A 141,378-nucleotide genomic window follows, 5' to 3' on the forward strand; every position below is an offset into this window, starting at 1 on the left:
CCTGGAGAGAACCCCTCCCTAGCTCCAGTCCCGGGTGGGGAAGGGATGCTGGGGGCAGCTTCCCTTTCCTTGTTTGGGGGTCTGGAGATTCTTGGAGAAGAGCGCTGGAGTTGCAGGGGAGCCGTTTCCGGCCTGGGCACTTGGGGAGCAAGTAAGGAAGTCTTTGGAAGGCCCTCACCACTTCTGCCCTCGCTTGGAAGTTGTACTCTGAGTGGAGACCCTCCAGATGGGCAGCCCCGCCTCCCGGTTCTAGGCTTACAAGTGGGGTGAGGGAGGGCAGGCTGAGGAAGCTTTTCATTGAGTGGGGGGGAAAGGAGAAGGGCTCCGGGCTAAGAGAAGATCCGGTAAAATACTAAATTCCTAAACCTTCCCTTCTATCTAGATCTGGATTTCTCAACCTTCAGGGGGTCAGATTAAGAGAGTCGGAAGGGACCTTGTAGGTCATCCAGTCCACCCACACCAGGCCGACCAAGTAGGAGACCCTACAGCCATCTCAGAAAGATGGAAGTCCAGTTTCTTCCAGCAATGAAGCTCCCACAACTACCTGAAGGCAACTTCTGTTCCATTGGTTGATGGGATGATTCTCACGGTCAGGAAATGTCTCATTTCTCGGTTGAATGTCTCCTTGATCAGTTTCCATCCATTATTCCTTGTCTGGCCTGCAGGTGCTTTGGAGAATGGCTCGACCCCTTCCTCTCTGTGGCAACCCCTAAAATATTGGCAGACTGTTATCATGTCTTCCTTGGTTCTTCTCGTCACTAGACTAGCCAAGCATAGTTCTTGCCACCGTTGATCGTATGTTTTAGTCTCCAGTCCCCTAATCATCCTGGTTGCTCTTCTCTGCACTTTCTCCAGAGTCTCAACATCCTTTTTATAGTGTGGTGACCAAAACTGGATGCACTATTCTAGGTGTGGCCTTACTAAGGCTTTATAGAGAGGTACCGTATTAGTACCTCTTTTGATCTTGATTATATTTCACTATTAATGCAATTTAGGATTGCAACAGCTTTTTTGGCTATTGCCGCACACTATTGGCTCATATTTAATTGGTTGTCCTTGCTGCTCTCTGGGGTTCTTGGTGATCTCCAAGCGTAGCTGTTTTCTTGCAGACATTTCATGACTCAAACAAGGTTAATATCACCAGTGCAAGCGGTAAACATCATCAGGACTAACAACAATGATGTTCCCTACTTGGCTAATGAAACATCTGCAAGAAAACATCCCAGCTCAGAGAGCAACACTAAGGACCCCTCACTTCAATCCTGAGCTACAAATATTCTCCTTTATTTCTTAACCTTAGCAACTTTACAAATATTTTTTAATTTTTTGCAACATCCCTTCCAGATCTTTCATAAGCTCCCTTCCCCGCTTCCCGTTGTACTTTGGAAATCCATAATTTTTTTGGCGGGAATTTATTGAGTCCAACAAAATGACACATATTTGCTTTTCCTAAGCAGGATGTTTGCATATATTATCTCACCTTATTTTTTATATCAATAAGCACACACATGTAACTTTTTTTCTTCCTCCTATTTTTCCAACAACCCTGGGAGTGAATTGAACTGAAAGAGAGGGACTGACCCAAAGTTGCCCAGCTGACTTTTGTGCCTAAGATAAGACGACAACTCAGAATCTTCTTGTACATTGTGTGGACAGATTTGGGTAAATTATAAATATTTCTATAATATCTCTCCTCCATAGGACCCGGGGTTCTCCTTCCTTAAAGCATCACCAGGGTCTTATTTTGTACAAATGGTCAGAGAACACCTGATGCGGCTAGACAGCCGTATGATGGAATCTTCTGGAATTCTCTGGAATGTTTCATTTCCCAATAACTTCTCTTTGTACAGTTCTTTCAAATGCCTACGGCTGTGATGGCGAACCTATGGCACACGTGCCAGAGGTGGCACACAGACCCCTCCCTCTGGGCATGCGAGCCGTCGCCCCAGCTCAGCTCTGCTGCAGCATGCGTGCATGTGCCTCTCACCAGCCAGCTGGTCTTCGCGTCTCTGCCATGCATGAACAGGGGCAGGGCGTGCGCATGTGCATGCGCAGGAGGGACGGGGCGCACATATGCAGGGCAGGGCACATGCACAGGGGTTGTATGCGCAGGGGTGGGGCGCATGCACGGAGGTTGCACACATGCGCAGTGGGCATGGGTGTGCATTGCATTTTGGAGATGCGTGTGCGCTTTGGGCACTTGGTGCCGAAAAGGTTAGCCATCACTGGTCCATGGAGATTCTCAATCCGGGTCATGGTTGACCCAAAGGTACTTTCCCAAAAGGCATCCATGCTATCTTAGTTTTTGCCTTGGAAACGTTTTGCTCCTCATCCAAGTTTACAGAAAAAAAGAAAAAATTCCAGCTGCCTTTTTGGAAAAGCATTTTTATTCAATGGTTAGTAAAATTAAAGGGTTCCTTTGAATTTTCACATCATACACCAGGGGTGTCAAACAACAAGGCCTGCGGGCCGGATCCAGCTGGCAGGGTGCTTAGAGCTGGCCCATGGGGCTACCCTGGAAACAGCAAAGGACTGGCCCGCGGCGCCTCTGCCAGTGAAAACAAGAGCTCAAGAGGGCCGCGCAAGGACCTTCCAAGATCCGTTTTCACTGGCAGAGTGCTCAGGCCGCCACAGGTGCCCCCAACACGAGTGAAGTTGAGCTGATGATGCCCACCCTGGCCACACCCACTTGCACCTCCCCCACAGGTTAAACACAAATCCAATGTGGCCCTCAATGAAATCCGAATTTTTGGCTCGCGACCAAGTAGATAACCAAAAACAAAACAGACTTACCGGCCAAACCAAAAACAGTCTTGGAACTAAAAGGGTTTGCCTGGGTCGGTTCCAAAAATAAACAGCCCAAATCCCCACCGAGGTCTGGGGCCTCTACTGAGGTTTGTCAACAAGTCCGGGGATCCAGGTTTTAGGGCTTGCCAAGGAGAAGTCATAGGAATTGTCCAAGCCAGGAGTTCAGGGGGTCATTTTCAGCAAAGCCAGCCACAAACAAGCTCCAGACTAACCTTCCAGGTCAATTAGTTCCCCATCAATCTGGCAGATCTCCTCTCTGCCCTGCGCTCTAGCATCCACCAAGGCTGGCAGTTCCTCCTCCTCTTCCTCATTGGCCTGTGAGCTCTCCCCAGCCGAGGCATGTTCTGCCAGCAGCTCAGGGTCAGCAATACTGGACGTGCCAGGAATGCTCTCATTCCCGCCCCCCCGTCCTCTGAAGAAGACGTGGATGAGCCATCATCCACAGGAGACATCACTCTCCCCACACCCAAACCTGGTCCCCAGAGATGGGAAGGTTGGAGAACTCACGATTCCTTCAGAATGAATCTTTTTATGGGAAATAAGGGGGTTCTTCTGCCTGAACCTTTCCCCACACATCATACACTGATCCTTTGATGAGAAGCGAGGTTACCGCATGGATTGAAGCTCTTCTCACGCATTGTGTATTTATAGGGCTTCTCGCCAGTGTGGCATCTCATATGATAGACCAGGCTCATGTTCCTATTGAAAGCTTTTCCACACTCTGGACATTTGTAGGGCCTGGCATGGCTGTTTTTATGGAGAGTGAGGCTGCTGCATCGGCCGAATCTCTCGTCACACTCTTTGCATTTGTAGGGTATCTGAACTGCGTGGATCCTCGTGTAGGCAGTGAGGCTACCAGAAGTGCTGAAGCTGTTTCCGCATCCGCCGCATTTATAGGGTTTTTCTCCCGAATGAATCCTCTTACGAGTCGTAAGGTTGTACTTCTGATTGAAGCTCTTCCCACATTCTGTGCACTGGTAAGGTCTCTCTCCCATGTGAAGCCTCTTGTGAATAGTAAGCGTGTAACTTTTACAGAAGCTCTTTCCACACTCCGCACATACATAGGACTTCTCTACGGAATGCATTTTTTTATGGGTACAAAAGACACCACTGTCAATAAAACCCTCTCCACACACGGTACATATATATGGAATTTTTCCTGAATGGGAAGAAAGGTCACTGCCGAAACCAAAGCTCTTTCCACTCTCAGTGGATTTATATAAATTCTCCCACACGTGGAGACTTTGATGAGATCTTAGTTGACTTTTCCACCGGAAGCTCTTTTCGCATTCCACACACTGATAGGGTTTCTCCTCTGAATGGACCTTTTTATGACTCTGGAGAACACTGCGGTCGCAAAAACTCTTGCTGCACTCTGTACAGGCGTGCGGTTTTTCTCCCGTGTGGATCCTGTTGTGCGACATCAGGGATCCACTTGAACCGTAGCTCTTCCCACATTCCATACATTGGTAGGGCTTCTCTCCCATGTCGCCTCCTTGTGTGAAAAGTCAGGTTGTGGCTCATGCTGAAGTTCTTTCCATGCTGCAGACCGTTATACAGTTTCTCCCCGGTATAGACTCTTTTGTGTAGAGTAAGGTCCCTGTTCAATCTAAACCTCTTTCCGCATGTCGCACATGGAAATAGTTTTCCCCCCATATGGATTCTCATACGGGAAGCGAGTTCATTTGTCCACCTGAAATTCTTTCCACACTCGGCACATTTCCATGGTTTCTCTCTTGGGAGGAGCCGTTTACGGCAGTGGTCCCCAACCTTTTTTGTGCCGCGGCCCGGTACCGGCATCACAAAATCATCCATGGCCCGGTACCGGCATCAGCATGCATGGCAAGGCAAGCCAAGCGACCGGCCAGCCAGCCAGCCGTCCCCCGCTTCTCCCCGCCACCTTCAACTCCTCCTTTGTACCTGTGTCGATGGGCTTCGCGACGGCTTCGGGACAGTCGCTCGGCTCGGCTCGCCTTGCCATGCGTGCTGAAAGAATCCTTGCGCCTTAGTTTTGTTCGAAGCCGCCCCCCGCCTCGATGAAACTAAGGCGCGAGGATTCTTTCAGCACCCAAACGCCGCTTTCTACCCGGAAAAGCTCACCGGAAGCACTTTTTCATCAAAACAAGATGGTGGCGCCCAGCAAACCGGCGGCCCAGTAGAAATTGTTCCACGGACTGGTACCGGTCCAGGGACCGGTGGTTGGGGACCCCTGCTTTACGGGAAATGGGGCTCCTGCTCCTACTGAAACTCTTTCCACACCCTTTGGGGGTCTTGGGTTTCTCTGCAGCCCCTGGATGGGTTTGTTGACATGAAGTCAAACCAAAGCTTTGGCTGGAAGAGATTCCATGCTGTCTGCACTCGCACCGGTTGTCTCTAATTTTAGTTTCGCAATGATTACATTTCTCGGACTGATCCCTGGGTATTTCCTCACGGGGCAGGAAATTCACATTTTGCTTTCCGGTGTGATCCCATTGAGTCAGGAATTCGTGGACTTCATCAAGATGGGAAGCAGGTGATTTCTCCTGCATAGATGTCGACTTCTTTTCCCCAAATGTTCCTGATCTCCAGTGGTTCTCAAAAATCACATTTCCCACTTTGGCACTGGTTGGTCGCAAAGTCACTGTGTCTGGCGCCTGACAATTCTCACTGTTCTCCACACCTGCTTCTGGAGAGAGAAACAAAGCGTGAACTATCTTTTAAGACTGGGCTTCCAGAGATTAATGCCAACTAGATAATGAATTAATTCTAATGGGAATGGATCACAGTGTCTAGCAAGATTTTTTGTTTCCTGAATAGGTTCTTTTTTTTTTAATTCACATTTTGATTACACAACTATCTCAGAAGTCATCTCTTGGCTGAACTGTTCCCCACTGAGGATATTGCAACTATTTTTGCCTTTGCAAAAAGCAAAAAAAGAAGCTTAAAACAAAGGAACAATAGAGAGGACAAAGCCTGTAATGAAATGGCCATGCAGAAAAGCCACAAATGTTGCTTACAATTCTGCAAAGTTTTTATTTTAACTGCCCGGAACTGAGCAAACAGGACAGCTCTTTTCACTTTTGGAGAGGCAAATCTCCCACGGCAGTAATAGTAAAACGAGCAACTAAGTCTTACAGAAAAAGACAGAAGGAAGGGCATATTTATTATTGAGAAGATGATTAAAAGTTCAGCACAGCAATATAGGCAGTCCCCTCCCTTAGCGATCCTAATTGACCCTGGCAAACGAAAGTGCTTGTTAAGTGAAACATTATGCACCCTCAACTTGTGACCTCCGGCCAGCTGTCTTGCTGGAAGACAGCCGGGAAGGTTGCAAATGGCTATCACATCACTGTGGAACACGGCCACTGTCATATATGCAGGATGGTTATCAAGTGCCCAATTGTGATATAACCATAGAGATGTCGCAACCATGGTGAGGACTATCCATAAGCCATTTTTTTCCTCAGCTCTGTCATAACTTTGAAGAATCACTAAAAAAAAAGGTCTTTAAATAAGATCTACCTATATTTTCCAGATATCTAGAAGGTGTCTGACCCAGCTTTCACGAGCCCCACTCAACAGGCTACTCATGAGGAGAAACCCCTTTTTATTTAGAAAGGCAGGAATACACAGTATTCATTGACAACGCTCCAGGTCAGTGGCCACCAACCTTTTTTGTGCCACGGCCCGGTACCGGCATCACAAAATGATCCGTGGCCCGGTACCGGCATCAGCACGCATGACAAGGCAAGGCGAGCTAAGCGACCGGCCAGCAAGCCGTCCCCCGCTTCTCCCTGCCACCCTTCAACTCCTCCTTTGTACCTTTGTCAATGGGCTTCGCTTCGGGACAGCTTCAGGACGGTCACTTGGCTCACCTTGCCTTGGGTGCTGAAAGAATCCTCGCGCCTTAGTTTCGTTCGAAGCGCCCCCCCTTCGATGAAACTAAGGCGCGAGGATTCTTTCAGCACCCAAACGCCGCTTTCCAACCGGAAAAGCTCACCCGGAAGCGCTTTCTCGTCAAACAAGATGGCGGCGCCCAGCAAACCGGCGGCCCGGTAGGAAATGTTCCACAGACCGGGACCGGTCCACGGCCCGGTGGTTGGGGACCCCTGCTCCAGGTCACACGTTCTTAGGTGATTTGCAAGCAGTAGCAGTTCCGAGTTCCCCCGCAGGGGACCTCAATTATCACTTCAATCCCAACACAGAGAGTCCTGACCAACCTGGGTAATGTCCGGAACTCTTCTGGAGCATGAATGGTTGTCTCTGACAACCGCACCTCCCATACCCCTCCTCCTGATATCCCAGGCAAGGAGGGGCCGGTTAACGTTTACTTCTTTTTCTGGACAGCTGGCCCTCCGTCCTACATTGCTCTTCTCTCCACACTTCTCTGCGCGTACGCGCCTCTGGGACAGGCCCCAGCTGTTCCTCCTCCTTACTCAACTCATCCCCCCCAAAAGCAGCAGTCTCTCCGTGTGAGCGTGAGTAGAAAGTCCTCCTCTGCATCTGGCTCTGAGACCTCCTGCTCCTCAGAGCCTTCCACAGGCCACGATGGTAACTCACTCCATCTCTTCTGACTCCTCTGACTTGACTGCCACCGGACGAACCACAACAGAAGGAGTAACAGAACAGAATAACAAAATAACAGAGTTGGAAAGAGCCTTGGGGTGGTCTTCTAGTCCAACCTACTAACGGTGACATGAAAGCAATGTTCCAATATCTAAGGGGCTGCCCCAAAGAAGAGGGGGGTCAACCTCTTCTCCAAAGCAGCCGAAGGCAGGGCAAGAAGCAATGGATGGAAAGGAATCAAGGAGTGAAGCAACCTAGAACTAAGGAGGAAATTTCCTGACAGTGAGAACAATTAATCAGCGGAATGACTCGTCTCCAGAAGTCGTGGGTGCTCCAACACTGGAGGTTTTCAAGAAGAGACTGCACAGCCATTTGTCTGAGATAGTATAGCATAGGGTTGAGCAATGGAGCAGCAGAGGAACATGGGCCAGCGAGTCCCTCCTGGGACTCAGAAGCACTGCCTCTCTCTCTATCTTCCCCTTCCCCCCACTTTGCCTCCTTTTCCCACCAGGAGCCTCCCCCAACCCTCGTTCTATACAGCCGCATCTGCGTCTCCATCCCTGTAGCCCCTTTGTTTTCGGGGGTGGGGGGTCTCAAAGGTAGGGATCAAAGAGAGGAAAGGCAGGTTCCTAGAGAGGCAAGATGCTCTGTGGCACCACAATCTTTGGCCCCTTCCTCTTCGGAAAAACTCCAAGCTACTACCCACCCTCCACCCCAAATTCCCAACCAAATTCCCTTTTGGAGCTGGAAGTCTGTGCATCCTGCCATATTTGGTGGATTTTGAGTGCAACGCCAGGAGGTGCTGCAAATTCATGTGGAAAGGGAACTTCATGAGGACAGTGATGACACCCAAGCAGGAAAAGCCCAAAGGGAACACCAGGCCAGCCATAAAACAAACTTGCATAGGAAAAGAGATTTAATAAAAGGTATTGAAAGAAGCCCCCTAGACAAAAAGCCAAGTAATTAAGAAAACTAGGGAAACAAGAAAAAGAAATCCCTTACAAACAAAAGGTCATGCCAAATCAGCAAAACAAATAGACAAAAGACAGGAAATAAATTCCATAGCAGACAGGAGATTGCCACCAAACAAATATAAGAAAACATTAGGATGAAACTGATAATCCAATCAAACCACCCCGCAGAGTTTACCCTCTGGCGGAACTGAAGACAACCCCCTGACAGGATTTAAAACATTAAGAAATACAAACACAAGCACTCACACACAAAAGGAGAAAAGGTATAAAAATCAGGAGTTTATTACACAAAGCTGGCTAGCCCCAGGAACGCAGACTTCTTGCTATCTCTTGCCTTCCTGAAAATTAAAGGAACCTGCTTCCAAGTAGTTGTCTGTGTCCTTGTACTGGAGCCCTCCCAGCAGGAAAACTGAACCCTTAGAAGAAAGGCATTTTCGAGCCTTTCAACATTCAGTTCAGCGTTGTTCAGTGTTCAACAAACAAACAAAGAAGTTCAGTGTTTTGTAGAGTTGTAATTGCAGGAATATCTTTATCTTGGATGGCAAACCTCAGATAAAGAATGTTTCCAAGCAAATACAACTCAGGCAAACAAAATCACTAATGCAAAGAAGGATTAGAGAGAGGAAGTAAACCTATGTTAGACTTTAACTAGAGATAATTAATTGTGTTAGTTACTATGCTGAACGATAACGAAAGTCAAGCAGAAACCAAAGTTAACCAATGTTGGAGGATAACTAAAAATGTGTATAAATGCAAGACTAGACTCCAATAAAGTTCACCATGATTCAGTTGATCATGATCAAACACCTCGACTGCCTCGTCATTACAATAGTGTTTGACAACTTCAGCAATTTTAAGATTAGGGGACTGGAGGCTGAAACGTGCAATGAACGTTTACAGGGATTGAGTATGGCTAGTCTAGTGAAGAGAAGGACCAGGGGAGACAGGATAGCACTGTTCCAATATTTGAGGGGCTCCACAGAGAGGAGGGGGGTCAAACTGCTTTCCAAAGAACCAAAAGTACACATACAAAGTAAAACCAGGCTTAATAGCAGTGACTGTGAGAGGGATCTTGGAATCTTAGTGGACAACCAGTTAAATATGAGCCAGCAGTGTGCAGAGGCAGCCAAAAAAGCCAATGCAATCCTATGTTGCATTAACAGAGGGCTACAATCACAATCAAGTAAGATACTAATACCACTCTATAAAGCCTTAGTAAGGCCACACCTAGAGTACTGCATCCAGTTCTGGTCCCCACACTATAAAAAAAGATGTTGAGGCTCTGAAGAAAGTGCAGAGAAGAGCAACCAGGATAATTAAGGGACTGGAGGCTAATATATATACTTGAATGGTTGCAGGAACTGGGTCTGGCTAGTCTAGTAAGGAGAAGGACCAGGGGAGACAGGAGAGCAGTCTTCCAATATTTGAGGAGCTGCCACAGAGAGGAGGAAGGGGTCAAGCTATTCTCCAAGGCACCTGAAGGCCAGACAAGGAATAATGGGTGGAAACTGATCAAGGAGAGATTCAACCTAGAAATAAGGAGAAACTTTCTGACAGTGAGAGTAAATCAACCAATGGAACAGAAGTTGCAGGAGCTTCATCTCTGGTGGCTTTCAAAGAAGAGACTGGACTGCCATCTGTCAGAAATGGCTTAGGCTCTCCTGCTTGAGCGGGGATGGGGGAGGAGGTGGGGGTTGGACTAGATGACCTACAACAGGGGTGTCCAACCTTGGCAACTTTAAGACTTGTGGACTTCAACTCCCAGAATTCCTCAGCCAGCTTTGCTCAGCCAGCCAGCTTTGCTGACTGAGGAATTCTGGGAGTTGAAGTCCACAAGTCTTAAAGTTGCCAAGGTTGGACACCCCTGACCTACAAGATCCCTCCCAACTCTGTTAATCTGTTATTAAGAAGCGTGGAAGCTGCCAGGCTGAGGTTAAGAAGCCCTGACGCAAAGCATCCGCCAGGGGGCTCCCTCCGCACGTGGAAGCGGCTTCAGAAGGCCAACTGAGCAGACGCTGACCGTTTCTCTGGCCTCTCTAGGACTCCACCCTCTCTCGCTGTAACCCTTTTGAGTGCAGAAGGCAAAGAAGTGCTGGCGTCTTTGGCAGGGAGGGAGATCCAGACGGGATCCTGTCCGGTGAGTGGGAGCTTTTCTTGGGGGAAGGAAGACACACACATATACACAAACACACCTGAGTTGGGGGAAGGAGGGTGTTCCCCCCCCTAAAAAAACTTTGCTGTTGGTTGCAAAGTCGTGTCTGATCCATCACGATCCCATGGACAACGTTCCTCCAGACTTTTCTGTCCTCTACCATCTTCTGGGGTCCATTTAAATTCACACTGACTGCTTCAGTGACTCCATCCAGAAGAGACTGGGCAGCCATCGGTTAAAAAATGGTATTGGTTGGGTGGGTTGGACTAGATGACCTCCAAGGTCCCTTCCAACACCGTTAATCTGTATCTGTATAACCTCATTCTCTGCCCTCCCCTCTTTCTATTCCCCTCAATCTTTCCCAGCGTTAGGCTCTTCTCCGGTGAATCCTTCCTTCTCCTTAGGTGTCCAGAGTATTTGAGTTTCATCTTTTCTTGTGTGTCCAATCACACTTGGCCAATAAAAGAATTATACTCAATTCTGCTCAGGATCTGGCCTTCTAAAGAGCAGTCAGGGTGGATTTCCTCTAGGTCTGATCACCTTGCGGTCCCAAGGACTCGCAGGAGTCTTCTCCAGCACCGTAGTTCTGTTGGAAGAAATATCCTTTCGGGTTCGCTTCCAAGCGGGGAAGAAAGACACTGGAAACATGGTGACTGCTTGGAAAGGTGGCTTATTGAAGAACAGGATGGGTTCCTGAGCAGAAAAATAGGGAAGAGATGCTGAAGAGTCCCTTGGTTTTATGCCCCTCCCTTGGGATTTGAATTTGAGCTTGCATTCTGATTGGTTGTCAGACTCCCATGGGGCCATGCAGGGGCAACTTTGTAGGCTGTCCTGAGTCCCAGGCTTGGTTGACCCTTACTGGATGATGATGCAATGACAGGGCCTTGGGCAATTCCTATTATAGCTCTACCTGGAGTAGATCTTTGTTATGTAAAATAGATGGGGGGGAGCGTAAGTTTCTGCCTCTTCGAGCTTCTATTTATCTTTTTAGGAGAAATATTCTGCCTTTTTAGTATATCCTAAAATATTTCATTTTCCTTAGGAGAGGGGTGGGTTTTAACTTCCAGCAGTTCAAAGGCCTCAATTCTTTGGCGCTCAGCCTTTCTTATGGTCCAATTTTCACAGCCATACATTTCAACTAGGAAAACCATAGCCTTGACTATACGCACTTTTGTTGGCAGGGTGAAGCCTCTGCTTTTGAGTATGCTGTCCAGCTTTGCCATAACTTTCCTCCCCAGGAGCAAGCGTCTTTTAATTTCTCGGCTGTGGTCCCCATCTGCGATGATCTTGGAGCCCAGGAAAATAAAAGCTGTCACTCCCCCTATTTCTTCCCCATCTACCGTGTTTCTCATAAAATAAGGCCGGGTCTTATATTTTTTGGAGCCCCGAAAAAACGGCTAGTCCGTCTTTTCGGGGGTGACTTAATTCCCCCCCTTGCATCCTCATCTAGAGCGCCCGGCGGGCAGCCTCGCCACCAGCCGCTCCTAACGGGTGACCATGGCGAAGCGCTACTCCCACCAAACACCTTTGCTGCAGACCCAAGACCTTTGGCACCCGCCGCTGTTGCTTTCCCTTCTGCCCATTCCGCCGCCATGTTTGGAGCTGCCGCTTCCGTGTTTGGAGTGCCACCGCCATTTGGAGCACCGCCATCATGTTTGGAGCTGCCACTTCCGCGTTTGGAGCTGCTGCCGTGTTTGGAGTGGCGGCGGCGCTCCAAATGGCGGCGGTGCTCCAAACAGCGGCAGTGCTCCAAACAGCGGTGGGGTTCCAAACGCGGAAGCGGCAGCTCCAAACGTGGCGGCAGCTCCAAATGCGGAAGCAGCAACTCCAAACAGCCAAAAGTGGAAGTGGCAGCTCCAAACGGCAGCGGTGCTTCAAACAGCAGTGGTGCTCCAACCATGGAAGTGGCAGCTCCAAACATGGCGGCGGCATGGGCAGAAGGGAAATCAACAGTGGCGGGCGCTGAGGGTCTTGGGTCTGCCGCAAAGGTGCTTGGCAGGAGTAGGGAGCTCTCTGCGCTCTGCCATGATCGCCCATTAGGAGCAGCCGGTGGCAAGGAATTGCTGCCCGCGGGGCGCTCCTAACGGGAAGTCCCCCCGACCTTCCCCCCCATTTTGCATGTTTTAAAATAGGCCTAAATTTGGGGGGAGGGGCTTAATTTGATTTTATGCCTAGAAAACATGCTGGGTCTTCCTATTGGGGGAGGTCGTATTGTTGGAGAAACACGGTATTTGTCAGGAATTGAGAGAGCCGGATGCCATGATCTTAGCTTGCTTAATGTTGAGTTTGTTTCAAGCCAACTTTTGCACTCTCCTTCTTCACCCGCATCAAGAGGCGCTTTAGTTCCTCTTCACTTTCTGCCATTAGAGTGGTATCATCTGCATATCTGAGGTTGTGGATATTTCTCCCAGCAATCTTCATTCCAACTTGTGATTCATTTAGCCCTGCCTTTCTCGTAATGTGCTCTGCATATAAATTAAATAGGCAGGGTGATAGTATACAGCAGAGGTCTCCAAACTTGGCAACTTTTAAGACTTGTGGACTTCAACTCCCAGAATTCCTCTGAATTTCTCAGAGTTGAAGTCCACAAGTCTTAAAAGTTGCCAAGTTTGGGGACCCCTAGAATACAGCCTTGCTGGAGTCCTTTCCCAATTTGGAACCGATCAATGGTTCCGTGTCCAGTTCTCACTGTTGCTTCTTGACCTGCATATAGGTTTCTCAAGAGACAAATAAGAGATGTTTTAACTTCCCAGAGGCTGATGGGAGGAGCTGCTGGCTGTGAGTGGAAGACACTGAGAGAAAATACAAAGGAGAAAGGTAGAGTGAAACTGCCTCCATTGCATTTTAACTTCCCAGGGGCTGGTGGGAGGATAACTATATCATATAACTATAAACCAAAACTAGCAATAATACTATCCAACAAAATGAAATTAAATGGTGAAAAAAGTAAGGTTCTATATTTAGGCAAGAAAAATCAAACGCACAGGTACAATGTATGTGAGTACCTTGCTCAATAGTAGTAACTGTGAGAGGGATCTCAGAGTCCTAGTGGACAATCACTTAAATATGAACCAGCAGTGTGCAGCAGCTGCCAAAGAGGCCAACTCAATTCTAGGCTGCATAAATAGAAGGACAGAGTCAAGGTCACGTGTTTAAGTGTTAATACCACTTTATAATGTCTTGGTAAGGCCACACTTGGAATATTGCATCCAGTTTTGGTTGCCACGATGTAAAAAAAAGATGTCGAGACTCTAGAAAGAGTGTAGAGAAGAGCAACAAAGATGATTAGGGAACATACGAAGAACAGTTGCAGGAACTGGATATGTCTAGTTTGATGAAAAGAAGGAGTAAGGGAGACATGATAGCAGTGTTCTGATATCTCAGGGGCTGCCCCAAAGAAGAGGGAGTCAAGCTATACTCCAAAGCACCTGAGAAGGCAGGACAAGAAGCAACGGGTGGAAATTAACCAAGGAGCGAAGCAACTTAGAACTAAGGAGAAATTTCCTGACAGAACAATTAATCAGTGGAACAACTTGACTCCAGAAGTTGTGAATGCTCCAACACTGGAAGTTTTTAAGAAGATGCTGGATAACCATTTGTCTGAAGTGGTGTAGGGTTTCCTGCCTAAGCAAGGGGGTTGGACTAGAAGATCTCCAAGGTCCCTTCCAACTCTGTTATTCTATTCTAACATGTTTTCTTTCCATCCTTCCTTCCTTCCTTCCTTCCTTCCTTCCTTCCTTCCTTCCCTCCCTCCCTCCCTCCCTCCCTCCCTCCCTCCCTCCCTCCCTCTCTTTTCATTATATGGTTCTATTCATGTAATGGGTCAGGATTGTTTTTTAAAATATAGTTGTCCCCCACAATAATAATATTGTTACTGTTGTTTAGATATTTATATTAGAAATTAATCACACTTGGCCAATAAAGAATTCTATTCTATTCTAATAGCCGTATGAAGGAATAAATGAGAGATAATAATAATTGAAGGACAACCGGCGTCTGAGAAGCAAAGACAGCCGAACACAGAAGTTTGGTGCGTTGTTGGAAAAGAGAGAAGAAATGGAGATACAGTACCCAGAAGACAAGGGACCTGGGAAAGGGAAATGTATGGAAAACTGGGGAGGAACCAGGAAGAAGATCCTAAAGGAGAAAGCCATCAGTTCAGAAGTCCAGCGCAGGCTCTTCAGGAGCATCCAGTACCAAGAGTCTAAGGGTCCCCGAGAAATTTGCACCCGCCTCCACCATCTTTGCCACCAGTGGCTACAGCCAGAGAGACACACGAAGGCTCAGATGCTGGATTTGGTGATCCTGGAACAGCTCCTGGCCCTCTTACCCCCTGAGATGGAGAGTTGGGTGCGGGAGTGTGAAGTAGAGACCACGTCCCAGGCGGTGGCCCTGGCCGAAGGCTTCCTCCTGAGCCAAGTGGAAGGAGAGAAGGAGCAGGTCGAGTGGCCGGTGAGACAACATTGTTTTGGAAAATTCTACATGAATTTTAATATTATAAACAATGTTTCGGTTTTATGCAGTTGATATTAGACGGGTATATTTCAGAAATGGTATTCAGCAGGTTCTGAACAGTTCTGGAGAACCGGTAGCGGAAATTTTGAGTAGTTTGGAGAACTGGCAAATACCGCCTCTGACTGGCCCCGCCCCCATCTATTCTCTGCCTCCCAAGTCCCAGCTGATTGGCTGGGTCTTCTTTTGTTGCCCTGCACAGGAGAACAGAACTGGAAAGCAGGTTAGTGGGGTAGGGAAGGAATGGGATTTTGTAGTATCCTTCCCCTGCCATGCCCACCAAGCCATGCCACACCCACAGAACCGGTAGTAAAAAAAATTTGAATCCCATCACTGCTATATTTATATGTTGCTTGTTCTTCTGTAGTTGAATGATTGTTTGGTTACCTTCTCGTAGCCCAAGGGTGTCAAACTCAAGGCCTGGGGGCCAGAGATGTGGCTAGAGACTCATGATTTGAATGAGGGTGGTTGTTGGAGCCCTGACATCGAGTTTGACACCCCTGTCCTAGCCATAGGCATCCTCGAAGTTACGAGTGGCAATAGCACTTAGGTTTATATACCGTTTCATAGTGCTTTACAGCAGTGGCCCCCCAACCTTTTTTGAACCAGGGACCGGTTTCATGATTATTTATTCTTCCACGGACCGGTACCTGAGTAACACGAGATTCCACCGCCATCGGGACGGCTCTTCATTCGAAGCTGCCCCCCCTCTTCGACGAAACTAAGGCGTGAGCACCCAAACGTCGCTTTCCAACTGAAAACCCGGAAGCACTTTCCAACCGAAAACCCGGAAGCGCTGTCGAAACAAGATGGCGGCACCCAAGCTTTGCGGCCCGGTAAAAAATGATCCACGGACCGGTAACGGTCCGGGGACCGGTGGTTGGGGACCCCTGCTTTACAGCCTTCTCTAAGCGGCTCACAGAATCTTCATATTGCCTCCAACAATCTGGGTCTTCATTTTACTCGGAAGGATGGGAAACTGAGTCAAACTTGAGATGGTCAGGATCGAACTCTTGGCAGCGGGCAGAGTCAATGGGTAGTACTGCAATTTAACCATTGTATCACCACGGCTCATAGTACGGTAGAGAAGAGAATCCAACTGTTCCAGTGTGTTGTTCCCGTCATTCCTTTCCTTTGCTCCTCCTGGTACTTCAGGTCCCAGGGGTAATGACGGAGCATCATGAGGAAGGCAGAAATTCAACACGTCCTTCCGAGCGGCCGCGTTTCCGAGGGGTCTCTCGGGATGTTCCAAATCAGGACACTTCAAGAGGTAAAAGAAGTGAGATTGTTTGTGGTATCTCTCCATGTCTTATTAATGAGGCTTCTAAAAATTCTTCTATCGCTTTTTTTCTCTCTCCCAGGGAGTATCGTATTGTCATTGTCGTTTGTAGGAATGTCTCCTTTTTCGGGTGGACCCCAAAGAGCAGCTGAAACTCCAGCTCAAGTAAGAGGAGAAACGTAAGAGGTGTTTTTCAGGATACTGGAGCTCAGGATGGAGAAATTTGGGTTCAAATCACGGATCAGCCTACCTCTGCAGTTTCAGCACCAAGAGATTCCTATGGAATTTGGCTGCCTGTCATCTGCATCTTGATGGTGTACATAAAACCCTTGATGAGTTCTGAGTTCTCCCAGCATTTGAACGTGGCAGGATTGATTTCTCGGAGAACCTCAAAGTCTCAAATTAACCTCAAAGTTGACTGGATGAAATGTTGGAGAAGACCCCCCGCCCAAAAAAAACCCCACCCTCTTTATTTTGTAAACACCAGAAAAAATAGCCCTTTTCTGGAATTTGTGAAGTACGGAAGAGAACTAAGATCACGTGAAGTGTTAATGCCTCGGTAAGACCACACTTGGAATATTGCGTGCAGTTGTGGTCGCCACGATGTAAAAAAGATGTTGAGGCTAGAAAAAGTGCAGAGAAGAACAACGAAGATGATTAAGGGACGGGAGGCTAAAACACATAAAGAATGATTGCCGGAATTGGGTATGTCTAGTTTGATGAAAAGAAGGACTAGGGGAGACATGATAGCAGCCTTCTGATAGCTCAGGGGCTGCCACAAAGAACAGGGAGTCAAGCTATTCTCCAAAAGCACCAAAAGGCAGGACGAGAAGCAATGGGTGGAAACTAAACAAGGAGAGAAACAACCTACCAGTAGAACTAAGGAGAATTTTCCTGCCAGTTAGAACAATCAGCGGAACAAATTGCCTCCAGAAGTTATGAATGCTCCAACGCAGGAAATGTCAACTCATAAAATATTTCTATGGTCTTTTTAGAGTAACCAACAGAAAAGGAGGGGGAAGCAGTGCAGCAGCTTGCAAAGCCGAAACTGCATTCCATAAATGTTTTCAACGATAATAACTAGGTGACTGAAGTTTTTGCGGCACAAAATTCTAACTGGAGAGCATGGTTGATGACTTTTAGCTATGGATGTGTCCCATTGGAGAATACGAATTTTCGATACACCCAGGGGGTGGGGGAAAAACCAGGGTCAAGGGTGACAGTGAATGATGTGACCCAGAGTTGGCTACACCCAGGCAGTGCCGGACATGTTAACTCCCAATAAATCCTTTGGAAGTTTTGGAAGTTTGGCTCGAGACTCATGATTTAAATGGAGGGTAACTGCCGGAATCCTGACAGCTCTTAAGAAAAAAATGGACAACCATTTGTCTGAAATGGTATGGGGTTTCCTGCCTGAGCAGGGAGTTGGACTAGAAGACCTCTAAGGTCCCTTCCAACTCTATTATTTTGTATATGCAAATTCTACGTAAATAGGGAAACTATTTTTATTTTTTCAGGATCTTCAGTCCTTGGAGGACCTGGATGTGCATTTCTCCAAGGAAGAGTGGTCTCAGCTGGATCCCAACCAGAAAGCCCTTCATGGAGAAGTCATGCTGGAAATCTCAAGAAACGTGGCCTTTTTGAGTAAGCCCTGAGCTCTGCATTCAGAAGTGGGGAGGGAATGCAGATTTTACAGTATTTTTCCCCTGCCATGCCCACCAAGCAACGCCCACCAAGCACCGCCCACAGAACCGATAGTAAAATTTTTTGAATCCCACCACTCGTCTGTTACTGACAAAACTAAAAAGAAAGTAAAGAATTAACCAAGGAAAATAATCTGGAATATCAGACAAGATATAGTCACACAATATATCTTAAGAAATAGCTACTAACACCGTACCTTTGTTGGAGCTGGAGAAATTCTGATTTCTGCCCCACCACACTAACCTGCTTTCCAGCTCTGATCTCCTGCGCAGGGCAATAAAAGAAGACCCAGCTAATCAGCTGGGATTTGGGAGGCAGATAATAAATGGAGGCGGGGCCAATTAGAGGTGGTATTTGCCAGTTCTCTGAACTACTCAAAATTTCCACTACCGATTCTCCAGAACTGGTCAGAACCTGCTGAATACCACCCCTGCAACAGACTCTCATCCTATCTTTAGAACTCAGTGATATTAGTCTGACATCAATTCTCCTTAACCACTCCTTTTCATAGGCAGAGACACCTATTTGTCTAATGAAGTGCTGGTGCTTTGCCAACTGGTCTGTTTTATTCATACCCCTTTTTTCTTTGAATAGAATAGAATTCTTTATTGGCCAAGTGTGATTGGACACACAAGGAATTTGTCTTTGGTGCATTTGGTCTCAGTGTACATAAAATAAAAGATACATTCATTAAGAGTCAAGAATCATAAGGTACCACATTTAATAATAGTTATAGGGTACAATAAGCAATCAAATCATACTAGGAAACAGTCAATATAACTCATAAGGATACAAGCGACAAAGTTACAGTCATACAGTCACAAGTGGGAGGGGATGGGTGATAAGGAGCGACGAGAAGATTAATAGTAATAGTAATGCAGACTTTGTAAATAGTTGGACAGTGCTGAGGGAATTATTTGTTTATCAGAGTGATGGCGTTCAGGGAAAAACTGTCCTTGTGTCTAGTTGTTCTGGTGTGCAGTGCTCTATAGTGTCGTTTTGAGGGCAGTTTATGTCCAGGATGTGAGGGGTCTGTAAATATTTTCAGAGCCCTCTTTTTGACTCGTGCAGTATACAGGTCGTCAATTGAAGGCAGGTTGGTAGTAATTGTTTTTTCTGCAGTCCTAATTATCCTCTGAAGTCTGTGTCTGTCCTGTTGGGTTGCAGAACCAAACCAGACAGTTTAAGAGGTGCAGATGATAGACTCAATAATTCCTCTGTAGAACTTGATCAGCAGCTCCTTGGGCACCTTGAGCTTTTTGAGTTGGCATAGAAAGAACATTCTTTGTTGTGCTTTTTTGATGAAGTTTTTAATGTTAGGTGTTTGGTGTCCATTTTAAGTCAAGATATGATAGAACCTAGAAATTTGAAGGTCTCTACCGTTGATACTGTGTTGTCCAGTATTGTAAGAGGTGGTAGTATGGGAGGGTTTCTCCTAAAATCTATCACCATTTCTATGGTTTTGAGTGTGTTCAGTTCCAGATTGTTCCGATTACACCCCGAGGCTTGATCTTTTAGTCTATAATTGTAGATTTTGGCATTCTGCAGCAAGGTTTCTCTGTGCAAAGATGTAATTTTAAGCTAATCAATCAACTAATGTAATTCTTTTTCTAACAACCATGTGGCTGTCCCAAAAGGAGGAAGAATAGCAAATGGTAAATAAGATAAATAGGAACTAATAAAATACAGTGTGGAAAATTAAAGAAGCATTTATTACGTTCGAATCATGTAATTGGCACTGCTAAAATAACGTTTGTTTCCTATTTTTCACACCACTTAACTCCTCCAGTGATTTGATAAGAATCTATATAGAGAAAGAAATTAAGGCAACAGGTTTCTCCTGCTCAGAATGCAGAAAATATTCCTTTCTAGTCCATGATATTTTAGATATATGAATTTGATCATATGAAGCTTTAGATTTTTTGGTCATATGAAGTTTTAGATCAGGGGTGTTCAAACTTGGCAACTTTAAGACTTGTGGACTTTAAATAAAAAACTCTTTGAGAAAAAAAACTTGTGGACTTCAATTCCCAGAATCCCTCTTCCAGTCATGATAGCTCAGGAATTCTGGGAGTTGAAGTCCACAAGTCTTAAACTTGCCAAGTTTGAAGATCCTTACTTTAGATCAGTAGAACAGCTTTTAAAAATACTATTGTCTTGAACATTCATAATTGCTTCCTATATTTTCTTGATTAATTTCACACCATTTTCATTTTCTTTTTTTCTCTCAAGGTGTTAATGGACAGGAGAATGAAAATGACAAGGAACCATGCCAAACCATCAGTCAGAAGATTCAAGGGCAACAAAACCATGTGGGAGAAAGCTTCATTTTTCAGGATCTTCAAGTTCAAGACTTTCTTGTTCAACGGGATAACAAAGGACAAAGGGAGAAAAACGTTGAGATATTCCAGGACATATCTGATTTCAGCAAAGATTATAGAGTTCACATTAGAAGACAGCAGTGTGTATATCAGAAGGACGAATCTTCTTATACTCAGACTTTCACTCCTCCATGTGAAAGAATCAAACTGGGAGAGAAACCATATAAAGGTTCGGAATATGGAAAAACCGTCAGCAAAGAGACATCTCTCATATGCCATAAGAGAGTCCTCTTGAAGAAGAAACCATATAAATGCAAGTATTGTGGGAAGAACTTAAGTGAGAATAAATCCCTCATTGTACATGAAAGGATCCATACAGGAGAGAAGCCGTATAAATGCAAGGACTGCGGAAAAGGCTTCCGTGAAAATAAGTCCCTTACTATTCATACAAGAATTCACACAGGGGAGAAGCCATACGAGTGCTTGGAGTGCGGCAAGAACTTCAGAAGCAGCAGCCACCTCCTTTCTCATAAGAAATTCCACACGGTGGAGAAGCCATATAAATGCAAAGAGTGTGGAAAAAGCTACCACAGAAGCACGCCTCTTATTATTCATGAAAGGATCCATACAGGGGAGAAGCCATACAAATGCAAACACTGTGGTAAGAACTTCCGTGAGAACAAGTTGCTTACTGTTCATGAAAGGATCCATACAGGGGAGAGGCCATATAAATGCAAGGACTGTGGAAAAAGCTTCCGCGAAAATAAATCTCTTACCGTTCATAAAAGAACCCACACGGGGGAGAAGCCATACAAGTGCACAGAGTGTGGAAAAGGTTTCCATGAAAAAAGGTGTCTTGCTATTCATAAAAGAATTCACACAGGGGAAAAGCCGTACAAATGCCTGGAGTGTGGAAAGAGTTTCCGTCACAATGGAACTCTTACTTCCCACATCAGGATCCACTTGGGAGAGAAACCCTATAAATGCACGGAGTGTGGCAAGGACTTCAGAAGTAGGAACCAACTCATTTCTCACAACAAAGTCCACACAGGGGAGAAGCCGTATAAATGCAAAGAGTGTGGAAAGAGATTCAGTGGAAATACGTCTCTTGTTATTCATGAAAGGATCCATAGAGGGGAGAAACCATATATATGTAAGGACTGTGGAAAGAGCTTCCGTGAAAATAAATATCTTGTTATTCATAGACGAACCCACACAGGGGAGAAATCTTATCAATGCATGGAGTGTGGAAGTAGTTTTTGGAGTAGTACTTCCCTTTCTTCCCATAAAAAAATTCACACAGGGGAAAAACCATACAAGTGCATGGAGTGTGGAAAGAGTTTCCTTAAAAATAGTTGTCTTACCGTTCATAAAATAATTCATACAGGAGAAACACCATATGAGTGTTTGGAGTGTGGAAAGAATTTCCGTTATAGAGGATCTCTTAAGTCCCATAAAAGAATCCACACAGGAGAGAAGCTATTTGAATGTACTGATTGTGGAAAGAGCTTCCAGAGGAAAAGTCACCTGACCTCCCATTTAAGAATCCACTCAGGTAAATACCCATGTAAATGTCATATTGATTTGATTTGAGATATGCTATATTTCTTATGCAGAATTGGAAAAACCACTTTATAACAGAGGTGTCAAACTCACATCGTCACATTATCATGTGATGTATTGTGACTTTTTCCCCTTCACTAAAATGGGGTGGGCGTGGCCAGGGAGGGACGCATCTGTCCCACGGGCTACGAGTTTGACACCCCTGCTCTGTAAATTCTGCCTCTTTACATCTGATCCTAACTAAGGCTAGATAGGAATATTCACAGCATTTAGCAAGGAAAGCAGTATAAACTGGACTGTTATAGTTTGAAATAAGTGACTTTTGAAGGTTCTGTCGTTTAAGGCCCCAATATTGTTTCAGGTTAATAGGATAAATTTTTGGGGGGAGAATCAGGCGCTTAAGACTTCCACTTTTGTTTCAAAATCCAAAGTATGCATGTTTGTAAGCATGTCAAAGTCTTATACCATGCCAGTTTATGAATGGTTTGTTCAGGCTTATATATTATTCGACTTTTACTTCTGTTGCCCCCAATTAGCTAGCTGCTTCACATGTTAGCTGTGGAATGAATGTGTTTAGACAAATATTAGGGAGCAGACATGGTATTCAGATGATTCTGACCAGTTCTGGAGAACTGGTAGCAGAAATTTTGAGTACTTCAGAGAACCAGCAGATACCACCTCTGACTGGAGATTTTACAGTATCCTTCCCCTGCCACATCCACCAAGCCGGTAGTAAAAAAAATTTGAATCTCACCACTGTTAGGGAGGTGTATTTTACTGAGTCATTGAAAGGACCTGTATCCCCCAATGCCAATACACTTCTACAAGATATTTAGCAAAATTGCTTGCAATGTAGGAAATGTGTAGATTTAAATTCAACATATTTCCAGTCCCATTCTGTGTTGCGATGTTTCCTTTCTTTATCTAATCCTATTAGGATTCTCTTTTATCTTTCACTCTTTTTATGTGCAGGGGAAAGAAAACACTCATCTATTTTTATAAAAAAAATGGAAATGGCTCAGGAAAGATATAAAGTTTTTGTGTGAGGTAATAAGCGAATGCAAATGTAATTTAAGTTTCATTCGAATTGTAATGAATGAAAAAGAGGGAAGAGGAAATTGGTGATACTGAGTTGCAAAGGGGAACTTAGAAAGTTGGTGCCTTGAATTTCTCATGACCTTCTTTCTTTTTGTCCTAAGTATGGGATACAGAAAAAAAGGAGAATTAAAGTCCAGCATGCTGATGTCACAAACAATCAAGGATGAACTGAGGAAAGAGACATTTGGAAATATTGTTCGGTGACTAAAGCAAGTGAGAAAACTTCAAGAATGCGAGCAAGAAATCCTATACTTCTGAATCTGCCATAATCCAGGTTGTTGTGACCAAACAGGATCAAAAGAGAATCAAAAAGAGTTTTTTTGGTGCCTTGTGTGGAAATAGATACAAAAATAAATCAGATTTATGACAGTGCTATAAAATTGAGACTAGGGACAATCAATGTTGATACAGAAAGCATTGGAGATTTTTCAATTAAAGGAGTCATTTTATTTTGTCAAAGAATCCACGCTGGAAAGAAACAATATGAATATATATATGTGAAAAGAGCTTCAAAGAAAGAGTGTCTCTTCAAAAAAGGAACCACAGTGGCAGGAGGTCCTTAAAAATTTGTAGAAAAGAAAAAGCCTCTCCAAGGAATGGGGCAAAATATTGCTTTTCGACAGTGTGACGTATCAAAACATAATCTGAATTTTAAGTTTGTATCATTAATATTAAATGGACGTGATATGATTATTTTCTTGTGATGTATTGCAGGGGTTCCCGACTCCCAACCCTTGGTCCATTGACTAGCATCGGTCTGTAGCATGCCAGAAACCAGGCTGTGCAAACAAGCAAAGTCCCATCCGTATGAAACAACGCTCCCTCCATTCTGCAGAAAAATCTGTTTCCTCTGAACTGGTCTCTGTTGCCCAAAAGATTGGTGTATCATTTGTCAGGCATACTGGAAATTGCAGATGAGGCTTTTGAAGATTTTGCAGACTCATATTTCAATTGCGTACTGGCTTGTAGCAATTTTCTCAAAAAACACTCAAGCAACTGTTCCTGGTAAAAGTAAAGACAAATGTATGGTTATTATAACCTGTAAACACCTCTATTAGGCCTGGTATTAAAATGTTTATTAAGGGCTTGGTACAATTATTTATCAGATTTGGCAATAACACAAATATGAACAAGATTGAAATGTTTTAAAGATATACACAAAATTAAGACTTTCTAATAGATTAAAAAATCACGGGAAGATAATTCCACAACTATACAAAATAATAAAAAAGTGTTATCTTTTTAAATGGAGGGGTTTTCCCCTCTTTCTCCATTTTTTTTCTGGTTCAAACCATAAATAAATCTTTTTTCCCTTTTCATCCTCACATGCCAATGAGTCTCTTCAAATAGGTCTGGATTCCTGTTTTACATCTTGACTTAGAACAGAAAATCTATATTTCTTTTAGATTTAGAATTTTATTGTCACTTTAAACATACACTAATCAGCATACATTAAAATGAAATTTTGTTGCAGACATTATTTTCTTTCATAACCTCAAGCTACTTGGGCTGTTTCAATGTTTTCAGCCTCTTCATTTGCTATTCATATTTTGGGGGAGAATTGTCAATAGCCATCTATTTAATCCCCAATAAAACAGGTTTTTTTCCTACTCAGATTAAACTTTTTTTTTTCATTCATATTCCAGTTCTTTGCTGCTGTTTCATTTTCTGTCGGTGCTTTTTTCAGTTCGTTCCCAAAGAGCCTCGTCAACCTTCATTTCCCAAGATTATGAATTTTCTGAAGTAATTTTTCCAGCCTGAGGTGAGAAAACTCTTGCGTTTTTTTCAGCAGTTTATGGGAATTTAATTCCCATTTTCCTTCTACTCCGTTTTGTTTTCTTTGGGATTTTCATTCTCCTGCCCCATTGCTTCACCCCATTTGAGCCATAGCCACCATCATGGCCCAAACAGGACTTTTTTTAAATTTTAATTTCCACAGTTTCATTTCATTCTTTTTCTTTTTGCCAGGCCCTCCTGGTATTCCTTGGGATGAATTTATCAGAATTAAAATTGTGGCAGGGTTAGTCATCCAGCTGTTTTGGCTGGACATCCAGCTGTTTTGACAGAAAGTTTGGTCGTCCTTGATGCTCCTTCAAGCTTCTTGGGTGGGAGGTGTTGAACTAGATGACCTACAAGGCCCCTTCCAACTCTATTATTCTGTTATCTCTTCTGGCAGCTACAGATTCTCCACAGCACCCATTTTTAAGGCAAATCTTCATGCCCTTCAGATCTTAGTTTAATGTTGATTTCAAAGCCTTCAGGTGTTTCCTTTTCTGAACACCTTGGCGTTGACAGACGTATTTTTATTCCTGAGCTACGTTCTGTGAGGAAAGGGACTTCATATCCCATTTCTCCTTCTCCCTCCATCATCCTGGACCCTTCCCGCCTTTCCCAGGGAAGTCGGCGCGGGCAATCCTGTGACTGACAGGACGAGCCGCCTTCAAGCTTCAGCCGCGAACAGGGCATGCGCGGCGAGGACGCGTTGCATGCTGGAGAGGGGAAGGGAGGGGGCGGGGCTGGCTATTCCAGGGCTTCGCCGTCCTTCAATCGAGCCGTCAAGGGGGGCGTTTTGCGGGGGGGAGGGGATGTTTCCTGGTGAGTGGGGCGGGAGCTCTTTTTAGTGGAATGTTCCTGCTGGGATTGCAAAGAGTTTTTGCAAAGGCCACAACCCAGCTTCAATCTTTGGAATCCTGGCCGGGGTGAGGTGGTGGGGAGTCCTTGGCCCCATGTTCCGCTGCCGCCCCTGTGCATGCAAATGGCAAGCAGTGGGGATAAGCAGAGCTCCAGGCCAGCTGTGTTACCCCGGGAACAAACCCAGGATCTCCAGGAAGGAGGATCTGGAGGATCCCTCTAAACCCTCTTCCTGAGCAAGCTCCTAAGTAGGAAGCTGGGAGAAGAAGGAGTTTGCATTGCGAGACCCAAGCTGGAAAATAAGGTTTTCCAAGTAGGGAGAAGCCAGCGTGGTTGCCTGGGTGCATTTGCACAGTCTGCTTTGTGAGCGTGTATCAATTGTGCTTGGGAGGCTGACTGGCCCAGAACCTCACATTCAGACAAATGTTGGTCAACCTGAATGGATGGAAGCTTGTTAAAAAAAGAGCCAGCCTAGAAGGTAGGAGACATTTCCTGACAGCGACAGAAGTTAATCTTGACAGCTTGCCTCCTGGACTTGTGGGTGCACCATCACTGGAGGTTTTCAAGAATAGAGAACCCACATTTGACTGGGATGGTAAGGATCTCCTGATTTGAGCAGAGGGTTGGACTAGAAGATGTCCGAGATCCCTTCCAGCCTTATGATTTGATGTTCTATGGACTTCGACTGCCAAAATTCCCCAGAGAGCATGGATGGATTTCAACTCCCAGAATTCCTCAATCAACATGCATGGATTTCGATTCCCAGAATTCGACTCACTTTAAAAGCGCTGAGGTTAAGAAACGCTGTGTTAAGCGACAATCTGATTTCTTGACCTTTCCATGTTAAGTAAAACTGGGTGTTACAGTTTGCTCATCTCGTTTTAGGTACATTATGAGTGAGCGTTGCCTTTGTCAAAAATGCACAGATGTACATTCATGATCCAAAATGCTGTCAGGAATATTTTGTTTGCTGTCAGGAAAAGAAATCCATAGATAAATAAATCCATAAATACCCTAAAAGGTCTAAAAGAGTCGATATTTTGAGTCTTTTGTAGTTTTTTGTGGAAAACCCATGTTGCTTTTCTACTATCATATGTATTTGCATAGTCCCAGTAATCTTGTTTTTTTAATCTGAGGATGGTTTTGGTTCCACTTCAGATACATTGGCCCCATTTAGAGAACAATTAGAAAATGGAGGCACAATATCCAGCAGGTGAGGGAACTGGAAAAGGAAGCTGTGGAGAGATTTGAGCAGGAACTATTATGATGGAAGAGAAGACAATGGGTTCAGAGGACCAGCATTGGCACTTCAGGAATATCCACTATGAGGAAGTTAAGGGGCCCCGAGACATTTGCAGCCATCTCCATCACTTTTGCCATGGGTGGCTGCAACCGGAAAGACATACAAAGGCCCAGGTGTTGGACCTGGTGATCCTGGAGCAATTCCTGGCTGTCCTGCCCACAGAGATGGAGGCCTGGGTGCGGGAGTGTGGAGCAGAGACCAGCTCTCAGGCAGTGGCCCTGGCGGAAGGCTTCCTCCTGAGCCAGGCAGAGGAGCAGAAGGAGAAGGAAGAACTGCAGGTGAGAGAATCTTAACTCTGGCATTCTAAAGAGGACACAAAGTAATAAACAATTTCAATCGGTTGTTTGAATTTTGGATTCTTGAACCCGTTTCTATCAGAGTTTTTGGCATGCAACGTACAAGATTTAGCGTTTTAGACAAATTGCACCAATACTCTTTCCAGGATGTACATTTAGGGTAATTATTTTATTGCTGGATCCAATCTGGGTTGGTCACTGGGAACAGAGGTTTTGTCGGTCACCAGGACTAGAAGTTCCAAGTTTTTGGACTTATAAAGTTTATTTTATTGTCCTCTTTCATCCCCTTTGATAGACACGGGATACAAGCTTGTGAGCAGAGAACGAGAATCCATTTTTGTGTGTGCTTCTCTCAATTTTCTTGGATCTTTTAGGGGCAAGGATCCTTCCTGGTCTCAACATTTCCCAAGGGAAGAAGGACTCCTTCAAATCTGTCTCCAGAGCTTGGAACCTCCCAAGATGATCAAAATTCTGACATCTTACTTGGTAAGTAAGATCTTCTAACCACCACTCCTTTAACCTCAAACTATCCCCATTCCTAAGAGATCTGTAAGAGGTGTCCATAAGTACACAATTGTGCCTACTGTCCCTGTCCTATTATCCCCATTTATTCGTATCTATTTCCTGTAGTCTTACACTGTTTATACTTATACCTATTATCTTGTAAGCGATTGACAAATCAAATCAAATAAGAAATAAATAAAATAAATAAAGTAAAGGAGTAGTATTCCAAATAAAACAGACAGATTCTACTCTTATCACTTATCCTTTGTCTCTTCTTCTTAGGTGTTAATTAATTATGTTTTGACAATTTCTTCCTTCACTTTTACATTTCTGATAGGGAATGGAACTATATCATGGGCAGCTTTGGGGTTATCTCCCTTGCCTGGTGGAATCAAGACACTGACAGAAGCTCCAACTCAGGTAGGAAAAGAAGCATCACAGAAGATGGAGGGAACTATCTGAAGGCTTCCTGTGTCCTTTGAGGATAAACATATTTCTTTCCCAAGGAAATGGAACAATTTGGGTTAAAGCCAGTGACCGACTTGGCGCCTCTTTCAAGACTATTGTGAAGATGGACTGGGATTTTTAAAGTCTACACCAGGGCTGTCAAACTTGCGGGCCGGGTGCGTCACACGCTGACGATGCCCACACCTAGTTTAGCGAAGGGGAGGAAAGTCGTGATATGTCACGTGATGACGCCATGACAACGCAAGTTTGACACCCCTGGTCTACACCAATGTTTCTCAACCTTATCAACTTTAAGACGTATGGACTTTGATTCCCAGAATTCCCCAGCCAGCTTTGCAGCTTTGCAGGACTGCTGGAGAATCCGAGGAGTTAAAACCCACATGTCTTAAAATTACTAAGGTTGAGAAAGACTGTTCTATACTGAGAGATCTTTGACAATTCCCCCACACCCAAAATTTCAGAACTTTTCAGTTCTTCTGTGGCAATTTACTTCACATTGAATTTGTCTCTTGAGATGTCTTCCCTTCTGTTGTTTTTAATTCTCCCATTAGGAGTGATAAAATTATGAAATCGGAAAAGGCCCCAAGGAACATCGTCCAAACTTTAGCAAAATTATTTTTGAGAGATAGCTGCAGTGCTTATTAGCTTCCAAAGCTAGAGAAATCAAATTTGAACAGTCCTCTAGTAATATTAATTGTGGTATACCCAGCTTATTTTCAGCCCAAGATTTTAGGGAATTTGTTGAGACTGTTTACTATAAGTAATTTTTTAAAAATTGAATTTATTTATTTATTTATTTATTTTATTTTGTCAAGCGATTATAAGATAATAGGTATAAGTATATACATAGTTATGAATACATGAAATGGGTACACATAAGAGAAATAAAAAGAAACAATAGGACAGGGACGGTAGGCACGTTGGTGCGCTTATACATGCCCCCTACAGACCTCTTAGGAAAGGGGTGAGGTCAATAGTAGACAGTCTAAGGTTAAAGTTTTTGGGGTTTGGGGAAGAAACCACAGAGTCAGGTAGAGTATTTCAGACATTGACCATTCTGTTGCTGAAGTTGTATTTCCTGCAATCAAGTTTGGTGCAGTTTACCTTGAGTTTGTATCTATTGTGTGCTCTTTTTTTGTTATGGTTGAAGCTGAAGTAGTCATTGACAGGTGGGACATTGCAATGTATGATTTTATATACTATACTTAGATCGGACCGAAGGCGGCGTAATTCAAGGTTTTCTAGGTCTAGAATTTCGAGTCTGGTGGCATAAGGTCTTCTGCAACGATTAGAGAAGTGGAGAACTCTTGTGAAATATTTCTGGACTTTTTCAATTCTATTAATATCAGATATGTAATGCGGGTTCCAGACTGATGAGCTGTATTCAAGTATTGATCTAGCAAATGTTTTGTATGCTCTAGTTAGTAGTGTGATATTACCAGAGAAAAAGCTACGCAGGATTAGGTTAACAACTCTTAATGCCTTTTGGGGTATGTAGTTACAGTGGGCTCTAGCACTTAGATCATTATAGATGAGTACTCCAAGGTCCTTGACAGAGTTTGGATCATCAACAAGGTCTTGACTATTCAGCTTGTATTTTATTTTCTGATTTTTTTTTGCCAATATGTAAGGCAGAGCATTTATTTGTTGAGATTTGAAGTTGCCATTTGTTTGACCATTCTGATACATAGTTGAGGTCTTTTTGAATTGATGGGAAGTGATCAGCAGACAGGACGATTCGAGTAAATCATCAAGTGAATATAAACATTGCATCTTGTTTTAAGCTGTTTTTGTCTTTATACACTTGAAGATTTGTCTTTCCAAATTCATTTCAGGTGTGTCGCACTGCCCAACACAATGTAGCCAAAGTGACTACTGGTAGTCCTTGACTTAGGATCACAATTGAGCCCCAAATTTTTGTTGCTAAGTGAGACATTTGTTAAGTGAATTTTGCCCCATTTTACGACATTTCTTGCCACCGTTGTTAAGTATTAACACCGTTGCAAGTATTAAATTAGCAAACCGGTTGTTAAGTGAATCTGGCCTTCCCATTGACCTTGCTTGTCACCCTGGGACACTGCAACGGACATAATTGTGAATCAGTTGCCAAGAATTTGAAAGTTGATCATATGACCATGGAAATGTTGCAATGGTCATAAATGTAAAAAATGGTCATAAGTTACTTTTTTCAGTGTCCTTGTGACTTCAAACGGTCACTAAATGAACTGTTGTAACTTATAGATTACCATTTTAAAATCATAACGCTAGTTAAAAAGTCAGTGTTTTGAAAGTGAGGGAAAATAGTAGAACAACTAAAATGTTCAAATGGTAAATAAAATCAACGTGATGTTATAGTGGACCATAAAGAAACAGAAACATCTCCAAATAAAATTGATACCTATAATCTGGTTTTGCGGAAAAGTTTCTAATTTTGCCTTTGCAAAATCTGCAGAATTTCCTTCTTAGCTTACAGCTCTGTGGAGATTCTCAGTCATTCCAGGTCATGGTTGTCCTAAGGTTGCTTTTTGCAGGAGGCAACTGGACTTTGTTTGAAGTTGTTTCGCTTCTCATCCAAGAAGCTTCTTCAGTTCTGATGGGATAATGAGGAATGGAAAGATTTATATTCCTTGCAGACAGCTGGTCATTTGCATCTTTTAGAAGGTTGTTGAGGCCACTTGGAGGTTTATCTGTGTCCTCGGGGTCACCTGAGTGGTACTCTCTGGTTCCTGTAGTCTGCAATTTTTCCTCTGGAAATCAGTTCCTACTCCCACACCGTTCCAAGGGTGTTCATCCCAAATTGTATAGCTAAAAGTCTGTAGAGATTCTCCAGTCACCCAGGTCATGGTTGTCCCAAAGGTGTTTTTTCAGAAGGCAACTGGACTTCCTTGTTTTGTCTTTGAAGATGTCTTGCTTCTCATCAAAGCAGCTTCTTCAGTGCTGACTGGATGGTGGGGAATGGAATATAAAGGAATATAAATCCTTCCATTCCCCACCATCCAGTCATAGCTGAAGAAGCTCCTTTGATGAGAAGCAAAACGTCTTCAAAGACCAAACAAAATCCAGTTGTGTTAGGAATAACATAGGTTACCTAACGTAGTTTGGGTAAAATAATATATATAAACTATGATAGTAAGTTTAAGTGTGTGTCACTTTAAACTGCAAAGCATGTAATTTTGGGTGCGGTGTTGAACCGCCATAAGAGGGAGCAAGAGAACCTGATTGATTGCTGATGATTCCTGACTGGTTTGATGGATTGATGGTTTGTTAACTGTGTGCTTTCCCTACTGCTGAGTTGCTGAAGGAAGAAAGGAGTTTTGACTTCTTCATATCTCTACTGCGAGGAGATATATTACTGGACTGATATTTGTAAGTTTACTGACCTCTCTTTTTTGACACTGGAATTTGCAACTGAATAATCCCTGGATGGACTGAACTAGTGAATGATATATGGACTGTTTGACTATGCTAAAACTCTTACTGGAATAAACTATTTAACTAGCACTGTGTATCTGTTTTACTGAGTGTAAGCTACAAAAACGTTTATCTCACATATTTTGCCTGCCTGCCTGACTGCCATGCAGATTCTGCTAGGATGTATCCCTAACAAGTTGCCTCCTGAAAAAGCACCTTTGCATCCTTCTGAGATTGACTTTTTTTAGCCCACATCCGGTCCATATCTTAAGCCATGAATACCTTCCCTGGAATTTGAGAAGCAGAAATCGGTATGAGTTTCGTTTGCCGATTGATGGTACCCACACAATCCCTGATATGTTTTTATCAGCATCTCGAGGTTTAGAGAGCCAAAGAGAAACCATTCTCGGTATCCCTTTAACATGGCTGGCTGGTTTAATTCTTGGAGTTGAACTCCATACATCTTCCATGTTGCCCAAGTTGAGAAACACTGATTTATGTAAACCAGAAAAGATAGAAGCGTTCCTTAGTCCTTTTTCCTTTTACTGATCGGGGACAGGGAGCCGCAGCAGAGGGATGAAAGAGCCACAGGTTGCTGACCCCTGACCTAAACCTTTAGTTCATTGCAACTTCCTGTTTTGGGAACTTACTAATTAAGGAGTCCTTCTTATGCAAGTCATTCGACAAAGTAGACCGCAACCTACTTCTTCGTAAGCTAGAAAAAAATGGAATAGATAGCACCACCACTAGATGGCCTCGCAACTGGCTGGCAAACCGTACTCAACGAGTAGTCCTTAATGGTTCTAAGTCTACATGGAGAGAAGTAAGCAGTGGGGTGCCACAAGGTTCCATCTTAGGCCCAGTACTCATCAATATCTTCATTAACGACTTAGATGAGGGAATAGAAGGGGAACTTACCAAATTTGCAGATGATACTAAACTGGCAGGAATAGCTAACACCCAAGAAGATAAGCTCAAGATCCAGATGGATCTTGACAGACTCGAACCCTGGGCCGTATCTAACAAAATGAAATTCAGTGTAGAGAAAAGTAAAATCCTACACTTAGGCACGAAAAACCAAAAGTATGCATATAGACTGGGTGAAACCAGGTCAATAGCAATAACTGTGAGAGGGATCTTGGAGTCTTAGTGGACAACCAGCTAAATATGAGCCAGCAGTGTGCAGCAGCAGCCAAAAAAGCTAATGCAATCCTAAATTGTATTAACAGAGGGATACAATCGAGATCAAGTGAGGTACTAATACCAGTCTATAAAACTTTAGTAAGGCCACACCTAAAGTATTACATCCAGTTTTGATCACCACATTATAAAAAAGATGTTGAGACTCTAGAAAAAGTGCAGAGAAGAACAACCAGGATGATTAGAGGACTGGAGACTAAAACATATGAAGAACGGTTACAGGAACTGGTCTTGGCTAGTCTAGTAAAGAGAAGGACCAGGAGAGAGACGATAACAGTCTTCTAATATTTGAGGGGCTGCCACAGAGAGCAAGGGGTCAAGCTATTCTCCAAAGCACCTGTAGGCCAGACAAGGAATAATGGATGGAAACTGAACAAGGAGAGATTTAACCTGGAGATAAGGAACAGAACAATCAATCAATTGAACCGCTTGCTCTCGGAAGTTGTGGGAGCTTCTTCACTGGATGCTTTCAGTAAGAAATTAGACTGCCATTTGTCAGAAATGGTGTAGGGTCTCCTGCTTGGGAGGAGGGTTGGACTAGATGACCTATAAGTTTCCTTCCAACTTTGATTATCTGTTATCATTAGCTGTGCACCGTGTAAACCCCAAAAAAGCACTATGAACTTCAAATCCTTCCTAAGGTTCAAGTCCTTCCTAAGATTCTCGGTTATTTTTCTTCCTTCAGGGTCGTGTGTCCTTTGAGGAGGTGGCGGTCTATTTCTCCAAGGAGGAGTGGTCTCAATTGGATTCTCACCAGAAAGCCCTACATGAGGAAGTGATGCTGGAGAATTCCAGGAACGTAGCTTTTCTGGGTAAGAATCTCTGCTGGACCATCAAATACTTTGAGGAGACATTTTGTGGTGGAGTATAACTTACTGATACCCAATCATACTTCATCCCTTCTGTGGGTGAAAGGGAACCTGTCCAGGTAAAGGAAGAGTTAAATTGATCTCTCCCTAATTATGTTCTGTGGTGATGTCTCTTCTCATGGGTGGTGTAGTTCTTAGATTTATATACTGCTTCATAGTGCTTTACAGCCCTCTCTAAGCGGTTTACAGAATCAACATACCACCCCAAACAATCTGGGTCCTTATTTTACTGACCTCGGAAAGATGGAAGGCTGAGTCAATCTTGAGCCAGTAAGGATCGAACTTCTGGCAGCGAACTGAGTTAGTTTGTTAATAGTAAAAGCTGCTTTCCTTTCCTTTCCCTTTTATCCCCCTTACCCTTGCTCAGTTTGAATGTATAAGAAAAATTAATAAATTGAAATATTGGCCACAAGTACATTCTTATCAAAGTTCCAGCTAACAAGCCCAAGCAAATCAGAACTCCAAGGCGGGAATCTTCCTTAAAGAACGTCTTTATTGGGTACATCATATCAGCATGCTTAAATGCAAAACCAACTCTAAATATTCCCCAGGGTTTCAGTATAATTAAAATAGTAAACGATCCCCTCCCCAAGTATCACTGGTAACATTGTCCAATTGAGTTAATTGACGGGCTCCTTAGGCATTTCTCTCCTTCATCTGGCACCTGTGGAGATGACCTTGGTTCCCACGAGATAGACCAGTGTTGTGTCTGGCAATGTATTCCAACCTTCTCCTTTCCAAACAGTGTAGCAACTGAGAACCATGAAAATAGCATCAACCCTGTTCGGTTCAAAGTTGACAGTTCCTTTATTTCAGAATTATTTCACATTTCCTTCTGCTCCTAAAATAGAAACCATATGGCGTGGTTTTTGTTCAAACAGATTTGATTATAGCCTCCATCAGAAATCCATGTTTGATCGATCTTTGCTCAGGTTATTTTATATTAATCAACACCGTAACTTTTCAAAAGCCCAGAGAGTCTGTCCAATTTTCAGCAAGCAAATCATAATAACAACCTCACTTTGGTTTTATTTCCTTTCCATAGTCTTCCCTAATTCTAATTCTTTGTTTTCCTCTCAAGGAAGTGATGGCCAAAATGAAGTGATTTGGAACAGAGAAAGGAAAGAGGAGTTTAGAAGTTGGACGGAGTCCAGAATTCCTGAGAAGAACAAGTCAATACCTAAGAATAAGAAACCAACATCCAAATGTGCGCAGAATGAAAATACTCTTGCCCACCAAAATCCCAAAGCAAAACTAAGGACAAAGGGTTTAGGCAAAAGTGTGAAAGTACCAAAAGACCCTTTACATTTGGATAGGCGCGACAGAACCAACGTTAGAGAAGACCAAAATGGGTACAGGGAGAACGAAAACAGCTTGAGCTGGAGAGTCAAAATGGGAGAGAAGTCCTATAAATGCATGGAGTGTGGAAAAAGTTTCAGCAAGAACAGCTCGCTTACGTGCCACAAAAGGATCCACACGGGGGAGAAACCCTATAAATGCATGGACTGTGGGAAGAGCTTCAGCAAGAGCAATCACCTCCTTTCTCATAAAAGGATCCACACAGGGGAGAAACCCTACAAATGTACTGACTGTGGAAAGAGTTTTAGGTGGAGCAGTCAGCTGACTTCCCATAAAAGGATCCATTCGGGTGGGATACCCTACAAATGCACGGAGTGCGGAAAGAGCTTCCGGGAAAATGGATCCCTTACTTCACACAAGAGAATCCACACAGGGGAGAAGCCATATAATTGCATCGAATGTGGGAAAATATTTCGGAAAAGCAGTTCGCTTACTTCCCACCAAAGGATCCACACAGGAGAAAAACCTTACAAATGTACAGACTGCGGAAAGAGCTTTAGTCAAAGCAGTAACCTCATTTCGCATAAAAGGAGCCATTCGGGGGAAAAACCTTATAAGTGTGTGGAATGTGGAAAGAGTTTCATGTGGAACAGTCAGCTGACATCTCATAAAAGCGTCCATACAGGGGAAAAACCCTATAAATGCACCGACTGCGGGAAGAGCTTCAGCAACAGCAGTCACCTGATTTCCCACAGAAACATCCACTCGGGGGAGAAACCATATAAATGTCTGGAGTGTGGGAAGAGCTTCCGTGAAAATGGGTCTCTGACTTCCCACCAAAGGATCCACATAGAAGAAAAACCACGTCAATGTGTGGAATGCGGGAAAATGTTTCGGAGGAAAAGTTCTTTTGTTTCCCATAAATGTACCCGTACCGAAGAGAAACCCTATAAATGTCTGGACTGTGGGAAAATATTCCGAAAAAGCAGCTTCCTTATTTCCCATAAAAGAATCCACACGGGGGAAAAACCATTTAAATGCCTGGAGTGTGGAAAGAGCTTCCGTGAAAATGGATCTCTGACTTCCCATAAAAGGATCCACTCAGGTGAGAAGCCCTATAAATGCACGGAGTGTGGGAAGAGCTTTTGGAGGAGCAGTTCGCTTTGTTCGCACAGAAGAATCCACACGGGGGAAAAGCCTTACAAATGCACCGAGTGTGGAAAAAGCTTCCGTGAGAATGGTTCGCTGACATCCCATAAAAGGATCCACACAGGGGAGAAACCTTACAAATGCCCAGAGTGTGGAAAGAGATTCAATACTAGCAGTAATCTTTCCTCCCATCGAAGGATCCACTCCGAGGAGAAACACTATAAATGCGCGGAGTGTGGAAAAAGCTTTACTCAGAGTGCTTGCCTTATTTCTCACAAGAGAATCCACAGAGGGCAGAAACCGTATAAATGTGTGGAGTGTGGGAAAAGTTTCAGATGGAGCAGTCACCTTACTTCCCATAAAAGGATCCACACGGGGGAGAAGCCATATAAGTGCCGGGAATGTGGGAAAATATTCCGGATAAGCAGTTCCCTAACTTCCCACAAACGGATCCATACTGGGGAGAAACCATATCAATGCAAGGATTGTGGAAAGAGCTTCCGAGAAAATGGATCCCTCACGGTTCATAAAAGGATCCACACAGGGGAGAAACCCTATAAATGCGCCGAGTGTGGGAAAAGCTTCCGAAAGAGCAGTAACCTTACTTCCCACGTAAGGATCCACTCAGGTGAGAATCTATAAAAATACTAAATTCACTGTATTCCTTCTATGTATATTTGAATCATAAAACTAGGTTGATCCTGAGTGTCTGGAGATTCCCAGTCATCCAGGACATCCAAAGGCAACTGGACTTTCTTTGTTTTTCTTTGAAGACGTTTCACTTCTCATCCAAGAATCTTCATCAGTTCAGAAGAAGTTCTTTCTTCAAGAAAGAACTTTAAGTGTTAAATTTGGGGGAAAGATAGAAAGGTGTTATACTTCAACCACTGATTACAGGAAAAATTTTGTATTAAAGAGAAAAGATAAATAGACAACTGAAAAAGAACGGACAAAAGATACAAGTATAATGATTTAAATTGAGATGAAGTAAATAAAATAGAATTAAGAGAGTGAAAAAAGGGGAGAAGATATATAGAAAATATAGAATGTTAAATAAGATATGAAATAGTATATAAGGTGAGCATGAATTTAAGTCTACAAAAAGATGTAACCCGGGGTTAAGCCGCTTTCTACAAAGAAGTTTTATGTTTTCATGTTACGTGTTTTGTTTGTTTATGTTTGTTTATTGAGAATTAAGAATGTTGGATGAGAACATATGAAATCGTAAATAAGACAGATGAAAGTATAAGTTTAATGAATAAAATTGAATAGAAGTAAAGGGAAAAATAGTGAGAAGTTGGAAAAAGAGTAACAAGATATAAAGTTGAATACATAAGATGCATATTAAATTGTGCTTGTATGGAAATATGATAATTTGGAACTATGCTGTACTTAAACAAGATGTTTTATTTGCTTATTTATTAAAATTTAATAAGCAGTTTTTAGAAAAGATGTTTTATGTTCTTACGTTTTATGATTTGTTTGTTTGTGTATTGTCTTTGAAAATTAATAAAATTTGTTTTTTTTAAAAAAAAAGAAAGAACAAAGGCCAGTTCTCTTTTGAAAGAAAACACCTTTGGCATTGATCCCAAGTGCTGAATTTTATCTACTTTAATCCCTTCCCAAAATTTTTCCTTTGTTTATTGTGTTTTTGCTTTTTTTTAGTCATCCCTTTGTTGTTACTCATCTTTAATCCAGCCATAATCCTTTCTGGTTGCACAGAAGCAGTATGAGCAGCCTCTGTCCTAATTTGGAGGTTTCCTTGCAAATCTTGGGTACTTGAGCCACCAGATGACCAGGCAGTCAAATACTGTCTATCTGACAGTTGGTCTGTTATCATGGGGAATCAGAGGAGAGATGGCCCTGCTGTCAGCCATCTTGGATTCCCTCGCGGCCTTGTCAAATTCTTTAAGGCCTTTTGTCTGCCCCTAGCCTGTCTTTCCTCGGCCCTAGAGGGGTTTTTTAGGGGCTAGGGCCCTGGCTCTAATTCTAGCTGCTTTGTGCTGGAAAACGGAGAAAATCATCCTGCATTGATAATAATTCACCACATTATAAAAAAAATGTTGAGGCTCTAGAAAAAGTACAGAGAAGAGCAACCAAGATGATGAGGGGACTGGAGGCTAAAACATACGATGAATGGTTATAGGAACTGGGCTTGGCTAGTCTAGTGAAGAGAAGGACCAGGGGAGACATGATAGCAGTCTTCCAATATTTGTCTGGCTGCCACAGAGAGGAAGGGGTCGAGCTATTTTGCAAGGCACCTGAAGGCCAGACAAAGAATAATGGGTGGAAACTTATTAAGGAGAAATTCAATTTAGAAGTAAGGAGAAATTTTCTGACAGTGAGAGCAATCAACCCATGGAACAGAAGTTGCCTTTGGAAGTTGTGGAAGCTTCATCACTGGAGGCTTTCAAGAAGAGACTGGGCTATCATTTGTCAGAAATGGTGTAGGGTCTCCTGCTTGGATGGGTTGGACTAGATGACCTATAAGGACCCTCCCAACTCTGTTAATCTGTTAATTAAAAGAGAGGTTTAACTCAGTTTGTTTGTGCCTTACATTTCCAATAATTTCCTTTTTGTGTGTGTATTTGTCTCAAGCAGGGGATCCCCAAGAGAATGAACCTGATCAGGAGGTGGTTGTACCGACATTACAAACGCTCAAGAATGAACTGAGAAAAGATACATTGAGAAATCAGTGAGGACCCTGAAGGAAAATTAGGAAAACCTCAAGAACGTGTAGAAGAAATCATTTGGGAGTCTTTTCCTATCATGCTACATTTCTGGAATCCTGAATGGTGAACAGAATTTGGAAAGGAGCATCACAATTGCTCAGAACATCTTCATAGCGAAGGAGAATAGTTGTACTGTAACTGCAATGGCATTGATGACGTTACCTAGTTTGGCTAATGAAACGTCTACAACAAAGCAAGCTCAGAGAGCACCAAGGACCCCTCACATCATCATAGTGCTATATAGTTATCGTACAAATTGTAAATTGATTTGGTGTTTTTCATTACAAATTGAATATTTAGATCATGTCTCTGATGAAATATATTTGTCTGAAATAAGGAAAAGATATGCATGAAAGATGGAGTGCGTAAGACCCGTGCAGAGCAATCCATAAAGTCAGAAGGGGTTGTCTGAAAGATTTCAGGGTGGTCATGCAGTTTGTGGAAAATGAAAATCTCTGAGAAAACACAAAGGAAAGATGGAGGCAACGGGTGGAAACTAATCAAGGAGAGAAGCCACCTAGACCTAAGTAGAAATTTCCTGTTGGAACAGCCAGTGGAACAACTTGCCTTCAGAAGTTGTGGGTGGTTCATCCCTGGTGGTTTTGAAGAAGAGATTGGACAACCATTGGCTTCCTTCCTGAGTAGGGTGTTGGACTAGAACAGTGGTCGCCAACCAGTGGGCTGGGAACCACTGGTGGTCTGCAAGAAAATTTTGGTGGTCTGCAGAGAAATGTCACCCCCAAAGCACCCCCCAAAGCAATCCAGGCTGTGCAGGAACACAAGGCTCGCGCTGCTTGCATTGCGAACAACACGAGGTAGTGAGGGGAGGGGGCAAAGGGCAGAGTGGGGCACTTGCCCCAGATGCCTCGCCTGGCCACCGGGCAGCTGATGCTTCTGCTTTTGGCTGCACGCAAGGAAAGCAGCAAAAGTCTCTTTCTCTCCCCCAAACTCCACCAGAAATGAGTCTTTGGGACCCTGCAAGGCATCCTGCTCCAAGACACTGCACAACAAGTGTCAGAAAGACTCATTTCTGGTGGAGTTTGGGAGAGAGAAAGAAAGACTTCTGCTGCTTTCCTTGCATGAAGCCAAAAGTCTCTCTCTCTCCCTCTCTCTCCTCTCTCTCTCTCCCCTTGAGAACGGAGCTGGAGATGGTATCCTGCGATCCCAAATAAAGAATGATCCATCAGTAGGAAAAGAGGGTGGGGAATTTTCCTGCAGACTTTGGGGGGGATTTTCCCAGGACCTCTGGTCCGCGGGATTTAAAATTATGAGTTTGGTGGTCCCTGAGGTCCAAGAGGTTGATGACCTCTGGACTAGAAGACCTCCAAGATTTCTTCCAACTCTTGTTATTCTGTGAAAGGTGATTCAGGAGACAAAAAGATGGATTATACGTGAACTGTGTGAGATGATAGCACTTAAGCGGAAAAGTAGAGAGCCAGGTTGGTACAGTGGTTAAAGGCAGCAGGCTAGAAACTGGATGTGCCCATGATTTCTAGACCCGACTTGGACACAAAGCCAACTGGAGCGTCTAAGCCAGACACACACACTGAGCCTTAAGAAGGAAGCAATGGCAAACCACTTCTGGAAAATCTTGCCAAGAAAATTGCAGGGACTTTGTCCAGGCAGTCTCTGAGAATTGGATATGTGTCAAGGTTCCAAGTAACACACACCCATAACACACAGAACTCTGAGGTAGGTAGATTCCTCAAAGAACAGTTTTATTTGATGTATTATATTGGCACAGATTGGTGAAAACTGACTCTAAAGGTTCCTTTTCACCTAATTAAAAATTTTCCCCAGTTTTCAGTCACATGGTCCAATCAGGGTGCTGTCCATCACTCCTCCTCTCTTCAATCACGTTAGAATGTCCTTGGTTCCCAGGGGAAAATATTTTGTTTTGGCTATAAACCCCCAGCTATCTCTATTACCCACCCCCCGCCCCAACCCTCATCTCCATTGTGGCAACCCTGAAGCCTCAGTCAGGCCAGCTTCAGAGTTGACACTATGATTGAACAGAAGAAGTAAAAAATGGAGACGTATAAGTAAATGCATATACTGAAAAAATGTGACGAGATGCAAAAGATGTCTTGATGTTGATAACAATGTATAAAGTTTTATGTTTTTAAAATTTGGAAACTTAATAAAATTTATTTTTTTTAAAATGGAGACGTATCGAGAGATTGAAAAGAGAGCGATTTTGGGGACTCCCCATTTTTGGGAGAATATAAAAATGGAAGGGATTTATAGTACTTAGAGCCATAATATAGAACAAGATACTGAATGTAGTGTAGTAGCCATTTGCCTCTATTCTTCTGAACTTCAGTTCTTACCTTGTTGGAAACTCCTGGCTGTTGAGCATCCACTTTCTAACAATCAGGACTGTGTTTGCTTACTATGCCTTTTGTCTCTCTGAGTGAAATGAAGTCTGTGTGATTTAGTGACTCTCCTACTAACTATATCAATTGGTTAGCAGAGATGGCAACGGGAATTGCCCCTATTCCTCCTTAAGAATTAGGAAGGAGTGGGTGGGATTTGGGTAAGTGGCTATTCCAAATGTGGAAGAGAGACTATAATTAAGCTGATTGTTGAGAAAATAGCTGAACGTGTTTCCTTTTTTACACAGCTCACAACAGACTTGATGTCGTAGTCACAGTAGTCAATCAGAAGCAATGGTGGTATTCTACAGATTCGGCCCAGTTTTGCCGAGCCAGTAGTGACGATGAGCAGCGCAGATCAAACCGGGCTGTCATACTAACCTTTATTCCCTTTTGAAACGCAGCTGCTTTGCGCAGCACAGCAGATTGCCGCGCATCAGCTGCTGAAGCGACAGGGAGAGTGCAGGATTGCAGGAGGTGAGCCAGAAAACCTCTGTGACTTCTCAAAATGTGCATTTCACTTTCTTTCGCTGCTTCCGACTCTTCTTTGGGAGCGATGTTATTTCTTGTAAAACTTAAATTCCAGGGTACATTAGTTGTTGCTTATTCAACTTAACCGAGTCAGCCAAAACTTTCACTTCTTATCTTCCTCCTGCACGTTCTTTTCCGGTTGAGTTCTTCTGTGAGGTGGCCATTTCTGACCACCACTCCTACCGCCTTCAGGAAAGGGAGTAATGGCTAGCTGAGGAGGAGAGATGTGGCTCTCCTCGACCCTGCTGGTGGTCTCCCCCCTCTTCACCACCTCTACAGGGTGGCTTAGCCCCGAAACCAGCTGGCTCGGGGCGCTCCAGCGGTGAGCTCAGGCAGAAACCACGCACGATCGCAGATTCCTGTCTGTTGCTGAAGCCCTTCAAACCGGAAGTCCCAGAATATACTATTTTGACTCTTATTTGGAGTAAGGAATCTATCTCAGCTTTCCTGTTTGAAGCAAATGAAAGGGCATCTTTCATTTTTAAAAGACTTGAGTGGCTTTGGGTTCATTGGTGCTTTGAGATTTGGGTCGTTGACATCTTTAGTTCTGGACAGGGTTGTACCACCGTCAGACCCAGTTTGCAACTTAGGGATTCTCCTGGACTCACGATTCCTGCTCAATGAGCAGGTAGCAGGTGTTGTTAAAAGAGCCCTTGCACAAGTTCAATTTCTGCACCAGCTTTCCTGAATCAAGACTCCCTGCACTCAGTCACTCATGCCCTGGTCATCTCACATCTGTACTACAACAATGCGCTCTACATGGGGCCACCCATGAAGAGCATTCAGAAGTTTCAACTGGTGCAGAGCGGCCACACTGGCAGTCTTTGGAGCCCCTAGAACAGGGGTGGGCAACTATGGCCCTTTTATGAATTATGGACTTCAACTCCCAGAATTCCTGAGCAAGCCATGCTAGCTCGGAATTTTGGGAGTTGAAGTCCACAAGTCATAAAGGGGCCATAGTTGCCCACCTCTGCCCTAGAATGACCGTGTTACAACCACTGTTCTGTGACTGCACTAGCTGCCAATCTGCTTCCGGGTGCAGTTCAAGCAGTGGTGGGATTCAAAAAGTTTTACCACTGGTTCGGTGGATGTGGCTTGGTGGGCGCGCCTTGCGTGCACGCACACACTACGCGCACACCAAACTCCTGAGGCTTCAGTGGCTTGCCTCGAACCTCCGGGAGGGTGAAAATAGCCTCTCCTGGGATCTAGACGCCCTCTGGAGACTGAAAATGAGCACTTCCAGTATTTCTAGAAGGCCCGTTTTTCAGCCTTCCGAGGCTGCAAAGGCTTCCTTCGAGCCTCTGGGAGGGCGAAAAAGCCCTCAAAGTGGGCAAAAATCAGCTGGGAGGCATGCACAGATGCAATACAGGTAAGGTGGCGGGATTGTTGCACATCCATGGACAGAGGGACAGGGCGCATTTTATTGTGGGTGCTGGCACACATGCTATCGTGTGCACGCATGCTTTCGGCACACCACAACAAAAAGATTCATCATCACTACCCTAAGAGGAAGTGTAATTATCTGTAGGAATGTATGTATGTTCAACAAGTGAACAAGAGGGCTGCAATCCTTTTCTGAAAGTGTTCTAAAGTTGTGTGCCACCAATGAATTATGTTGAGTTATGTATCTGTTTTCATCTTCTCTAGGGTTCTTGTGAAGGAGTCATCTCAGTGTGTTTTGTCTTAATGTCTTTGGTCTATAATTATTTTGTTGTCACAGTTTGACCATAAGGTATATCATTAAATCATTTAATAAAAGTGATCGGTATTATGTCTTTGTGTCTCATCCTTGAGCTCTTGAGGATGGATTATAAAATATGACAAATGAATAAAGTTAAGTTTTTATAAAAGAAATCAACTTTTTTTAATCCCAGTTCATCCTTTCTAATTATACAGTAGTTTCCTGCAAATTGGTTTTCTTAACCCGGTGTGGTGTGTATCTATTTAGGAAAATGAATTTTAAGAGGATAAATTAGAGACTAGGAAATAGATTTCTATACATTGTGAGAAATGCAGTTTACTAGCAATCTTTGACTTACAACCACAATTAAACCCCAAATTCCAGTTGTTAAGTTGGATATTTGTTAAGTGAGCTTTGTCCTATTGTATGGCTTTTCTTGCCAGAGTTGTTAAGTGAATCACTGGGGTTCTAACATGGTTGTTAAATGTATCTGGCTGTCAACTCATGAAATATTTCTATGGTCTATAGTTGCCAACAGAAAGGTAGGAGGGAGCAGTGCAGCTGCTTACAAACCGAAACTGCATTCCATAAATGTTTTCAAAGATAGTAACTAGGTGACCGAAGTTTCTGCCGCGCAAAACTCTAACTGGAGAGTATGATTGATGACTGTTGGCTATGGATGTGTCCCATTGGAGAATATGAATTACGATACACCCAGGGGGTGGGGGGAAAACCAGGGTCAAGCATGACAATGAATTATGTGTCTCAGAGTCGGCTACACCCAGGCAGTGCTGGCATGTTAACTCCCAATAAATCCTTTTGAAGTTTCGGAAGTTTGGCTCAAGACTCATGATTTAAATGGGGGTAACTGCCGGAGCCGTGACACTGGCTTCCACATTGCCTTTGCTTATCAGAATGTTGTGAAAGGGGATCACATGACCCTGGGACACAGCAAAGGTCCTAAATATGTGACAATTGCCAAGGGGGGCATCACACCTACCATAATAACCAAGACACCCATCATGTATGGTACCTCATTCTCCATGATAACTGAATTACCATATTACAATTCCCAGTCCCTTTAATAACATTGAACAAAGCCTGCCCACACCAGCACGTCCTTTTATCACAACTCCTGGCACTTGTCCAATCAAACACCATCATGATACACAATTCATGTGAAAGCAGCCTCTTGTTTTCACTCCCATCTTCTCGGCGATCTCCATTCTGTTAATGTTCTACACCCTGTACATTTAGGACTTACTATGGGGCGGGGTGGACTTACTCATGGCTTAATATATATTGTTGTGATTCGCTGGCAGCAGGTGCAGGTGACGGAGGTTTTGGAGAGTGAGGACTCAGATGAGGGGCCTGCGTGTGATGCAGGGATGGGGCCAGGACCATCAGGGAGTGGAGTGCTGCCTGTGGACATTGTGGAGGCTGACAGCAGTGATGAAGAGGTCACCGAGGAGCCTGTGCCCAGTGCCCGTGTGCGCAGGGCTGCTCGAAGAGCAGCTGCAGCAGCATGGGTGACTCGGGAGTAAGGCTGCAAGGTAATGGCCCCTCCCTTAAGAGATAAAAAGCCAGCGGAGAAACCGGAGTTCTTTGCAGGAAGCAAAGAAGTTTTTGCACTCAAGCCTTGCGGACGTTCAGGCTCTCTTACTTTGTGTTTGGAGACTTTTTGTGTTTGGAATATTTCTCGGCAATATTTATCTAGTGTTCTTGGCAGCCTTGCACAACCTTGGCAAGGCTCATTCTTATCAGAGACAATTATTTTGAAACAGCCTTTTAACTGGGAAGGAATGGAATTCGTAAAGAATCATTAAAAGGTTTTGCTGTTATCTCCGCCTGGAGATCCTTGGAACAAGTTGGGGTCAGAATATATATGTCATGGCCCTGTCGAGCCTGAGTCTGAAGAGGAGGACGCGACAGACCTAGGGCCAATGGGAGGAATGACCGGAGGAGCAAGACGAGGCAGTCCTTGGTCCTTCGGGCCTGGGAAAGGTCATCAGTGAGGGAGAGGGGGCACAGAACGACCAGGTGAGGGGGAAGGACAGGGCAGAAGCAGAGCAGTGGAGCTCTGGCCACAAGCAATTACCTCCCCCCCAATCCCTGAGCATGAAGAATGGAGAGGACGGGTCAACCCAAAGACTTGAGGAATGACATTTAAAGAGACGCTGTTGGGAGGAATGTTTGTCAGGAACATGTGTTGCTTCTTCCAGCCTCACGTGTGTTACCAATGTCTTGCTGTGGTTCGTCTTGTTTGCCTTGTTTGCCGCTGGAAACACTAGTGGGGTGACAGTTATGACACCACTTTTCTTATTCTGCAACTGGACTGGTCCTGAACAGGGCGAACTACTCAAAATTTGAATACTTGAGCAGGATTCTGTTTTAAGTTTTTCTTCAAGAAATTAAATCTTTCTGTATTTGCTACTTATCAAGTTTACAAGCATTTGGATGAGTGCATTCTTCTGTTATGGTTGCATTGTTTTTATAGTTTAAATAGTTTTGTTTTCTTGAGAATCTCACTGAATCGTTGAATTTGGCGCAGAGGTGGTATTCAGCAGGTTCTGACCCATTCTGGAGAACGGGTAGCGGAAATTTTGAGTAGTTCGGAGAACCAGCACATACCACTTCTGACTGGAGATTTTACATATCCTTCCTTTACTACGCCCACAGAACTGGTAATAAAAAGGTTTGAATCCCACCACTGGTTTGGCGGTGTACAAATTGAATTCAGGAGTCAAAGGAAGGACTTCACATAGTTCAGGCCAAGAACAGATGTAAGGATGGAACCAGGTAAAGCTCATATTTCTAAGAGCTCTCACCTGAGTGAATACTTTGATGGGATATAAGGGAATTGCTCTTCCTGAAGCCGTTCCTATGGTCCAAGGAATTATACGGTTTCTCCCCTGTGTGGATCAGTTTATGCGAACGAAGAGATCTCTTTTCACGGAAGTGCTTTCCACACTCCATACATTTATACGGTTTCTCCCCGGTGTGGATCAGTTTGTGGGAATGAAGAGATCTCTTTTCACGGAAGCTCTTTCCACACTCCGTGCATTTATAGGGTTTCTCCCCAGTGTGAATCCTCTCGTGGAGAATCAGGGAACTGTTTTGGCTGAAGCTCTTTCCACATGCCGCACATTTATATGGTTTCTCCCCTGTGTGGATCCTTTTGTGAGAAGTCAGGTGACTGATGTCGCTGAAGGTCTTCCCGCAGTCGGCGCATTTATACGGTTTCTCCCCTGTGTGGAGACTTCTGTGTGATGTCAGCTGACTGTTCCACATAAAACTGTCCCCGCACTCCGCACACTTGTATGGTTTTTCACCCGAGTGGCTCCTTTTATGGGAAATCAGATTCCCGCTTTGGCTAAAGCTCTTTCCACACTCCGTGCATTTATAGGGTTTCTCCCCTTGGTGAATCCTTTTGTGAGAAGTCAGGGATCCATTTTCCCGGAAGTTCTTACCGCATTCCAAGCATTTGTAGGGTTTCTCCCCTGTGTGGATGCTTCTATGGGAAGCAAGGGAACTGCTCTTTCGGAAGATTTTCCCACACTCCGTGCATTTGTACGGCTTCTCCCCCGTGTGGATCCTTTTGTGAGAAGCAAAGGCACTGCTACCTCGGAAGCTCTTCCCACACTCTGGGCATTCGTAGGGTTTCTCGCCGGAATGGCGCCTTTTATGGGAAGTGAGGCTGCTGCTAGTGCTGAAGCTTTTCCCGCACTCCGTGCATTCGTAGGGTTTCTCCCCCGTGTGGATCCTTTTATGGGAAGTCAGCTGACTGTGCCACCGGAAGCTCTTTCCACACTCCAGGCACCGATACGGCTTCTCGCCCGAATGGCTCCTGGTATGGGAAGTCAGGGAACTGTTCTTACTGAAGGTCTTTCCACACTCGACGCATTTAAAGGGTTTCTCCCCCGTGTGGATCCTTCTATGGTAAGTAAGTGAACTGTTCTTGCTGAAGCTCTTCCCGCACTCTGCGCATTTGAAGGGTTTCTCCCCCGTGTGGATCCTTCGGTGACAAGTAAGGTAACTGCGTTTTCTGAAGCTCTTCCCACACTCCATGCATTTATAGGGTTTCACTCCTGTGTGGGTTATTTGGTGGGAAATGAGGGAATTGTTGCTGCCGAAGCTTTCTCCGCATTCCCGGCACCTATATAATAGCTTTTCTTCCACATGGATGCTTCCACGGGTAGAGACAGTCCAATCTGAATATTTTTTTGCCTCCCCGCAGGGATATTTTTCTCCCATCAGGTGGCTCCTGTAAGGTTTGCTTACATCAAATCTGTCTTTGCACACTTTCAAGTTGCCCCCTGCACATTTTCTCTTCTTTTTTTCTCGATCCTTTTGCTCGGCGAGAAAGTCTTGAGCAGCGGCACATGGGAAAATGGATTTTTTGTCGATTCCCTTGGTGACTTGCTTCCTCTCCAAACCTTTTGATCCTGTTTTGTTGGCCAACTTCTTTTTATCTTCCTCTCCTTTGGGATGATGTGTGTGGAATTGCTGCATGTAGTTTCTTTCCTCTTGCCCGTGAGCTCTTTCTGCAGAGAAGAATGAAAATATAGCAAGGCTAAGGAAAGGTTATAAAAGGGGATTAAACCGGAATTGATCGTTTAGTATTTTTCAAGGCTGTTCCATGGACCAACATAAAATGACCACTAAGGACAACCAAATACACGCAAGTTCTTGTGTATAAAATTGCAAAGCAGGGACATGAATAATTTCTGTTTTTCAGTACAGTAGTAGAAAAGTTGTAAAAAATTGGAATCTCATATAAACATAGCTATGTGTGCTTGCCCAGTTCTTATCTCAAATGTAAAATACAGGTACTCCTCAACTTAAGACCATTTAGCAACTGTTTGAAGTTACGATGGACCCCCCAAAAGCTATTTATGACCTAGTTTCAAAGTTCTAATAGCCAGGTCCTCGCCTCAAGGTCATTTTGGGTGCTTGGTAACCAGTTCAGAGTTATGGCCATTTGTGGTGTCCCGCAGTCACATGATTGCAATATACATTTTTGCTGAAACACAATTTCCAGGTTGCCTCGGGAAGGGAAAGGCAAAAAGGAAGAGCCGCGGTGGCGCTTTGCAACGGCAGCAGCAGCACCGGAGGCTCAGGCTCAGCGGCTCCTGGTTTTGCCTTTCCCTTCCCAAGGCAACGCGGGACTGAAGCTGCGCAGAGCTGCGCCCATGGTAGCAACTCCTGACAGCCCCAGACGGACACCTGAGCGGAGCTTGGGCGGAGGGAAAGCAGTGGGCGTTCCCTGGGCGGCGACCTCAGCCCTGCCACCAATGAAGCGGCTGCCCAGCTCCGTGTTGTGTGTGCGATTTTATGGCGCGCAGCACGGGGTCTCTTTTGGCCAGCCCCAATTTTTTTTTCAGAGGGGAATTTTTTTTCAGAGGCAGGCCGTATTAAAATGACCAACGGGCTGGATGTGGCCCGTGGGCCATAGCTTGCCCACCCCTGCCTCAGAGTAAACAATGGCTTCACTAAATGACTGCTACATTTGGCTTAATGACTTTGTGATTTAACATCATGGTTGCAGAGATTAAAAATGAGTGGTGGGTTTTTTAAAGCTCCAATTCTGAGCTTCCATAGAGAAAATCTGCAGTTTCACGCAGAATCTCGAAGCTCTCAATTCATTTGGTGTGTGTATATGTGTATGTGTCATACAATGCACCTTTCAACTAAAAAAACCCCAGACCCAGTGGTCATAGGGAACCAAACCCATTATGAGGTGCAGCGAATCCTCGATTCGAGGTGGCACAGAAGACACCAATATTTAATCAAGTGGAAGACTACCGCTTATCAGAGGCATCTTGGATAAAGAGTAGGAACATCCAACCCGATCACCTTGTGACGAGGTTCCATGCAGAAAACCCAACCAAGCCTGGGGAGGGTTCGCAACCCTAAGTCCTATACCTGCAATAAATTTGTTTTATGTGTTGCACAAGTCACCTTCAAGAAGTGAGGGGAGCCGAATGTCAATTAAAAAAAAATATTTCTTTGGTCTTTTCAGTTTCCAGTGGAAAGAGAGTGGGGGAAAGCAGCGTATTCCTTAAATGCTTCAGATAATCGCTTTGGCAACCGAAGCTTCTAGCATGCAAAATTATTACTGGAGAGCATGATTGATGACTCTTGGCTATGGATGTGTCTCATTGGAGAATATACATCCAGGGGGTGGGGGGAAGACTAGGGTCCAGAGAGAAATGAATGATGTGTCAGAGTTGGCTGTAACCGGGAAATGCCAACATGTCAACTCCTAATAAATCAATCTTTTTTTCTCTGAAAGGTGCAGCTAGAGACTTATGATTTGAATGGGTGTGCCTGTTCGAGTCCTAACAGCACCCTCCTCTTGTGCGGTGGCAGCCAAAAAAGCCAACACAATCCTAAATTTCATTAACAGAGAGATTTAATTAAGATCAAGTGAGGTACTAATACTACTCTAGTTGTGTTCCAGAACATCAGTAGGCCCATAAGAGGGACATTGGCTCAATATAGATGATATCCAGAAATAATGAGTTGTGGGGACAAGGATATGGAGCAAAAGGTCCTTACCCAGAGAGGCGACATTCTTTGAATTCTCCAGCATGACCTCCCCATGGAGGACTTTCTGATCAGCATCCAGGTGGGACCATTCCTCATCAGAGAAATACACAGCCACCTCCTCGAAGGATACAAGATCCTGAACATTGAAATGAAATGTCCCCATTAAAAAAACCAGGCCAACGAAAGAGGCTCAATCCCAGGAACAGGAGGCTTTCAAAGGCTCCCCTACAACCTGTCTGCTCTTTCTCCTCCTACCTGACTTGGAGGTTCACCCGCTCTTTCAAAGACGGTAGACAAAGGAGCAGATCCTACAAACACCATGGACGTCATCTCACTGTCTGTAAGGGAGACAAAAGCAATGGAGACTTCAGACAACATTGTTAATAAAATATGGGGAAGATTGTCAGGGTTCCAAGGAACATACCCATAGCAAACAAAACTCCGAGGCAGGCAATTTCCTCAAAGAATAGATGTCAACTCATAAAATATGTCTATGGTCTTTTTAGAGTTGCCAACAGAAAGGGAGGGAGGAGCAGTGAAGGCAGATTGCAAAACCAAAACTGCATTCCATAAATGTTTTCATAGTTTCCAGGCGACCGAAGTTTCAGCTGCGCAAAATTCTAACTGGAGAGTATGATTGATGACTCTTGGCTACGGATGTGTCCCATTGGAGAATATCACTTATGATACACCCAGCGGTGGGGGGAAACCAGGGTCAAGGGTGACAACGAATAATGTGCCTCGGAGTCAGCTACACCCAGGCAGTGCCGCCATGTTTATTCCTAATAAATCTTAAGTTTTGGAAGTTCGGCTAGAGATTCATGATTTAAATGAGGGTATCTACTGGAGCCCTGACAATAGGTTTATTGTATATGTCATGGCACAAGCTGGTTGAAAACCGACTCTGACTATTCCCGTAATTTAATTAAAAGTAAACGCTTGTCACTTTCTCAAACAATTAGTCACATGGTCCAATCAGGATACTGTCCAGTTGCCAGATGACTCCAACCCCCTCCTTCAGGAATGTCCTTGGTTCCCAAGAGAAATCATTTTGTTTTGACTACAACACTCCAGCTATTTCCCCACTCCCTATCCCTCTTCTCCAGTGTGTCAGCACTGAAGTCTCAAAATGGCCTCAGTCAGGCCAGCTTCAGGGTTGACAGAGAGATTGCACCAAAGAGTCCACAAAGAATGAAAGATGGAGCTTTGAAGAACTTTCCTCACCTATTGAAGTGTTACAGCGCCGATCTTCCCTGGAGATGCCCCCGAGCTCCCTTTCTTCCTCTGGATTTTCCATGACGGCCTCCAAGAAGCTTCCCTGGCCCTGTTGTATCCCAGGACACAAAGAATGGAAAATAATGAAACAGCACACAAAATGAACCGGATTTTCTCATTTTGCTCTGTCCTCAGCTTTGTAACTTAATCTCTCGGTATTCATCAATGAAGATGAAGGAAAGAATTATCCCAAAATATTTCTGGAAGGAGATACATTGCCCAAAGAGTTAAACATCTATTACTTTCATTCAGAATCATGAGGTATAGTCCTATGAGAAGCCACTTAGAACTAAGGAGAAATTTCCTGAGAGTTAGAACAATTAACCAGTGGAACAACTTGCCTCCAGAAGTTGTGAATTCTCCAACACTGAAAGTTTTAAAGAAGAGATTGGACAACCATTTGTCTGAAAGGATTTCCTGCAGGGGTTGGACTTGAAAATCTCCAAGGTTCTTTCCACCTCCGCTATTCTATTCTATTCTATTCTATTCTATTCTATTCTATTCTATTCTATTCTATTCTATTCTATTCTATTTTATTCTATTCTATTCTAATTTTCTATTCTACCCTACTCTATCCTATTGTCCATTCTATTCTCTATTTATTCTCTATTCTACTCTATTCTATTTATTCTACTCTCCACTCTATTCTATTCTCTATTCTATTCTATTTATTCTCTACTCTACTCTATTCTCTACTCTATTCTACTCTATTCTATTCTTGACTCCACTCTATTCCATTCTCTATTTATTCTTTACTCTATTCTATATTCTATTCTATTCTACTCTACTCTACTCTATTCTGTTCTATTCTATTCTCTACTCCACTCTATTCTATTCTCTATTCTTCTCTATTCTCTACGGTATTTATTCTCTATTCTACTCTATTTGATTTATTTGACTCTCCACTCTATTCTGTTCTCTATTCTACTCTATTCTCTACATTATTTATTCTCTATTCTACTCTATTTGATTTATTCTATTCTCCACTCTATTCTATTCTCTATTCTACTCTATTCTCTACGGTATTTATTCTCTATTCTACTCTATTTGATTTATTCTACTCTCCACTCTATTCTATTCTCTATTCTAGTTTATTCTCTACGGTATTTATTCTCTATTCTACTCTATTTGATTTATTCTACTCTCCATTCTATTCTATTCTCTATTCTACTCTATTCTCTACAGTATTTATTCTCTATTCTACTCTATTTGATTTATTCTACTCTCCACTCTATTCTCTTCTCTATTCTACTCTATTCTATTCTACTTTGTGAACTGAACATCTCTGAAAGCTGAAAAGATGAAGTCCTCTCACCTGTGCTCCTTCCTGCTTCTCCTCCTCTGCCCGGCTTAACAGGAAGCCTTCTGCCAGGGCCACCGCTTGGGAGCTGGTCTCTGCTCCACACTCCCGGACCCAGCCCTCCATCTGCAGAGGCAGAAGGGCCAGGAATTGCTCCAGGATCACTAGGTCCAACATCTGAGCCTTTGTGCGTCTTTCTGGCTGCAGCCACTGACGGCAAAGATGGTGGAGGTGGCTGCAAATCTCTCGGGGACCCTTCGACTCTTGGTACTGGATGCTCCTGAACTGCCAACACTGGACTTCTGAATGGATGCTTTCCTTCTCCAGGATCTTCTGTCCGATTGTGGCTTGGGTCTCCCCAACCTTTTCACTTTGATCTTCTGGGTGTTGTCCCTCCATTTCCCCCCCTGTATCACAGATCCAAATACGGATAACAGATCTCTTGGTTCTCCAAAGACTTCCCCTCCATACGACCTGGATTATATAAAGAGAAGGTCCACAAGATGCTTCAGATGCTACACCTGAGTACAACACGAAAGTCATTTCTAGAACGTTCCCACACAGGTTGAAGCTTTGACTCTTTAAAGACCCAGGCAGGTAATATTATCAGAAATATTATGAGGAAAGAAAAGATAATGTGGAGTCAGTCAGGTAGGATTACAGGTAGTCCTTGAAGCAATGGGTGGAAACTAATCAAGGAGAGAAGCAACCTAGAACTAAGAAGAATCTTCCTAAACTTGCCTCCAGAAGTTGTGAATGCTCCAACACTGGAAGTTTTTAAGAAGAGATTGGATAACCATTTGTCTGAACCCTATCTCAGCAAGGGGTTGGACTAGAAGACTTCCAAAATCCCTTCCAATTCTCTTATTCTATTCCTGTTCCTGTTCCTATCCCATCCCATATCCTATCCTATCCTATCCTATTAATTTATTGACCATCAGATAACAGATAATCAGAGTTGGAAGGGACCTTATAGGCCATCTAGTCCAATCCCCCACCCAAGCAGGAGACCCTACACCATTTCTGACAGATGGCAGTCCAATTTCTTCTTGAAAGTTTCAACTGATGACGCTCCCACAACTTCCGAGGGCAACTTCTGTACCATGGTTGATTGTTCTCACTGTCAGAAAGTTTCTCCTTATCTCCAGGTTAAATCTCTCCTTGTTCAGTTTCCATCCATTATTCCTTGTCTTGGCCTACAGGTGCTTTAGAAAACAGCTTGAATCCTTCCTCTGTGTGGCAGCCCCTCAAATATTGGAAGACTGCTATCATGTCTCCCCTGGTCCTTCTGTTCACTAGACTAGCCATGCCCAGCTCCGGCAACCTTTCATTGTATGTTTTAGCCTCCAGTCCCCTAATCATCCTGGATGTTCTTCTCTGCACTTTTTCTAGAGTCTCAACATCTTTTTTATAATGTGGTGACCAAAACTGGATGTAATACTTTAGGTGTGGCCTTACTAAGGTTTTATAGACTGGTATTAGTACCTCACTTGATTTCAATTGTATCCCTCTGTTAATGCAACTTAGGATTCCATTGGCTTTTTTGGCTGCTGCTGCACACTGCTGGCTCCTATTTAGCTGGTTGTCCACTAAGACTCCGAGATCCCTCTCACAGTTACTGCTATTATGCCTGGTTTCACCCAGTCTATAAGTGTATTTTTGGTTTTTCTTGCCTTAGGGTAAGACTTTACTTTTCTCTACATTGAATTTTATTTTGTTAAGATACAGCCCAGTGTTCTAGTCTGTCAAGAGCCATCTGGATCTTGAGCCAATATTCTTGGGTGTTAGCTATTCCTGCCAGATTAGTATCATCTGCAAATTTGGTAAATACCCCTTCTATTCCCTCATCTAAGTTGTTAATGAAGATATTGAAGAGTACTGGGCCTCAGATGGAACCTTGTGGCACCTCACTGCTTACTTCCCTCCATGTAGACTTAGACCCATTAAGGACTACTCCTTGAGTACGGTTTGCCAGCCAGTTGCGAGTCCTCTAGTGGTGGTGCTATCTATTCCACTTTTTTCTAGCTTACTAAGAAGTAGGTTGTGGTCTACTTTGTCGAATGCCTTGCTGAAATCTAAATATATTATGTCCACAGTATTTCTCTGATCTACTAATTTAGTCACTGTGTTGAAGAATGAAATAAGATTGGTTTGGCATTTAAAGTTACACCACCATTAAAAAAATGTGACACAATTGTTTTTCACATTTACAATCATTGCAGCATCTCGAGGGTCACTTTATCGAAATTCAGATGTTTGACAACTGGTGTGTATTTTTGATGGTTACCATGTCCTAAGGTCATATGATCATATTTTTTGAACCTTTTGACAAGCAAGGTCAATGAGGAAGCTGGATTCCTTTAATAACTGTGTTGCTAACTTAACAACTGCAGTGATTCAACTTAACATCTGTGGCAAGAAAGGCTGAAATGTGGGACAACACTCGCTTAACAACTATCTTGGACACCTAACATAAAAAATGTCATCAAAAAAGCACAACAAAGAATGTTCTTTCTGTGCCAACTCAGAAAGCACAAACTGCCCAAGGAGCTGCTGATCCAGTTCTACAGGGGAATGATTGAGTCTGTCATCTGCACCTCTATAACTGTCTGGTTTGGTTCTGCAACCCAACAGGACAGACACAGACTTCAGAGGGTAATTAGGACTGCAGAAAAAACAATTACTACCAACCTGCCTTCCATGGAGGACCTGCATCCTGCACGGATCAAAAAGAGGGCTGTGAAAATATTTACAGACCCCTCACATCCCGGACATAAACTGTTTCAACTCCTTCCCTCAAAATGACGCTATAGAGCACTGCACACCAGAACAACTGGACACAAGAACAGTTTTTACCCGAATGCCACCCCTCTGCTAAACAAATAATTCCCTCAGCACTGTCCAACTATTTACAAAGTCTGCACTACTATTACTGTTAATCTTCTCATCACTCCTTATCACCCATCCCCTCCCACTTGTGACTGTATGATTGTAACTTTGTCGCTTGTATCCTTACTATATATATTGACTGTTTCCTAGTATGATTTGATTGCTTATTGTACCCTATGACTATCATTAAGTGTCGTACTTGATGATTCTTGACTCTTGATGAATGTATCTTTTCTTTTATGTACATTGAGAGCATTTGCACGAAGGCAAATTCCTTGTGTGTCCAATCAAACTTGATCAAGAAAGAATTCTATTCTATTCTATTCTATTCTATTCTATTCTATTCTATTCTATTCTATTCTATTCTATTCTATTCTATTCTATTCTATCATCTATCTGTCTGTCTATCTATCTATCTATCTATCTATCTATCTATCTATCTATCTATCTATCTCTGATTTGATTGCTTATTGTACCCTATGACTATTATTAAGTGTTGTGCCTGATGATTCTTGACTTGACGAATGTATCTTTTTTAATGTACACTGAGAGCATTTGCACCAAGACAAATTTCTTGTGTGTCCAATCAAACTTGATCAAGAAAGAATTCTATTCTATTCTATTCTATTCTATTCTATTCTATTCTATTCTATTCTATTCTATTCTATTCTATTCTATTATCTATCTATCTATCTATCTATCTATCTATCTATCTATCTATCTATCTATCTCTGATTTGATTGCTTATTGTACCCTATGACTATTATTAAGTGTCATACCTGATGATTCTTGACTCTTGACACATGTATCTTTTCTTTTATGTACATTGAGAGCATTTGCCCCAAGACAAATTCCTTGTGTGTCCAATCAAACTTGATCAAGAAAGAATTCTATTCTATTCTATTCTATTCTATTCTATTCTATTCCATTCCATTCCATTCCATTCCATTCTATTCTATCATCTATCTATCTATCTATCTATCTATCTATCTATCTATCTATCATCTATCATCTATCTCTGATTTGATTGCTTATTGTACCCTATGACTATTATTAAGTGTTGTACCTGATGATTCTTGACTCTTGATGAATGTATCTTTTCTTTTATGTACATTGAGAGCATTTACACCAAGACAAATTCCTTGTGTGTCCAATCAAACTTGATCAAGAAAGAATTCTATTCTATTCTATTCTATTCTATTCTATTCTATTCTATTCTATTCTATTCTATTCTATTCTATTCATCTATCTATCTATCTATCTATCTATCTATCTATCTATCTATCTATCTATCTCTGATTTGATTGCTTATTGTACCCTATGATTATTATTAAGTGTTGTGCCTGATGATTCTTGACTCTTGATGAATGTATCTTTTGTTAATGTACACTGAGAGCATTTGCACCAAGACAAATTCCTTGTGTGTCCATTCATACTTGGCCAATAAAGAATTCCGTTCCATTCCATTCCACTCCACTCCACTCCACTCTATCTATATGCTGCAGCCCAAAGACCATCCCCATTCTGACATTTTCCAGGTTGAGCCTTGCCATGTGAACCCCTCCCTCTCCGTGGCCTTTTTCTCGGAAAATGGGGAAGGGGTGTGTGTATGAAAGGATTTGCCTTTCTTTGCATCCTCATCTCCAGAGATCTGGATTTCTTCCTGGTGTGTGTGTGTGTGTGCGTGTGTATGAGAAAAGCTACTGGGATCTTTCTTCTCTTTCCCCCCTCCCAAGGTTCAGCAGATGGAACCTGGATGAAGAATTTGCACGTCTCCATCTCCTCCCCACCAAGCCGAGTTCCCACGACACTCACCCAGAGAGTCACTTCTGTTGGTCCATCTCCGCTTCCAATCCAGCCTCTTTGCCTTCTGGCCAAGGTGAGAGAGAAAAGAGAGAGCAGATTCCTAGAGAGGCCAGACTCTTCCTGATGTCACTCACTTCCTGCCTTGCTCTGACACATCTCAGGGTGCAGAAGAGAGACCCTCGCCTGGGAATTAAAAAAAAAAGGATCTGCACAAGCTCAGTTTGTTCTCTGCAAAAAAAATCCCTGGTGTTTGCAGAAGGAGCCCCCTGGTGGGCTCTCTGGGCAATGCAAAGGACCTCTTGCAATAGGGGAGTGGATTTGGGTGGGGCGCGGGGGCAGATTACAGGTTGACAGAGTTGGAAGGGACCTTGTAGGTCATCTAGTCCAACCCCCCTCCCCACCCAAGCAGGAGACCCTACACCATTTCTGACAAGAGGGCAGTCCAGTCTCTTCTTGAAAGCCTCCAGGGATGAAGCTTGCACAACTTCTGAAGGCAACTTCCGTTCCATCGGTGGATTGTTCTCCTTCCCCCTCTCTCTTGTCTTGTCTTCTCTTATCCTCTTTTCTTCTTTCTTCTCTTCTCCTGCCCTCTCCTCTCTTCCCCTCCTTCCCCGCCCCTCCCCTCTCTCGTCTTGTCTTCTCTTATCCTCTCTCCTCTTTCTCCTCCTCTCTTCTTGTTCAAAGGGTTGGCTGTGTCACAACTTTTTTATTTATTTTATTTTGATTTGTCAATCGCTTACGAGATAATAGGTATAAGTATATGCATAGTTATGAATACATGAAAAGGGTACATATAAGAAGAAAAAAAGAAACAATAGGACAGGGACGGTAGGCACGTTGTTGCGCTTATGCACGCCCCCTACAGGCCTCTTAGGAAAGGGGTGAGGTCAATAGTAGACAGCCTAAGGTTAAAGTTTTTGGGGTTTGGGGAAGAAACCACAGAGCCAGGTAGAGGATTCCAGACATTGACCCCTCTGTTGCTGAAGTCGTATTTCCTGCAATCAAGTTTGGTGCGGTTAACCTTGAGTTTGTATCTATTGTGTGCTCTTGTGTTGTTATGGTTGAAGCTGAAGTATTCATTGAAAGGTAGGACATTGCAACGTACAATTTTATATACCATACTTAAATCAGACCGAAGACGGCGTAATTCAAGGTTTTCTAGATCTAGAATTTCAAGTCTGGTGGCATCAGGTCTTCTACAACGAGTAGAGGAGCGGAGAACTCTTCTTGTGAAATATTTCTGGACTTTCTCCACTGTGCTAATATGAGATACGTAATGCAGGTTCCAGACTGATGAGCTGTATTCGAGTATTGGTCTAGCAAATGTTTTGTATGCTCTAGTTAGTAGTGTGATATCACCAGAGAAAAAGCTAGGTAGGATTAGGTTAACAACTCTTAATGCCTTTTGGGCTATGTAGTTACAGTACATTAGATCATTGAGTATTCCAAATATTCTCTTCCTCTCATCTTCTTCCTCTGCCTCCCTCCCCTCTCCTGGGGGGAGAATGCCCCCCCCCCAACAGTCCATGCAATTATTTTGGGTTGTCATACTTCGTACGAAGACCAAAATCCTTTTTATTCTCCATCTCACCGTGCACTTTCCACCCGTTCCCCCATCATCCTCAGCAACCCGCCCCCATTGCAAGAGGACCTTTGCATTGCCTAGAGAAGCCACCAGGGGGCTCCCTCTCTGCCAACGTGAAGATGGGACCTTCTCCGGCTTTCAGGAAAGGAACTGAGCATGCGCCGGCCCATTCGCCAGGACGGGTCCTTCTCAGAGATGTTTTGGAGGAGTGGAGTGACATCCCGGAGAGTCTGGCCTCTCTAGGACTCTGCACTCCCTCGCCCTGGCCAGCAGGTAAAGAGGCTGCTGCAGGAAAGTCTTGCGGGCAAAGAGATTCAGACGCGACACCCGGGTGAGTGTGGGAGGGGAGCTTTCCCCCCCCCCCAAAAAAAACCTGGGACGCCCAGGGGCCTCGTGCTTGCAGAGGGGAAGGAGACCCCCTCTGTGGCTCCTCCTCTATGGGGCAGCCTTTGCAGTCCAGGGAAGAGGGAGGCGCAGGTTCCGACGTTCCCCTGCCGCCCCTTTCCATGCACCTGTCAAAGGAAAGGTGGGGAAAAACAAAACTAGCCTGATCATTCCATGGGGGAAAAAAAGCCAGGATAGACAGACCGCAGGAGGAGGAGGAGGAAGAGGAGGAGCGGGAGATGCCTTTGCATTTTGGCAGGACTCAAGCAGAGAAGAAGTTTTCCAGGGATGGAGAATGGAATGGAATGGAATGGAATAGAATAGAATAGAATAGAATAGAATAGAATAGACAGGATGGAATGGAATAGAATATAGGATAGGATAGGATAGAGAATAGAACAGAATAGAACAGAATAGAATAGAAATAGAATGCAGACTAGAACAGAATAGAAAATAGAATTAGGATAGGATAGAGAATAGAATAGAATAGAACAGAATAGAGAATAGAATAGAATAGAACTGAATAGAGAATAGAATAGAATAGAATAGAATAGAATAGAACAGAATAGAAAATAGAACAGAATAGAGAATAGAATAAAATAGAGAATAGAATTAGGATAGGATAGAGAATAGAATAGAGTAGAATTAGGGTAGATAGAGAATAGAATAGAGAATAGGGCACAATAGAAAATAGAATAGAGCAGAATAGAGAATAGAATAGAATAAAATAGAATAGAATAGAGAATAGAATTAGGATAGGATAGAGAATAGAATAGAGTAGAATAGAAAATAGAATAGAGAATAGGGCACAATAGAAAATAGAATAGAGCAGAATAGAGAATAGAATTAGGACAGGATAGGATAGAGAATAGAATAGACAGTAGAATTAGGATAGGATAGAGAATAGAATAGAAAATAGAATATAGACTAGAATTAGGATAGGATAGGATAGGATAGAGGGATAGAAACAAGGTAGGTACTAATACCACTCTATAAAGCCTTAGTAGGACCACACCTAGAATTCTGCATCCAGTTTTGGTCACCACACTATAAAAAACATGTTGAGACTCTAGAAAAAGTGCAGAGAAGAGCAAGAAAGATGATGAGGGGATTGGAGACTAAAATGTATGAAGAATGGTTGAAGCATATGGGCCTGGCTAGTCTAGTAAAGAGAAGGACCAGGGGAGACATGATAGCAATCTTCCAATATTTGAGGGGCTGCCACAGAGAGGAGGGGATCAAGCTATTTTCTAAAGTGCCTGTAGGCCAGACAAGGAATAATGGATGGAAATGAGAGATTCAACCTAGAAATAAGGAGAAACTTTCTGATAGTGAGAACAATCCACCCATGGAACAGAAGTTGCCTTCAGAAGTTGTGGGAACGCCATCACTTGAGACTTTCAAGAAGAGTTTGGACTGCCGTTTGTCAGAAATGGCGTAGGGTCTCCTGCTTGGGGTGGGGTGGGGGTTGGACTAGATGACCTACAAGGTCCCTTCCAACTTTGTTGATCTGTTATCAGAGCTTAAAGTCCCCTTCATCCAGCCACAGGCCTACTAACCTGCCTAGGATAATGGCCAACAAAATCTCTTTCACCTTAAATGGTTTGACGCCAACCTCAGCAGATTTTAGTAATTCTGGAATCCTTTTTCCCCCCCACAGATCTAGAAGCTGAAAGCTACTTGGGCGGACTCCCTGTCTGGAAACGAAAAAAACCTCCTTATCAAAAAAGGCTGAATGGGCTTGAAGAATTTATCCAGGGCTTTGCTGCGACGATCCAGATTGTATGAATGAAAAGATTTTTGGAATTCCTGAACCTCCATTGGCCCCGTCGGGAACAATGTTGGAGAACGGAGAAGAAATGGAGGGACGTTACCGAGTAGGTAAGGACTCCTGGGCTGGAGCTGAGAAGATGACAACCCTGGAGGCGAAGGCCATCAGTTCAGAGGTCCAGCGCAGGCTCTTCAGGGGTATCCACTACCAAGAGTCTAAGGGACCCCGTGAGTTTTGCAGTCACCTTCACCACCTTTGCCGTCAGTGGCTGCAACCGGTGAGGAACACCAAAGGGCAGATGTTGGACCTGGTGGTTCTGGAGCAGTTCCTGGCTGTCCTGCCTGCAGAGATGCAGAGTTGGATACGGGAGTGTGGAGCAGAGACCAGCTCCCAGGCGGTGGCCCTAGCTGAAGGCTTCCTCTTGAGTCAGGTGGAAGAGCAGAAGGAACATGTAGACTTGAAGGTGAGAACCTAATTTGGGGCAAGCGTTCCATTACTCATTCCATCCCCATGGGAGCTTCAATATTGTGATCAGAAAACCAGAATCTCTTAATTTCCCTTTTTTTTTTCAGGTCCAGGCACCATTTGTAGAGGTCATTGAACATCACGGGAAATGCAGGGATTTTGCAAATCCTTCCCAGGAGCTTCTTTTTGGAGGCGTTGCTAAAAATCAGGACACTTCAAAAGGTAAGGGAAGGTCCTTTAAGGCAGAGGTCGCCAACAGGTGGTTGGCGGACCACCGGTGGTCTGTGAGAAAATTTTGGTGGTCCACAGCATACCCGTGTCTGCAACGGGGGTGATACCAGCGGCGGATGGACTGATGCGTGCGAGGAGGGAGGGTAGCGTGCGGGAGATCGTGGCATCAGAGCCCTTCCTGCATGTTCCCTGGCCTGTGAGAGGAGGGCGCGATCTTCCACAGTCCTCCCCTCAGGAGCCGCAAAGCACTCGCTGCCCCTCTGGTAGCTGCCAGACCTCCTCCCACCATGCTTCTCTTCCTCCTCGCCAGAAGCGCTCACACGCCCAGCGGGAAAGGAGGAGGCTTGGCGGGTGCCAGAGGGGCGGCAAGCGCTTTGCAGCTCCTAAGGGGAAGGGTCGAGCCTCCCCCTCGCGACATCTTCACCTGAGGGCATCGCTGGCAGGCGCTTCCTGCGGCTCAGGAGGTTGCTTCCCGCTGCTGCTCGATGCGCAGAGGCAGGAGGCAGCAGCCACGACATGGGTTTGCTAGCGAGATTGCCCCACATCCCCGGCAGCCATCTTGTCTTCAGCACATGGCTCGTCAGTCTCTGGACCTCATATTCCCACCACCCAGCATCAGTTCAGAGGTTCCTTTCCCACCGCACCCTCGGGGACAGAAAGGGTTGGGGGAGAGAGAGAGAGACAACACAGAGGGAGAAGGAGAGAGAGGGAGAAAGGAAGAAAGAAGTCAAGAGAGAGAGAAGAGAGAGAGAGAGAGAGAGAGGGAAAGAGACAAGACACAGAGAGAGAGGGAGAAATAGAGATGGGGGGAGAGAGAGATGTGAGAGAGAGAAAGAAAGAGAGATGAGAGATCCCGCTGTTTTGTTTTCTGTGGGAAACGAGTCCAAATGAGGTAGCTGAAACAGATAGCCGAGCTAAGTGCCTGAAGGACTCCATGCTGTCAGTGGGAGTCCCGGTGCTTCAGCGAGCGGCATGCTGGATTCATATTGGTGGTCCGCGGGATTTAAAATTATGAGTTTGAGATGGAAAGGATACATCTAAAAGCAAACAATATCCTTTTCATCTCTTACTCTTTTCTTTCCTTCTTTTTTCTTCTACATCCTTTACTCTCTTCTTTCTCCGGTTTGCTAGCCCGGATGTTCTTTTTTTTTCTCTCTTTCTTTTGTGTATGTATTGTTGATACGTTTTTGATTGTAAATTGAATAAAATTTATTTATAATAAAATTACGAGTTTGGTTGTCCCTGAGGTCCAAAAGGTTGGAGACCCCCTGCTTTAAGGGACATGGTGTTATCGGAGAGTCCAGCTCCCTCTCATTCCTCTACGCCTCTTGTTTATAATTTTTCCCTATCGTTTATTGAACTACGATCTTTAATAAAACCTGCTTCCATCTTTTCTTTCTGTTCACAGGGAACAGATCGATGCTGCCAGCATTTTTAGGATCGCCCCCCTTTTCTGGCGGATCCAAAACAGCAGCTGACGTTTCAGCGCAGGTATTGGGGGTGTTGGTTAAATGTCAAGAGAGGACACCGATTTAGGAAGATTCCAATTTTAAGCAGGATGCACGCTAATCTGCTCCTTTTTGTCAGGGTTTTTTTGAGGGAGGCATTCTAGCTTAATTCTCGCCCTGAAATGCTCTGGAACAGTGGTCGCCAACGAGTGGGCCAGGCACCACCGGTGGTCTGCGAGAAAATGTTGGTGGTCCGCAGAGAAATGTCACCCCTAAAGCAATTAATCCAGGCTGCGCGGGAACACAAGGCTGCACCGCCCACGTGGCCCATTTGAACCCAAGGCTTGTGTCGCTTGTATTGCGAACTACACGAGGTGTGGGGGGGAGGGAGAAAGGGCAGGGGGGGAACTTGCCCCACGCACCTGGCCTGGCCACCGGCTGCTTCTTTCCACTTCTTCCTTCTTCTGCTTTTGGCTGCACGCAAGGAAAACAGACAAAGTCTTTCTTTCTCTCCCCCAAACTCCACCAGGAAAGAGCCTTTGGGCCCTGCAAGGCATCCTGCTCCAGAAGGCTACGCCGGCACGATGTCTCACAAAGACTAAATTTCTGGTGGAGTTTGGGGGAGAGCAAGAAAGACTTCTGCTGCTTCTGCTGCTTTCCTTGCATGAAGCTAAAAGTCTCTCTCTTTCTCCCCCTGAGAACGGAGCTAGAGATGGTATCCTGTGATCCCAAGTAAAGAATGATCGATCGATAGGAAAACTGGGTGGGGAATTTTCCTGCAGACTTTTTGGGGGGAATTTTCCCAGGGTCTCTGCTGCTTTCTGCAGAGACCCTGGGAAAACGTCAGCAAGCCATTGTCAGTCAAAATTCACATTAGTGGACTACGGATTTAAAATTATTCGTTTGGTGGTCCCTGAGGTCCAAAAGGTTGGCGACCCCAGCTCTGGAATGACCTTTTCACTGCACTTGCTTGTTTCATAGCAAATAGTAGTTATAGCTACACTTCTGAGCTCCTTTAACTTTTCAAGTCCTTAAGGATTTTCAAGGTTTCTCTCACCACATCTTCTTGACTCTACTGCTTCTGTATCCCAGTCTTGGTTTCCTCACTATGCTCAGCTAATGGAACTATCCCTTCCTTCCTTCTTCCCTCCTTCCCTCCCTTGATTCTCCTCCCTCGTTTCTCCTTCCTTCCTTTCTCCCTCCCTTCTCCTTCCTTCCTTCTTTCCTCCCTCCCCCTCCCTTGTTTCTCCTCCCTCCCTTGTCCGTCCTTCCTTCCTTCCTTCCTTCCTTCCTTCCTTCCTTCCTTCCTTCCTTCCTTATCCTTCCTTCCTTCCTTCCTTCCTTCCTTCCTTCCTCCCTCCCCCTCCCTCGTCCTTCCTTCCTGCCTTCCTTCCTTCCTTTCTTCCTCCCTCCCCCTCCCTCGTCCTTCCTTCCTTCCTTCCTTCCTTCCTTCCTTCCTTCCTTCCTTCCTTCCTTCCTTCCTTCCTCCCCTTCCTCCCTCCCTCCCCCCCCTCCCTCCCTCGTCCTTCCTTCATTTCTTCCTTCCTTCTTTCCTCCCTTCCCCTCCCTCGTCCCTTCCCCCTCCCTCGTCCTTCCTTCCTTCCTTCCTTCCTTCCTTCCTTCCTTCCTTCCTTCCTTCCTTCCTTCCTTCCTTCCGATGTTGCTGACTTCTATGGTATGGTTGGTTTGAGGTTAGTATGGCCAACTGTAAGCAATAGCTGGGTACGAAAGTGTTAGACACAGCCAGGATGGATCCCTGAGATGACATCACAGGGCATCTGCTGTTATGTCACAGAACAACTCCCCAGTACTTCCTTGTGCCACTATCAGGCAGGATTGAAGCCGTCGATAGCTCTGCTTGAGGCCCATCTGTCAGTTGATTACGAAGGTCCTTTCCCTGAATTGGTTCCTGAAAGTTCAGTCAGAGTTCAGTCAAGTGTGTGAAACTTGCCCCAACTGTACTTTTGGGGACAGTCTATAACAGGGGTGTCCACCCTTTCACCTTCCCTGGGCCACATTAGAAGATGAAAATTTGGTTTGGGCCGCACATAAAATAAAATAACAGTAATGATACCTGATCATCCAAAAAAAACCATAGAAAACATAGTTAACATATTAAATTTATTTGGAAATGAAGTTAGTGAGATGTTTTTATTATTAATTATTTATTAAAAATTATTTATTTTTTATCACTGTTTTTTTATCATGGTTTATTTTCCAGCCAAATTTTGCGGGGAGAAAACTCGCCCGCCTTGCGCCTACCTCTCCTCCTGCAAATGGCCCGGCTGGATGAGGCAGGACTGGAAGGCAGAAGCAGCAGCAGTGGCGGGGGCAGAAGCAGCAGCGGTGGTGGGGGCAGAAGCGGAGGCGGCGGGGCAGAAGCGGCAGCAGCAGGGGCAGAAGCGGCAGCAGCAGGGGCAGAAGCGGCAGCGACGGCAGGGGCAGAAGTGGCAGCGGGGGCAGAAGCGGCGGGGGCAGAAGCGGCGGCGATGGCGGTGGTGGCAACAGCAGGAGGTGGCGCTCTGACGGTGCCTGCTTTTTCTGTTGCTGCTTGGCCTGGCGCTCGCCTCGTCCTGCCTCGTGCCTGCTTCTCCTCCTCCTCCTCACTGGCTCTGGCACGAAGGTTGGGGTGGGCACTGGGCCGCATTACAAGGTGACCTGGGCCGCATGCGGCCCTTGGGCCGCAGGTTGGACAAGCCTGGTCTATAAGCTCGGTCTGTTTCCTTGCACAACTTTTTTTTTAATACCTGCTAGAAAATAAAACATGAGCCCATTTCTTGCTTTGTTCATTTGTCAACAAAGAGAAAATGTGCAAATCCTTCATTTTGGACTGTAGAATCATGGCAGACTCTTTCCTTCAGCAGGACGCTGTGTCCTTCAAGGAGGTGGCTGTGTATTTCTCAAAAGAGGAGTGGTCTCGGCTAGATGCCCATCAAAAAGCCCTCCATGAAGAAGTCATGCTGGAGAATTCTCGGAACGTGGCCTCCCTGGGTAAGGATCTTGCTTGGTCCTTAAATATTGCTTTGTATGTTTATGGAGATTCTCAATCGTCTAGGTCATGGTCCCCAACCACCGGGCCCCGGACCGGTACTGGTCCGTGGATCATTTTGTACCGGGCCACCTACTTTGCTTGGCGCCGCCATCTTGTTTCGACGGCGCTTCAGAAAGTGCTTCCGGGTGAACTTGTCGGTCGTCGGTTGGATGGAAAGCGGCGTTTGGGTGCTGAAGGAATCCTCACGCCTTAGTTTCGTCAAAGGGTGGGGGGGGGGCTTCAAACGAAGTGCTGTCCTGATGGCGGTGGAGTCTCGCGTTACTCAGGAGAAGATTAAGAAAGAGCCCGAAAAGCCCATCGACCGCGAGAAGGTACAAAGGAGGAGTTGAAGGTGGCGGAGAGAAGCGGGGGACGGCTGGCTGGCCGATCGCTCAGCTCGCTTTGCCTTGGTCGTGCGTGCTGATGCCGGTACCGGGCCGTGGATCATTTTGTGATGCCGGTACCGGGCCGTGGTACAAAAAAGGGGGCCACTGGTCTAGGTCAGAGGTCTCCAAACTTGACAACTTTAAGACTTGTGGACTTCAACTCCCAGAATTCTCCAGCCAGCTATGCTGGAAGTTGAAGTCCACAAGTCTTAAAGTTGCCAAGTTGGGGTCTCCTGGTCCAAGTCATGGTTGTCCCAAAGGAGATTTTCAAAAGGCAGTTGAACTTTCTTGATTTTTTTCCCCCTTGAAAACATTTCGCTTCTCTTCCAAAAAGCTTCTTCGGTTCTTCAGAACTTGATGAGAAGCAAAATGTTTTCAAGCGGGGAAAGAAAACCAAGAAAGCCTTTTGAAAATCACCTGTGGGATATTACCTTGGATGAACTTGTAGATTTTGTGGATAAACTAGTCCTGTTTAAAGCTTAGCTGTGGCTTGCTTTCTGCTGGTGACCTTCTACCCACTGCGCCATAGAGAGTAAATCTTAACTTCCTGCACCTGTGTATGGTTTGCCAATTGCACAGGAGCAGACAGGACAGCACTCCGGAGGGTTAAATCAGTCGTGGGATTCAAACATTTTTACTACCGGTTCTGTGGGCGTGGCTTGGTGGGCATGGCAGGGGAAGGATACTGTAAAATCTCCAGTCAGAGGTGCCATTTGCCGGTTCTCTGAACTACTCAAAATTTCCGCTACTGGTTCTCCAGAACTGATCAGAACCTGCTGAAGACCACCTCTGGTTAACGTCATTGCCTAGAGGATCATGGGTTGCCCTCTCCCCTCTTTGGAAGAGCTTTATGGCTCCCACTGCCTTAAGAAAGTTCAAAACATTCTCAAAGATCCATCTCATCCTGGGCACCCTGTTTTTTGTTTTTTGTTTAACTAGTACCATCTGACAGACGGTACAGAACAATAAAAACAAGGACAAATAGGTTGAAAAACAGCTTTTATCCCAGGGCAGTAACTCTATTGAATTCTACTGTATAGTGCAATATTAATGCAATATTAGGGGTTATCAATTCAGTCTACAGAATGTGAAGGATGTGTGTTTGTGCTTATTTTCATAGTCATAATGTATACTGAAGATGGTATTTAATTTCATTGTACGAGGTGCAGTGACTATAAAGTAAACTAAACTAAAAAAAAAAAGCTTTTTTCTGCTCTTAAAATACAGATACAAGAGTGGAATTTTCTTCATGAAGAAATCAAGATGAACAGAGGTTTTTTGAAGGTTTCTATCCACTGATATAATAGACATTGTCCATTTCAATATTATATGTAAACTTAGCAATAACCAAATCAAACTATTACGTTTCTACCTGGGTTTAGAAATACTGCAGTCCTTGCTAAAATCCCAGCGGCAAATTCATAGTCAGTTTCTATAGTTTTTATTTCCCTTCTCTGGCCTTATTACAATTGTCTTTCTCTTTTCTTTTTCTTTTTTCCCTTCAGGGGATAAAAGGCGGAATAAAAACTGCAAGGAAAGCCTCCACACTTTGATGCTGGAAGACGGAAAGGAACCATCTGCAAATCAAACGGAACCAAAAACATGCTCAGAAAGTCACTCCCAAAATGGAAGGAAACGCGGCTCTTCCTTTCTGTGGCCTCAAATTCAAGACTTCTTTGTCCAACCAAACTGCCATTTGAAAAGAAAAGGGAAACGTTCTGGGAAAGGCGGAGAAATCTTGCAGGATATATCCGATGTAAATAAAGCTTGCCGAACCCTGGCCAAAGAACGGAAGTGTCCGTTCAAGGAGAACAGGAAAGGTTGCCGTCGTACTTTTGCCCCGTCTCTGCGCGAAAGAGTCAGCCGGGGGGAGAAACCCTATAAATGCACGGAGTGTGGAAAACACTTCAGCAACAGCAGTTCTCTTACGTGCCACAGAAGGATTCACACCGGGGAGAAACCCTACAAATGTATGGAGTGTGGAAAGAGCTTCAGTAGCAGCAGTAACCTCACTGCTCATAAAAGGAGCCACTCGGGAGAGAAACCCTATCAATGCCTGGAGTGTGGGAAGAGCTTCAGCACGAGCAGCAGCCTGACGTCCCATAAAAGGAGCCACTCGGGAGAAAAACCGTATCAATGCCCGGAATGTGAAAAGAGCTTCAGCACCAGCAGCAGCCTAACGTCCCATAAAAGGAGCCACTCGGGAGAAAAACCCTATCAATGCCCGGAGTGCGGAAAGAGCTTTAGTACGAGCAGTTACCTTACTTCTCACAAAAGGATCCATACGGGAGAGAAGCCCTACAAATGCGCGGAGTGCGGGAAAAGCTTCAGCAACAGCAGTAGCCTCACTTCCCACAGAAGAAGCCACTCGGGGGAGAAACCCTACAAATGCCTGGACTGTGGAAAGAGGTTCAGGAAGAGCAGTAACTTTTCTTCGCACAAAAGGATCCACACGGGGGAGAAACCCTACAAATGCCGGGAGTGTGGGAAGAGCTTTAGTCAGAGCAGCGACCTCATATCCCATAAAAGGATCCACACCGGGGAGAAACCCTACAAATGTACGGAGTGCGGGAAAAGCTTCAATACCAGCAGTAACCGTGCTTCCCATAAAAGGACCCACTCTAGGGAGAAAATCTACAAATGGATGAAGGTACATTTTAACAAAAGCACCAGCCTCTCTAAACATAGAAGGATCCATACTGGAGAGAAACCGTATAAATGCACGGACTGCGGGAAAAGCTTTAGGAAGACCACGACTTTCATTTGCCATAAGAGGATTCATGCAGTAGAGAAACATTATAAATTCTTGGAAGGTGAAACTGGAATATAAGAAAACCGCTATTTTCTCACAATAGGATCCATTTAGGAAAGAGAGCCTATTGGAGCATGGACTGTGGAATGAGCTTTAATTAATGTTCTTACCTTACTTAGACAAATTCAGTCTACCGAGAGCAGAAAACTACATGGAATAGTAAAAGAACTTCTGTTAACGTGGGTCTTTTACTAGTACTAAGAAGAAGCAGTGGGGAGAAAGCATATAGATACTGTGATGCACAAAAATAACAAAGTCACCAAAGTAGATAAATTCCCTTTAATGCCTCCAACTTGGCCCACAATGTCCAATTAACCTCGGCGGGAGATCAAATTCTTCCAAAAACAGTCTACAAAGGGAAGAAATGCAGTCCGAACCCAAAATACAGATAAAGTAGAAATAAAAAAACCCCAATACAAACCACGCTGAAGTAATTAACATGACAGACCAGGATAATAACTTGCAGACTTCCAAAAGATAATGAGGCACACACAGTTGGGAGGATGCCAAAACCCAGATAAGCCTCGGCAAAGATAATGCACGCTTTGCTTCCAGCATGGTGCTGTGTGCAAACGCCCTTCTTATATCCTGTTCTTCCAGCTGCAACAATGAAAGGGATCAGGGCCCTTTTCTCTCCCATAAGCCGCATTGCTCCCTTCTCCATTCCTCCCTGCGTGCCCTAGGATGAAGAAGGGGTGGCCCTGGGTCTTCCTCTGAATGCCCACCCAGACTGTGCCCTTCCTCCATTTCTTCCACAGCCACCGGAACCACCCTCCCACTCCCTGTCAGCTGTTCAACCTCCCCCTCAGAATCGGACTCCAACAAGGGCATTATAAAACCCTTACGTTCTCACAATAGGATCCATTTAGGAAAGAGAGCCAATTGGAGCAGGGATTGTAGAAAGAGCTCCTCCTTTGCTGGTACTTTGCTTGTGTGGAGTGACCATTCAAAGTTACAATGGCACTGAAAAAAAGTGACATGACCATTTTTCACACTTACGACTGTTGCAGCATCCCCACAGTCAAGAGAGGCCAGGTGAGGAGATGCGTGCCTCGATGTGAGTGATATTGAGTTGGCCATGCCCAGCTAATGTCCACCCAGCCAAATGATCACCAAGCCACGCCCACAGAACCGGTTGTTAAAAAATTTGAATCCCACCCCTACATACAGTATATATTTTATTTCGTTATTCATCGTTTTCGCTAACTTGTAATTTCTGTACTTCTGTGTTGGGTGTAGAAGTCTCTCTTGAATTAAGGCTCATTACTCTTGGTCCAATATTCATATTCAAGGGTATTCCAATGCACATTATTTATATGTGGTTTGTTTTGTAATTCTTCGTAGCAGAGGAATGTAAGTATTATCCTACGTCCGTGTTGGCGAACCTATGGCATGTGTGCCAGAAGTGACACACCTAGCCACTTCTGCTGCCACGTGAGAGTTCGCCTGGAAGAGGCCCACTGCATATGTGCACTGCCGCCGCCCAACAGCTGATTGTCAGGTATCTGGCATGCGTGCATGGGGGGGGCGGGTGGAAAATGTGCACGCATGCGCAGAGATGCGCAGCGCATGGGATTGGGCGTGCATGAGCAGATCCATGGCGTGCAGTGGGGAATCATGTGCGCATTGCCTTCTGGGTACTGGCATGTGAGCGCACAAGCACCTGTGCAATTATCGGCATGGGAGCCGAAAAAGGTTAGCCACCACTGTCCTACGTGTTATTATTGTTAGTATTTAATAAATGTGATCTCTATGCTTTGTTTGAATTTATGTGGGTCCTGTTAAGATTTATTGGAAGAGGGAGAAACACAGATTTTGTCTTGGATCATCTGATGAAAAGGCAAGATATATATCTGACAAACATAAGAATTTAAGGTTAACTGTACTACAGTGATAACAATATTAATGATTCACCTCCGTGTATTGCAAGAAATTTAGAATACTTTAGTATTGATTGAAATAGAAAGAAATTATTCATAAAATATTTGAATCACATTGATTCAGTGGCCAGAAATTTAAACTAAGATATTCGAGATTTAATTCAAAAGTTTCAGTCACATTTTGTGTGGCTTGGGAAGATGATTCGTTTAGCTTTAGTTCCCCATTTTTAAATCAGTTTTGAAAGCTCAAACGCTTTGCAAACAAAACATTTTAAAGAACAAAAATCAGAATGTTTTTATTTCAAAATATAATGGGGATAAAAGTTCATGTATTTTTTCTCCCTCCAACTAACAAAACTTAACACAAAAGTGATGATGGAAAGAGATTAAGATCATAAAAGGTAAAGGTTCCCCTTGCACACATGTGGCTAATTATTTATGGTACTAGGGGGTGGTACTCATCTCCGTTATAAAACTGAAGAGCCAGCTCTGTCCGAAGATGTCCCCGTGGTCATGTGGCCAGCATGACTAAATGCCAAAGGCGCATGGAATGCTGTTATTTTCCCACCAAAGTGGTCCCTACTTTTCTACTTGCATTTTGACATACTTTCAAATTGCTAGGTTGGTAGAAGCTGGGACAAGTACATTTTATGTTTTTTACATTTTATTTGATGTGTCAATCACTTACAAGATACAGGTATAAGAATAAATATAATTTTGAATACATGAGATAGATACTTATAAGAAAAATAAAAAACAATAGGACAGGGACGGTAGGCACGATTGGTGCGCTTATGCACGCCCCCTACAGGCCTTTAGGAAGGGGGTAAGGTCAATAGTAGACAGTCTAAGGTTAAAGTTTTTGGGGTTTGGGGAAGAAACCACAGAGTCAGGTAGAGTATTTCAGACATTGACCACTCTGTGGCTGAAGTCGTATTTTCTGCAGTCAAGTTTGGTGCGGTTAACATTGAGTATGTATCTGTTGTGTGCTCTTGTATTATTATGATTGAAGCTGAAATATTCATTTGCAGGTAGGACATTGCAATGTATGCTTTTATATACTATATTTAGATCGGACCAGAAGCGGTGTAGTTCTAGGTTTTCTAGGTCTAGAGTTTCAAGTCTGGTGGCATAAGGTATTCTGCAATGAGTAGAGGAGTGGAGAACTCTTCTTGTGAAATATTTCTGGACTTTTTCAATTGTGTTACTAGATACATGATACCGGTACAGATAGATGATATCGGTTCCAGACTGATGAGCTGTATTCAAATATTGGTCTAGCAAATGTTTTGTATGCTCCAGTTAGTAGTGTGATATTACCAGAGAAAAAGCTATGCAGGATTAGGTTAACAACTCTTAATGCCTTTTTGGCTATGTAGTTACAATGGGCTCTAGCACTTAGATCATTTGAGATGAGTACTCCAAGGTACTTGACAAAGTTTGGATCCTCAACAAGGTCTTGACTATTTAGCTTGTATTTTATTTTCTCATTTTTTCTGCCAATAAGTAAGACAGAGCATTTATTTGTTGAGATTTGAAGTTGTCATTTGATTGACCATTCTGATACATAGTCAAGGTCTTTTTTGGAGGGTAGTAGTATTGTCTGTGGTGTTGAATAGCTTTACATCATCAGTGAAGAGAACGCAGTTGCTCTTAATGTCTTCTGTAAAATCAATATGTATTAGATCATTGTAATTGTCTGTGGTTCAACTAGGAAGTACTGGGCTTGATCCAATGCTGCTTACAAATACTGAGCCAAAGAATGCGTTAAAGAGGTTGGCTTTAATATTGTTGTCATTGCAGTCTTTACCATTAGGTCCTTTCAGGGGTGGGATGGTCCTTTTAGTTTGTTGTTTATAAAATTGTAGAAAGCACAGGTGGAATTGGTGCGTAGAAGCTTTTCTTCTTGTTTAATGTGATAATTGGTGCATTCAGTTTTTATCTGGTGGCATAGAGTTTTGTATCGGCTTTTGAAGTTGGCAACGTGACCAGATTTGTTTTTTTGCCAAAGTGATCTCTTTTTGGATTGAAGCTTCCTTATTGTTATGGGTAATCTGTTTTTTGTTTTGTTTGGGGAGTTATTGGTACATATAGTTTGATGACTCTTTTGACTTCAAGTAACAGTATGTTGTAATGGTCTTTAACAGTATTGCATCCAGTGAATAGAAATTGCCAATCAAGGGAAGAGAGATCATTGATTATAAGATCATAGTTGCCTTTTTTGAAGTTATAATTGGGGATTTTGTTGTGATGATTTTTGTGTGGACGTATGTTGAGACAAAAGTCAATCATGCTGTGGTCACTGTTGGAAAAGGGTTCTTTAATTTGTATTCCGTAAATTGAATTCAAACTATTGCAGAAGATGAGATTGAGGCAGTTGTTAAGCCTAGTATTGTTGGCTAGGGAGAAATAACTTTTGTGGTCCCATGTTGCACACTCCTCATGCTAAATGGACTCAGCAGGGTTTCACATTTGCTGTCCTTCAGTTTTGGTCACCTCTTGCATCGAACTTCCTAGTCCTGTGGTAGCGAACCTATGGCACGCGTGCTGAAAGTGGCACGCAGAGCCATTACTGCTGGCATGTGAGCACTCACCCAGAAAAGGTCTACCACACGTGTGCCCGCCGCCCGCCCAACAGCCAATTGTTGGGTATCTGGCGTGCGGGGTGCAGTGGCACACAGGAGAAAACAATGGCTACCAACCTGCCTTCCATTGAGGATCTGTGTACTGCATGAGTCAAAAAGAGGGCTGCAAAAATATCTACAGACCCCTCAGATCCTGGACATAAATTGTGTCAATGTCTACCCTCAAAACGATGCTATAGGGCACTGCACACCAGAACTACTAGACAAAAGTTTTTCCCCAAATGCTATCAAGCTGCAAAACAACTAATTCCCACAACACTGTCGAATTATTTACTAAGACTGTATGTCAGGCTACAGAACTTTTCCCATTCAATCAACTAGAATGAGCTTCTGAAAACCTATCAAAACGTATCAAAAGGAATCCTTTATTGAGATGAGACAATTCACGTAGGGGTTAAAAGCAGCATCTAAGGTCTCTCAGGCATGCAGAGATAGATAAGGGAGTTTAAAATACCTCCCCTTACCTTGATGTATATTTAGTAAAACAAAGAGCCAACATGTTAGTTCCCCCCCACCCCCTTTTTAGACCAATCTTTTCCAGGGTTTCCCAGGACACATCTCACTGTGGAATTTTTATGGTTTCTTCATCTCCTGGCTGTCTCTCCCAGAGGTGATAGGTTCCGGCCATCTGGGTTTCATCTCTCCATTGTATCATGTGTAGGTTACACAAATTCGATATAAGATTAAATATATTCAGGTTACATCAAGAAGGATTTATCAGTCCGTCCGCCCTTTCTTCCATTGAAGAAATGATAGATACACGGATCTGACAGTATTACTATTACTCTTCTCATCCTTCGTAGTACCTCCCATTTATGACTATACCGGGTTGCTTGTATCTTTATAATTTATATTGTTTTGTTTCCTAGTATGCTTTGAGTGCTATGATTATCACTAAGTGTTGTACCTTATGAGTCTTGATATACAGTGGAACCTCGGGTCATGAATGCTTCTGATCACGACCAAATCGGGTGTCGAGCAAAAAAAAAATCCACATTTTTGAATCGGGTTATGATTCAAAAATAGGGTGGCAATCAAACATGGCTACGGCCAATTCCCTCTTCTGCACCATTTTTTGGGTATGGTCTTGCTTCTGGTCACGACCAAATCTGGTTGCAATCGAAGTTACGGAACACATTACAGTCGTGACCATAGGTTCCACTGTATTTTATTTTTCCTTTATGTACACTGAGAGCATATACACCAGACAAATTCCTTATGTGTCCAATCACACATGGCCAATAGTCTACATTTAGGCAAGAAAAATCAAATGCACAGGTACATTATATGTGGTACCTTGCTCAATAGTAATACCTATGAGAGGGATCTTGGAATCCTAGTGGACAACCATTTAAATATGAGCCAGCAGTGTGCAGCAGCTGCAAAAAAAGCCAACATAAAGTTCTAGGCTGCATAAATAGAGGGATAGAATTGAGATCATGCTTTATAAGGCCTTGGTAAGGCCACACTTGGAATCCTGCATCCAGTTTTGGCTGCCACGATGTAAAAAAGATGTTAAGCCTCTAGAAAGAGTATAGAGAAGAGCAACAAAGATGATTAGGGAACTTGAGACTAAAACATATGAAGAACGGTTGCAGGAACTGGGTACGTCTAGTTTAAGGAAAAGAAGGAAAAGGGGAGACATGATAGCAGTGTTCTGATATCTCAGAGGCTGCCTCAGAGAAGAGGGAGTCAAGATATACTCCAAAGCACAAGAAGGCAGGACAAGAAGCAATGGGTGGAAACTAACCAAGGAGCGAAGCAACTTAGAACTAAGGAGAAATTTCCTGACAGAACAATTAATCAGTGGAACAACTTGCCTCCAGAAGTTGTGAATGCTCCAACACTGGAAGTTTTTAAAAAGATATTGTGGCGTAGGGTTTCCTGCCTAGGCAGGGGTTATACTAGAAGACCTCCAAGGTCCGTTCCAATAGTGTTACTCTATTCTATTCTATATAATTCTGCTCTGCTTCAGCCCATTACATTAACTAACTTTCTAGTCAGGCTGTCCCACTGGGCATCTTGCTTTCTGGTTTGGGTTTTTCTTCAAGTGATTTTATTTTTTCCCCAGGCTTTTCAGGCCTCTTGATTTCCTCACAGGGTGCCTTTCCTGAGGCAACCCGACAGCTATAGAGCATTGCACACCAGAACTAGACACAAGAACAGTTTTTTCCCCGAAAGCCATCCCTCTGCTAAACAATTTCCCTCAACCCTGTTCAACTATTACGAAGTCTGCACTTCTATTACTGTTAATCTTCTCATCGCTCCTTATCACCCATCCCCTCCCACTTGTGACTGTATGACTCTAAATTTGTCACTTGTATACTGATTTATATTGACTGTTTCCTAGTATGATTGACTGCTTATTGTATCTTACGACTAACATTGTCATACCTTATGATTCTCGACTCCTGTCGAATGTATCTTTTATGTATACTGAGTGTTTACACTAAGACAAATTCCTTGTGTGTCCAATCACACTTGGCCAATAAAGTATTCTATTCAAAACTCTCAACCTCGGCAGTGGGCCCAGGCTGAGCCTCAAGTTTCTTTCTGTCCATATAGCAAACCCCCCGCCACAACTCTGGGCTCTCCAAGAGAAGCTCCTTTCATATCCACTGAGATGAAGACGACGACAGTGGTGGGATTCCAATAACTTAACAACTGATTCTCTGCCCTAATGACTGGCTGGGAAGGCATGGCTGGGTAGTCATGTGACTGGGTAGGTGTGACCAAATCCCTCACATTGAGGGGCGCCTCTCCTCTCCCAGCCACTCCTCGCCTCTCCTGATTTCATCAATTTAATACTTAATGTCAGTCTTCCAAGTAATGCACCCATAGAAATTAGAACTCCGAGGCAGGCAAGTTCCTCAAAGAACAGCTTTATTGGATACATCATATTGGCACAACTGGTAGAAGCTGACTCTATAAAAGTTCTTGCAGTTTTCACCGAATTAACAGTAAAAAGTTTCCCCTGTTCCCCTCCAAGTCCCTGGTCACATTGCCCAATCCAGGACCTTGCTGGTTGCTTGGTTACTTCCCTCATCCTCTGGCCAGCCACCTGTGAGAATGTCCTTGGTTCCCATAGCAAAACTTTTTATTATTTTGGCTACAAAACCCCATCTATTTCTCCCTCTCCCTATTGTGTGTCAATCCTGAAGCCTCCAAAACAGCCTTAGCGGATGTTCACGACACTTAAATAAGAACAATAAAAGAGGTACACAAAATTAGATTTTGTTATAAGAAAGTTTCAAAATAGTAAGGAACTATTACATAATACCTGGCAAAAACCAATACAACTGTTATGTCAGATATTTCCATATTGCTTTTCGGTTGGTGTCCTCACTTGCAATTTTCAGCATTTCGTCGGCTGTCTGATTCACCTTTAACCATCTTTCCGCTGTAAGGGTAGGATCCCATTCTTTGAGAGGTAGACCAATTAGACTAATAGTCATTATGTTTGATACATTAGAAACAGTCAGGTGACTTGTATTCTGTGAACATATGATGTTCATGTTTGAAAAAACAGTTTCTGCTTCTGCTGAACTGACAGGAATTGTTCTGATAATATTTTTCGCTCTTTGAATACTTTGAGGAATTGCATATTTCTGGGAATTTTCTAAAACATTTTCCACAAAATCTCGATAATCATTAATATCAATTTGGTAATTAAAAATGTCATTAAATATGAGCAATTCTTCTTCACCGGCTTTCCATGGAACTGCTATTTCTTCAATATTCCAATAATCTGGCTCCAAAAATTTGAAAAATTGTAATTTATTCCTGTCTTGAAATCGGCTACAGTCTGTTTTCAAATGTTCACAATCCATTAATTTTTTCCTCAAATTCATTATGATGTGTTTTAAAAGTCTTTCCCGAGGAAGCCCAAGGAATCGATCATTTTTTACAAATTTGATATTTTTGAAGGTTTCCGAAATAATTAATTCATCCACTTTTTTTTCGTATGGACCCTTTTCCTTTCCAAGCACTTGAAACGCTTTAATAGATCCCATCAAAAGTTTCTCAGCCTTTATTATGTCCACATTTTTTGCTTGCAGTGCATTTGAAAGATAAGAAATTTCATTCAGAATATCAATCATCAATGCCAAATCAGTTATAAAATGTATATTTTCAAGACGGGCCGCCATACCCAAGTACTTTTTATTTGAATGAAAATAGTGATGTAGCGCTGGATAAGCACGCCACACAGCTAGGGTTGACCTTAAATTACAGGCAGCCCATCTTGGTCCCAACACACTACCAATCTTCATAATTTCAATTCCAAGTTGTTTTGATATTTTGGCAAGTTCACTTTGGTTCTTATTGGATTGATGAAAAATAGTACGTACTTTATCAATAAATATTTTAAAGTGATTTACTTGCGTTATTTCCTTTATCGAATCATCCAAAACTAGCTGGAGGCGATGGTTTAAACAGTGCCATATTACTATGTTTGGAAACTCTTTTGCTATCATGGTGCTCACTCCAGATTTTCTCCCAAGCATAACACTGGCACCATCGGAGCAAAATCCTATTAAATTTTTTTTTAGGTAGTTCTTCGTAAACCCGACATTATTTAAACTTTTCATAACTGAAGAACATATTGTCTCTTCATCTTGTTTTTCCAATTCAACTAACTCAAGGAAAATGGTTGGTGATGTAATTGAATCCTCAACTTTTAAGAAAAGTATAATGACTGGTTTGCAAGATATCGTTGCAACTTCATCAACAATCAAGCATATTTTCAGATTATTTTCAATGATTTTAGTAAATAATTGTTGTTTAATTTCATTTGCAATGAAATCAACTATGTTCACTGCAGTTTTACATGAGTGTAATCCTATTCCCATATCTAACCCATTTTTAATTTGCACTTCTATCTCATCTTCGATGTCTGAAAATAGTTTACATCTTTGTGCCAAGCTGTAAACTGTATTAAATACTCTGCAAGTAGCTTGTAAATGTTTTTCATTCATTTTAAATTTTGCTATTAAATCCTCCTCACATTGCTTTATGTTCGCTTTACAAATGTTATGGGCTTTTGATAAAAAATGTTCTCTCATTTTTTTCCTTAGAGAAGCTTGTTTAACGTCTCTATTTTTCCCCGCTGCCTCAATCTGAAAATATTTCCATGCATTTGAAACATGAATACTTTTCATTTTTATGGAGTCATGTTTTGCACAATACTTGCAACCTAACTTTTTGTTAAAAACGTCCAATCCATCGTATTTTCCTTTAAAACTGCGATATTGTTGCACTGACCAGATTTCAGGAATATTATTTTCAATCTTGAAGATATCATTATTTATATCAATAATTGAGTTGCTGCTTTCTCCACATTGAAATGGTTGTGCTTGTGACTGTATTATATTATCCAAGACAGATTCTGATACAACTGGTTCCGATCTTGGTTTCTCATTGATTCTTACTGAAGGAATCTGTTCTTTTATCATCCTGTAAAGGGCTTGGAGCGGTTGTCCTTGTGACTGTTTTATATGATCCAAGACCGATTCTGATATAATTGATTCCGATCTTGGTTTCTCACTGATTCTTACTGAAGGAATCTGTTCCATTTTTATCCTTTGAAGGGCCTGGAGCGGTTGTCCTTGTGACTGTTTTATATGATCCAAGATTGATTCTGATACAATTGATTCCGATCTTGGTTTCTCACTGATTCTTACTAAAGGAATCTGTTCCATTTTTATCCTTTGAAGGGCCTGGAGCGATTGTCCTTGTGACTGTTTTATATGATCCAAGACTGATTCTGAAACAACTGATTCCGATCTTGGTTTCTCACTGATTCTTACTGAAGGAATCTGTTCCATATTTATCCTGTGAATGGCTTGGAGTGGTTGTCCTTGTGACTGTTTTATATCATCCAAGGCCGATTCCGATACAACTGATTCCGATCTTGGTTGCTCACTGATTCTTGCTGAAAGAATCTTTTCCCTTTTCAACCTTTGACGGGCTACTGCAAAAATAAAAATTGAAAGATATTTTAGTTTGGACTCGATTGTGGTTGTAAGTTGAGGACTATAGTACATGTGAGACATAGCGACTTACCAAAAACTACGCAAGTGGCCAAGGCAGAAAAGGAGTGGCTGGAACGGATGGGGCAGAGCCAGCCATTGGTGGGATCAGCTGGTTCTCCAAACCGCACAAAAAGTTAGCTACTGGTTCTACTAAATTGGTGCGAACAGACTGAATACCACCACTGACCATAAAACCACCCCACCCCACCCATCCCTGGGAAAAAGAAAGATGAAGGAGGATGGATTATAAAGCCTAAAATCAGTGATCCCTTTGTCCTGACCTAGGCTTCCCCAAAAAGTACTAAGCAGGCTCTTTGTCCCAGCAAAACCCCTTTTATTAAAAGGAGGTGAATTTCTTGCATTCACATTCAGCCAAAGGCCTGGCAAACAGTCTTTCAAGGGTGTAATTAGGAGCGCAGACCTTATCTAGCTTGGAGAGCTGCCAAGTAAATATTTCCAAACACAGTGCTGACAAGGAAGGACTTGGCACAGTCTCTGAGATGCACAGACAGATCTCCCCATAGCTGCAACGAACGAATTGTTTCCTGCAAAAGCCCCTCCCCCTGCGGCTTTACTCCCATGTCAACCCTTAGTTGCTAGCTGTTCTTTTTGTTTTGGCAGCTCTGCGCATTTGCAGGCTGGGAACCAGCTCCACTTACTCCCCGGTCTCACCGCTGTCCAACTCCGAAGGCAGCTGATAACTGCCAGCCTGCCCTGGCCCCATCTCTGCCTCTGATGCAGAGCCCTCATCCGAGCCTTCCTCAGCCTCCAGGACTGGCCCAGGTTCCTCCCCAACCGCCTCACTGCCCGACTCTGCTAAATCACAAACTGCGGCATTTCAATAAAGGAGAATATTTGTAGCTCAGGGTTCAAATAGCTATAGCACTTAGATTTATATACCACTCCATAGTTACTGCCCTCTCTAAGCAGTTTCCGGTGTCTGCAAATTGCCCCCAACAATCTGGGTCCTCACTTTGCCGACTTCAGAAGGATGGAGAAAGGCTGAGTCAACTTTGGGCATGTGGGGATTGAACTCCTGAAAGTGAACTGAATTAGCCTGCAATATTGCATTCTAACCACTGCACCACCATGGCTCCTTGGTGCTCTCTGACCTTGATTGTTTTCTTGCAGACGTTTCAAGATGCAAACTACAATCATCAGTGCTAGACAGTTATCAAGTTTGGGTAATGAAATGTTTGCAAGAAAACAACAGCATTGTTTCTGCCAGAATTCTGTGTTTCAGAGTAAAAAAGTCTTTTTAAAAAAAACAAAAAAAAACGAACAGGGACTTGGCCATCAACAAGAGACAGATATATGAGAATGAGCCTCATTAATCATATTGTAAAATTAAAGAGAAACAAACAAACAAAAAACAATGGAGGACCCCCTCTCAAATATTAGACGGCAAATTATCATGTGGAGCATCTAACCAGGTTGCTTTTGACCACTTCTGTCCTAGGGCCGTGATGGCGAAGCTATGGCACAGTCAAACTTACCTGCACTGCGCATACGCACCTCCCATCTGATTTTCAGCCCGTTTGAGGCCTTTTTCGCCCTCCTGGGGGGCTCAAGGGAAGCCTCTGCAGCCTCCGGAGGCCGAAAAACAGGCCTTCTGGAAATACCAGATGTACTGAAACCGGAAAACTGATTGTTTTTTGGCCTCCAAAGGCTTCCTTCATGCCCCTAGGAGGGCGACAACAGCCTCAAATGGGCCGAAAATCAGCTGGGAGACATGCGCAGTCCAGATAAGGGGGGGGGTTGCATGCGCATGTGCAGGGGGGGCGTGGCTCATTGCATTGTGGGTGCTGGCGCACACACACACACGAGCGCAGTTTTGGCACACCACAACCAAGGTTCGCCATCACTGCCCTAGGGACAGGAGAAGAGTGCATCTTCTCTTTGTCCAATCCCAAGAAATAAGTTCTGATTGGAGATACGTTCACAAGAACTGGTTAGTTCCATAAGACGGGAAGGATCCCTCTTCTTAGGGTCTCAACTAATAACAGGGAATCTTACCCAGAGAAGCCACATTTCTGTAGTTTTCTAGCATGACTTCTTTATGAAGGGCTTTTTGATCAGGATCCAGCTGAGACCATTCCTCCGCGGAGAAATACACCGCGACGTCTTCAAAAGTCACAAAATCCTGAGAAAGGAAGAAAAGCAAGTTTCGGTATTAACTGATGAGCCTAGGGAAAAATGTCTGTTCTTTTCCTTGGTTGACCTATCCCAGTGAAAAATGGGGGCTCTTTTTTTTTCGCCAGATTCAAAACTGGGCAAGAATGAAGTTGATTTCTTACTGGTAGTAAGAATCTTTCAATGTAAATACTTCATTTTGTATAAAGTTTTTTTTTATTTTATAACATATACAAATTCCACTTTTGGTTGAGTTTTACAAAATAATCATCCAACTGCTTACAACAATGTTCATTACATTGATATTAATTCTATAATAATCATAATAATGCTTGCTTATCCATTTTAGCAAACCTCTCTTTTTTCATTGGTCCTTTTCTTATATTTCCATGTTTCTAACTTTTTTTTTGCCAGCTAACCATTGATAAAATAAACCCCAAGTCAAAAAATATTCAGATTCTTTCTTTTCTCTGATTGTGTTAATCTATCCATTTCTGCACATTCTAGTATCTTTTAAATCTGTTGTGCAAATACAATTCTGGCTGCAGCCAATACGTGTAAAGCCAAATATGTATTCCCCTCGTTATACTTATCCGGTAAAATACCCAACAAAAATATTTCTGGTTATAAATCAATATGTAACTTTACCATTTTTTTCCAGCCGTGTATGTATTTTGTCCAATATTTTTTGCTGCTGTTTATAGACATGTCCACCACATATAATATGAACCACGTGTCTAATGACATTTCCATCATTTAGCAGACATATCCTCAAACATCTTTGCCAAACTTGAGGGTGAAAAATGCCATCTATAAAACATTTTATAGAGGTTTTCTTTAAGAATCTTTCAGTGTAAATACTTTATGCATCACACCTCAACCGTTTTGAGAAGGCAGCAAAGCTGTGTGTCCTTTGTCAATCCTATCCACCTAAATTGTCCTATTTCGTCTTGCTGGTGGAAACTAGTGTAAAATCTTAGCCGCCCTAACAAAATGGAAGCTCGGCAAACGGTCCCCATTAATTTTGTCGATGACGTTCTTCCTACCTGAACTGGACGCTTGGGTGCTTTTTTGGGTTCGCCAGAAAAGGGAGAGAGACCCATGAATACCAGTGACTTCATGATATTCTCTGTGTAGGAGACAAAAGTGATGGAAGGAGAATTTTTAAAAGCATATTTCATTAACTAGTTAGTTTACTTTGTCACTGCACCTCATACAACTAAATTAAACGCCATCTTCAGTGTACATTATCGCTATAAAAATAACACAACACACATCCTTCACATTCTATACAATTGAATTGAAAACCCGATATTGCATTAATATTGCACTATACAGTAGAATTCAATAGTTACTGCCCTGGGATAGAAGCTGTTTTTCAGCCTATTTGTCCTTGTTTTTATTATCCCGTACTGTCTGCCAGATGGTAATAGTTCAAAAAAAGGGTTCTCAGGATGAGATGGATCTTTGAGGATGTTTTGAACTTTCTTAAGGCAGCGGGAGTTATAAAGCTCTTCCGAAGAGGGAGAGGGCAACCAATGATCTTCTAGGCAATGAGACTAACCCTCTGGAGCGCTGTCCTATCTGCCACTGTGCAATTGGCAAACCATACAGAGGTGCAGTAAGTTAAGATACTCTCTACGGTGCAGCGGTAGAAGGTCACCAGCAGTTTTTCATGCGATTGTTGTTTCCTGAGAAGACTCAGGTAGTATAATCTCTGCTTGGCCCTTTTGACCAGGGCTGCAACGTGAGTACCCCAGGTCAGGTCCTCTTTTATGATAATACTCAGAAACTTAAAACTGGTCACTTGCTCCCCTTGGGTTCTCCATTGATAAGCAAGGGCTGGGCGTCTGATCTGTTCCTTTTTACAGTCCACTAAAGGAATAAGGGGGAGGGAGATGCTACAGAGAAGAAATTCAAAGGACAAATGAGAGCTGGACTTTTTGGAAAGAACTTCATGCAATTTTAGGAGCACCTTTCCTTACCTGGAGGGATGCCCAAACGTCGACTTTCCTGGGATATCTTCCAAATAAGCTGTTCCTGGGAAAGATTTAAGGGGTTGCTCTTTCCATCCAGACATTGAGGAATGGTAGAGAGATGCCTTTGGGCCTGGTGAGGAACACAAAAGGGGAAATAAAGAGACCGCCCAAATAAATGAATCATTATTCTTTGTTCTTATGTTCGTGGGGTGGGAAAATGTCAAAAGGATCAATTGTTTCAAATTAAGGAAGCCACAACTGGACATCTTTCAGAAGAAAAGCCCTTGTGTTAATAATCCCCAAAAGTTTAACATTAACATATATCAATGTCTCAAAGATGCTTTTTTTCCCAAAAGACAACCGAACTGCTTTGAGTTTTTTGTCCCTTTGAAAATAGAATAAAATTCTTTTATTGGCCAAGTGATTGGACACACAAATGTCTTGGTGCAAATGCTCTCAGTGTACATAAAAGATACATCCGCCAAAAGTCAAAAATCATAAGGTACAACACTTAATAATAGTCATAGGGTACAATAAGTAATCAAATCATAGAAAATAGAAAAGAAAAGAGGACAGAATAGAATTCTTTTATTGGCCAAGTGTGATTAGACAGACACACAAGGAATTTGTCTTGGCGCAAATGCTCTCAGTATACATAAAAGATACATTCGCCAAGAGTCGAGAATCATAAGGTACGACACTTAATGACAGTCATAGGTTACAATAAACAATCAAATCATAGAAAAGAGAATAGAAGAGAGAAGATACATTCGCCAAGAGTCGAGAATTATAAGGTACGACACTTAATGACAGTCATAGGGTACAATAAGTAATCAAATCATAGAAAAGAGAATAGAAAAGAAAAGAGAATAGAATTCTTTATTGACCAAGTGTTATTAGACAGACACACAAGGAATTTGTCTTGGTGCAAATGCTCTCTATACATAAAAGATACATTCTTTTTCCCACCAAGAGTCGAGAATCATAAGGTACGACACTTAATGACAGTCATAGGGTATAATAGCAATCAAATCATACTAGGAGACAGTCCGTATAAATTGTAAGGATACACCCTTTGTCATTTTCAAATTCAAATTACAATTCAAGTCTCTGAATTGTATGTCTGACAAACCTATTCCATCCCATAATGTAAATATTTAAAAAATATTAAGACACCCCCCTTTGAGCTCTGAAGATGAAGGTTTCTCACCTGCAACTTGACCCGCTCCTTCTGCTCCTCCGCCTGGCTCAGGAGGAAGCCTTCCGCCAGGGCCACCGCCTGGGAGCTGGTCTCTGGTTCACACTCCCGCACCCAGCTCTCCATCTCTGGGGGCAGGACAGCCAGGAACTGCTCCAGAACCACCAGGTCCAGCATCTGGGCCTTTGTATGTCTTTCTGGTTTCAGCCACTGATTACAAAGGTGATGGAGACGGCTGCAGGTATCTCTGGGCCCCTGGTAGTAGGCTTTCCTGAAGTTTTCACGCTGGACCTCTGAGCTGATAGGCTCTTCCTCTGCGTCCATCTCTTCAGTTTTTATCCTGACCGCTATGATAGAGTCTTCCTCTGGGTCTATCTCTTCAGTTTTTATCCTGACCGCTATGATAGATTCTTCCTCTGGGCTCATCTCTTCAGTTTTTATTCTGACTGCCTCACAGCTCCCAAACTGAGTATAAACAGAGCTTTGTCCAGCTTCTGCGTATAACGGGTGTTGTCCCTCCATTTTCTAATCCAGGTGCAAAGGATGCCAACAGCTGCCTTGGATCTCCAAGACTGAGGCTATGAAAGGGGCCAATGGATCTCCACCGGATTTAAGAGCCCTGGATAAAAATCTTGGTACACTATCTAGCCTTCCTTCCTTATGAGATACTTTGGCCCACAAACAACTTCTAACCTCCAAGTTTGAAAAGAAAACAAGATTCCAGAATCAATGTTGTATTTTCAAGCTGTTTCACATCTCCTTTTTCGTTTCCGGGTGGGCCTAGGCCGGAGCAGAGAAAGCAAGCGGTTCTCTCTGGATAGAACAGGTAGAAGGAAAATCTTCAGGATTCAATCAATAACCCAGAAGACAGAAGGTAGAAATTTAGGAGGGCTTTGAATTACTTCTCCCTCACAGGCAACCAAACTTCTCTCTTCGCTTCTTCTGGAAACTGGTCTCATTCGAGGCTCTCTCCAAGCAATGAACTCTTCATTCTGGAAACAAGGAAGCAACACAATGGATCTCAGACTAAATATTTGTAGGCAGTTTCCCCTTTAAGTGTCTGATATTCATCCTCCCTGAGGGATGAGTGAAGTGGCTTCGTTGATTTGTTTGGAAATCCCTGGCTGGTTGAGTCCTTCTGATGGTCAAGAGACCCAACAAGGCCACGGTTCACCCAACAAGCCCAAACCAGATTAACAGACACCAACGTCTAAAATAAACATTCAATGCTCCAATCTGAAAAGATGACAAAGCCACACATAGATTTAAAACCCGAAACATTTCTGTTGGGGATGATATCTGAAAGTTATAGTAAAGAAAAGGTGTATTTAATTATTCGTGGATTAACTGCAGCTAGAATCGTATTTCCTCAAAACTGGAAAAATGAAGAGATTCCGACAGAAGAGAATGTGATCAGGAAAATATTAAGAAGGTGCAGACACGAACAGATTAACAATGGCAACTGAAGAAAAAAGAGCAAACTGAATTATTAAATGACATGGGAATTATTTTTATCAATGGTTGGAAAATAAAATCGGAAGTTAAAAATTGAACATATGAATATAGTTAAATAAGTTAAGAAAGGGATTGTTATAATGATAAGATATATTGTATAGTTAAAGTAAGAATGTAGTCATTGACATTAGAGCAAGGAATTTGTATTAATCATAATTCTTATTGCATAAGATATTTGTACCCAGATGACACGCAGTTTAAAGGGAAGGTGGATTGGGTGTGTGTGTGTGTATATATAAACATGCAATACTCCAACCACACTGCCAGCTTAATGGGATGTGAAGTCCTAACTGTCCTCCTAGCTTGGCTGTTGCCTTGCTGAGGTTTTATTACCCAACTAGATAACATCAACAATGCCATTGGGCATTCCCTGGTACACACCTTCTCCAGAAATACCTGTGTAGCTCTCCCCTCCCGCTTTTGACTACAACCCAGCATTTTGGGTAAAGGGAGGAATCCTGCTTGTTATTTTGCAATGCAAGCCTTCCTCTTTCCCCCTCACCCTCCCATTCAGGGGCTTTCTCAGGAAATGGGGAGGGGGAGATGAAGGGTTTTCCACACACACACACACACACCCCAAATTCTGCTTGCATTTTGCAATATTAACCTTCTCCCTCCCATTCAGGGGCTTTCCAACCCCAACCCCCAATTCTGCTTGCATTTCAATGCAAGCCTTCCCCCTCTCCTTCAGTCTTTCCCTCCCCAAGATCCCCCTCCTCCTTCCTGGGGATCAGGCTGTGTTTCCTTCCAGGGAGGGGGGAGCGAGGGAGGCTGGTCTAGCACCTCTATCCGCCCTCTTCCACCCCCCCACCCCACTGGAACGGAGGGCAGGGGAACATGGAGCCATGGTTCTCTCCCGCCCCTTACTAGGCATGCAAAGACTTGGAGGAGGACCTTGCAACACCTTGCAAGTCCTAGCAGGAGGTTTCCGCGCCACCCGCTTGGAAGATTCCCCTCCCTCCGCACTCACTCATTGCCTGCCAGGCTCCCCTGCACGTTGCGGAGAAGGAGCCCAGGAGGGGAAGCGAGGGGCAAAGTCCTAGAGAGTCCAGCTTTTCCCCCCCTCTGAACATTCCCCAGGTCCCAAAGTTTGAAACCCTCGCACCCAACCGGTGGAGAAGCGCCCGCGCATGCGCCGTTTCTTCCTGAAACTTCTCGGGCTACCAGTTCCGCCTTTTCTTTTAGGCAGAGGGCGCCCTCTGGTGGCCACGCAGAGACCGAGAGAGAAGAACCCCTTTGCAAGAGATGGGAGGAAGGCGGCGGTTGTTGTTTTTTCGGGTTTTTTTTTGCAAGAAGGGCTCAGGATGTTGGGGCGGGGGGAGGAGGAGGAAGGGGAGGAGTACTGGGATCCAGCCAGTTCGAACCAGTTCGGGAGAACCGGTTGCTCAACTTTTTTTCTGGACTTTCTCCAACCGGCTGAAAAACATTCCTCCACCCTCCACCCCGCCCCGCTCGCGCATGCGCACAGCCCCGGCCAGGGAGCCCGGGCAGGGGGAAGGGCCGGGCGGGCGCGTCAAACCGGAGATCTTTAAGGGGGAAGCGCGCTGTTCCGGGGGAGAGGGGGGACCGGAAAAGAGAGGCGGGCGGGCGCTGCTTTTTTTTCCCTTCACTTTGAAATGTCTTCTCCCCTTTGAAATTCCTTTTCCTTTGTTGGGGCTGGAGGGGCTCAGGCCTCCAGTCGCCCCCCCCCCGGCTTCCTCCATGGACGGGGGGGCATTTTAGGGAGCCTCCCCACTTAACTTCCCACTCCTGGGACCGCAGAGCCCCCTTCTCCCCCCTCCCTCACTTCCCACAGGAGCGCTAATGGCCCCTCTCCCCACAATGAGCCCCCTCCTTACCGGGGATCTCCTTCCCCCCTTTCGCTTCCAGGGATCCGGACCGGCAGGATCAAGGCGATCCCAGCAGAGCATGTGGAGGCTGCAGCTGCCCCAGCAGCGGAATAGGTGGGTCTGGCCTGGGAGGGAGGGGAGGAGTTTCCTAGAACTTCGGCACGGGGAGGGGCCCAGCCGAGCGGGAGAGCCAATGAGAATTCTCCCTCCCGCCGCGTCATCGGTCTCCGGGTGGAGTCTCCTTTGTCTCTCCCCCCCCCCCCTCCCCATCCCACCCTTCGGTGCAGAGCGAAAAGCCAAAGTGGTGGTGGGGGGGAAGGATCCATTCAGTCTTTTTTTGGGGGGGGGGGAACAGCTCAAGGAGGGGGGGGTCATGGCAGCCCCGGAGGAGGAGAGTTTGGACTTCTGCTTCCCCCCCCCCAAAAAAATAACCTGGATCCTATCTGGAGATGGAGGCTGCAATGCATGCACAAAAGGAGATCCCCAGCCCCTCCCCCCCAGGACTTGGGGGAGAGGGGGGGGTCTCTGAGGCCGATTCAGGAGTCCTACACAAACACAAACAAACACACACACACATATTTCCTTGGTGTGAGGGGCCACTCTCCTGCTAGCCCCCCCAACTCCCCACCAAATCTTCTGCCTTTTGAGCCCTTCCTGGCAAATGGGCTACTTTTACCTCAGAGCTGTTTGTGTGTGTGTTTCCTCACCCACCAAACAGCAGAAAAACCTGTGCATCTACACACATACACACACACACACACACCTGCCTGGAGTGGAATCCAGCATTTTGGGGGGCAAATATTCCCGCTTGTATTGGGCAATGCAAGCCCTCCCCTTCCGCCCCCCCATCCCAACTCCCATTCAGGGGCTTTCTGAGGAAATGGAGAGGGGGAGGAGATGGGGGGCTCTCACCTCCCCCCTCAACTTTGCTTGTATTTTGGGGAAATATAGAATACATGGTTACTTTCAAAGACGTTCCATAAGGAATGTGTCATTTGTTAGGGTATGGGAGAAAATCAGAGGACGTTATTTGAAGATACCAGCCTGGCTTTCGCCAAATGGAAGAAGCCGTGGTTCACCCAAATGTTATTAACACGAGAAATTGTCATCATTAGATATCAAGACGCGTTGAATGAAAAGGCAGGAGGCTCAAAACTAAACAAGAATTGAGTGACCAAGGGATCGATAGGAGATGGTATTCACAGGTGCAAATACATTCCAGGCAGGAGAAAGAGGCTAAATTATATGGTTTTTATAAAGAAGCAGACAGAATTAGAGAAGATATTAATTGGGACAGAAGAAAGATTGGTTAAAAAAAAAAAAGCTGTATAACTATCTATTAAATTGAAAGACGAACAAGGGAAAGAGACAATGATACTGTGGAGAAAAAGCTTCGGCTACACAATAGAACCAGATGAAAGGAAAAGTTTTGTAAATTACAGAAAATAAAATATAATGGACAAATATGATGTGAATATATGAATATAAAGACTATAAAGAGAAAAAGGAGATGGATAAGAAGCCAGTTTGTGAATATATATATAAATGAAAATAGAAACAAATATGTAACTAGCATTATATCAACCACACAAGGAAAAAGGGAAAATTAACTGTTATATTTATTTCTATGCTATAGTTTGTACGGCCAAAATGATGGCCAAGAAAGTCGCACTGTGTTCCACTGTTTTTAATATTTAATAAAAATTAAAAAAACATAGACGAATGGCAGAAGTTGTAGGATAAGAACTATACATTGACAATGTCAATCACATACAAAGAAAACTTACGTTTCGTAGATGGCACCTAGCACCAGCAAGGCTGGCACAAAAATGTTTAAAGACAGATCAGCAAAATGTTGGAAATGCTACCAGATATCTGGGTCATATTATCATATGTGGTGGACATGTATGGAGGCAAAAAAATACTGGACAAAAATTACAAATGTGGTTGGAAATGACAATGCAGCTTAAAACCAGAAATATTTTTGTTGAGATGTTGCCCGTAAAAGAAATGCATACTTAATTATACATGTATTAACTGCAGCTAGAATTATGTTTGCACAAAATTGGAAAAGTAAGGAGATCCTTATAGATGAGGACGTGATTAGGAAAGTATTAGAATGTGCAGAAATGAATAGAAATAATCTTGCTGTAAAAGAGAAGGAACACATTGAATATTATACGACATAGGAGTTATTTTATGGATGGTTGAAGAATAAAAATAAAAGTGAGAAATAGCTTAGTGAAATAAAGAATATATGTTAAGATAGAGAGGTAAGCAATATGATGACTATTGTATATGATTACGAGGATCATACTGAATATATTTTCATGAGAAGATATGTTAAGAGAGAGAAATGAATAGTTATTATGCTGGTTATTGTTAAGATTAAAGAATTGTCAATGTAATGAATATTGTAAACTTTGTTATTGCACAGACAATTTGGCACCCAGAGGACACATTGTTTAAGGGAAGAGGTTCAAGTTTTTAAAAAATTATACATATATAAAAAAAGGAAATAGGAAGGGGGGGTTGAAGAGCTTTCCCCTCCAAGCCCTGTTTCTATTTTGCAATGCAAGCTTCCCCGCTCTGCCGTTCAACAGTTTCTAAGGAAATGGGGAGGGGGAGTTGGAGGGCTGCCCCAGATCCTCTCCTCCTTCCTCGGGATGATGGTTTGTCTTCCAGGGATGCGGGGGAAGCAACAGGGCTGGTCTGAAACTCTTATTCGCCCCCATAGACACACACACCCTGCTGTGGCTGCTGCCGCCCTACAAGTGCCCCCAAAGAGAGAGGGAGAAAGAGGCCAATGCTTGCAACCCCAGAGGTGAAATCTGGATTATTTTTTTGGGGGGGAGAGTTTTCCTACAACTTCAGAAATGGGAGGGCCCAGAAAAGCGGAAGGACCAATGAGAATTCTCCTTTGGCTGCGTCATCGGTCTCCGGGCAGGCTCTCCCTTGACTTTTACCTGCAGGAGGGAGTTTGGTGCAGAAAGAGAAAGCTGAGAAAGGGGAGGGGGGAAGAGCCCTTCAGTTTTGGGGAAGGAGGGAGGCCCAGAACATGGGGGCTTCATGGCAGCCACAGAGGAGAGTGGGAACTCCTTTTATTTTGCCCGCCCAGGTCCTACCTGGAAGTAGGAGGGCCCATTTCCTGCCCCTGCCCCACCCAGGTGTGTGGGAGGGGTCACTGTTCTGCCAGCCCCTCCCCCTCTCCTTTAAGCTTCTGCCTTTGAGCCCTTCCGGGCAAAGGGGCTGCTGGAGGGCAGGTTTTAACACCACCCCCAAGCCCACCGCAAAGAGCAGACATACCTGTGTGGTTCCCCCCTTGGAGTGGAATCCATTACTTTGAGTGGCAGGGAGGAGACCCGTGATTGCATTTTGCAACGCCAAGCTTTCCCTCCCCCACCCCAACTGTCATTCAGGGGCTTTTTCAGGTAGTGGGGGAGGGAGAGAGGGAGGGCTTTCCCTCCCCATCCCATCCTCCATCCTGGGAATGAGGCTGGGTTTCCTCCAGGGGGGAGCAAGAGAGCTTGTTTGAATCTGTCCCCCCAATGTCTCATCCCCCCCCCCCCCCACTGGCACGTCCTGGGACGGCAGGGGAACATGGGACCCTTGGTCCTCTCCCGCCCCTTGCTAAGACGCCATCCAAAGACTGGAGTTGCAACACCTTGCAAGTCCTAGCAGGAGGGCTTCCGCGCCGCCCGCTTGGAAGATTCCCCTCCCTCCGCACTCACTCATTGCCTGCCAGGCTCCCCTGCACGTTGCGGAGAAGGAGCCCAGGAGGGGAAGCGAGGGGCAAAGTCCTAGAGAGTCCAGCTTTTCCCCCTCTGAACAATCCCCAGGTCCCAAAGTTTGAAACCCTCGCACCCAACTGGCGGAGAAGCGCCCGCGCATGCGTCGTTTCTTCCTGAAACTTCTCAGGCTCCCAAGTTCCGCCTTTTCTTTTAGGCAGAGGGCGCCCTCTGGTGGCCACGCAGAGAGCGAGAGAGGGAGAGGAACCCCCTTTGCAAGAGATGGAAGGAGGCGGGTTGTTTGTTTTTTTGCAAGAGGACGATGGGAGGAGGGAGGAGCAGTACTGGGATCCAGCCAGTTCGAACCAGTTCGGGAGAACCGGTTGCTCAACTTTTTTTCTGGACTTTCTCCAACCGGCTGAAAAACATTCCTCCACCCTCCCCCCCCGCTCGCGCATGCGCACAGCCCCGGGCAGGGAGCCCGTGCAGGGGGAAGGGCCGGGCGGGCGCGTCAAACCGGAGATCTTTAAGGGGGAAGCGCGCTGTTCCGGGGGAGAGGGGGGGCCGGAAAAGAGAGGCGGGCGGGCGCTGCTTTTTTTCTCTTCACTTTGAAATGTCTTCTCCCCTTTGAAATTCCTTTTCCTTTGTTGGGGCTGGAGGGGCTCAGGCCTCCAGTCGCCCCCCCCCGGCTTCCTCCATGGACGGAGGGGGCATTTTAGGGAGCCTCCCCACTTAACTTCCCACTCCTGGGACCGCAGAGCCCCTTTCTCCCCCACACACACTTCCCACAGGAGCGCTGATGGCCCCCCTCCCCACAATGAGCCCCCTCCTTACCGGGGGATCTCCTTCCCTCCCCCTTCGCTTCCAGGGATCCGGACCGGCAGGATCAAGGCGATCCCAGCAGAGCATGTGGAGGCTGCAGCTGCCCCAGCAGCGGAATAGGTGGGTCTGGCCTGGGAGGGAGGGGGGAGGAGTTTCCCTAGAACTTCGGCACGGGGAGGGGCCCAGCCGAGCGGGAGAGCCAATGAGAATTCTCCCTCCCGCCGCGTCATCGGTCTCCGGGTGGAGTCTCCTTTGTCTCTCCCCCCCCCCTCCTCCCCATCCCACCCTTCGGTGCAGAGCGAAAAGCCAAAGTGGTGGGGGGAAGGATCCATTCAGTCTTTTTTGGGGGGAACAGCTCAAGGAGGGGGTCATGGCAGCCCCGGAGGAGGAGAGTTTGGACTTCTGCTTCCCCCAAAAAAATAACCTGGATCCTATCTGGAGATGGAGGCTGCAATGCATGCACAAAAGGAGATCCCAGCCCTCCCCCAGGACTTGGGGGAGAGGGGGGTCTCTGAGGCCGATTCAGGAGTCCTACACAAACACAAACAAACACACACACACATATTTCCTTGGTGTGAGGGGCCACTCTCCTGCTAGCCCCCAACTCCCCACCAAATCTTCTGCCTTTTGAGCCCTTCCTGGCAAATGGGCTACTTTTACCTCAGAGCTGTTTGTGTGTGTGTTTCCTCACCCACCAAACAGCAGAAAAACCTGTGCATCTACACACATACACACACACACACACACCTGCCTGGAGTGGAATCCAGCATTTTGGGGGGCAAATATTCCCTCTTGTATTGGGCAATGCAAGCCCTCCCCTTCGCCCCCATCCTAACTCCCATTCAGGGGCTTTCTGAGGAAATGGGGAGGGGGAGGAGATGGAGGCTCTCACCTCCCCCTCAACTTTGCTTGTATTTTGGGGAAATATAGAATACATGGTTACTTTCAAAGACGTTCCATAAGGAATGTGTCACTTGTTAGGGTATGGGAGAAAATCAGAGGACGTTATTTGAAGATACCAGCCTGGCTTTCGCCAAATGGAAGAAGCCGTGGTTCACCCAAATGTTATTAACACGAGAAATTGTCATCATTAGATATCAAGACGCGTTGAATGAAAAGGCAGGAGGCTCAAAACCAAACAAGAATTGAGTGACCAAGGGATCGATAGGAGATGGTATTCACAGGTGCAAATACATTCCAGGCGGGAGAAAGAGGCTAAATTATATGGTTTTTATAAAGAAGCAAACAGAATTAGAGAAGATATTAATTGGGACAGAAGAAAGATTGGTTAAAAAAAAAAAAAGCTGTATAACTATCTATTAAATTGAAAGACGAACAAGGGAAAGAGACAATGATATCGTGGAGAAAAAGCTTCGGCTACACAATAGAACCAGATGAAAGGAAAAGTTTTGTAAATTGCAGAAAATAAAATATAATGGACAAGTATGATGTGAATATATGAATATAAAGACTATAAAGAGAAAAAGGAGACGGATAAGAAGCCAGTTTGTGAATATGTATATAAATGAAAATAGAAACAAATATGTAACTAGCATTATATCAACCACACAAGGAAAAAGGGAAAATTAACTGTTATTTTTATTTCTATGCTATAGTTTGTATGGCCAAAATGATGGCCAAGAAAGTCGCACTGTGTTCCAGTTTTTAATATTTAATAAAAAATAAAAAAAAACATAGATGAATGGCAGAAGTTGTAGGATAAGAGCTATACATTGACAATGTCAACCAGATACAAAGAAAACTTATGTTTCATAGATGGCACCTAGCACCAGCAAGGCTGGCACAAAGATGTTTAAAGACAGATCAGCAAAATGTTGGAAATGCTACCAGATATCTGGGTCATATTATCATATGTGGTGGACATGTATGGAGGCAAAAAAATACTGGACAAAAATTACAAATGTGGTTGGAAATGACAATGCAGCTTAAAACCAGAAATATTTTTGTTGGGGATGTTGCCCGTAAAAGAAATGCATATTTAATTATACATGTATTAACTGCAGCTAGAATTGTGTTTGCACAAAATTGGAAAAGTAAGGAGATCCTTATAGATGAGAATGTGATTAGGAAAGTATTAGAATGTGCAGAAATGAATAGAAATAATCTTGCTGTAAAAGAGAAGGAACACATTGAATATTATACGACATAGGAGTTATTTTGAAGAATAAAAATAGAAGTGAGAAATAGATTAGTGAAATAAAGAATATATGTTAAGATAGAGAGGTAAGCAATATGATGACTATTGTATATGATTAAGAGGATCATACTGAATATATTTTCATGAGAAGATATGTTGAGGGAGAAATGAATAGTTATTATGCTGATTATTGTTAAGATTAGAGAATTGTCAATGTAATGAATATTGTAAACTTTGTTATTGCACAATTTTGCACCCAGAGGACACATTGTTTAAGGGAAGAGGATATGTTCAAGTTTTAAAAAATTATACATATATAAAAAAAGGAAATAGGAAGGGGGAGTTGAAGAGCTTTCCCCTGCAAGCCCTGTTTCTATTTTGCAGTGCAAGCCTCCCCCCTCTGCCATTTTCTAAGGAAATGGGGAGGGGGAGTTGGAGGGCTGCCCCAGATCCCCTCCTCCTTCCTCGGGATGATGGTTTGTCTTCCAGGGATGGGGGGAAGCAACAGGGCTGGTCTGAAACTCTTATTCGCCCCCATAGACACACACACCCTGCTGTGGATGCTGCCGCCCTACAAGTGCCCCCAAAGAGAGAGGGAGAAAGAGGCCAATGCTTGCAACCCCAGAGGTGAAATCTGGATTTTTTTTTTGGGGGGGGAGAAGTTTTCCTACAACTTCAGAAATGGGAGGGCCCAGAAAAGCGGAAGGACCAATGAGAATTCTCCCTTTGGCTGCGTCATCGGTCTCCGGGCAGGCTCTCCCTTGACTTTTACCTGCAGGAGGGAGTTTGGTGCAGAAAGAGAAAGCTGAGAAAGGGGGAGGGGGGGAAGAGCCCTTCAGTTTTGGGGGAAGGAGGGGAGGCCCAGAACATGGGGGCTTCATGGCAGCCACAGAGGAGAGTGGGAACTCCTTTTATTTTGCCCGCCCAGGTCCTACCTGGAAGTAGGAGGGCCCATTTCCTGCCCCTGCCCCACCCAGGTGTGTGGGAGGGGTCACTGTTCTGCCAGCCCCTCCCCCCTCTCCTTTAAGCTTCTGCCTTTTGAGCCCTTCCGGGCAAAGGGGCTGCTGGAGGGCAGGTTTTAACACCACCCCCCCAAGCCCACCGCAAAGAGCAGACATACCTGTGTGGTTCCCCCCCCCTTGGAGTGGAATCCATTACTTTGAGTGGCAGGGAGGAGACCCGTGATTGCATTTTGCAACGCCAAGCTTTCCCCTCCCCCACCCCAACTGTCATTCAGGGGCTTTTTCAGGTAGTGGGGGAGGGAGAGAGGGAGGGCTTTCCCTCCCCATCCCATCCTCCATCCTGGGAATGAGGCTGGGTTTCCTCCAGGGGGAGCAAGAGAGCTTGTTTGAATCTGTCCCCCAATGTCTCATCTCCCCCCACTGGCACGTCCTGGGACGGCAGGGGAACATGGGACCCTTGGTCCTCTCCCGCCCCTTGCTAAGACGCCATCCAAAGACTGGAGTTGCAACACCTTGCAAGTCCTAGCAGGAGGGCTTCCGCGCCGCCCGCTTGGAAGATTCCCCTCCCTCCGCACTCACTCATTGCCTGCCAGGCTCCCCTGCACGTTGCGGAGAAGGAGCCCAGGAGGGGAAGCGAGGGGCAAAGTCCTAGAGAGTCCAGCTTTTCCCCCCCTCTGAACAATCCCCCAGGTCCCAAAGTTTGAAACCCTCGCACCCAACTGGCGGAGAAGCGCCCGCGCATGCGTCGTTTCTTCCTGAAACTTCTCAGGCTCCCAAGTTCCGCCTTTTCTTTTAGGCAGAGGGCGCCCTCTGGTGGCCACGCAGAGAGCGAGAGAGGGAGAGGAACCCCCTTTGCAAGAGATGGAAGGAGGCGGGTTGTTTGTTTTTTTTTGCAAGAGGACGATGGGAGGAGGGAGGAGCAGTACTGGGATCCAGCCAGTTCGAACCAGTTCGGGAGAACCGGTTGCTCAACTTTTTTTCTGGACTTTCTCCAACCGGCTGAAAAACATTCCTCCACCCTCCCCCGCTCGCGCATGCGCACAGCCCCGGGCAGGGAGCCCGTGCAGGGGGAAGGGCCGGGCGGGCGCGTCAAACCGGAGATCTTTAAGGGGGAAGCGCGCTGTTCCGGGGGAGAGGGGGGGCCGGAAAAGAGAGGCGGGCGGGCGCTGCTTTTTTTCTCTTCACTTTGAAATGTCTTCTCCCCTTTGAAATTCCTTTTCCTTTGTTGGGGCTGGAGGGGCTCAGGCCTCCAGTCGCCCCCCCGGCTTCCTCCATGGACGGAGGGGCATTTTAGGAGCCTCCCACTTAACTTCCCACTCCTGGGACCGCAGAGCCCCTTTCTCCCCCACACACACTTCCCACAGGAGCGCTGATGGCCCCCCTCCCCACAATGAGCCCCCTCCTTACCGGGGGATCTCCTTCCCTCCCCCTTCGCTTCCAGGGATCCGGACCGGCAGGATCAAGGCGATCCCAGCAGAGCATGTGGAGGCTGCAGCTGCCCCAGCAGCGGAATAGGTGGGTCTGGCCTGGGAGGGAGGGGGGAGGAGTTTCCCTAGAACTTCGGCACGGGGAGGGGCCCAGCCGAGCGGGAGAGCCAATGAGAATTCTCCCTCCCGCCGCGTCATCGGTCTCCGGGAAGAGTCCTGTTTTTTTTTTCTTCCCCTGGTGGAGGGGAGAATAAGAGGGAGCGAGAGAAGCTGATGAAAGTGGGAGGGGGATCCTTCCAGTGTTTGGAGAGGAGGGGGCGCAGATCGGGGAGGTGGGGGTGTTTCACGGCAGCTCCAGAGGGGAGGGGGGGACTTCTTTTTTTGCCCCGCCCCCACCAGGTCCTACCTAGAGTGGGAACGCCCATTTCCTGGGTAGGAGTGCCCCTCCCCCAATCAGGGGTGTGTGTGGGGAGGGGTCACTGTCTTGCACGCCCCCTCCCCCTCTTGAAAGCTGCCTTTGGCTCCCTTCCTGGCAAAGGGGCTGCCGGAGGGCAGGTTTTACCCCCAGCGCTTTGGGGTTTTCTGACCCACCGCAAATGGCAGGTTGGGTTCCATTCAAGATCCCGTTGTGGATCTCAATGGGGGGGAAAACCAGAGGGGAGGAAGCAGGAATCCCTTTCTTTTCTTCTTTCCTTTCCTTTCCTTCCTTCCTTCCTTCCTTCCTTTTCTTTCTTCTTTCCTTCCTCCTTCCTTTTCTTCGTTCCATTCCTTCATTCCTTTCCTTCTTTCCTTCCTTCATTCTTTCCTTCCTCCTTCCTTTCCTTTGTTCCTTTCCTTCCTTTCTTTCCCTCTTTCCTTCCTTCCTTCTTTCCTTCCTCCTTCCTTTCCTTCATTCCTTTCCTTCCTTTGCCCTCTTTCCTTCCTTCTTTCCTTTCCTTTGTTCCTTTCCTTCCTTCCTTTCCCTCTTTCCTTCCTTCCTTCTTTCCCTTCCTTCTTCTTTCCTACCTTAATTCCTGTACCTTTCCTCTTTCCTTCCTTCCTTCCTTCCTCCTTCCTTCCTTTCCCTCTTTTCTTCCTTCCTTCCTTTCCTTTCTTCTTTCCTTCCTCCTTCCTTTCCTTTGTTCCTTTTCCTCTTTCCTTCCTTCCTTCTTCCTTCCTTTCCTTCCTTCCTTTCCTTCATTCCTTCCTTCCTTTCCCTCTTTCCTTCCTTCTTTCCTTCCTTTTCTTTGTTCCTTTCCTTCCCTCCTTTCCCTCTTTCCTTCCTTCCTTCTTTCCTTCCTCCTTCCTTCCCTTCATTCCTTTCCTTCCTTTCCCTCTTTCCTTCCTTCCTTCCTTCTTTCCCTTCCTTCTTCTTTCCTACCTTAATTCCTGTACCCTTCTTCTTTCCTTCCTTCCTCCTTCCTTCCTTCCTTTCCCTCTTTCCTTCCTTCCTTCCCCCCTCCCTTCCTTCCTTCCCCCCTCCTTTCTTTGCACCAAGACAAATTCCTTGTGTGTCCCAGCTGACCGCAAATAGCAGAAATACCTGTCAGGTTACAGAACGTTTTCCCCTTCAGTTAGCAAGAATGAACTTCTGAGAACCAAATGTATCAAATGTATCCTTTATTGATATGAGACAATTCATGTAGGAGTTCAAAGCAGCGTCTGAGGTCCCTCAGGCATACAGGGATAGATAAGGGAGTTTAGAACCCCTCCCTTTATGTAGATGTGTATTTAGAGAAACAAAAGCCAGTATGTTAATTCCCCTCCCACCCCTTCTATAGGAAAGGATCTTTCTCACAGTTTCCCAGGACATACCTAATTCCCCCCCCTTTTTTTTTAGAACGAACTTTTTCCAGAGATTCCCTGGATACGTCTCACTGTGGAATTTTTGTGATCTTCTCATCTCCTGGCTGTGCCTCTCGGAGGTGATAGGTTCTGGCCATCTGGCATTTCTCCCTCCATTGTATCATGTATGGGTTATTATACAAATTCAATATAAGGTTAAATATATTCAGGTTACATCAAGAAAGGATTTCTTTATCAGCCTCCCTGCCCCTCTTTTCTTCTTCCACTGAAGAAATGAGAGATAGATGGATCTGACAATACCTGTGCGTGCCCTCCAATACCCTTTGAATGGAATCCAATTCCCCCTCCCCCTACTGTGGTGGTCTGGCACTTGAAATGAGACGCAGGGAAACGTCTGAGCAAATGCCAGCCCCGAGCGAACTCAGGTAGCAGTATTTATTTAAGAAAGAAATCAAAAGTACAGAATCAAAAACAATGACCTCAACAGGGTGAGAATATGCAGCTGTGGAAAGTCCCATGAGAACATACAGGCACGGAGAGTCCCATGGGAACGTCTCTGCTGTGTACCTTGAACTCTCACCTATTTTCCTGTTTCCTTCTAAGCCCGCAGATCAAAACAGGATGAAACACCCATTGCAAAGGCACTACTGCCCCCACCAGGAGCGTCTGCATACCCTAGATCTATGCGAAATAGCTGTACAAAGGACTTACAGAAAATGATTAATAAAATATATCCAGGGGCTTTCTTTTTTTTTTAAACAATTTTTTATTAATTTTAAAGACAAACAAAACATCATTAAAAGCATCGAAAACATAAAACCTCTTTCCATTATAAATCTTTACAAGGCAGGTAAAACATTATTTTATATCGCACGCTTCTAATTTACCCCATTTCCATATAGACACATAAATTCCCTTTAACAAATTTGACATTATTTCTCTTTACTCTTATTCAATCACATTTCTTTTCTATATTTATCTACTATGAAATCATCATATTTATATTTCCCTCTGACTTTGTTTTACAATTATTCTCATCTGACATTCCTCCGAGATTTTATTAATTCTCAATCGAACATGCACACGCAAAACACAAAAACGTAAAACTTCCTTTTAGAAAGTAGGGTGGCCCCAGATTACCTCTTTTTGTATGGACTTCAATTAAATTCATGCTCTTCTTATATACCGTTACCTATCTTGTTTACCATTCTATATCTTCTGTAGAACTCCTCCCCACCGATCCAGGGGCTTTCTCAGGCAATGGAGAGGAAGAGTTGGAAGGCTGCCCCAGATCCCCTCCTCCTTCCTGGGGATGATGGTTTTTCTTCCAGGGAGGGGGAAAGCAAGAAGGTTGGTCTGAAACTCTCTTACACACACACTCACATACACACACACACACCGCTGTGGATGCTGCTGCCCCACAAGCGACCCCAAAGAGAGAGGGAGAAAGAGGCCGATGTCTCCAACCCCAGAGGCGGAATCGGTGGGTCTGGATTGGGGTGGGGGGGGAGAGAGAGAAGTTTTCCCACAACTTCGGCATTGGGAAGGCGCAGAAAAGCGGACGGACCAATGAGAATTCTCCCTTTTTGCCGCGTCATCGGTCGCTCCGGGCAGAGTTTCCCTTGACTTTACCTGCTGGAGGAGCTGAGTTCGGTCGGTGCAGAGAGAGAAGCGGAGAAAGAGGGAGGGGGAAGAGCCCTCCCCTCTTTTAAGAGGAGGAGGCGCAGATCATGGAGTTGGGGGGTTCATGGCAGCCCTGGAGGAGAGTGGGGACTCCTTTTTGCTCCCCCTCCCCGATGCCATCTGGAGCTGGGGGCTGCAATGCGTGAACAAAGTGGAGGTGCAACCCCCGAGGACTTGGGGGTCTCTGAGTCGGCTGACTGGGGAGTCCTTCACACATACACAATTCTTCTTTGGGAGTGCCCCTCCCCCAATCATGTGAGGTCACTGCCCTCCCCCCGGAATCTTCTGCCTTTGGCTCCCTTCCTGGCAAAGGGGCTACCGGAGGGCAGGTTTTACTCCCAGCGCCTTGGGGTTTTCTGACCCACGGCAAATAGCAGGTTGGGTTCCACTCAAGATCCCAGTTTGGATCTCAATGCGGGGAAAATCAGATGGGAGGAAACAGGAATCCCTTCTTTCTTTTCTTCTTTACTTTCCTTCCTTTCTTTTCTTCCTTCCTTAATTCCTTTCCGTTCTTCTTTCTTTCCTTCCTTTCCTTTCTTCTTTCTTTCCTTCCTTTCCTTCCTTAATTCCTTCCTTCCTTCCTTCCTTAATTCCATTCCTTTCTTCTTTCCTTCCTCCTTCCCTCCCTCCTTTCTTTGCACCAAGACAAATTCCTTGTGTGTCCAATCACACTTGGCCAATAAAGAATTCTATTCCATTCCATTCCATTCCATTCCATTCCATTCCTTTCCTTTCCTTTCCTTTCCTTCCTTCCTTTCCCTCTTTCCTTCCTTCCTTCACTCCCTCGTTTCTTTGCACCAAGGCAAATTCCTTGTGTGTCCAATCACACTTGGCCAATAAAGAATTCTATTCTATTCTATTCTATTCTATTCTATTCTATTCTATTCTATTCTATTCTATTCTATTCTATTCCATTCCATTCCATTCCATTCCAATCCATTCCTTCCTTCCTTCCTTCCTTCCTTCCTTCCTTCCTTCCTTCCTTCCTTCCTTCCTTCCTTCCTCCCGCCCTCCCTTTCCTTCCTTCTTTCCTTTCCTTCCTTCCCTCTTTCCTTCCTTCCTTCACTCCCTCCTTTCTTTGCACCAAGACAAATTCCTTGTGTGTCCAATCACACTTGGCCAATAAAGAATTCTATTCTATTCTATTCTATTCTATTCTATTCTATTCTATTCTATTCTATTCTATTCTATTCCATTCCCTTCCCTTCCCTTCCTTTCCTTTCCTTTCCTTTCCTTTCCTTTCCTTTCCTTTCCTTTCCTTTCCTTTCCTTTCCTTTCCTTTCCTTTCCTTCCCCTCCCCTCCCCCCTCCCTCCCTCCCTCCCTCCCTTCCTTCCTTCCTGTCCCTCCTTTCTTCCTTCCCTTCCTTCTGAAGGTAAATAATAGGGAAATAATAATAGAATCAGTAAAATGAGTTTCGCTTTGCTATTTTGCTAAAACTAAATTTCCCCCTGAGGAATATTTGAAAAAAGAGCCTTTCCTGGATTCGGCCTCCTTCGGCTGCAGCCCTTTGACCTCCCAGCCCCTCCTGGACTGTGGGGCTGCCCACCCCCAGGGAGGCTGACCTTCCTCTACCATCACCTTCCTTCCTCAGTAACCCCAGGCTGCTTCTCCCCCGCCCCGATTCTCCTCCCTTTCAGGTACCCTTCCTCTCCCAGAAATGAGCTTGGAGGGAGCTCAGAGGCCCCTTTCGGGGGCTCAATCAGAATTATAATGAGCTGGAAAGGGACCTTGGAGGTCTTCTAGTCTAGCCCCCTGCTTCAGCAGGACAAAGAGCTCAGGCGGATTTTATCTGCAGGGATTTTCTGTGGCTTGGCCTTCAGGTCCAACAAGTCCAGTCCTGGAAAACACAACTTGTAGACTCCTTGGTCGGACAAATTTGTTGAATCTGTTTATTATTATTTTTTATATATATAAATTTGTCTCCCATACTGTACAGAAACGTATATTTGTTTCTCTTTTCAGCCAGACCATCATCCTGCAAGTGGAATTCACTCACCTGAATCAAGTCCAACGAACAACAAATGCAAACGTTGTTGTTGTTGTTGTTAGTTGCAACAAATTGTGTCCGACCCATCGCGACCCCATGGACAACATGTGTCCTCCAGGCCTTTCTGTCCTCTACCATCTTCTGGAGTCCATTTAAGCTCCCACCTACTGCTCCAGTGACTCCATCCAGAAGAGACTGGGCAGCCAACGGTCAAAAATGGTGTTGGTTGGGTGGGTTGGACTAGATGACCTCCAAGGTCCCTTCCAACTCTGTTCATCTGTATAACCTCATTCTCTGCCGTCCCCTTCTTCTATTCCCCTCAATCTTTCCCAGCGCTAGGCTCTTCTCCAGTGAGTCCTTCCTTCTCATTAGGTGACCAAGAAATAAATAGGCCACTTCTATCTATTCCATATCTTGAAGTAAGAGAGGAACCCAAGAGAGAGAGAATTCCTTCATCTTTTTCTTAAATACTGATGTGGGAATCAAAATTATACCTTATGAATCTATTAGATTCAATAAGTCCAATGGATGATAGCAGGCCCCTATAGGAAGTTAGCACCCACCCCTCTCCTGGAAAAATGAAATATCTTAGGTAGGAAATATTAAAAAGGCAGAATATTTCCCCTAAAAAGAATAGAAACTCAGAAGCAGAAATTCAACTCAGAAGCAGAAACTCAGTCCCGTACCCCACCGCCCACCGTTGCTAATGGGCCATTACTCTGGCCTAGCCTATTTTACATAGCAAAGATCTACTCCAGTTAAAGCTATAATAGGAATTACCCAATCCCTTTCATTACATCATCTAGCAAGGCTCAACCAAGCCTGGGACTCAGGACGGCCTACAGAGTTGCCCCTGCATGGCCCCATGGGAGTCTGACAACCAATCAGAATACAAGCTCAAATTCAAATCCCATCAGAGGGTGTAAAAGAATTGCACTCTCAGCATATCGGCCCTTCTTTCTTCACCCGAGTTCATGTGATCCCGTCCACCGTTAAACCACCTTTCCAAACGCCCTCCGTGTATTCCAAGTGTCTGTCTTCCCCACTTTGGAACTGAACCCAGAAGGATAATCCTTTCAACACCCCAGAAGAAAGAGAGGTGAACTAAAAGTTTCCAAATATGCCAGAACTATTTGTAATCCTGCTTGAGCGGTGGCTAACTGTGAAAACGTATTTTTGCAAAGGATGCACTCGGATGGATACGTTTAAAACGGGAAGAATGAAACCGCTGGAAATGAGGAACTGAAAGTAATGTACACAGGTGTTTACGGAAAGTGACAGCTAGTGAAGTTGTGAAGCTTGTATGTGGTTAGAAGAAAAGTATAAAGGGTAGAGTTGAAGATCAGCTCGGGGGCGCTTTGATTTGTGACAGTCCTTGCAGGACCTGTTGTTATGTCATTGGACCCCGTTGCAATGGCTTATTAATGTAAATGTATTACTGCTATTATATCGTTTATATCTATTCACTTCTTATGTTCCAAATTATTAGAAACAATAAACCTCTGATCTTAGAGTTAGAATTATTGCTTGTATTGTTTGTCTTTGTTTCCTGTTGGAGTTTTTTTAATGACACTGAGGTATAAGAATAGGCCAATTCTCTACTTCCTCCCGCCCTCCCCCCGCCCCCGTTTCACTCTCACACACACACATACACACACTTATTTTACATTATTTGTTCAAGGACCAGAGGTGAAAGGAAAGAACCCATGCCGCACTCTCAACCCTCATACACAGGTAATCCTCAATTTCCCAACCACAATAATAGTAACAACAGATAACAAATAATAACAGATAATCAGGGTTGGAAGGGACCTTGTAGGTCATCTAGTCCAACCCCCACCCACCCCCAAGCGGGAGACCCTACACCATTTCTGACAAACGGCAGTCCAATCTCTTCTTGAAGGTCTCAAGTGATGGCGCTCCCACAACTTCCGAGGGCGACTTCTGTTCCATGGGTTGATCGTTCTCATTGTCAGAAAGTTTCTCCTTATTTCCAGGTTGAATCTCTCCTTGTTCAGTTTCCAGCCATTATTCCTTGTCTGGCCTACAGGTGCTTTGGAAAATAGCTTGACCCCCACTCCTCTCTGGGGCAGCCCCTCAAATATTGAAACACTGCTATCATGTCTCCCCTGGTCCTTCTCTTCACTAGACTAGCCAAGCCTTTTCACTAGATCAGCCAGGCCCAGTTCCTGTAACATTTCATCATATGTAGTATGGTGACCAAATCTGGATGCAGAATTCTACAGAGTCTAACATTTCTGTTGTTAAGTGAGAAAGTTGCTAAGTGAATTTCACCCCATCTTACCACCTGTCTTGCTACTGTTTAAGTGAATCACTTGCCGTTGTTAAATCAATGCAATGGTTGAATCTGACTTGTCCATTGACTAGGCTTGTCAGAAAGTTGCGAAACGGGAATGGCGTAACTCTGGGACACTGCAACCGTCGTCAATGTGAGCCAGTTGTCATGCGTCTGAGTTGTGAGCATGTGACCCTGGGGATGTCACACCGGTCACAAGTGTGAAAAAGAGTCATACGTTACTTTTTTGAGTGACGCTGTAATTTCGAACAGTCATCAAATAAACTTTTAAATTGAAGACTACTGTTCTGACCAAGATCTTGTTGATGATCCAAACTCTGTCAAGGATCTTGGAATACTCATCTCTAATGATCTAAGTGCTAGAGCCCACTGTAACTACATAACCAAAAAGGCATTAAGAGTTGTTAACCTAATCCTACGTAGCTTTTTCTCTGGTAATATTACACTAATAACTAGAGCATACAAAACATTTGCTAGACCAATACTCAAATACAGCTCATCAGTCTGGAACCCACATGTGTATCTCATATTAACACAGTGGAGAAAGTCCAGAAATATTTCCCAAGAAGAGTTCTCCACTCCTCTACTCGTTGTAGAATACCTTATGCCACCAGACTCGAAATTCTAGACCTAAAAAATCTAGAACTACGCCGCCTTCGGTCTGATCTAAGTATAGTATATAAAATCATACATTGCAATGTCCTACCTGTCAATGAATACTTCATCTTCAACCATAACAACACAAGAGCAAACAATAGATACAAACTCAAGGTTAATCGCACCAGACTTGATTGCAGGAAATATGACTTCATCAACAGAGTGGTCAATGTCTGGAATACTCTACCTGACTCTAGTTTCTTCCCCAAACCCCAAAAACTTTAACCTGAGACTGTCTACTATTGACCTCACCCCTTTCCTAAGAGGTCTTTGGGGGCATACATAAGCGCACCAAGGTGCCTATTGTCCCTGTCCTATTGTTTCTTTTATTTTTCTTATATGTATCCATGCATTCATAACTGTGTTTTTACTTATACCTGTTATCTTGTAAGCAATTGACAAAAATAAAAAAATAAAGGCTTCCTGAGACCATAATTAAGCACGCGCTTAATTAAAACAACTCTTGTTTTATTTCAACGCTGGGAATTATGTTCATTCCCAGCCCATAATGTGTCCCAAACAGTTCCTTGAGATAAGCACCCACCTTTATCTCTTTTGAATTGCTGCCAACAACTAAAGTGCCAAATTAACTACAAAAAAGCAACTGAAGTACAAAGTCCACACGGAGCTTCAAGGTTTAATCTGAATAGAGCAAACAACTTTGCTTCCTGCAAAGGTTTATCTACCTTTGCATTTCCTTTATACCTTAGGGGAGGGGCAATCACCTCCAAGCTTTACTCCGGAGTCGCCTCTTTTGTCTTAGCTGCTCTTTCCTTCTAGCAGCTCTGTGCACATGCATACTGGGAACAGGCTCCCCTCATTTCTCTGCCTTGCTGCTGCCAGACTCTGGAGGCTCCAGAGTCAGCACACAACTGCCAGATGGCCCTGGCCCCATCTCTGCATCGGATGCAGGTCCCTCGTCCGAGTCCTCCCCAGACTCCTGGACTGGTCCCTGTTCTTTCCCACTCTCCAATTCTACTACTGTCTGCACAGGCTGCCACTGAACCACAACAACTACCTGTATGTAATCAGAACGAGATATGCCCATGTTTCTCAGTTTTAGCCATGTTAAGATGGGTGAACCCAACTCTCCACTGCCTGGGGAATTCTGGGAATTTGAGTCCACACGTCATAAAGCAGTATATATTATTGGCACCAAACTGACAGCCTGTGGACCAGATGCGTCACGCAGAGGCCACGCCCACCCCAGCCCCGCGAATGGGGAAAAGTCATGAAATGTCACGTCGTGGCAAGATGACGCGGCGAGTTTAACACCCGTTGTATATTTATTCTACCTTCCCTTAAAAACCAAGAGCTGTCAGCATTTCAGAAAACCTCTGCTCCAACAAATAACTCCAAGACAGACATCTTCTCAAACGTTGTTTTATTTGGGTAGTAAACTGGCACATCTGGGGAATCCCGAATCTGAAAGTTCCAGTTTTTACCAATAAGTAAAAACTACAAATCCACCCCCTGCACCTGCCAATGCATCACATGCCCCAATCACCATCCATCCCGTCCTTGAGACGTCCTCTCAACCAGGTGCAGAAATAACATGACCTTGACTTAGAAGAAGAATGCTATTATGTCTAACCACACGCACTCCAAGAAATTCCCCCCTCCCATTTCCCAGGCTCAAGAATGTGGCAATGTGGAAGCGTCTGGTGCTAATATGGCTTCCAAAGCTGACAAGGGCGTTATTTTATTCTGTATGTACCTCAGTATGAAGTTTGACATGACTTAGATAACCGCAATATCTTCCACTTTTTAACCTTATGTTGGCCATGGGCAAGCAGCGCATGGTCCATTTTCTGCTATATTGGGACGATCCAGGCATAGGCAGTCACATCTTATCTATGGGATTCAAGCCCTCTACTGCGATTTGAGCTCTTGGACCATTGCATTTCAGATATGTGTTAGGAGCTTAACCAGGTTCAGGGTCAAATCAAATCTACGCCCCCTGCTGAGAGGTGAAAAACTCATAGAAGCAAAGAGTAGAATAGAATACTTTATTGTCATCGTACGAATATATACAGTATGCACATTCAATAAAATTCACATAACACCCAGAGATCAGACCTAACCCACACACACACACATGACAATCCCCAAACACACCCCACTCACGGAGGTTCCGCACTCCCTAAAACATACAAGCATCCACACAACAGACCAAGTAATGTTGTTCAACAGCTCACTGATGGTGGTTCTTAAGTTCATTGTTAAGCGCAATTATAGCTCTGGGATTAAAAACTATTCAGAAAATGTGTGGTCCAAGTTTTAATTGTTCTATATCTTCTACCAGAAAGCAACAGTTCACAAAGATTGTAAGCAGGATGGGAAGAGTCCCTGAGAATGTTGCACAAACTTCCTCAAAACAGCGAGATGCGAAGATGTCGTCCAGGGCTGGTAGCTGGAGCCCGATGATATTCTGGGCAGTTTTAATGATTCTCTATAGAGCTTTTTTGTCTGCTACAACTGCTCCCATACCGTGCAAGAAAAAGACGATAAAACCAACAGAAATTCCAAGTTCATCCATGCGGCCATGAGCGGTACTAACTGTGGCTTGATTTTGCAATGATGAACTCCAATTTCCTTGCCCTTTGATTTTTATTCTTCCATAAAAAGAAACATCAGCTTGATTGGATGCCATTTTTAAGATTTCTCCCAATAACGGAGAATAATCTATGGGTATCCAGTTCCGGCAGCACCTTCACGACCCTGTCTCATTTATGCAACAATTTTGGGAGGTGTGTGGGGAGAAGGATTTATTTCACCTATCTGTACTGGCCAATCATGATCATCCCTGAGTAGCTAATATGAAAATCTCAGCTGCTACTGAGCTATAAATTGTGTGGAAAAATGCCGACAAAAACGGTATGCATTACTAACTGTATATAACAATAGACTGATATACCATTTCACAGTGTTTCACAGTCCTCTTGGAGTGGTTTACAGAGTCAGCAAATTGCCCCCAACAATCTGGTTCCTCATTTTTACCGACCTCGGAAGGATGGAAGGCTGAGTCAACCGTGAGTTGGTCAGGATCGAACTGCTGGCAGTGGGCAGAGTTAGTTTGCAACACTGCATTTTAACCACGGCACCACCACAGCAAGGGAGGGAGGGAGGGAGGAAGGAAGGAAGGGTCAGCGATGAGATGGACAAGATCAAACTGTTGGCTATGGGCAGACTGCAATACCGCATTCTAACCACTGTACCACTGCTGCTCTCTCTTACAGTAAGCAGTTTTTTCAGAAGTGTACAACACAGCAAAATAATCACAACAAAGGCAGTACCATAAATGTAAATAAAATGACAAGGTCAGACTAACAGAAAAACGGAGTTGGAAGGGACCTTGGAGGTCTTCTAGTCTTCTTGGAAGTCTTCTAGAATCCCTATACCAGTGGTGGCTGACCTTTTTGGGCTCCTGTGCCAAAAATCATCTGTGCCCTGTGCATGCCAGCACCCAGAAGGCAATGCGCTCCCCCCCTGCGCATGTGCATGCAATCACCCACACACACACCTGCAGCACGCCCCCCGCCCCCTTACCTGCACTGTGCCTCACAGCTGATTTTCAGCTGGTTTGAGGCCTTCTTCGGCCTTCTAGAGGCTTGAAAAAAGCCTCTTCAGGCCGAATAGGCCCGTTTTGTCACTTCTGGTATTACAGGAAGTGATGAAATGGGCCTATTCAGCCCGCAGAGACTTTTTTCAAGCCCCTGGGAGGCTGAAAAAGGCCTCAAAGCAGCCTAAAATCAGCTATGAGGCGTGCGCATGCACAGTGAGGTAAGTTTGCCTGCGGATCGCAAATGGCTCTGCGTGCCACCATCACGGTTCGCCATCAGGGCCAGGGGTGGGATTCAAATTTTTTAACAACCGATTCTGGGGACGTGGCTTAGTTGGTGGGCATGGCTTGGTGGTCATGTTATTGGCTGGACGTGGCCAATTCAACATCACTCACATCGAGGCACGCATCTTCCCGCCTGGCCTCTCATGACTGTGGGGATGCTGCAACAGTCGTAAGTGTGAAAAATGGTCATAAGTCACTTGTTTCAGTGCCATTGTAACTTGAATGGTCACTCCACATAAGCAAAGTACCAGCAAAGAAGGGGGAAAAAAAGCTCCAGAGAAGTTCCTGAGACAGGAAGTCTAGGCCTGCCAAGAATGTAATAAGGGTTAACGGAGAGGAAGTTTCTGTAAGCAACACCAGAATGACAGAACAATCAACCAATGGAACAGAAGTTGCCTTCGGAAGTTGTGGGAGCGTCATCACTGGAGACTTTCAAGAAGAGATTGGACTGCCATTTGTCAGAAATGGTATAGGGTTTCCAGCTTGGGCAGGGGGTTGGACTAGATGACCTATAAGGTCCCTTCCAACTCTGATTATCTGTTATCTGTTACATATGCCACTTGAAAACTGCTAGGTATTCACAACAATCAAGGATAATCCTGCACGATGTAATCTTTATCACACTTTTTATGTCTTTCATGCTGGTTCTCACGCCATCGAAGCCAAAGTGCAAGGGAAGAAAATTTAATCCGGCATCAGTGAACGCTCCCAGTGGATCGCCAGAATCAAAGAAGTAGAAGGAAAGAAATGAAGATGTGTAGATCCCGATCTACCCAGCCAGTCCAACGTTTTCCTAGATTGCCGTTGTGGCCTTCAGCAGGGAAACCTCTGATCCAGATTCATGCGTCATTCCACTACATCTGAAATTATAAATGATCCGGAAAAAGATCAGCTAGAAATAGGCAAACTACCAAGAGGAGGAATGAAAAGTTATCTATAATACAGGTAGAAATCCCTTTAAAGTTCATATATACCCCCCCACCCCCAGTGCAGGTTCCACTAAAGCAGCTCTGAAGATAATTGTGGATTAACAGAGTAACAGAATTGGAAGGGACCTTGTAGGTCATCTAGTCCAACCCCCCCTGCCCAAGCAGGAGACCCTACACCATTTCTGACAAACGGCCGTCCAGTCTCTTTTTGAAAGAGTGATTTTCTTTCATTTTCCAGAGAGGAAGCTCCCGCAACTTCTGAAGGCAACATTATTTTGCCTTGGTTCATTGTTCTGTTGAAAGGCTTGCAAATGCCTTTCTTCCAAGGGTTCTTTTTTCCTGCTGGGAGTGCTTTCAGAGTAAGGACACAGACAGACAGCTATTTGGAAGCAAGTTTGCTTTAATTTTCAGGAAGGCAAGAGATAGCAAGAAGTCTGCGTTCCTGGGGCTAGCCAGCTTTGTGTAATAAACTCCTGATTTTTATACCTGTTCTCCTTTTGTGTGTGAGTGCTTAAATCCTGTTGGGGGGGGGTTGTCTCCATTTCCGTCAGAGGGTAAACTCTGCGGGGTGGTTTGATTGGATTATTAGTTTCATTTCTTATATTTGTTTAGTGGCAATCTCCTGTCTGCTATGGGTCTTTTGTCTTATTTGTTTTGCTGATTTGGCATGGCCTTTTGTTTGTAAGGGATTTCTTTTTTGTTTCCCTAGTTTTCTTAATTACTTGGCTTTTTGCCTAGGGGGCTTCTTTCAATACCTTTTATTAAATCTCTTTTCCTATGCAAGTTTGTTTTATGGCTGGCCTGGTGTTGCCTTTGGGCTTTTTTCTGCTTGAGTGTCACCACTGTCCTCATGAAGTTCCCTTTCCACAATTCTGTCAGAAAATTTCTCCTTATTTCTAGGTTGAATATTCAGGTGCTGTAGAAAATAGCTCGACCCCTTCTATGAATACGCATTCCGATTCAAAGAGGCCCTGTTCACTTACTTGATGCAGCTTGGTAGGCCTTCCGCCATTTTTCTAAAAAAAAAACACCAAAAACAAACAAAATGTTAGACCCAAATCTTTTTAACCCTTTAAAAACATTTGTGTCAGTTAATATTTTTCCGAACCTTACAGTACAGTTTCGGAGATTATAGTCTTTTAATTTAGCAGCACCTAGTCTAGCCTGCAAACACACCAGATGACCCCCAGGATGGCAGCAAACATACATATCTAAGTCTTCTGGGGAGACTGAGTTTTGCAGCCTAATTATAATAACCCTAGTTTAATTTTGAGGGACAAATTAGGATGATGGTTAAGGCTGCGTTGGAAGTTAAAACCCACCCCTCTCCTAGAAGAACGAAATATTTTAGGCTATACTAAAAAGGCAGAATATTTCCCCTAAAAGAGTAGAAACTCAGAGAGGGAGAAACTAAGCCCCCCCCACCAACCTTCGCTAATGGGCCATTAAGGCCTGGGCCAGTCTATTCAACACAACAAAGATCTACCTCCTTCAGGCCCTTTCATGACATAATCACCCAGCAAAGCTCAACCAAGCCTGGGACTCAGGACAGAGTTGCCATGAAGGTTTCTATTCCTCGCTTAGCTTTCTTTTCTCTGCGCAGCCGCAAATCTTTATCAAAACATGCCAAGGTCAACGGACAGAGGCCTCATCACCACCTGAAGATGCCCACACGATCATATTCACAACTTTTCATGGGAAGAATCATTTGAACTATGAGGGCCGGGAATGTTTCCAACACTTTGTATATGTGATTTACGCGCCTAATTTCTCAGATTCAGAATTCTTTTGTTGCTACCACTTGACTTCCAGTAAAAGTTATCTTTGCTCTAATCTAAAGAGTCTTAAGTATTTCTTTCTTGGATTTTGAACGGAGCACCACCTGACACTGACAACCAATCAGAATTCAAGCTCAAATTCAAATCCCAACAGAGGGACATACAACCAAGGGACTCTGGGCAGGTCTTCCCTTTTCCCCAAGAGCGCCAAGGCATGTGATCTTGTTCACTTGGAACTGAACCCAGAAGGATATTTCTTCCAACAGTTATAAACCAGGTGACGATGCTTTTCTCGTCCCGCCTTAGGCAGGCTAGGTGGCTGACATGAGCCAGCCATTCTCTCTCAACCAAAGGAAACAGGCAACGACAAAGCACGAGGGGTGAGCTTCACATTTTTAAACAACTGGCTCTCTGTCCTAATGACTGGCTGGGTGGGCGTGGCTGGGCGATCATGTGACTGAGTGGGTGTGGCCAACTTGATGTCGCTCACGTCGAGGGGCGCTTAGCATCGCCTGGCCTCTCCTGACCATGGCGATGCTACAACGGTCGTAAGTGTTGTTGGAAGAAATATCCTCTGGGTTCAGTTCCAAGTGGAAGGAAAAAGATATTGGAAACACGGAGGCCATTTGGAAAGATGGTTTAATAGTGGGCAGGACCGCCTGGCTTGGAGATCCTGGGTGAAAAGGACGGTCACGTGCTTCAAGATGTTTGGGTGAAGGAAAAGAAGGGAAAAGGGGCAAGGTGCTGAGAGCGCGATCGTTTTATACCCTCTGGTGGCCCCACCTTAGTGTTTCCTGTTCCTGTGTAATAATTGTATCCCATTGGCTGTCAGACTCGCAGGGGCGGGGGGGGGGTCTTAGCTAACTTTGTAGGATTTGTCCGGACCACACGGCTTCACCTGAGCGCTGGCTGATGCAATCTTTCCAGGCCTGGTGGTTACATGGGTAGAGAACTGCAGAAAAAAACAATTGCCATAACCTGCCTTCCATGGAGGACCTGTATCCTGTTTCCTGTATCAAAAAGAGGGCTGCGAAAATATTTACAGACCCCTCACCTCCTGGACATGAACTGTTTCAACTCCTACCCTCAGAACTACGCTATAGAGCACTGCACACCAGAACAACTAGACACAAGGACAGTTTTCCCTCCACCCCGAAAGCCGTCACTCTGCCAAACAAATAACTCCCACCACTTGACATCGACACTGTTCGACTATTTGCAAAGTCTGCACTACTATGACTGTTAATCTTCTCATCACTCCTTATCACTCATCCCCTCCCACTTGTGACTCTATGATTGTAACTTTGTTGCTTGTAGCCTTACAATTTATATGGACTGTTTCCTAGTAAGTTTTGATTGCTTATTGGTACCCTATGACTATTATTAAGAGTTGTGCCTGATGTTCTTGACTCTTGACAAATGTATCTTTTCTTTTATGTACACTGAGAACATTTGCACCAAGACAAATTCCTTGTGTGTCCAATCACACTTGGCCAATAAAGAATTCTAATCTATCTATCTATCTATCTATCTATCTATCTATCTAATCTAGTCTATCTAATCTAATATATCTACCTACCTACATACCTATCTAATCTATCTATCTATCTATCTATCTATCTATCTATCTATCTATCTATCTAATCTATTTTATCTTATCTTATTTTATCTAATCTAATCTAATCTAATCTTATCTAATCTTATCTATCTACCTACCTACCTACCTACCTAATCTACCTACCTAATCTATCTAATCTTATCTACCTACCTACCTACCTATCTATCTACCTATCTAACATCTATCTATCTATCTATCATCTATCTATCTATCTATCTATCTATCTATTTTATCTATCTTATCTTATCTTATCTAATCTTATCTACCTACCTACCTACCAATCTAATCTATCTAATCTAATCTATCTAATCTAATCTACCTACCTACCTACCTAATCTATCTAATCTAATCTATCTATCTATCTATCTATCTTATCTATCTTATCTTATCTTATCTTATCTTATCTTATCTTATCTTATCTTATCTAATCTTATCTATCTACCTACCTTCCTATCTAATCTATCTATCTAATCTAATCTATCTAATCTAATCTAATCTTATCTATCTATCTACCTACCTATCTAATCTATCTAATCTATCTAATCTAATCTAATCTATCTACCTACCTATCTAATCTATCTATCTAATCTAATCAATCTAATCTATCTAATCTAATCTATCTACCTACCTACCTAATCTATCTAATCTAATCTAATCTAATCTAATCTAATCTAATCTAATCTAATCTACCTACCTACCTACCTACCTACCTATCTTTGTTATGTAGAATATTCTGGCCCAGGCCTTAATGGCCCACCCATTAACAAAGGTGAGGGTGAGCTTCTACCTCTGAGGTGAGTTTCTGCTTCTGAATTTCTAGTTCTTTCTAAGGGAAATATTCTGCCTTTTTAATATTTCCTAGGATATTTCATTTTTCTCGGAGAGGGGTGGGTGATAACTTCATACAATGTGAAAAACAGTCATAAGTCACTTTTCTTGGGGGCCATTGCAACTTTGAACGGTCACTAAATGAATTGTTGTAAATCAAGGATTACCTGTACAAAAGAAATGCAGAAAGCTTCTTTGCTTTGAGGAATTAAAATAGTTAAACTACAGCCTGCTCTTTGCTCATAAAGAGATACCCTTTAGGGGACAGATCATTTAAGCTCTCCAAAAAGTGGGCCCTGATATTTGGTCTACAAAATGCAGAGCTTAAAGAGATGAATTAACATCTAGAGTGAGGGCTAATCCCCATTGTCTTTATTCAGATTTTGCCTCAGGGAATTTTTGCCTATGAATCTATCTCTTTATCTCTTAAGTGTTGACATAGGCTAGGGGCTATTAAGGAAGGCGGGGGCTACTTTCTCCCTCTAAGAAAACATGTTTCTCCATTTCTCATCCAGGGAAACATATTCTTCCTTTTCAACCTTTTCCCAAAATATTTCATTTCTCCAGGAACAGGAGTGGGTGCTAACTTTCTATAATTGGTGTCATGTTCCTATGCAATATTATAAAGAGAGCAAACTATAACAAATTGGAAGATGGATCCACTTATTATCAGTGAACAATCATGTGCCTTGGCCCCTCTGAAGCATATACCTTGCTATACCTTTACCTGGAGGTCTTTGTTATGTAAAGTATTCTGGCCCGGGCCTTAATGGCCCACCCATTAACAAAGGGGGGTGGGTGGGGGTGAGCTTCTGCTTCTGAGGTGTTTCTGTTCTTGAGTTTCTACTCTTTTTTAGGGGGAAATATTCTGCCTTTTTAATATTTCCCAGGATATTTTATTTTTCTAGGAAAGGCGTGGGTGCTAACTTCTGACCCCCTTGTCCTAAGGTAATCATCCAGATTTTTAAGGGAAAAAATAATAATAACATGCCCTCAGAAAGGCAGGTTTGCATCCTGCCCCACAGCCTTTCTTCTAACCCTTCTGTAAATAGCTGTTCAAAGCCCCAGGAATACTATTACCACAAAAAAAAACCTCAGTGGGTGGGGAAGATTCAGTGGAAGCACAGCTACAGACAGGAAGGCTGCCTGCCTGAACCATTAAGGCTGTTCCCAGAGGCAGCTTTTAACCCAAAGGCAGTTTTTGAAAACACTTAAAAGCAGTGTTGGAAGAAATATCCTTCTGGGATCAGTTCCAAGTGCGGTGGGGGGGAAAGACACTGGAAAACATGGAGGACATTTGGAGAGATGGTTTAACAGTGGACAGGACCACAGGGCTGAGAGCTCTAAAGTGAAATTTTCTAGGTGTGGGTGCTAACTTCTTACAGCAAGCAGGGGCAACAATCAGGGGTGGGATTCTACCGGTTCTGATCGGTTCTATAGAACCCCATATTCACTTTCTAGGAGGTTCGGGGAACCAGTAGTTAGAAGAAATCTCCTGGGTTTTTTTCCACCCTTATTACATTCTTGGCAGACAGCCTAGACTTTAGGATGGATGATTTCCTCTTGTGAGGTGAGTGAGGCCAGATGGTATTTTAAAGGGGTGCAAATGGATCTAAGGATTGCTTCGCCTTGGGTGTGCTCTTTCTGGAGAGCTTAAAGCAGTGGTCCCCAACCTTTTTTGTACCACAGACCGGTACAATCCACGGACCAATCCACGGACTGGTACCGGCATCAGCACGCACGACCAAGGCAGGGCGAGCCGAGCGACTGGCCAGCCAGCCGTCTCCCGCTTCTCCCCGCCACCTTCAACTCCTCCTTTGTACCTTCTCGCGGTCAATGGGCTTTTCGGGCTCTTTCTTAATCTCCTCGTGAGTAATGCGAGATTCCACCGCCATCGGGACAGCTCTTCATTCGAAGCCGCCCCCGCTTCGACGAAACTAAGGCGCAAGGATTCCTTCAGCACCCGAACACCACTTTCCAACCAACGACTGACAAGCTCACCCGGAAGCACTTTCTCAAGTGCCGTCAAAACAAGATGGCGGCGCCCAAGCAAAGTAGGCCCTACTTTCATTCTTTGCGGCCTGGTACAAAATGATCCACGGACTGGTACCGGTCCAGGGCCCGGTGGTTGGGGCCCCCTGGCTTAAATGACCTCTCTGCTAAAGGGCTTGACTTTTTGAGCAAGAGATGGCTGCTGATAGTTACCGTTGCATTTTAACTATTTTAATTCCTCAAGGAGCTCTGGCACCCTGCCTGATTTGCAACTTTGGCTTGCAGACATTTTAAATCTGACGATTGGTATTTAGGGCAGCTTTTTTGCAAGCAAAGAAGCTTCTTGTATTTTTGTACAGGCAATCCTTGACTTACAACAGTTCATTTAGTTCATTCAGAGTTACAATGGCGCTGAAAAAAAGTGACTTATGACCGTTTTTTTCACACTTACAACCACGGTTGCAGCATCCCCACTGGCATGAGAGGCCAGGTGAAGAGAAGCACCCCTTAACATGAGTGATGTCGAGTTGGCCACGCCCACCCAGTCACATGACCACCAAGCCACACCCACCAACTAAGCCACGCCCACAGAACCGGTTGTTAAAAAAAATTTGAAGCCCACCCCTGGCAACAATTAAGATAAGGAATAGGCTAGAAATACAGGCACACTAGAACAGAGGCCTCCAAACTTAGGAACTTTTAAGACTTGTGGACTTCAACTCCCAGAATTCCTCCAAGACATGTTAGCTCAGGAATTCTGGGAGTCGAAGTCCACAAGTCTTAAAGTTGCCAAGTTTGGGGACCCCTGCACTAGGATCTTTCATTCCTGCTTGTTCCTTGCAAATTAGCCCTAAAAAAATGGGAAAAGATTTCTTCCAATAAGGATTCTCCGAACCGGTCAGAAAATTAACATTAACAGGAGCTTACCACTGCAAAACACTTAAGAAAAAACTTGCCAAAAAAAAACCCACAGGGATTGTCCAGGAAATTATCAGGAGTCCATGCTGATTTGACGGCACACGCCCCCATTCTCCAAAGTTTAATTTAACTTTAGGTTAATAATGATGAAATGGCTGCAGATTTTTAGGTATCCCATACCCGAGGTACCGTATTATAATGAGTCATTGTATCTGATAATCAGTAAAAACCCACAGACAGTAAACCAGTGTCGAAACTTATCACCTCCCGCCCAGAAGGATGAAATATTTTGGATAATGTTAAAAAGGCAGAATATTGTATTTCCCCAAAGGGAGAAATGAAGAAACATGTTTTTTTAGAGGCAGAAATCAACACCCACTTTCCTTAATACCCCTCAGCAAGATGTCAGCATTTAAGAGAGAAATAGCTTATTGAGAATTATATAGCTCTTTTCATAAGCAAATAGCCATCATCCAAGGTCCAACACAGGAAAAAGCCATTAAGCCACAATAGGAATTTCCCAACACCCTATTGGCGCTTAAAAACCCAACCCTCTCCTAGAAAAATGTAATATTTTAGGATATATTAAAAAGGCAGAATATTTTCCCTAAAAGTGAACTAGAAACTCAAGAGAGGCAGAAACTCAACCCCCACCCCCACCTTTGCTAATGGGCCATTAAGGCCTGAGTCAGTCTATTCTACATAACGAAGATCTATCTCCTTCAGGCAGAGCCATTTAATTGCCCTTCATTGCATCACCCAGCAAGTTTCAACCAAATTTAGGACACAGATACCCTGCAAAGCTATCCCTGCCTCGGGGGTCTGACAACCAATCAGGATACGTTTCTTGCCACAGGAACAGGAAGCAAGTTCAAAGCCCAACAGAGGGTATGTCTATATATCTCTCTCCATTCCATGTTATCAACTACCCAGACTCACACCTGCTCGGTGGTTCTGCTTCACCATTCACCATCTTTCCAATCAGCCTCCATGTTTCCAGTGTTTTTTGCAACACCCCCAGCAAACTTCAACCAAACCTGGGAGCTCAGACAACCTATAGAGCCAGCTATGACCCATACGTAACCTCTACTTGGCTCCATGGGAGTCGGACAACAGCCAATAGAACAAATGTTCTCACACAGGAACAGGAAGCTCAAGTGCAAAGCCCAAGAGAAGGTATAAAAACCTCTCGCTCTCAACTCCATAGGGTCAGCTGCACCAGAACCCATGTGGTTCTGCTTCATCAATAAATGGACCCTCTTTCCAATCAGCCTCCAGCCCCCATATTGTCTCCAGTGCCTTTCTCCCGGCTTGGAACTGGACTAGATGGATATTTCTTCCCACAGTATTATAAGTCGTTGTATCTGACAATCAGTAAAAATCCACAGACAGTAAACCGGTAACTAATTGCTTAGTTAAGCACTCAGCAGACTAAGAACCATCAACCCAACTCTTAGCAGAATCAGAAGCTTAGAAGGCCTTCACATGGAGAGGTCAGGAAGCCCATAGGATACAAGACAATCACTAAGGAGGTGAGCCTTGCTTACAGCTTGCAGGATAGGGGCTGTCAGCAAGTCAACAACTGGAGCAGCTCTTCAATTTTGCACTGGGTGGACCGTTTCTGGATAGGAGAGAGAGTTCTGGAGGCACCTGGATGCCGTTTGGATCCAGAAGAAGCTTTGACAACTGCCCTGTTCTTCTAAATCGCGGTTATCAAACTCATGTCGTCGCGTGGCCATCGCGGGACATTTTGCAGCCTTTTTCCCTTCACGGAGCTGGGGTGGGCGTGGCCCACGCGTGATGCATCGGGCCCGTGGACCACCAGTTTGACACCCCTTTTCTCAGGGGTGGGATTCTACCAGTTCAGATGAACCGGATGTTAAAGTTACAGCTGGTTCGCAGAACCGGTAATTCAACCAACCTGTTGGCCCCGCCCCTCCCCTCCCCGGAGTCTCCACATGGTCCATTTTCGACGGAGATAATGCAGGGTCCGCGCAGAGGCTCTGGGAGGGGACCAATGAAGGACAGGGGTCCCCAATCCCCAAGCCATGGGCAGGTCACTGGGCCGCGGTCTTTTCAGAATCACGCCATGCAAACAGCAGGTGAATGTATACACCTGATGCTTGCATGGAACAATTTCTGCTCCCCGCCCTCCTGCCCCCCACCCCTCACCCCACCCCCGGGCCAGTCCACAAAGCCAGAAAGATTGGAGACCATTGCTGTAGGAAACTATGAAAGAGATAGAACTGGGTTACCGCTTCCTTGGCCCTTTCTATTTAGAGACTTCCAGGACTAATCCACGGACAGATTCCATTCTTGTGATTGGTAGGGTGTCAACTCATAAAATATTTCTGTGGTCTTTTTTAGAGTTACCAACAGAAAGGGAGTGGGGAGGAAAGGGGTTTGAAACAGCAGTGCGGCAGCTTGGAAACCCAAAGTGCATTCCATAAATAGTTCTTCAAAGATAGTAACTAGGTGACTGAAGTTTCTGCCACGCAAATATCTAACTGGATAACGTGATTGATGGCTCTTGGCTATGGATGTGTCCCATTGGAGAATATGAATTATGGTACACCCAGAAGGTGGGGGGAAAACCAGGGTCAAGGATGACAATGAATTATGTGTCTCAGAGTTAGCTACGCCCAGGCAGTGCCGGACATATTTAACTCCCAATAAATCCTTTTGAAGTTTTGGAAGTTTGGCTCGAGACGTGATTTAATTGGAGTAACAGCCGGAACCCTAACATGGGTATTGCTCTGCTCATCGATCCATGTTTAGAAAGTGTGGGGTTGAATTGTTATGAGTTTTGGGCATTGCCAATTACAAGAGGTGTTTTTCTCAGAGAGTAGGAAAAAGGCGGAAACTGCCACCGAAACGCTTCTACCAACAGGAAGAAATCTCAGTTAACTTACTGGTGTAGAATAGGATCCCAATTACCAGCAAGACAGCAGCAGCCAGAGCACCTAGGACACTGCCCACGAGGATCCCTGTTACAGATGAAACTAAGAAAAGAACAAAAAGTTGGCCTCAGATAGAAAGTCCCTACAGAGAGTGGTAAGGACAGTCGAGAAGATTATAGGAAGTTCTCTCCCCGTTATTCAGCATACTGCTTATAAGTGCTATATGCTTACAGCTCGAAGCATTGTTAGAGACCCCCATACCTCCACTTTATGGTCTGTTTCTTTTTTCTTTTATAAAAAGTTTTTTTATAAAACAAAATAAAAACAAAAAATATTCTATAAAATATTTTAGAAAAAAAACAAAAAATAAAACCATCTTTCAGTTATACAATGTGTCGACTGGGGACATATATCTTGTGCGCATATTAATATTTATATACATTTCTCACTAAATTCATATTATAGCCTATTCAGCATTATATATCATTATAACAATATCATTTAATTTCTTACTGCATTTTCCAACCATTTATAAATCCCAAATCATATAATACTCCATTTTTTCTTGTTCTCTAACTGCCAATGTTAATCTACTCATTTCTGCACCTTCCAATATTTTCCTAATCACCACTGGAAACTTCATTTTTTCAATTTTGAGCAAATACAATCCTAGCTGCTGTTAATATATGTATATATTTTTTCTTTACTATAATTCTCAGGTAGGATCCCCAGTAAAAAATATCTCAGGCTTTAAGTCTGTATGTTGTTTTATCATCTTTTCCAACCTTTATGGTCTTTTTCTGTTGTTCCCCTCTGGAAGGAGGTTTCGAAGTATTTCTAGCAGGACTACCCAATTCTGTAATAGCTTGGACATGTGGACATATGCATAACTTTGATCATCTTAGTTGTTATAGTTCAGTGATGGCGAACCTTTTTGTTGTGGTGTGCCGAAAGCACACGCGCACCCAGCACCCACAGTACAATGCGCCCGCCCCCCCGCGCATGCGTGCGCAACAACCCCACCCTGCCCCCTTACCTGCATTATGCATGCATGTGCCTCCCAGCTGATTTTCAGCCCTTTTGAGGCTGTTTTCGCCCTCCCGGAGGCTCGAGGGAAGCCTCTGCAGGCTGAAAACAGGCCTGTTTCGGCACTTCCAGTATTTCCGGAAGGCCCGTTTTTCGGCCTCCTGAGGCTGCAGAGGCTTCTCTTGAGCCTCCGGAAGGGCAAAAATGGCCTCCCCCGGGCTCCAAAGGCCCTCTGGAGGATGAAAACGGGCACTTCCCTCAAAAAACAGCTGGGAGGCGCGTGCATGCGCAATGCAGGTAAGTTTAGCTGGGGCACGCCTGCCACAGGTTTGCCATCACAGTTCTAGTTTCTAGACTGAACCTACACATTAGCTGTATGGGAAGTGCCAAGAACAGCACCCCGTAAATAAATCTTCACAGGCACTCCCTGGCATCCACGCGCCCCGTCCTTGTACTGCAATCACTTACCTGGCTTCTCCCAGGAGAAATCCTGGGGGTTCATAAGACCGTCATGCTCTACGTGACATTTGTAGTGCTCTCTCTCCTTGGGGTCGATCTCAATGCTGAGCCAGGTGTGGTAGGTCCTGTCTGAATTGGGAGTGATCCTACCCCGGAAGGTCTCCTCCTCCAAGATTTCCCCACTTTTCCTCCAAGTGACGTCCACATCTTTGGGGTAGAAACCGTAAAGACGGCAGATCAGGATTTCCAGTCCGTCGTAGCTCTCCTTCCGGGTGACTGTGACCACAGGAGGTTCTGCAAAAATTAAAACATTCTTAATAATCAGCTTTTAAGGGATGCGGTGGCTCAGTGGCTAAGACGCTGAGCTTGTCGATCAGAAAAGTTGGCAGTTCGGCGGTTCGAATCCCTAGCACTGCGTAACGGAGTGAGCTCCCGTTACTTGTCCCAGCTTCTGCCAACCTAGCAGTTCGAAAGCATGTAAAAATACAGTAGAAAAATAGGGACCACTTTGGTGGGAAGGTAACTGTGTTCAGTGCGCCTTCGGTGTTTAGTCATGACCCCATGACCACGAAGACATCTTCAGACAGCACTGGCTCTTCAGCTTTGTAACGAAGATGAGCACTGCCCCCTAGAGCCAGAAATGACTAGCACATATGTGCGAGGGGAACCTTTAATAATCGGCTAAATGATGGCTTGAGACTCAGGAGACAGAATCTGGAGATACAACAGGACCCTAGATCCCATCTAGCCCAAGCACAGTCAACAATGAAGGGTGATGAGCAATGCAATCAAATATGGTTGCCTGCTCCTTTTGAATATCAGAAGCAGGATTGAACCAGTCCTCTCCTCTGCTATGCCCTGGGCAGGAAGCAGAGGTGGTATTTAGCAGGTTCTGACCAGTTCTGGTGAACCAGTAGCGGAAATTTTGAGTAGTTCGGAGAACCGGCAAATACCACCTCTGACTGGCCCCGCCCCTCCATCTATTCTCTGCCTCTCAAGTCCCAGCTGATCGGCTGGGTCTTCTTGTGTTGCCCTGCACAGGAAGACGGAGCTGGAAAGCAGGTTAGTGGGATGGGGCAGGAATGGGATTTTGCAGTATCCTTCCCCTGCCACACCCACCAAGCCACGCCCATAGAACCGGCAGTAAAAAGTTTTTGAATCCCATCACTGGCGGGAAGCCCAAAGTTCCAGCGTTTAAACCATACCCTCATGGTACTTAAGCCCTTACTTTCTTCCACAAGTTGTCCCATAAACGAATAATGCCCTTCTAGACCCTGGGCATTTGATTCCATTTTTGTAAGTCTTCACTCCCTTCCTGTAAGGGAGGTCAGTGTCCCCCCTGCCCAGCATACTGTGGCAAACAGGATTATTTCTACGTGAAAGGAATTTACAGAAGAGAATTCTCTGTAGAGGATTTGGGTTGTACATTCATGCCATCTTCTGCACAAATTCTGGACCAGTATAGGAATCCATGAAACGGAATTGAGAAGAATTGCTTTTAAGCGAATTCATAGAATCCTGGTAGTGTAAGAAGACAGAGGTCATCCAGTCCACCCCACTATCTAGCAAAAGCTACTGTCATTATAGAATAGAATAGAATAGAATAGAATAGAATAGAATAGAATAGAATTGGAAGGGACCTTGGAGGTCTTCTAGTCCAACCCACTGCCTAGGCAGGAAACCCTACACCTCTTCAGACAAATAGTTATCCCATCTCTTCTTAAAAACTTCTAATGTTGGACATCCACAGCTTCTGGAGGCAAATTGTTCCAGTGATTAATTGTTCTAACTGTCAGGGAATTTCTCCTTAGTTCTAAGTTGCTTCTCTCCTTGATTAGTTTCTACCCATGGCTTCAGGTGCTTTGGAGAATAGCTTGACTCCCTCTTCTTTGGGGGCAGCCTCTGAGGTATCCAAACACTGCTATCATGTCTCCCTTACTCCTTTCTTTTCATCAAACTAGACATATCCAGCAACCATCCTTGATATGTTTTAGCCTCCAGTTCCCTAATCCTCTTTGTTGCTCTTCTCTGCACTCTTTCTAGAGTCTCGACATCTTTTTTACATCCTGGCGACCAAAACTGGATCCAGAATTCCAAGGGTGGCCTTTACCAAGGCATTATAAAGTGGTATTAGTACTCCAGGGTAGTGGTCCCCAACCACCGGGCCGCAGACCGGTACCGGTCCGTGGAACATTTCCTACCGGGCCGCTGGTTTGCTGGGCGCCGCCATCTTGTTTGACGAGAAAGTGCTTCCGGGTGAGCTTTTCCGGTTGGAAAGCGGCGTTTGGGTCCTGAAGGAATCCTCGCGCCTTAGTTTCATTGAAGTGGGGGGGGGCTTCGAACAAAACTAAGGCGTGAGGATTCTTTCAGCACCCAAGGCAAGGCGAGCCGAGCGACCGTCCCAAAGCCCATCGACAAAGGTACAAAGGAGGAGTTGAAGGTGGCAGGGAGAAGCGGGGGACGGCTGGCTGGCCAGTCGCAGCTGACCTTGCCATGTCATGCATGCTGATGCCGGTACTGGGCCACGGATCATTTTGTGATGCCGGTACCGGGCCGTGGCACAAAAAAGGTTGGGGGCCACTGCTCCAGGGGATCTGTTACATAAGATAAACCAACACAACCCACAACCCATCACCTTTTCTGAGAAGGGACTCCTTGCCGTAATTCAGGTATTTCTGCAGCCACTCAATGCAATCTCCTTCCAGGAAATTCTTCCGGCCTTGAGTCCAGACCACATCAGCCTCCCACCTCTGCTTGGTGACCTGGGCCCGCCAGTCAGCTGCTGTCCAGGTGAGAGTCTGTTTATCCAGGCTGAGGAAATCCTTCCCATCATAGCCAAACTGAGAACTGCCTTCTTTACGTCCGTCTTGTCGTAACTCACAGCCATGCATCCATTGCCAGGTGTGAAACCCTGCAAAACACATCTCGGTGAAGTTTGCATTGGTTGCTCAGTATCAGAGATATAATGAAAGGCTTGGGATATACCATAGAGCTCATCTACAGGTAATCCTCAATTTACAATCCCAATGGAGCCCAACATTTTTGTTGCTAGACAAAACAGTGGTTATGTGATGACCCAGGGTGTGGCAGAAAGGCAACACAGTCAAATAAACAATAGGAGTCCCTTTATCATCTCCAACTTTGCCCCCAATGTCTAGCTTACCTTCGGCTAGAGAAAAACTCTCCCAGGAACAGTCTTTAATTGTAGAAAAGTCAGTCCAAAACAAGGTACACACAAACTGTAACTTAAAATCCAAACAAACCAAACTGAAGTAATTAGTTTGCCAGGGCAGGAGAAGGAATTTCAGACTTGAAAAAGCACGTCAAAACTCACACAGTTGGGAAGACGCCAGGAAAACAGATAAGCCATGACGATACAAAATAAATTCACAGTTGGTCCGCTGAGCAGGGCGCCCTTGTCCCGCTCTGCCTCCTGACACCTTCGGGCTGGAGAAAAACTCTCCCAGGAACAGCCTTTAACTGCAGGAAAGTCAGTCCAAAACAAGGTACATACAAACTGTAACTTAAAATCCAAACAAACCACTCTGCAGCAATTAACATGACAGGGCAGGAAAAGGAATTGCAGAGTTGAAAACACGGCAAAATTCACACAGTTGGGAAGATGCCAGGAACACAGATGAGCCTTGATAGCACAGGATAAAGTCATGTTTGCTCCCAACAGCTTGCTGCACATAGTTTGCCTTTTTTATACACTGTGTTCCCAGCTGCAGCTAATGAAGGGAATCAGGGCCCTTTCCTCTCTGTAAGCCATGCAACCCATGTTGCTCCTTTCTCCATTCTTCCCTGCATGCCCTAGTTCATTCTAGAGGGGGTGGGCCTGGGTCTTCCTCTGAATTCCCTCTCCCTTACTCTACCTCTCCCCTGCTCTGCCCAGCCGGACTCTGCCCTTCCCCAGTTTCTTCCACAGCCAACGGAGCTACACACCCACTCCCTGTCAGCTGTTCAGCTTCCTCCTCCTAGTCAGATTACAACAGGGGCATGACAGGTTAAGTGAATTTTGCTTGCTCCATTTTGAGATCTTTCTTGCTTGGGTTGTTAAGTGAATCACTGCAGTTTCTAAATTGGTAACATGGTTGTAAAATGAATCTGGTTTCCCCATTGACTGCTTGTCAGAAGGTCACAGAAGGGGATCACATGACCCCAGGGCACTGCAACCATTATAAATATGAGTCAGTTGCCAAGCATCCGAGTTTTGATTGTGTGTCTGTCGGGAAAAGAGATCATCGTAAATGTGAAAATTTGCCACGTCACTTTTTTCAGTGATGTCGTAACTTTGAATGGTCACTAAATGAACTCTTGTAAGTCCAGGACTACCTGTATTCAAACCCCAACTAGACCAGCTTTTCATGGTAGGCTGGTCAATTAAAAACAACTGCAAGGATTGCAGGAATTATTCTAGTAGAATAATCTAATATTAATTATTCTATTAATTATTCTAATAGAGCCTTGTCCAAGTGTCATTGTTACACTTTATACTAAACAAAATCAAGAGAGATTATTTGAGTTTCTTTCTCACGTATATTTCAATCTACAGACCACAAAATCTCAAGTTTGAACATCTCACTACTTCCTGCCCCAAGATCAGCTCAAACATTCTTTGACACCAGCCCTACACGAGAATTCTTTGACACCAGCCGTACACTATGTAGTGGAAGAGCTGTAGTGTATTCAAATACAGACTTCTAATACTACATTCCTATTAGTTAGTTAATACAACGTAACGATTGGTTAAGAACAACAAGTTTCCGATTGGACGTATAAGTGGCGGGAAGTTTAAACAGATGCCATTGGTTGCGAGCCGCGAGCAGCCGTTAACAAAAGGGCTGCCGCGGCTCGACTTTAGTTGAAGTTACTGGTTGCTAATAAAGAGCTGATTTCAACTCCAGCATCCAAGTCTGCTTTGTCTTAGCGATAGAACAAAAGCTATAAGGGATCTCAGTGATTATCTAAGCCTGTGATGGTGAACCTACGGCACGCATGCTGGAAGTGACACTCATCTTTCTGGGCATGCCAGCTGTCCCCTGTTGCTCTTCTGGATTCCAGCACGCACATGCCAGCCAGCTGGTCTTTGTGTGAGCAGGAGCACCAGAAACCAGAAGAGCAGTCCCCAATGTGCATACATGCACCAGGAAGCGGATTTTCCCATTTCCGGCATGCGCATATGCATCAGTCGCCTGGTCTTTGCGTGTGCATGCGTGCCAGAAACCAGAAGACCAAGTGTGCACACTGGAAACAGGAACTGTTATTCTGGTTTCTGGTGCTTCCCCACGCCTGCGGGCTTCTGTTTCAGCACTCAGTGCCAAAAAGGTTTGCCAGCCGCAAGACAGCCTGTAGCCAAGCTCCCGTCTCCCTGGCACTTACCCGGAGTGTGGTTGAAGCGGTTCCAGAGGCTCAGTTGGAAGTAGAGTTCCCAGCTGTGGGAAAGCTGACTTTGCCACTCCCAATACTGGGCATCGTCTTCCTCCACCTTCCGAATCCAGGGCCCCCGTGGCAAGTCCCTCCGGGAGTCACTGTCATAGTGGACAAACTGCTGATCATCCAAGTAGCCCACAATGACAAACCGGGGCAGGCCGTGGCCCAGTTCTGACACACCAGTGAAGAAATAGCGCAAGACGTGGGAAGAAGTGGCAGCTACCAGGAGAAAAGAAGCAGGCATTTGGTGAGCTGTACAGTAAAAAAAACCTGGAACACACTTCCTCACTAGTCCAACATATGAAAGCCACAATTGTCGGCCCTTCACAAAAAAACCAAGCTGCACTAAAAAAACCCAATACACAAAACACAATGTTGCCAGCTAATCAAGAACACAGCAACTGGGAGACCAATAAACACACACCTAGACCCCCAGCCAATCAGGATGAAGAAAAAACCATTCAAATAAAGCAGGAAGCCAGCACCAAATTCAAACAGAAACAGCTGCTAAAGCCTGACACACGATTAGGAAAAAAACAACACACAAGCCTGAAGATGGCAGATGAGATTCTGCAGAACCGTGGCTATAACTTTAAAAGCACAACTATTAAGATGTGGGAAAATACCCGAAGAAACCTAAATACCATACATATGAATACCTGCAAAAAGATAAAACATACATACATACATTATATTTTATATATTATATATTTATATTTTATATATTTCATATATAAAAGCACAACTACTATGATGTGGGAAAATACCCGAGCAAAGCTGAATGCCATACATGTAAGTATCCGCGAAAACTTAAGAAAACATTTATATATTTTATATATATATATATATATATATATATATATGTGGATCTTTGGTTGTTCGGGTTTTCTCCCGCATAAGATTCGAAGTATCTAGGCAACGTTTCGATGAAGTCTCATTCATCATCTTCAGGCTTCTGTCTTCGGCTCTTGCTTCTCAGAGATACTTCGAATCTTACGCGGGAGAAAATCCGAACAACCAAAGATCCACATACAAATACCCGCGAGAACCTCAGAAAACAAATATATACACACACACACACACACACACACACACAAAGAAGAGACTGCACTTCCATCTGAAAGAAATGGTGTGGGGCAAGGGCCTTCAAACTTGACAGCTTTAAGACTTGTGGACTTCAACTCCCAGAATTCCTGAGCTAACATGACTAGAGGAGGAACTCTGGGAGTTGAAGTCCACGACTCTTAAAGCTGTCAAGTTTGAAGGTCCCCTGGTGTAGGGTCTCCTGCTGGGGAGTTGGGCTAGACTAGATTACTTACAAGGTCCCTTCCAACTCTGTTAGAAACCTTTGGAGGTCTCTTTCCATCTAGCCCTAGGATTCTATCTTCTTATGTGTGTTCTAACAGAGAGGGCATCACGTGAGAGGAGAGCCCCGCCCGCAGCGCTGGGAAATTCCAGCTGCAACGCAAAGCGAAAGCTGCCCCTAGCGAGTGGGAAGTACTACTACTTGTTAGGACTCAGGGGTCCCCAAACTTGGCCACTTTAAGACTTGTGGACTTCGGGATCTCCTGTCCCTTCCCGCTTTAGCCAGCCTCCTTTCCAGCTTCTCCCCCTGCAGGTTGAGTTCAAATCAATGCCCGTCGTGTCCGGCTCCTCCGGTATTCCCAGTGTCGGGAAAGCGGAGGCTCTCTCTTCCATCCGTGGGAAGGGGGAGTAATTTTTCACCGGTCACTCACCCCCGATGCCCGCACCCAGTAGCAGGACGGCCGCTACCAGCAACACGAAGAAAGATCGGAAGATCATGCGGAGTCTTTGCTTTTCAGCTCCCCGGGCGAGCCTTACTATCAGCCGACGCGGAAGAGCGAGTAGCTACCAGGAACTGTCATCATCAGCTGGCCAGGCGCCTCCTGCCTCCGCGGGGAAGATGCTCTGGGAGTCTCCGCCCCGGGGGGTGGGAGGGCGAGTGAGCAGGGCAGGGACCTTAAGAGAAGATCCCCCTCCCATTTTCTAAGTCAGGGGTCCCCAAACTTAGCAACTTTAAGACTTGTGGACTTCAAACTCCCAGAATTCCTCCTCCAGTCATGTTAGCTGAGTAATTCTGGGAGTTGAAGTCCACGAGTCTTAAAAGTTGCCAAGTTTGGAGATTTCTGTTCTAAGTCTTCACTCCCTTCCTGGAAGGGAGGTCAGTATCTCCCCTGGCCATTATACTGTGGCAAACAGGATTATTGAGTGAAAGAAATGAGTTGAAAGGAATTTACAGAAGAGAACTCTCTGCAGAGGATTTGGGCTTACATTCACACCATCATTTGCACAAATTCTGGACCAGTACAGGAATCCATGAAACAGGGATTGAGAAGTTTTGTTTGTCAGTGAACTCCTAAGAAACCTTGAATTGTAAAAAGACACAGAGATCATCCAGCCCACCCCACTATATAGAAACAGCTACTGTCATTATAGAATAGAAGTAGCTCGATACCCGTGCTGCGCTACGAAACTATGTGGTCGGGCTTAGTTTTGGGGGAGGAAAATAATGGGGAAAAAATTCTGCCTCTGCCTACCAGCATCCACATTCATCTGGCTAGCCTCCTGTCAGTGTGTGAGAGAGTTCACAGCTGTTTGGAAACTGAAACAGTATGTGCTGTGTGAGCAAGGAGACAGCAAGGAGCCTAGGCGTGGCTTAACTCAACTGTTCTCTACTAAAGCTGCTGGGTGCTGTGAAACTAAAACTGAAACTCCTCCCCTCTGCTTGTGTTTTGCATTTGGAACAGATTTCTTTTCAGGTGGGGAGGGGGAGTAGAATTCCTTAGCATCAGAGTACGTTAATAAAAATAATATAGGAAATACTAATGCTCTGATGGTCATTTCGAAAAATTCTTTCTTAGTGAGCACCTAGAAGCCAAGAGCAATGTACGTGCCAAATTTCAAGTTTGTAGGCTTTACAATTCTGGAGATTTTGTGATGATGCCTGAGTGGTTTTCTCTTTTATATATATAGATAACAGAGTTGGAAGGAATCTTGGAGGTCTTTATAATTCAACCTCTGCTCAGGCAGAAAACCTTACACCCGTGATGGCGAACCTCTGGCACACAAGCTGGAAGTGACACGCAGAGCCATTACTGCTGGCACACAAGCCCTCGCCCAGAGCAGGTCTACTGCGCATGTGCACCTGCCGCCTGCTCACCAGTTGATTGTCGAGAATCTGGAGGGGGGAGCGCGGGTGTGTGTGGGAGATGTGTGCACATGTGCAGAGATGTGCAGCGCAGGGTGGGGGTCACTCACACATGCACAGACACATGGCGCCAGGGGTGCACACATGCATGCGCAGGGGGCGTGGGTGTGTGTGACTCGTGCGCATTGCCTTCTGGGTACAAGCAATTATCACCACAGGAGCCCAAATACCGTTTCAGACAAATGGCTGTCCAATCTCTTCTTAAGAACCTCCAGTGTTGGAGCACCCACAGTGATTAATTGTTCTAAGTGTCAGGAAATTTCTCCTTAGTTCTAAGTTGCTTCTCTCCTTGATTACTTTCCACCCATTGCTTCTTGTCCTGCCCTCAGGTGCTTTGGAGAATAGCTTGACTCCCTCTTCCGTAAAGTGAATCTGCCTTCCCCATTGACTGCTTGTCAGAAGACCACATGACCCCAGGACCAGAATGTCATGGCGAGACGCCTCTTGCCCCCTTCTTTTCTTAGTTTTGTAATTTCCACCTTTTCTCCAGTCGGAGATGAAAGGCCATTTCCCCCTCTTTGTTTCTTAATTAAGGAGCCTCATTATGAGATAAAATTTCTTGAACATCCATCCGTTTCAGCTTCTCTTCCATGTTTCCTTTTTTCCTGGTTTCCTTTTTTCTTTTTCTTCACACTCTTTCTGTAGGTACTGTTGAAAGGATCTCAAATGCCTTTCTTCCAAGGGTTCTTTTTTCCTGCTGGGAGTGCTTTCAGAGTAAGGACACAGACAGAGACAGCTATTTGAAAGCAAGTTTGCTTTAATTTTCAGGAAGGCAAGAGATAGCAAGAAGTCTGCATTCCTGGGGCTAGCCAGCCTTGTGTAATAAACTCCTGATTTTTATACCTGTCCTTCTTTTGTGAGTGCTCAAATCCTGTCAGGGGGGGTTGTCTCCATTTCCGTCAGAGGGTAAACTCTGCGGGGTGGTTTGATTGGATTATTAGTTTCATTTCCCATATTTGTTTAGTGGCAATCTCCTGTCTGCTATCGGTCTTTTGTCTTATTTGTTTTGCTGATTTGGCATGGCCTATTGTTTGTACTTGGCTTTTGTCTAGGGGGCTTCTTTCAATACCTTTTATCAAATCTCTTTTCCTATGCAAGTTTGCTTTTATGGCTAGCCTGATATTCCCCTCGCATTTTCCTACTTGGATGTCACCCCTGCCCTGGTGAAGTTCCCTTTCCACAGTACCATAGATGGTGTTCATCGGAAGGGGCAGAAGCATCTCTTACCCTTCACGGTGAGGTCTCCCCTTCCCTGTGAGGTTGAGGGAATAATTTGTGAAGGGCACCTCTATGTATTGAATTAAAAAATAATAATAATAATAAAAAAACAAATAAATTGCAATCATTTTCCTGATTGTGGCTTCCCTGCCTCTGTGTCCCATTTTTCTTCATTTAAGTTCGGAATTCCCAACAACTTCTTCTGACTTTAAATCCTCCAGAGTGATTTTTCTCCATCTCCACAGACGGATCCCTTGAGAGAGGCCTTTCCTACTCCCTTTCTCTCAGACGCGCGCTCCTCTTTCCCGCCTTTTCTACAATCCTGGCACTTTGCGCGAAATCCACCAGGGGGTGCTGTGTGGCAGGACAAGGGAATTCCAAGCCGGTTCCCCATTGGGCCACTGGGGGCAAACGTCACGGCTGCCTTTGTAGAGGATGCTGGAAAGGAAGAAACATCACAAACGCTTGCCACTCTAGGACCTTGCACTCGCTGCTCTTAACCCCTGGGGCTCCGCAGGAGGCGGAGAAAGTAGCGGGAGGGAGCTCCAGACGTGTCTGGGGTGAGTGGGGCGGGGGTGGAGGCTTAACCCCGGTCCCATGTTCCCCAGCCGCCCTCTCCCTGCAGGGAGGTGGGGGTGCCGAGAAGGTGTCGGGGATCCTGGGTTCCCTTCCCGCCCAGTGTGGCAGGTTGGTTGAAGGTGGTTCAGGGGCTGAATTCCCCTTTCGAATAACTTGAAGGGATCCGTCCTGCGACCCCAGAAATGGTCCTGTGAAGGAAAAGGCATCTGGAGATCCACAAGAGGGCTTGGACCCATTTGGAGTTGCTCTGCTGGAAAGAGAAAGGATGGAGGCACAACCTTTTGCAAAGGAGGGAACCGGAAAAGGCCCTTCAGCTCTACAGCCTGGGAAGGGTGGGAAGATCTGGACAAGACCTGGGCAGAAGATCCTGGAGGAGGAAACCATCCTCTCTTCAGAAGTTCAGCCCTGGAAGTTCAACCAATACCAGGAGGCTGAAGGTCCTCGAAGATTTTGCAGCCGACTCCATGACCTTAGTAGGCGATGGCTAAGATCAGAAAAGCACACCAAAGAGCAGATGTTGGACCTGGTGGTTCTTGAGCAGTTCCTGGCTCTTCTGCCCCCAGAGATGGAGAACTGGGTGCGGGAATGTGGAACAGAGACCAGCTCCCAGGCGGTGGCCCTGGCAGAAGGCTTCCTCCTGAGCCAGGCGGAAGAGCAGAAGGAGCATGCCCAGTTGCAGGTGAGAGCTCAAAAGATAATACAGAATGAGTTTGAATCCTTCACCCCTTCTTCCCATACTTCTCTGACTTTCATAATGTATGGCAATGTCCTACAAATTCTTATAGGACACTGTTCCATTGTTTTCTCACTCAACCACAAAGGATGGATATTGAGGTCTTTGACGTTGAGTTCTGAATATAAGAATCCACTTTATTTTGTTTGATTTACATTACTTCTTTTTTATTCCTTTCTCCTATTTGAATTGCTGCACTGTGGAGATCAGAGATCCCGAGGGAAAGAAGAACCCATCAAATCCCCCTCAGGAGCTCTTTTTCAGGAAGATCCCTTGGGAAGATCTAAGTTGGGACACCTCAGGAGGTAATGGAAGATCCTCCAATTACCCATCTGCTCTACCTTTGCTCTCTCTTCAATAGAATATCTCCTATTTTATTTGCATTTTGAAATTATTTATTCCTTACAGAGAAACAAAGAATGACGTTTTCTGGTTTTTATGACGGAGATCAAACAGTGGTTGAACCTCCAAATCAAGTAAGAAAAGGAAAAATTATTAGATTTGTATTCAGTCTTCAGGAAGTGAAGTGGGTGTGCCCCTTCTATCCCCTCCTTCTTTGGAGTGGATTATTTTTGTGTTCTTCCACAACATGGAGAGCAGAATAGCAGATTCAAGTTGCTCTCAGCCAGCATATCTTCCTCTGCTTATCTTGTTCTGCTAGGTACTCCTCCAACTTCAAGTTTACAAGAAGCACTTCTTTTGAAGTCCTTCAAGAATTAGGAATAAACATATCACAGCGGCTGGAATTTTTTAGACCCCTGTTCTTTTTGTAATTTATTGACCTCATAAGGTACAGATTAACAGATTTGGAAGGTACCTTGTAGGTCATGATATCTGACACAATCACAAACAAGCTAATGTAATTATAAATATGGTTATGATTATATGCATCGCTAATATTATATGTGTTATATCCAGCCCCACTATGCAATTTCTGAGAGTTGGCAGTCTAGTCTCTTCTTGAAAGCTCCCAGTGATGGTTTCCTTTGTTGAAAGGCTTGCATTTTCCTTTCTTCCAAGGGTTCTTTTTTCCTGCTGGGAGTGCTTTCAGAGTAAGGACACAGACAGACAGCTATTTGGAAGCAAGTTTCTTTAATTTTCAGGAAGGCAAGAGATAGCAAGAAGTCTGCGTTCCTGGGGCTAGCCAGCTTTGTGTAATAAACTCCTGATTTTTATACCTGTTCTCCTTTTGTGTGTGAGTGCTTAAATCCTGTCAGGGGGGTTGTCTCCATTTCCGTCAGAGGGTAAACTCTGCTGGGTGGTTTGATTGGATTATTAGTTTCATTTCTTATATCTGTTTAGTGGCAATCTCCTGTCTGCTATGTGTCTTTTGTTCTATTTGTTTTGCTGATTTGGCATGGCCTTTTGTCTGTAAGGGATTTGGTCCTAGCTTTAATTACTTGGCTTTTGTCTAGGGGGCTTCTTTCAATACCTTTTATCAAATCTCTTTTCCTATGCAAGTTTGCTTTTATGGCTAGCCTGATGTTCCCCTCGCATTTTTCCTACTTGGATGTCACCCCTGCCCTGGTGAAGTTCCCTTTCCACACCTTATTCAGTTTCCATCCATTATTCCTTGCCTGGCCTTCAGGTGCTTTGGAAAATAGCTTGACACCCTCGTCTCTGTGCCAGCCCCTCAAATATTGAAACACTGCTATCATGCCCTGGTCCTTCATGACTCTAGCCATGCAATCATTCATTGCTATCCAATTTCTTCATAAACACCACCAGTGTTGGAGCACCCACAGTTTCTGGAGGCAAGTCATTTCACTAATTAATTGTTCTTGCTATTAGGAAATTTCTCTTTAGTTGTAGGTTGGTTCTCTCCTTGAATAGTTTCCATCCATTGCTTCTTGGAACACTGCTGTCATGTCACCACCTGGTCCTTCTTTTCATTAAACCAGACATACCCAATTCCAGGAACAGTTCTTTATATGTTTTAGCCTCCAATCCACTAATAATTTTTATTGCTCTTTTCTGCACTTGTTTCATTTTACAAAAGCATGAAAACAAAATAACACGTATAACATTAGTGATGCATATATTCATAACCATATTTATAATTACATTAGCTTGTTTGTATTGTGTCAGATATCAATTATATTGGCACACTTATAAACCACTCATATTTTTACTTATACTAAGAATACTTTTTCCTCATCTAATGTCCACCTCGTAATTATTAATAAAACTTGTTCCATGTTAAATAATACTCTGAATTGCCTTTATCTTTTATTTTCAATGTCAATCTGTCTATCTCTACACAATCCAGTATCTTCCGAATTACATTTTCTTCAGGTGTGGGATGTTCTCATTTTTCCAATATTGTGCAAATACAATTCTTGCTGTTGTCAGTATATATAATATTAAATATATAGTCCCTTTATCACAGCACTCTGGTATTATACCAATAGAAATATTTCTGGCTTTATATCTATATGCTGCTTAGTCATCTTTTCCAATCAGGTGTGTATTTCCATCCAGTATTTTCTTGCTTTCATACATGTGCACCAGAAGTGGTATTCAGCAGCTTCTGACCAGTTCTGGAGAACCGGTAGTGGAAATTTTGAGTAGTTCGGAGATCCGGCAAATACCACCTCTGACTGGAGATTTTACAGTATCCTTCCCCTGCCACACCCACCAAGCCACGCCCACAGAACCCATAGTAAAAAAAATTGAATCCCACCACTGATATCCACCACATATGAGATTAAGTGCCTGGTGTCTGACTGCATTTCTAATCTTTGGAGGACATATTATGAAATATTTTTGCTTGTCTTGCTGGTGGCAGATGCCACCTCTAGAACATTCTATAAAGATTTTTTTTATAAGTAGTAGCCATTGTAAATTTATAATTTCTATCCCCAAGTTTTTGCCATTTATCTAGTTCTTATAGCCAAAGTTTTTTTTTTGCCCATACTATCATGATTTCTTTTACTTGTTCATCTTCCATTTTAAAGTTTAATAGATAATTATATAATCTACTAGCAGCTTTTCTTCTATTCCCTAATAAAATGTTATTAAGTGTTGCTGGTTCTTTATAGAACCCCCATGTTTTCGCATCCTTCTTGTATCTTGATAGTATTTGCAAACGTGGGTTTGCCACCCATTTTTGCCAATTTACGTTGTCAAAACGCTTTCTGAACATCTAGTACAATCAATTGCAGTTGTTTTTCACAATGTACTTCATAGTATTCCAGTGTATCTAAACTCATTCTCACATTGTTTCTATTTTTTTCATTTTGTGCGATGGGGTCCAATCTGTCGATCCTTCTATATCTTGACCCTGTCTTCTGGAGTGTTGTTATTCCTGTCAATTGAAGTTTTGGAAGTTTGTCTCAAGACTCATGATTTAATTAGGGTAACTGCCGGATTTAATTGGGGTAACTGCTGGAATCCTAACATTGGTCTGTTTGCAAATTTGATGAGTTCCCCTTCTATCCTCTTGTCTAAATCACTGATAAAGATGAATATATCTTGCAAATCTTCCTGTTCTGTTCTTTTTTCCATGTTCAGGAGAATCTTGTGTCTTTCGAGGAGGTGGCTGTGTATTTCTCTGAGGAGGAATGGTCTCAGCTGGATCCTGACCAAAAAGCGCTGCATTCAGAAGTCATGCGTGAAAACCATAGAAATGTGGTCTCTCTGGGTAAGAGTTTTCTTGACCCAAATCAGAGAGTTCAAGAAGAGAGATTATAGTTAGTTTTTTTAAATTAAAAAAATCATTGATCAGATATCATCTCGTGGGAGGGAGAAAGTAAGTACAATCTGGCCTTGGACTGCAAGGAAGAAAAGAGTCAATGTCACTTTGCTTACATGCTTTCTTTGCCATTTCTTATCTATATATTTTCCATTTCTATTAGAACTTATCTGTGGAGGCTGAGAAGAATGAGGTTTGCTTTTATGTATCCTATATCCCCATCCCACCTGATGGGACTTAGGTTGCGACGATGTAGCGAGCTGTCAGTTCCTTTGCCTGCTTCGGTATATTTGCAGAAAAAGGAGGCCTAAAGTACTGAGTACGTGAGATCAGTAGTGGGAAATCCCACACTACTGATTTCATGTGTTCTCGCACTACAGTACTTTAGGCCTCTGTTCTATGCTAACCAAACCTTGCATGAGATCCAGGGCAAAGCGCTTTGCAAACAGAAGGAAGGCCTTTTTGTTTTGAAAGACTTTTGCCCTAGATCTCGTGCAGTCCTCATTTCTTAAATGAACACAGGCCTAAAGTACTGCAGTGTGAGATCACAAGAGATTAGTAGCCTGAGATCTTGTACTACTGGTCTCGTGTGATCTCGCACTAAAGTACTTTAAGCCCCTATTCTCTGTGAACTGATGCCTGTACCAGATCCAACTAAAGATCTAAAACTGATGAGACTTTGGGGCAGCGAAATAGCCATTCTTGAAGCCTCCCAACCTTTCCAGTCTTAGTGCGAAGAGCGTTTACAAGTCAATGGGATGCATCAAGCAGGGGATTTTGTTCCAAAATCTCATAGCTGGGATCAAGGAACAGTCTGAGTGGGAGTGTTCGTCTGACAAACACTATACAGAAGTCTGATGATGGCAGATGAGATTCTGCCAAAATGTTGCTACAACTTTAAAAGCACAACTATAATGATGTGGGAAAATACCTGAACAAAACTGAATACCTAACATACATACATACATACATACATACATACATACATAAAACCGACACTGGACCCAAAAGAACACACGACGCCACCACCAATCTCCCTCACCACACTCAAACCCAAACCCACGCCATAGACGAAAGCCACACCATAGATGAAAGACAACCACCATCCAGAAGCCAGACCACGGCTCCATCACCAGCTGACACACACCCCGACCCCCAAACCAAGCAAACTGACACATGCCATGAACACATACCCAGACCTCAAACTCAGAGCCAAACCAAAGCCCGTTTTCACGGGTACTTACATGTATGGTATTCAGCTTTGTTCAGGTATTTTCCCATGTCATTATACCTGTACTTTTAAAGTTGTAGCAACGTTTTGGCAGAATCTCATCTGCATCATCAGGCTTCTGTAGACGAACATAATACAGAAGCCTGATGATGGCAGATGAGATTCTGCCGAAATGTTGCTACAACTTTAAAAGCACAACTATAATGACGTGGGAAAATACCCGGACAAAGCTGAATACTATACATACATACATAAATACACATACACACACACACACACACACACACACACACACACATATATATATATATATATATATGGATCTTTGGTTGTTCGGGTTTTCTCCCGCGTAAGATTCGAAGTATCTAGGCAACGTTTCGATGAAGTCTCATTCATCATCTTCAGGCTTCTGTCTTCGGCTCTTGCTTCTCAGACTGATGTGAGATTGCAGCTGCTTCTTCCTTTTAACTGCTAGTGGGGGTGGGACTTGATTGGGTGGAGGCTTGGCTGTGTTCTGATTGGGTGGGGGTGTGTTCTCATTGGTAGGGGGTTTGGCTGTGTTCTGATTGGTTGGGGGTTACAACCAAAGATCCACATACAAATACCCGCGAGAACCTCAGAAACCCCCCCACACATATATATATATATATATATATAAAGTTTTCACGGATATTTACATGTATGGTATTCAGCTTTGTTCGGGTATTTTCCCATGTCATTGTAGTTGTGCTTTTAAAGTTGTAGCAACGTTTTGGCAGAATCTCATCTGCCATCATCAGGCTTCTGTATTGTGTTCGTCTGTGAGTCAGACTTTTACAGTGGTTTCAGTTTTAAATTTGGGGCTAGCCTACTGCTGTGCCAGAATGTTTTTTTCTTCATCCTGATTGGTTGGGAGTCTTGGTCTGTATTTATTGGTCTTGGAGTTTGCTGTGTTCTGCTTGATTGGTGTTTCTAATATCTTCTGTCTGTTTTGTGGCTCTTTTTGTGTCTTGATTGGCTGGCAACATTGTGTTCCTGTATTGGAGGCCTTTAGTGCAGCTTGGCTCTGGGTAAATGGACGGCTATCATTTGTTAGGAAGCTAGGTTTCATCTGGGTGCCTGGTTGAGGTTTGTTTGAGCTGGAGGTATCAGGGAGGATCTGTTTGTGCCCAGGTTAGTGCCTGTTTGTGCCTGGCTAGTGGTGTGGAGATTTTTCATTTGTGAGTGCAGGCTTCCAAATGATTGACAGTCTGGTGGAATCATCTCTTCTATTCATGCTTTCAGGTCTTTTTTCAATCTCTATGGCTTCTCTGATAATTCTGTGGCTGGGGTTTTCTATAGTGGCTAGGGTTTTGGTGCCACTGAAGTTGATGCTATGACTTGTGGCTTTCATGTGTTGGACTAGTGAGGAAGTGTATTCCAGCTTTTTGACTGCATTTTTGTGTTCATCCAGGCGGGTACTTATTCTTCTATTGGTCTGTCCAATGTATGTGGCCGGGCATGATGCACTGGGGACTTCGTATATGCCTTGGTTTTCCAGGTCAATTTTATCTTTGGGGTTTCTAAGGATGGCTGCTATTTTTCTGTCTGTTTTGAAGGGAGTCTTGATATGATGCCTGTGTAGTATCTTACTGATTTTCTCTGTAGTACCTCTTATGTAGGGCAGGACAGCTGTTCCATAGGTCTGTTCATCTTCTAGGTCTCCATTATGTCTCAGTTTTTGTGGATCAAGCCGGTGATTTTGCTTTTGTGGAAGCCGTTGGCTGTCAGTACTTTAGTCAGGGTGCATAGTTCAGTCTTTATGTGTGTCTTGTCTGCCAGGCGTTTGGTTCTGGCGATTAGCGTTTTGGCCACGGAGTTTATCTGTGCTGGGTGGTGGTGGGATTGGGCATTGAGGTAGCTGTTAGTGTGTGTTTTCTTCTGGTATACGGTATGTCCTAGAGTGCCATCTGTTTTTTTGTAGATTAGTACATCTAGGAATGGAAGTTGTTTGTTTGTTTCCGTTTCCATGGTGAGCTTGATTTTGGGGTGTGTGCTGTTTAGGTGTGTTAGGAAATTGTTTAGGTTTTCTTTTCCATGGGGCCAAATCATGAATGTGTCATTGATGTATCTTAACCATAGTTTGGGTTTGTGGGTGGCGTTAGCCAGGGCTCTGGATTCGAATTCTTCCATGAACAGGTTTGCAATGACGGGTGACAGTGGAGATCCCATAAGGGCTCCTTCAATTTGCTTGTATCTTTGTCCTTTGTATATGAAATATGTGTTGATTAAGCAGTGTTCTGTTAGTTCCATGAGGTGTTTAGCTGGTTGGTATTTATTTTTGATGATTTCCAGAGTTTCTTTTATCGGGACTTGAGTGAATAGTAAAACCATGTCAAAACTTACAAGCAGATCTTCTTGCTCCACGTGTAGATCTTTGATCATTTCCAAGAAGTGGTATGAGTTTTGTACATGTGAAGCTGCTCTTTCAGCATGGGGCTGTAGCTGTTTTGCTAAGTGTTTAGCTAGGTTTTGTAGTGGTGCTCCTCTGGAGCTGACTATGGGTCTGAGAGGTATGCCTTCTTTGTGTATTTTTGGGAAGCCGTATAGTTTGGGGCATCTGGAAGATTTTTCTCTTGGGATGATCATCTGTTGGATCTCTTTGCTCATGTGGCTGGTTATAATTTTCTTCTTGGTTAATTTTTCCAGATATGTGGTTGGGTCCATGTTTATGGGTTTGTATGTGGAGTCTTGGAGTAGGTCTGTCAATTTTGTTTTGTAGTCTTTTCTATCCATTACTACTGTGGCATTCCCTTTGTCTGCTGGAAGCATGATTATGTTGCTATCTTTTTTCAGGGCTTGCAGCGCCTTTAGTTCTTCTTTCTGCAAGTTGCTTTTGGATGGTTTGCTTGTGCATAGGATGTTAGTAA

The 141,378-nt window shown here is 44.4% G+C and overlaps 8 protein-coding genes across 21 annotated transcripts in view; 4 read left to right on the forward strand and 4 right to left on the reverse strand.

The window, feature by feature from the left end:
* Positions 1-2,365: 2,365 nt before the first annotated feature.
* LOC148126593 (uncharacterized) lies at positions 2,366-5,496 on the reverse strand. The gene is given in 2 exon segments (XM_087928361.1): positions 2,366-4,287; positions 4,289-5,496. Coding segments are annotated over 2 exon segments (1,239 nt in total). The 5' UTR covers positions 4,624-5,496; the 3' UTR covers positions 2,366-3,383.
* Positions 5,497-10,356: 4,860 nt separating this feature from the next.
* LOC113450391 (uncharacterized) lies at positions 10,357-23,647 on the forward strand. 2 transcript variants are annotated; one of them, XM_087927878.1, is made up of 8 exons: positions 10,394-10,464; positions 13,193-13,296; positions 14,425-14,931; positions 16,147-16,261; positions 16,353-16,435; positions 17,788-17,914; positions 20,207-21,850; positions 23,058-23,647. In XM_087927878.1, the coding sequence occupies exons 3-8, from the start codon at positions 14,536-14,538 to the stop codon at positions 23,084-23,086; spliced, it is 2,394 nt and encodes a 797-aa protein (XP_087784004.1). In that variant the 5' UTR covers positions 10,394-10,464; positions 13,193-13,296; positions 14,425-14,535; the 3' UTR covers positions 23,087-23,647. The 2 variants fall into 2 exon arrangements, with proteins under 2 accessions (XP_087784003.1, XP_087784004.1); XM_087927877.1 differs by lacking the exon at positions 13,193-13,296 and having other exon boundaries at positions 10,357-10,464.
* A 1,800-nt stretch (positions 23,648-25,447) lies between these two features.
* Positions 25,448-42,557, forward strand: LOC148126594 (uncharacterized). Of its 5 annotated transcripts, XR_015742436.1 has the most exons (7): positions 25,455-27,168; positions 27,561-27,672; positions 28,028-28,110; positions 33,455-33,581; positions 34,720-36,714; positions 38,685-38,881; positions 41,442-42,557. XR_015742436.1 is itself a non-coding variant. In XM_087927772.1 (6 exons), the coding sequence occupies exons 1-6, from the start codon at positions 26,851-26,853 to the stop codon at positions 38,783-38,785; spliced, it is 2,736 nt and encodes a 911-aa protein (XP_087783898.1). In that variant the 5' UTR covers positions 25,448-26,850; the 3' UTR covers positions 38,786-40,972. The 5 variants fall into 5 exon arrangements, 4 of the variants coding, with proteins under 4 accessions (XP_087783898.1, XP_087783899.1, XP_087783900.1 ...); XM_087927772.1 differs by lacking the exon at positions 41,442-42,557 and having other exon boundaries at positions 25,448-27,168; positions 38,685-40,972; XM_087927773.1 differs by lacking the exon at positions 41,442-42,557 and having other exon boundaries at positions 25,448-27,168; positions 38,688-40,972.
* Positions 42,558-44,507: 1,950 nt separating this feature from the next.
* Positions 44,508-57,410, reverse strand: LOC113450389 (uncharacterized). Of its 2 annotated transcripts, XM_087927863.1 has the most exons (6): positions 57,237-57,410; positions 52,548-53,006; positions 51,182-51,281; positions 50,213-50,295; positions 49,967-50,093; positions 44,508-47,949 (listed from the first exon to the last, which is right to left on the reverse strand). In XM_087927863.1, exons 2-6 carry the CDS (start codon positions 52,929-52,931, stop codon positions 46,220-46,222), a joined length of 2,424 nt encoding a protein of 807 aa, XP_087783989.1. In that variant the 5' UTR covers positions 52,932-53,006; positions 57,237-57,410; the 3' UTR covers positions 44,508-46,219. The 2 variants fall into 2 exon arrangements, with proteins under 2 accessions (XP_087783989.1, XP_087783990.1); XM_087927864.1 differs by lacking the exon at positions 52,548-53,006.
* Positions 57,411-58,942: 1,532 nt separating this feature from the next.
* On the forward strand, positions 58,943-78,927 carry LOC148126595 (zinc finger protein 197-like). Of its 3 annotated transcripts, none has more exons than XM_087927967.1 (6): positions 58,943-59,143; positions 60,857-61,430; positions 61,540-61,654; positions 63,072-63,154; positions 65,973-66,102; positions 68,034-78,927. In XM_087927967.1, the coding sequence occupies exons 2-6, from the start codon at positions 60,981-60,983 to the stop codon at positions 69,356-69,358; spliced, it is 2,103 nt and encodes a 700-aa protein (XP_087784093.1). In that variant the 5' UTR covers positions 58,943-59,143; positions 60,857-60,980; the 3' UTR covers positions 69,359-78,927. The 3 variants fall into 3 exon arrangements, with proteins under 3 accessions (XP_087784093.1, XP_087784091.1, XP_087784092.1); XM_087927965.1 differs by having other exon boundaries at positions 58,944-59,143; positions 60,863-61,430; XM_087927966.1 differs by having other exon boundaries at positions 58,946-59,143; positions 65,976-66,102.
* On the reverse strand, positions 77,334-88,674 carry LOC113450358 (uncharacterized). The gene is given in 7 exon segments (XM_087927730.1): positions 77,334-77,474; positions 77,477-79,836; positions 81,914-82,040; positions 83,077-83,159; positions 84,016-84,139; positions 85,220-86,199; positions 88,561-88,674. Coding segments are annotated over 6 exon segments (3,345 nt in total). The 5' UTR covers positions 85,730-86,199; positions 88,561-88,674.
* A 19,399-nt stretch (positions 88,675-108,073) lies between these two features.
* Positions 108,074-129,852, reverse strand: LOC113450374 (major histocompatibility complex class I-related protein 1-like). 6 transcript variants are annotated; one of them, XM_087928414.1, is made up of 8 exons: positions 129,543-129,810; positions 127,756-128,025; positions 125,009-125,284; positions 122,383-122,667; positions 120,901-120,990; positions 111,838-111,870; positions 110,767-110,785; positions 108,074-110,734 (listed from the first exon to the last, which is right to left on the reverse strand). In XM_087928414.1, exons 1-7 carry the CDS (start codon positions 129,607-129,609, stop codon positions 110,772-110,774), a joined length of 1,035 nt encoding a protein of 344 aa, XP_087784540.1. In that variant the 5' UTR covers positions 129,610-129,810; the 3' UTR covers positions 108,074-110,734; positions 110,767-110,771. The 6 variants fall into 6 exon arrangements, with proteins under 6 accessions (XP_087784540.1, XP_026577344.1, XP_087784543.1 ...); XM_026721559.2 differs by having other exon boundaries at positions 108,074-110,785; positions 129,543-129,852; XM_087928417.1 differs by lacking the exon at positions 120,901-120,990.
* A 2,914-nt stretch (positions 129,853-132,766) lies between these two features.
* LOC148126596 (uncharacterized) overlaps positions 132,767-141,378 on the forward strand; it is a 12,229-nt gene continuing 3,617 nt past the window's right edge. Inside the window, exons 1-4 of the mRNA XM_087927801.1 lie at positions 132,767-133,511; positions 133,771-133,870; positions 133,974-134,041; positions 137,079-137,208. Coding sequence (XP_087783927.1) covers positions 133,098-133,511; positions 133,771-133,870; positions 133,974-134,041; positions 137,079-137,208 — 712 coding nt within the window. The 5' untranslated portion in view covers positions 132,767-133,097. The remainder of the gene's footprint in view (positions 133,512-133,770; positions 133,871-133,973; positions 134,042-137,078; positions 137,209-141,378) is intronic.

The sequence above is a fragment of the Pseudonaja textilis genome, chromosome 2, assembly GCF_049901715.1.
Source record: "Pseudonaja textilis isolate UNSWEBS1 chromosome 2, rPseTex1.2, whole genome shotgun sequence".
NCBI classification, from domain to species: domain Eukaryota; kingdom Metazoa; phylum Chordata; class Lepidosauria; order Squamata; family Elapidae; genus Pseudonaja; species Pseudonaja textilis.

Bases quoted from the DNA above. Each gene is read 5' to 3' on its own strand.
- LOC113450374 (XM_087928413.1), bottom strand. From the start codon at position 129,609: ATGATCTTCCGATCTTTCTTCGTGTTGCTGGTAGCGGCCGTCCTGCTA. The intron at 128,026-129,542 runs GTGAGTGACCGG...TTCTCCTGGTAG, and splicing joins ACTGGGTGCGGGCATCGGGG to CTGCCACTTCTTCCCACGTC. The intron at 122,668-125,008 runs GTGATGGGTTGT...TAATTTTTGCAG, and splicing joins GGAGTCCCTTCTCAGAAAAG to AACCTCCTGTGGTCACAGTC.
- LOC148126594 (XM_087927772.1), top strand. From the start codon at position 26,851: ATGATGGAAGAGAAGACAATGGGTTCAGAGGACCAGCATTGGCACTTC. The intron at 27,169-27,560 runs GTGAGAGAATCT...TGGATCTTTTAG, and splicing joins AGGAGAAGGAAGAACTGCAG to GGGCAAGGATCCTTCCTGGT. The intron at 33,582-34,719 runs GTAAGAATCTCT...TTTCCTCTCAAG, and splicing joins CAGGAACGTAGCTTTTCTGG to GAAGTGATGGCCAAAATGAA.
- LOC113450389 (XM_087927863.1), bottom strand. From the start codon at position 52,931: ATGGAGGGACAACACCCAGAAGATCAAAGTGAAAAGGTTGGGGAGACC. The intron at 51,282-52,547 runs GTGAGAGGACTT...GGGATACAACAG, and splicing joins AGAAGCAGGAAGGAGCACAG to GGCCAGGGAAGCTTCTTGGA. The intron at 47,950-49,966 runs GTAAGGACCTTT...TCTTCTCTGCAG, and splicing joins AAAGAATGTCGCCTCTCTGG to AAAGAGCTCACGGGCAAGAG.
- LOC148126595 (XM_087927967.1), top strand. From the start codon at position 60,981: ATGAATGAAAAGATTTTTGGAATTCCTGAACCTCCATTGGCCCCGTCG. The intron at 61,655-63,071 runs GTAAGGGAAGGT...TTCTGTTCACAG, and splicing joins AAATCAGGACACTTCAAAAG to GGAACAGATCGATGCTGCCA. The intron at 66,103-68,033 runs GTAAGGATCTTG...TTTTCCCTTCAG, and splicing joins TCGGAACGTGGCCTCCCTGG to GGGATAAAAGGCGGAATAAA.
- LOC113450391 (XM_087927877.1), top strand. From the start codon at position 14,536: ATGGAGATACAGTACCCAGAAGACAAGGGACCTGGGAAAGGGAAATGT. The intron at 14,932-16,146 runs GTGAGACAACAT...CTGGTACTTCAG, and splicing joins AGGAGCAGGTCGAGTGGCCG to GTCCCAGGGGTAATGACGGA. The intron at 21,851-23,057 runs GTAAATACCCAT...TTTTGTCCTAAG, and splicing joins CCATTTAAGAATCCACTCAG to TATGGGATACAGAAAAAAAG.